The following is a 144,179-nucleotide window of genomic DNA, read 5'->3' as shown; positions in this document are numbered from 1 at the left end:
TTGTTTTGTACCTTTAATATAAAACAGGCGCTGATGTATCGTGAAGTACAATTGAACGTCAACTCACATCTGGTGATATGAAAGCAGATGTTCAAAGCTTGCAAAAGAGTAAAACACTGCAGATGCTGGAAAGCTCAAATTACAACACGGAACACTCAGCCCATTAGACAACATCTTTGGACAAGAAAACAGAATTAATGTTTCAGGTCTGTAATCTTTCACCTGTTGTCTATTCACACTGTTCACTTGAATGAATGCAGTATACCCAATGCAACTGCTCAGAAGAGAGCAAGAGATTTGTCATGTCAACATTCATCCCACAATCCACATCCAAAGGTATTCAAGATTTTTAACTCACTTAGTTCATTGCTGCCTGTGTTAGTTTGTTGTGCAGAAATTTGCTGTCACTTTAGCCTACATTATAACAGTGGCCACACTTCTATAATACTTAATTAGCTGTGAACCATTTTGGGGAAAGTCCTGGGGTTGTGAAAAGTGCCAAATATATCTGAGTCGTTCATAGCCCGAGTCAAATTGTTGTTATAATTGGAAAGCACCTCCAATCACAGTGACAATGCACTAAGGGGATATAAATAGCTGCTGTCCCTCAAGATGTGTTACTCAGGGCCGTGGGGTCGCATTTTTAGTATCTCAAACCAGAAACATGGTTGGAAAATCTTGATCAATTAGCTGGTCTCTGTGGAGGAAACACACAGATAAGTAAGCTGCAAGAGAACAAATCACAGAATTACCAATGGGAATTGAAGTCATTAGTCAGTTGTAAATCTTTGTCTAATTACCCAGTACTGTTATTTGTTTCTAACTTGCAACAAAAGATCTGGTGTTAACTACATGAACTCATTGCTGGAATCATAATGTACTGTATCAGTTGTCAAAATCTTCCCTTCTGGTTCAGAACTTGTGGGTTGAAGACAAACTCCAGGACTTCTGTTCATCATTTACACAGACGTTCTGTTCAGTATTGAGAGAATGCTGCAATATCTGGGGAATCATCTTTTCGATGGGGGATTAAACTGACACTCCCAGAGTAAAACAAGCTGGTGGGCCGGTAAAGGCATTGATTCACAAGCTTGTTCTTGTTTTAATCAGTCTCTGAGAAGATTTGGTTAAAATTAGTCCATCCTCCATCACTTGATTGTTCAGGCAACTTGAAGAGATTGCACTTATGAAAGAAGAGTAAGAAATTGGTCCTATTGTTTTGGCCAATATTTATCCCTTATCACCAGCAAAACAGATGGATTGGCTATTTTTGTAAGGAACCTGGGGTACTGCAATGCCTGCATTAAAAGATGACTACAGAAGGAGAATTCTGGGTAATCCAAGATGGAGGACAGGAAACATTTCTGGCTGTAACAGGCTGCTCCTTTTTTGAGGTATTTTATGTGTTGGAGGTGATTTCCTTGAATTCTGGGAGTAGCAATTACTGTTTTATATGCTGTTGCATTGTTTTGGAACTTTGGAGAAAAAAAGTCAAAACAACAGCACTTTTAAAAGGGAGAGGAACAGACAAAGGAAGCACATGGTGAGGTCAGTGCAGGAGAGAGAGAGAGAGAGAGAAAAAGAAATCCACATTGCTAACTGACACAGCAGTGAACATGCACAGTTACTGCTTTTGCTGTTTGAATTCATGTATTGCTGGACTTCAGAGTGCATCTGGGAAAATTAACAAACAGTGAAATTCACAACTAATCTTGTTTGGGAAAGGTCACAGCACAGAAACAGATAAGTGAATATTTTAGGTGTAGCCTCACAGTGAGTCTGCAGTAGTGAGTAGAGTGGGTTCTTTCTTGATTATATTGAGATCTATCTCTTTATTGAACTTAAAAATATAAGCCATAAGTATTAATTTAACCTGGAGCAGTGTTTTGTAAACTAATAAGACAGTGCTATTTTCTTGGTCTGTAGATTGAAAGAAGCAAAAATGGCCTTTAGTAGAGTGATATGCTCTTCTTGTCAGATGTGGGAGTTTAAGGAGAGTTACTGAGGATTAAATCTGCAATAAATGCCGTTTGTTGCGAATCCTATCAGATCAAATGGATCAATTGGAGAGTCAGTTAGAGGCAATGAGGAATTTACAAGAGCAAGGGGATGTGATGGATGGCAGTGATAGGAAAGGAGAAAAGTCACAGATAAAGTCACATAGATGGGTTAACTCCAGAGAAGGTAAGAGAGGTAGGCAGGTAATGCAGGAGTCTTCTGTGGCTATCCCCATTTCAAACAGGTATGCTATTTTGGAAAATGAAGGGGGTGATGGATTCTCAGGGGAACATAGCACGAACAGCTAAGTTTATGGTATTGAGACTGGCTCTAATGCAACGAGGGGTATGTTGGATTCCAAAAGATCAATTGTGTTAGGGGACTCTCTAGTCCGAGGTACAGACAAAAGTTTCTGTGGCCAGCAGCAAAAAAATCAGAATGGTGTGTTGCTTCCCTGGTGCCAGGAACAAGGATGTCTTGGAGAGGATGCCAGCAAGAGGTCATTGTACACATTGGAACCAACGACATAGGGAGGGAAAAGGATGAGAATCTGAAGAGAGATTACAGAGAGTTAGGCAGGAATTTAAAAAGGAGGCCCTCAAGAGTAGTTAAATCTGGATTATTCCCTGTGCTATGAGCTAGTGAGGGCAGGAATAGGAGGATAGAACAGATGAATGCATGGCTGAGGAGCTGGTGTATGGGAGAAGGGTACACATTTTTGGATCATTGGAATCTCTTTTGGGGTAGAAGTGATGTGTACAAGAAGGATGAATTGCACCTAAATTGGAAGGCGTCTAATATACTGGCAGGGAGATTTGCTAGAGCTGCTCGGGAGGATTTAAACTAGTAAGGTGGGGTTGGGACCCAGGGAGATAGTGAGGAAAGAGATCAATTTGAGACGTGTACAGTTGAGAACAAAGGTGAATCAAACTGTCGGGGCAGGCAGGGACAAGGTAGGACTGATAGATTAAACGGCATTTATTTCAATGCAAGAGGCCTAACAGGGAAGGCAAATGAACTCAGGGCATGGTTAGGAACATGGGACTGGGATATCAAGGCAATTACAGAAACATGACTCAGGGATGGACAGGTCTGACAGCTTAATGTTCCAGGATACAAATGCTACAGGAAGGATAGAAAGGGAGGCAAGAGAGGAGGGGGAGTGGCATTTTTAATAAGGGATAACATTACAGCTGTACTGATGGAGGATATCCCCGGAAATACATCCAGGGAGGTTATTTGGGTGGAACCGAGAAATAAAAAAGGGATGATCACCTTTTTGGGATTGTATTATAGACCCCCAATAGTCAACGGGAAATTGAGAAATAAATATGTAACGAGATCTCAGTTACGTGTCAGAATAGTAGGGTGGTTATGGTCGAGGGTTTTAACTTTCCAATCATAGACTGGGATTGCCATACTGTTTAAGGATTTAAATGAAAGGGAATTTGTTAAGCATGTACAAGAACATTTTCTGATTTAGTATGTGGATGTACCTACTAGAGAAGGTGCAAAACTTGACCTACTCTTGGGAAATAAGGCAGGGCAGGTGATTGAGGTGTCAGTGGGGGGACACTTTGGGGCCAGCGACCATAATTCTATTAGTTTTAAAATAGTGATGGAAAAGGATAGACCAGATCTAAAAGTTAAAGCTCTAAATTGGAGAAAGGCCAATTTTGACGGTATTAGGCAAGAATGTTCAAAAGCTGATTGGGGGCAGATGTTCACAGGTAAAGGGACGGCTGGAAAATGGGAAGCCTTCAGAAATGCAATAATGACAGCCCAGAGACATAATACGATGAAAAGAAAAGCTGGCAGGTCTAGGGAATGCTAGATGACTAAAGAAATTGAAGGTTTGATTAAGAAAAAAGAAGAAAGCATATGTCAGGTACAGACAAGATAGATTGAGTGAATCCTTCAAACAATATAAAGGCAGTAGGAGTATGCTTAAGAGGGAAATCAGGAGGGCAAAAAGGGGACATGAGATAGATTTGGCAAATAGAGTTAAGGAGAAGCCAAAGGGAATTTACAAATACATTAAGGATAAAAGGGAGAGAAAAGGGCCCCTCAAAAATCAGCAAGACGGCCTTTGTGTGGAGCCCCAGGAGATGGGGGAGATACTAAACGTGTATTTTGCATCAGTATTTACTGTGGAAAAGGACATGGAAGATATAAAATGTAGGGAAACAGATGGTGACATCTTGAAAAATGTCCATATTGCAGAGGAGCAAGTGTTGTATGTCTTGAAATGCATAAAAGTTGATATATCCCCAGGACCTGATCAGGTGTACCTTAGAACTCTGTGGGAAGCTAGGGAAGTGATTGCTGTGCCTCTTACTGAGATATTTGTATCTCGATAGTCACAGGTGAGGTGCTGGAAGACTGTAAGTTGGCTAATGTGGTGCCACTGTTTAAGAAAGGTGGTAATGACAAGGCAGGGAACTATCGACCAGTGAGCCTGACATCGGTGGTGGGCAAGTTATAGAGTCATAGAGATGTACAGCATTGAAACAGACCCCTTGGTCCAACTCGACCATGCCGACCAGCTATCCCAACTTAACCTAGCCCCACTTGCCAGCACCCAGCCCATATCCCTCCAAACCCTTCCTGTTTATATACTCATCCAGATGCCTTTTAAATGTTGCAATTGTACCAGCCTCCACCATTTCCTCTGGCAGCTCATTCCATACACGTAGCACCCTCTGCATGAAAAAGTTGCTGCTTAGGTCACTTTTATATCTTTCCCCTCTCACCCTAAACCTATGCCCTCTAGTTGTAGACTCCCCCAGCCCAGGGAAAAGACTTTGTCTATTTATCCTATCCATGCCCCTCATGATTTTATAAACCTCTATAAGGTCACCCCTCAGCCTCCGAAGCTCCAGGGAAAACAGCCCTAGTTTATTCAACCTCTCCCTGTACTCAAATCCCCCAACCCTGGCAACATCCTTAGAAATCTTTTCTGAACCCTTTCACAATATCTTTCCGATAGGAAGGAGACCAGAATTGCACACAATATTCCAACAGTGGCCTAACCTATGTCCGGTACAGCCACAACATGACCTCCCAACTCCTGTATTCAATACTCTGACCAATAAAGTGGGAATCCTGAGGGGCAGGATGGCATGTATTTGGAAAGGCAAGGACTGATTAGGGATCGTCAACATAGCTTTGTGCGTAGGAAATCATGTCTCACAAACTTGATTGAGTTTTTTGAAGAAGTAACAAAGAGGATTGATGAGGACAGAGCAGCAAATGTGATCTATATGGACTTCAATAAGGCTTTTGACAAGGTTCCCCATGGGAGACTGATTAGCAAGGTTAGATCTCATGGAATACAGGGAGAACTAGCTATTTGGATACAGAACTGGCTCAAAGGTAGAAGACAGAGGATGGTGGTGGAGGGTTGTATTTCAAACTGGGGCCTGTGACCAGTGGAGTGCCACAAGGATTGGTGCTGGGTCCACTAATTTTCATCATTGATATAAATGATTTGGATGTGAGCATAACAGGTATAATTAGTAAGTTTGCAGATGACACCAAAATTGGAGGTGTAGTGGACAGCGAAGAAGGTTACCTCAGCTTACAACAGAATCTTGATCAGATGGGCCAATGGGCTGAGAAGTGGCAGATGGAGTTTAATTTAGATAAATGTAAGGTGCTGCATTTTGGGAAAGCAAATCTCAGCAGGACTTATACACTTAATGATAAGGTTCTTGGGCGTGTTGTTGAACAAAGAGACCTTGGAGTGCAAGCTCCTTGAAAGTGGAGTCAAAGGAGAGTGAAGGCGTTGGTATGCTTTCCTTTATTGGTCAGAGTACTGAGTACAGGGGTTAGGAGGTCATGTTGTGCAGACATTGGGTTAGGCCATTTTTCGAATATTGCAAGCAATTCTGCTTTCCTTCCTATTGGAAGGATGTTGTGAAACTTGAAAGGGTTCAGAAAAGATTTACAAGGATGTTGCCAGGGTTGGAGGATTTGAGCTATAGGGAGAGGCTGAACAGACTGGGGCTGTTTTCCCCGGAGTATCGAAGGTTGAGGGGTGACCTTATAGAGGTTTATAAAATAATGAGAGACATGGATAGGGTAAATAGACTAAGTCTCTTCCCTGGGGTTGGGGAGTCCAGAACTAGAGGGCATAGGTTTAGGGTGAGAGGGGAAAGATATAAAAGAGGCCGAAGGGGCAACTTTTTCACACAGAGGGTGCTGCGTGTATGGAATGAGCTGTCAGAGGAAGTGGTGGAGGCTGGTACAATTGTAACATTTAAGAGGCATTTGGATGGGTATATGAATAGGAAGGGTTTGGAGAGATATGGGCCGGGTGCTGGCAGCTGGGACGAGATTGGATTGGGATATCTGGTTGGCATGGACAGGTTGGGCTGAAGGGTCTGTTTTCGTGCTGTAATCTCTCGGACTCTAAGTATCTTATTGCCTGTGCTTTACTGGAATACAGAATCTGAAAAGCACCAAATAAATGTAAAATTTTACTTATATGACTCTATAATAGTGAAGAAGCCTTTGATCAGGGTAAATGATAGAGTTCTAATGCCCCCTGGTGGTTGTCTGGTAATGCTCAGCCATTGTGAGTGTTTGCACTTTGTCCCAAGCTTTCTCTCCTGCTTTCAGGTGCTATTTAGTGTCTCACCCAAGTAACAGTTTGATTGCATACCAGGATCAAAAGTAAGGTTAATCCCCATTTTCCCTGAATAGCTACACACAGTAACTGTCTAGAAAGAGTTCTGGGTGGTCAGACAGAAACCTAGCAATTGTAGTCTCCATTACCATCTATTTGAGTCCAGACCTGATGCACATGACAAAGTAACACAGTAATCCATGTGTTTTCACTCTCCAGGCCATGGGTGGGAAAATTATTTCATGAAATTTTATGAATGCGTTCTCAGCATTAATGATAGATATACCGCAAAATAAATTTACATCCATTGACAAAGAATGCCTAGGGAGCTGTGAAAGATTTCAATGCATTGTGCAAAACAGAGAGATATGCATCATTATTAGGAACAGAATGAGTGTTTTATAATGTTGTAAGTACCACTGGGTTTGTGACAAGTTGTTGCGGGTCTCAGGCTCTGAGTAAATGTGTGTATTTATGTCTGTTGTTTACTTCTGTGTGTATGTGCCCATTGAAATGTCTCATAGTTTAAATTACACATAGTTTGCTTCATTTTCACCCTGAAAGTTTGTTTTGAAAATTTAAAGATGAGAGAAAACAAGGTGAATTAGGAAGTACAAATTACGTTTACAGACTATTGGAGCAGTTTCACACAGCAGTTTCTCAATGTAAGGGTTATGAAAACAGAAACTGTCATAGCTGCCATGGGTGACTGCCAAAATCAAATATCAAAATCCATCAGTGATTGTGTTGACAATGGGATCTTGATCAGACGGGCCACTGGGCTGAGGAGTGACAGATGGAGTTTAATTTAGATAAATGTGAGGTGCTGCGTTTTGGTAAAGCAAATCTTAGCAGGACTTATACACTTAATGATAAGGTCCTAGGGAGTGTTGCTGAACAAAGAGACCTTGGAGTGCAGGTTCATTACTCCTTGAAAGTGGAGTCGCAGGTAGATAGTATAGTGAAGAAGGCATTTGGTATGTTTTCCTTTATTGGTCAGATTACTGAGTATAGGGGTTGAGAGGTCATGTTGTGGCTATACTGGACGTTGGTTAGGCCACTTTTCGAATATTGCGTGCAATTCTAGTCTCCTTCCTACTGGAAGGATGTTGTTGAAGTACATTAACAATATTTAAAAGGCATTTGGACAAACACATGGATAGGAAAGGTGTAGAAGGATATGGGCCAAGTGCAGGGAAATAGGGTTAGTGTTGATGAACATTTTGGTCGGCATGGACCAGTTTGGGCCAAAAGGACTATCTCGATGCTGTAGGACTCTATAAGCTGGCTTTAAAAGCTCTCCTGAATCCATTTTAAAATTTCACCCTTTCTTAGGCTTTCACACTTTCTCTAACCCAATTAATGTTGTGCAAGTTAAAATCCTGCACTATTATTTTAGACAATAGACAATAGACAATAGACAATAGATGCAGGAGTAGGCCATTCTGCCCTTCGAGCCTGCACCGCCATTCAATATGATCATGGCTGATCATTCCTAATTAGTATCCTGTTCCAGCCTTATCTCCGTACCCCTTGACTCCACTATCTTTAAGAGCTCTATCCAATTCTTTCTTAAAAGAATCCAGAGACTGGGCCTCCACTGCCCTCTGGGGCAGAGCATTCCACATAGCCACCACTCTCTGGGTGAAGTAGTTTCTCCTCATCTCTGTCCTAAATGGTCTACCCCGTATTTTTAAGTTGTGTCCTCTGGTTCGGCACTCCCCCATCAACGGAAATATGTTCCCTCCTGCCAGAGTGTCCAATCCTTTCATAAGCCTATACGTTTCAATCAGATCCCCTCTCAGTCTTCTAAACTCAAGGGTATACAAACCCAGTCGCTTCAGTCTTTCCGTGTAAGGCAATCCTGCCATTCCAGGAATTGACCTCGTGAACCTACGCTGCACTCCCTCAATAGCCAGAATGTCTTTCCTCAAATTTGGAGACCAGAACTGTACACAGTACTCCAGGTGTGGTCTCACCAGGGCCCTGTACAGCTGCAGAAGCACCTCTTTGCTTCTATACTCAATCCCTCTTGTTATGAAGGCCAGCATGCTATTAGCCTTCTTCACGACCTGCTGTACCTGCATGCTTGCCTTCATTGACTGGTGGACAAGAACACCCAGATCTCTCTGAACAGCCCCTTTACCTAATTTGATACCATTGAGGTAGTAATCTGCCTTCCTGTTCTTGCCACCAAAGTGGATAACCAGACATTTATCCACATTAAACTGCATCTGCCATGCGTCTGCCCACTCACCTAACTTGTCCAGGTCACCCTGTAATCCCCTAACATCCTCATCACATTTTACCCTACCACCTAGCTTTGTGTCATCAGCAAATTTGCTAATGTTATTGCTGATACCATCTTCTATATCATTTACATATATTGTAAAAAGCTGCGGTCCCAGCACGGATCCCTGCGGTACCCCACTGGTCACTGCCTGCCATTTCGAAATGGAGCCGTTAATCACTACCCTTTGTTTCCTATTAGCCAACCAATTCTCTATCCAATCTAGTACTTTGCCCCCAATCCCGTGCGCCCTAATTTTACTCACTAACCTCTTGTGTGGGACTTTATCAAAAGCTTTCTGAAAGTCCAGGTACACTACATCCACTGGATCTCCCTCGTCCATCTTCCGAGTTACATCCTCAAAAAATTCAAGAAGATTAGTCAAGCATGATTTCCCCTTCATAAATCCATGCTGACTCTGTCCTATCCTGTTACTATTATCCAGATGTGCCGTAATTTCATCCTTTATAATAGACTCCAGCATCTTTCCCACCACTGAGGTCAGACTAACTGGTCTATAATTTCCTGCTTTCTCCCGCCCACCCTTCTTAAAAAGTGGCACAACATTAGCCGCCCTCCAATCCTCAGGAACCGACCCCGATTCTATTGAACTCTGGAAAATAATCACCAGCGCATCCACGATTTCCCGAGCCACCTCCTTCAGTACCCTGGGATGCAGGCCATCAGGTCCCGGAGACTTATCAACCTTCAGACCTAACAGTCTCTCCAACACCAAATCCTGGCAAATAGAAATTCCCTTAAGTTCAGGTCCTTCAGCCACTGTTACCTCAGGGAGATTGCTTGTGTCTTCCCCAGTGAACACAGATCTGAAGTACTCATTTAATTCCTCTGCCATTTCTTCGTTCCCAGTAATATATTCCCCTGCTTCTGTCTTCAAGGGCCCAATTTTTGTCCTAACCATTTTTTTGCCTTGGACATACCTAAAAAAGCTTTTACTATCCTCCTTTATATTCTTGGCCAGTTTACCTTCGTACCTCATTTTTTCTCTGCGTATTTCCTTCTTACTAATCCTCTGTTGTTCTTTAAAAGCTTCCCAGTCCTCCGTTTTGCCGCTTATCTTCGCTAAGTTATACTTTTTCTCTTTTAACCTTATATGCTTCTTTACTTCCCTTGTCAGCCACGGCCGCCCATGTCTCCTCCTGGGATCTTTCTTCCTTTTAGGAATGAACTGATCCTGCATCTTCTGCATTATACACAGAAATATCTGCCATTGTTCCTCCACGGTCTTCCCTGTTAAGGTATTATACCATTGAACTTTGGCCAGTTGCTCCCTCATAGCTCCATATTTCCCTTTATTCAACTGAAATATTGTCACTTCAGATTGTACCCACTCCCTCTCAAATTGCAGATTGAAGCTTATTTTTATATTTCTCCTCTCAGATTTGCCTTCAGATCTTCTCTCTCTCTCTCTGTGATTGTTTGGAGGTCCTAGCAATGTAACTGCTTTCTTTTTGTTTTCATGTTCTATTCAGATGAACTAACTTGAGGGCCCTAAGGTATCATGCCTTCCTAATGATAATTGTCTCCTTGATCAATTTGTAATACAACCTCTTCTTTTACATCCCTCCCAGTCTCACCTAAAGATTAAAAAAATTGAATATTGAGCTGCTAATCCTGCCCCTCCATCATGTCTCCAGAGACAGCAATGATATCATATTCTTGTGTGTTATGGTTCAATAGTGGATTCAGTGGGATGTAACAAAAAAACTGTGATCCAAATTAACACGTTTATTAGCAGTAATACATAGATATTAAGCAATGATAAATATATTAACCAGTAAATTTATTCATTATGCAGTAGTAAATATTTTAAGCAGTGAATATATATATAGAGCAGGAAATGTGTATTGACGAGTCTCATACCCTTCCACTCATCGCGGACCCTGCTTTATAGCTAGTCTGGAGGATCCAGGTTTCCTGGCACCATTCGTGATCCCGGTCCAAGGTGAAGTCCAACAGGAAATAACACGTGTGTTCGGTTGGCAACAAGTCTCACTACCTTCTTACCTTTGTCAATCTTAGCTCAAGGTAGAGTCCACAGATATTAGTACTATTCTAAATCTAGTACTACTCGCTGTATTACCATTTCATGGTACTTTCAGCATGTTTCCAGATATTCTGTTATACAGAAAAACATTGCCAGATATTACCATGTGATGGCCCAACAGGACAGTTCTCACAGATAATTTAGTATCTTGTGGTTGCCCCTCAGTCAAAACTGGCTGATTTTGCATTAAGCCTCTTTTCCATGTACTTTTCACCTTATTTCAATTGCTCGGTGTCATGTCCAATTAACCCTTAGTGATTAATTCTTCATGATTGGATTTGAAGATATCATTTTTAATCCTACCACTACAATGTGTAAATCAACATTCTCAACTCATCTGTCTTACTTGCAAGACCCCTTGCATAAATGCCATCAGTTTTCCCATGCTCCCTTGTGCCATAACTTGACTGTATGACCGGACTGACTTGCTTTTTCCTCCATACGTGTCTGAGCATCACCCCTCACTATACCTCTGCTTGACATCCTATCCCCCTGTTGAAGTAGTGGGAAAAAAGGATGCAGACCATTCAATGGCCCTCTAATGACCAGTTCTGAGGAAGCATATTGACTGAAAATGTCAAATTCTTTTCTGATGTTATGGAACCAAACACTAATGGAAGGAGAGAGATCTGCTTCCCTCTTTAGTTGCTCCAGGATTGCCAACTCTGATTGTTCCTGTATTCCAGGAGTTTTTATTTCTTGCCCTTCTTCCTCCACACTTCCATAAATACACCACTAGTCACCTGATGCGTTTACTCTTCAGGATGTATTGCCATCCAAGAGCATTCATAATACAAATGTGCTGATATGGAAATTTGTGGAGTGATAAATAGAGAGGAGGATAGCCTTAGATTACAAGAGGATTTGTACAGGCTGGTCAGAAAGGTTGATTAATGGCAAATAGAATTCAATCCATGGAAGTATGAGGTGATGCTGTTGGACTGGAGAAACAAGAGCACACCAAGGATCAGAAGAACTGGTCCCTTAAGTTTGCAGACCAGTTGAATAAAGGGTTTAAGAAGGCAAATGCTTTATTAGCCATGGCAAAAAGTTTAAGAGCAGGGAGGTTATACTGGAACTGTATAAAATGTTGGTTAGGCCACAGATTAATTATTGTGTGCAGTTCTGGAATCCACATTCTAGGAGGATGTGATTGCCTTGGAGAGGGTGCACATTGATTTACCAGGATGTGGCCTGGGATAGAGAGTTTTAGTTATCAAGAGAGATTGGATAGACTGAGGTTGTTGTCCTAAGAGCAGAGGAGACTTTTGCGGGGGGTGAGGTGGGGGCGGGGGGGAAGACATGATTGAGATGTGTAAAATTTTACCAGCAACAGACAAGTGTGGATAGGAAGTAACGTTTCTCTTTGGTGGAGGGATCAAGGACCGGGGTATACATTTGACAGAATGGGTCAGAGGTTTGGAGGACACGTGAGGAAAACCTTATTCACCAGAGGGTGATAGGAATCTAGAACTCACAGCCTCTAAGAGTGGTAGAAGCAAAAACTTTCATAACATTTTTAAAAATATTTAGGCGTGCACTAGCTAAGCCAAGGCATACAAGGTTATGGCCTAAGTGCTGGACAATGAGATTAGAATAGTTTGGTGGGTTTTTGTTGACTGGAGTTGACTTAATGGACCAAGAGCCTTTTTCTGTGTAGACCTCTATATCTCCAGGTTGTTGATGACATGAATGGTTCTGACTGAATACTTTTCTTCCATCTCCAAACTAAGAAGTGAACATGTCCAACCGGACAATACCTTATTTGCCTTAATGACTTCTCCATTTGATTGCTTGTGGCATTGCCCTGAAGATTGACCCCAAATTCCTGGAGACTTTTCAGGTCAATCCTGGAGTGTTAGCTGTCCCATCCTTACCTGCTGACAGACTTTGTGATGCACTTCCTATCAAATCTCCAGCGTTCCGTGTGAGTTTAATTATTAAAGACGTGGAGCAGTGTTTACACTATTTCCACAGACGCTGACACATGACCATTGCACTCTCAGGGTTTGGGGGAGTGGGGACACGTGACCGCCGCCGGCCCAGCGCGATGATGTCACCGCGCAAACTGCGATGACGTCTGACGCACGCTTCGACGTCCGGAGCTAGAGTCGGGCCTAGTGCTTCAGGCTTTTTTCCGGGCAGTCGGGTCGGAGTCCGGTCCGTGGCTCAGGAGGGAGCTGGGGCGGGCGGCGTCTGAATCGATACTGAAGCCGAACCGGGAGCAGCCCTGATTTATTCCAGGGACGGCAGGGCCCGGAATTGGATGGTGATCCGGCTGCTTGAGTCGCTCGCCCTGGGGCCAGGGACCAGGGGCCAGGGCCGGGTTGACTGGGAGCGGGACTGGGCTCTCTCTGCGTCCGGGCTAGTGACTGGGATTCACTGTCAGAGAGGAGCCCGCCTTCCCCAGAGCAGTACATTTATACCTTTATCACATTCACTCCTCTCCCCCGCTCAAAGGAACATGCTCAATGTTGATGCTTCACTTATCCCGGACGAACAGTGTTAATGGGAGGTTAATATGAACCAGCAGGAAGGTATCACTGAGGCTGATCACCCCCCACTGACTTCAAGCCAATGTATGAATGGGGTTAGGATGGGTGATCAAGAACTGGAAAACGATGAAGACGGTGTGGAAAGTAGTCTAACCGAGGTCGATAAAGATGTTTCTCAGGAAAACCATGGCAGCTGGGATGCTAATGGAGAGAGCCTGGAGGAAGATTTTAATGGTGATGAGCACTGTGCGCTTTTAAACAAAGTTGTTACCGAGCAAGACAACTCCCTGGACACCATGCAACTAGAAAACACATTGAGTGAAGCAGGTGCTTCTGTGCACTTGTCAGACCTAACAACAGATTCTGAAAACAATTTGATTGGAATTGGTACGATAAGCTTAAGTTCAGAAATTGACAACATAGAGAAGACTTCAGCTCTTCAAGATAATGAGGATGATGATCACTGTCAGATCAAATTGCTTTTGAGTCAGTTACGCCGTTATGAGCAGGGCACAGGGACCTTAGGAAGCAAAGCAAAGCTGTCGGATGGTTACAGTTTAGAAAGTGGTGGCAAACTAACAATAGATACTGAAAGTGATTCATTGACCAATGATAACAGGCAATTATTTGACACAGTTAACCATCAGGATGTTTTAACTGAGATGAGTCATGAGCCTTTAATGTCTACTGAGAGACTTAGAAGACCTGTAATGAAAGACCTGCTTCATCAAGGCAATGAATTAACCCAAGTAAGCTATCCGGGCTCAAAGTTTGGTGTTATTGGCAATGTGATATGTAGTGATCAGTCTACAAATGCATTCAGTCACGCTCCTGAAAGAACTGTTGAAAACAACACAACCTCACGAGAAGTTTCCACTGGGAATCTGGTTGGTCAATCTGAGAAAAACACTGATGAAGTGCTCCAGCACCAACAGACTCTGGATTTATGTGCAAGCAGTGATGGGGCAAATGATGACTCAAGCTCTTTATATTGTGGACCATTATATAGGCTGAAGAAAGACTGGAAGAAAGAGGGAGAGGCATTGTCTTTGGCCATTAAAGAGTTAAAAGAAGAGGTTGAGAATATTAGCAAATCCTTTCTTCCTGAAGACGATGTTGAGCACACTGATGTGGCAAATCGAGGTGCTTGCCACACAGAAAGCAGTATCCATGAACATGATCGTCAGGTAAGGAAAAGCAGTCTGAAAAGACTATTACACAATGACATGCAAGTATATGAAATAGAAACAGAAGGCCATTTTGACCTTTGTGCTTGTTCTGTTGTTTGATAAAATCATGGCTGAGCTGTGTGTTTCAAGTTTCACCTTCCCATGTCCCCTGATAACCTTTGATTCCCTTGTCTAACAGGAATCTGTTTTTTTAAAAAAACACAATCACACCACTTCCATTGTCTTCTGTGCAGAGAATTCCAAAGTCATACAACTCTCAGGAAAAAGAAACTCCTCTGTGCTCAAAGGATGACCCCTAATTTTATGTATCCCTTAATTCTGGACTTATCCACAAAAGGAAACATCTTTTCTGCAGCTACCTTGTCCAGACCATTCAGGGGCACATATAGTTCAAGCAAGTCATCTCTCTTTTACACTCTGGTGGAAATAAACCAGATCTGTCTGACTTATCTTCTTAAGACGACCCACTGGTTCCATCTCATAAATCTCTTCTGACCTCCAATCTAATGCAACTCAGACTAAAGAAAAACAAGAAATAAGAACACAAACTGGGGCAAATGCTCTGCAGGGCTTGCAAAGTCTGTAGAGGGAAAAACAATGTTTCAAGTTTCAGCAGAATGCAACATAATGTATTCTAGCTTTGACTCAGGTAAAATAAATTGGGACAGCTACAGGTCATGATCTAAATGATTGTGGGTCCAATGATTGTGAACTATCAATAATCTAGGATTAAATTGGCAAGCTCTCTCTTCAGCCTGAGTGTAAGGTGCAGGAAATTGATTTCTCACTGGTGAGATATTGGTGCTTTCTCTGATTGGAGCTGAAATATGTCACTAGGATCATGTAGAAGTGGTTTTGCAACACAATGGACCCTGTGATGATGTGCATAACTAGGCTTGGCTCGCTGACCATCTGAACCTTATGGCCCTGAAAATGCTGGCCAGCCAGTGACACCCACATCCTATGAGTGAATAAAGAAAATAAATGACACTAGGGATAGCCTTAGTGTCTGTCTCAGGAAGCTCAAGATTTGTATTACAGTGAAGTGTAATTCAGTCTTGATGACTTTCTACAGTAACTCTTGGAGATTTCCTGTGGTGTTAATTACTGAGCGTGCTGGGTGCTGTATGACACGGTCCAGCTGAGTTGTACCCGTGATTTTCCAGATTAATTACTGACTAGTTAGATGAATGTTATTAAAGAAAAATCTGACAGTAGAAGCACCTAGCAAGAAAGTAGGGGAATTAAACAGTTGGTGCTGTAGGAATCCACAGTATTGCTTCTGTCCATTCAAATATTCCAACGTTAGATTTGTTTTGCTTTAATTCATTGGCAGTATCAGAGCCAATTTTGTACATGGTCCAGCAGTAAACCCTAAGCAAGCGAAGGCTACAAACTTCAACAAACACTGAAAATTTTTAGTAAGATATCTTTAAAGGTATGAATTTGCATTTCTGTACTAATAATCGTACGTTTGTGTCTAATATTTAAGACATCTTGTTCCTGGGGACATCTTGGGGCGGCTCAGTGGTTAGCACTGCTACCTCACAGCACCAGACATCTGGGTTTGATTCCAGCCTCGGGCGACCGTGTATGTGGAGTCTGTGTCTGTGTGGGTTTCCTCCTGGTGCTCCGGTTTCCTCCCACAATCAAAGGATGTGCAGGTTAGATGAATTGGCCATGCTAAATTGTGCAGCATCTTCAGGTATGTGTAGGTTGGATGCTTTGGTCAGGGGAAATGTAGAGTAAAAGGTGCAGGGAATGGGTCTGGGTGAGATACTGTTTGGAGGGTCGGTGTGGACTTGTTGGGCCAAATGGCCTGTTTCCACACTGTAGGGATTCTAATTCATATTTTTGAAAGCAATCAGGCATACAAGAATTTGATTTGATTTATTATTATCATATACCTAGATACACTGAAAAGTATTGTTTAGCGTGCTACCTAGACAAATTATATCTTATACCTACATCAGGGTAATAGAACAGAATGTAGAACATATTGTTACAGCTACAGATTAGGTGCAGAGAAATATCAACTAGAATATCATTAATAGTATTTACAGTGCAAACAGGCCAATGAGCAACACAGGTTTGTGCAGGTACATCTTACCTCCCTTTAACCTGGCCTATCACCATATCCTTCCATCACCTCATCTACATATCTAACCTTCTTTCAAACACGTCCATAATGTTTGCCCCATCTACGTGGAAGGGAGTGAAATAGTGACTGGACCTTGTACCCATTTGGTGCCCTGACTGATTGCGGCAGATTCCACTTAGACAGTTTATTTACCAGCAAACCAAGGATTCAGACAGAATATTCTATATGTTCAAACAGAAATAGTTAAACCACCTCAAACATTTTGAACAAATGTAATTGCTTTTACTTTGTTATTAAATGTCTTCATTTTTTAAATTACAGCCAAGGAAGAAATTTTCTTATCCTGCATTTAAAGAAGGTAATCTTCAAATATCTGTCTATATTCACTGTACAGTGAGTCAGGTTCGCCAAGAAAAAGGTGAGAAGTACATTGTTATGGCACCTGTTACAACCTCCGAACATCCCAAAGCACTCTACAACCAATGAGGAACCTTTGTTTTTGTAAGTGTTGATATTGTTGTAATGTAGCAAACACCACAGCAACTTTGTGCACAATAAGACCCTACAACGAGAGGATCTGTTTTAATACTGTTACTCAAGGGCTAGTTTGTACCCATGACAGTGGGAGAGCTCAACTATTGTTCTTCACTTAATGGCATAGGTAAACTGTTGTAGTCCTTTATCAAAGGAAAGAGATGCTGGCATTAGAGGCAGTTAAGGGAAGGTTCACCAGAGTAAATCATTAATTCAATAAGGGATTCAAGGGTTATGGGGATAAGGCAGGAAAATGGAGTTGAAGATTATCAGATCAGCTGTGATCTCATTGAATATCAGAGCAGATCTGATAGGTTGAGTGGCCTAGCTAGACCATAAGACATTAGAGCAGAAATCAGGCCATTCAGCCCATCATTCTGCCCTGTCAATAAGTCATGGCTGATATGTTTCTCAACCCCATCCTCCTGCCTTCTCCCCATAAGCTTTGATCCTCTTAACAATCAAGAACCTATCCATCTCTGTCTTAAATATATTTAAATTATCTGGTCTTCACAGCCTTCTGGGGCAATGAATTCCAAAGATTCACCATGCTCTGGCTGAAGAAGTTTCTGCTCATCTCTATTCTAAAGAGTCTTCCCTTTTCTCTAAGTCTGTGCCCTTAGGTCCTGGTCTCTCCTACCAATGGAAACATTTTCCCAAAGTCCACTCTGTCCAGGCCTTTCAGTATTCTGTAAGTTTCAATTTCATTCCCCTCATCGAGTATAGACCCAGAGTCCTCAAACGTTTCTCATATGTTAAGCCTTTCATTCCTGGGATCATTATTGTGAACCTCCTCTGGACCCATTACAGGGCCAGTACATCGTTCCTGAGATATGGGGCCCAAAATTGCTCTAAATATGGTCTGATCAGAGCCTTCTAAAGCCTCAGAAGTACATCCCTGCTTTTATTTTCTAGTCCTCTCAAAATAAATGCCAACATTGTAATTGCTTTACTAACTACTGATGCAACCTGCAAGTTAACCATCAGAGAATCCTGGATTAGGACTCCCAAGTCCCTCTGCATTTCTGAATTTTCTCCCTATTTAGAATGTAGCCTATTCCTGTCTTCGTCCTATTAGAGTGCATGGCCTCAAACTTTCCCATGTTGTATTCCACCTGCCATTTCTTTACCTACTCTCCTAACTTGTCTAAATCCTTCTGCAGTCTCCCCGCCTCCTCAATATTACCCTGTCACTCTACCTATCTTTGTATCATCTCTAAATGTATTCAGAATGACCTCCGTACTTTCATCTAGATCATTAATGTATAAAGTGAAAAGTTGTGGTCCTAACACTGACCTTTGTGGAACACCACTATTCACCAGCTACCATCCTGAGAAGGACCCTTGTATCCCCATTCTCTGCTTTGTGTCAGACAGCCAATCTTCTATCCATATTAGTAACATGCCTCTAACACCATGGGCTCTTATCTCCTTCAGCAGCCTCCTGGGCTGCACCTTGTCAAAGGCATTCTGGAAGTCTAAATAGGTAACATTCATTGGCTCTCCTTTGTGTAATCTGCTCATTATCTCCTCAAATAACTCTAGCAGATTTCAGGCATGACCTCCCCTTGAAGAAACCATGCTGACTTTGCCCTATTTTACCAATACACATCCAAGTATTCAGAAATCTCATCCTTCACAATGGACTCAAATCTTAATGACTAAGGTTAGTCCAATCGGCTGTAATTTCCTTTTGTTTGCCTTACTCCTTTTTTAAACAGGGGAGTTACATTTAGCAATTTTCCAGTCCTCTACCCCCTGACTTCAATGATTCCTGAAAGATCACCACTAATGCCTCCACTATCTCTTCAGGTATTCTCTTTCAGAACTCCGGCATGTAGTCCATCTGGTCCAGGTGATTTATCCATGTTCAGGCCTTTCAGTTTTTCTAGCACCTTCTCTTTCACGATGGCCACCATACTCACCTCTGTCCCCCAACTTTCTTGAATTTTTAGGATGTTATTTGTGTTCCACCCTGAAGACTGACACAAGGTACTTGTTCAGTTCCTCCACCATTTCTTTGTTCCCCATTACTACTACTTCAGAGTCATTTTCCAGTGGCCCAGCATCCACATTTGTCTCTCTTTTGCCCTTTAATATTTCTAAAGAGACTCTTGCTATCTTCTTTAATATTACTGGCTAGCTTACCCTCATATTTAATCTTCTTCCTTATTTCTTTCTTTGATGTCCTCTGTTGGTCTTGTTAGGCTTCCCAATCCCCTGGCTTCCCACTGCCCTTTGCTATATTATATTATTTCTCTTTTGCTTATATGCCATCCCTGACTTCCCTTGTTAGCCATGGTTGCCTCATCTTCTCTTCAGCATGCTTCCTTTTCCTAGGGATGAATTTTTGCTATTTCTCCTGAATTACTCCCAAAAACTCCTGCCATTGCTGTTCCGTTGTCTTTCCTGCCATGCTCCTCTCCCAGTCAATTTTTGGTCAGCTCCTTCCTCATGCCACTATAGTTGCCTTTACTCAACTGTAATACCGTTACGGGGGAACGTGGAGGGGGTCAAGAGTGTGGTGCTGGAAAAGTATAGCAGGTCAGGCAGCATCCAAGGAGCAGGAGAATTAATGTTTCGGGCAAGAGCCCTTCATCAGGAGGGCCGTTACATCGATGATACCATTACATCTGATTTCAGCTTCTCTTTCTCAAATTGCAGGGTAAATTCTATCATATTATGGTCACTGCCTCCTGAGGGTTCCTTCACCTTAATTTCAATTATCAGGTTTGCCTCATTGCACAACATTAAATCCAGAATTGTATGGTCCCTAGTGGGCTCCTCCATAATCTGCTCTGAAAAGCCATATCCTAGACATTTCACAAATTCCTTGTGATCTACTACCAACTTGATTTTCCCAGTCTGTCTGCATATTGAAATCCCCCATGATGACTGTAACCTTGCCTTTCTTACTCACCTTTTCTATCTCTTGGTGTATCTTGTTGCTCATATCCTGACTACTGTTTGGAGGGTTGAACGCAACTCCCATTATGTTTTTCTCACCTTTGTGGGCCCCCAATTTTACCCATGCAGGTTCTACATCATCTGACCCTACATTGTTTTTTTTTCCCATTGATTTAATTTCATTTCTCACTATTTCTGCTGCTACATCTTATGGATTCTGATATGAGGGAGCATACCTAGTTTCTAGATTACTAGATTACTTACAGTGTGGAAACAGGCCCTTCGGCCCAACAAGTCCACACCTACCTGCCGAAGCGCAACCCACCCAGACCCATTCCCCTACATTTACCCCTTCACTTAACACAACAGGCAATTTACCATGGCCAATTCACCTAACCTGCACATTTTTGGACTGTGAGAGGAAATTGGAGTACCCGGAGTAAACCCATCCAGACACGGGAGAATGTGCAAACTCCACACAGACAGTCGCCTGAGGCAGGAATTGAACCTGGTCTCTGGCGCTGTGAGGCAGCAGTGCTGACCACTGTGCCACCGTGCCACCCTAACAGGTTAACAGTGATGTTCACTGGATCAACCATGAATTGTTTGTCCAAAGAAGTAGCAAATCTAATCAGAGAAGATGTCAAATTCTTGGTCAATAATAATTTAGGTGATTTCCACAGACTTCCACAATTTGTCGTAGCAACTCCTGGGTTTAAGAGGGAGGAGATGGAAGTTAGATTTCCTGCTTCTAATCATTATTTACCAATTCCTCCTGGAAAGTATGTTTGTGTTGATTTCAATTGAAGACTATTACATGTTTGGTTGTAATGGATTTTAAGATCAGGAAGTCAAGCGCCGTTTATTGCGTTGTTACATTTAAGCGTATTCACAAGGGCAGGTCATAGAGGACATCTGGTATCTACATAATCCATACCTTGTGTCTTCGGGATGGAGAGATGAATGATTTAAAATGTAATAAGGTGTAACGGTGCTATTGTTCTTTATCCCCATAAAGTGTCAGGACCCTGTGATTCTGAGGATCTCCTTGATGGAATCATATTTGCAGCGAGTTACCTTGGATCAACTCAGCTCTTCTCTGACAAAAATCCATCAACGAGTGTTCGCATGTCACAAGCACAGGAAGCAGTGGGGAGGATAAAGGTACTTGTGAAAAGTCGTCTAATTAATATTTCTTTTGAGCGTGTTTTTAAATGTCAGCAGCTTGCATTGTAATATACTATTCATTTGAAGCTAGAGCAGCATTCTTCTGCTGCTGCTGCTGCTGCTGCTGCTGCTGTGTTCATTGTGATATCGGTCAGACAGACCAAGAGGTTGCTGGTGGTTTGGTACTTAACCTGTACTTTTAACTGACCTTGGATGTAATACAATAAGTCCTCCCTTAACGTTGACTCATTTACTGTTGTTCTGCTGTAATATCATTAATAAAGTAGTGGTCAATTTCCCTACTTAATGTTACAAGTTTCACTTCTAATTTTGGTGGGCCTCCCGCTTAAATAATGTCTACCCCCCCAGAGTTTCCACTCCCTCTTCTGGAGTCCCTCATTTTCCCTGCAATTCACCCCAACACCCTCAAAAAGAACAAACTCCTGTTTCCACCATCCATTCCCTTTTTTTTGAAGTCCCCAGTGTCTAATGTGTCCATTGGGGACGACAGTTCCTCTCTGTGTGGTTCCCTGACCTAATGCTTCCTCCTATCCTTTCTACTAATCCCTCCTCCTATCCTTTCTACTAATCCCTCTTCATCATGAGTCCTATTCCTGCCCTTTGTTCTTACCTTTAAATTTCCCAAAAGCTTTGCCACCATCTCTTCAGCTGATTCTCCTCTTCTGGCTCCCATTTTGAAGTCTTGGGTAGAAGCTAGTCACTGCAGTAGTTCTGGGAATTCAGTCCTGCCTGCACCAACAAACTCCTGCCACTTGATGGAGCTTTATCAATCTAAAGCTACTCTAGCTAAACTGTAATGTTAACTTATTAAGCATAAAAACATACCTTGAATAAGGTATATGCATATCTTCTTTACTTTGAAATTTTTTTAAATGTAAAAGTTATTTTGTGTAGGCATTGGGAATGAGCAGCATTTAAACTTACAATGTTTTAGGCTTACTATGTTTAAAATTACTGTTCTCAACTGAAAAATCTTAACAGGCCTAATTATACAGTATTTCTTTGAAATTGAGTGTTTTGTTTCATCAGTCATTTCAGCTTGGAATGCGCAGTATTACACATGTATGGTACGATATTTGAACTTATATGTGTGTTTCTTCTGTGCAAGAAATGTTGAAAGTATCCGATCTTCATTTTTCGTATTTTTCCTTGGGGAGCCTAGGTTTCACTTAACAGTCTCAATTTTCAGGGAGACACCCACAACATTAAGTGAGGACTCGCTGCACTACAGCTGCCCTCAGTGTCCCTGGGTAGGGAGAAAACGTAAAAGAAATCAGGTTCCCAGATTCCTTCTGCTGTTCCCTGCTTGCAAAACATTATATGATAATCAAGGGTGCCATTTGTTTTTTTTTGTAATGTCTCTCAGTCGTACGCATTGTCAAAATTAACTATGAAATGTTGTGAGGTGCTCCTTTTAGCTGCAAACTTCAATGAAGCAGAGCAATTCGTAACAGGAAATATTGGGCATACAGATGAAATAACTATCTTTGTTTGTTCATCAGGCACCAGAAGGAGAGTCACAGCCAATGACTGCAGTGGATCTGTTTATATCAACACAGCGAATTAAAGTATTAAATGCAGAAACACAGGTAACAGAAGGATTAGCTATTTAATAATATACCTAGGGTATATGATATACTTTTTTCAGCTTCTCCTATTTTACTTTTGGCCATCACAATGCTAGTTGATCACTTTACTCATCTCATCTATCTGTCATCTATTTCTCATTCAACTCTATCGTTTAAAAATCTCCTGTTGCTGCATTTAGTCTTGGTTGTTTCTTTATTTCTGGCAGTCCCACTTCAATCAGTCACATCACCACATTTCCTCTTTCACTCCATCAATATTTAAATTGCTGTTTAACTACAATTAACTACTTGATTTGATATTTCCACAATCTTCAGTGAATACCTAATGTGCTGGTTCCTGATATTGTTTCTTATCATTACTCCATTGATCTTAGCATCCACATCTCATTAGTATCCAGTTGTTGTCAATCTCTACTTGATGTTTCACTGTGTAACAACACCAGTCTCAATACTGTCTTGTGGATTGTTCCTTTCAGTTTCGGCGATAATTTTCTATTATAAAACACTCTACTGTACTTTTTTCGATTACTCCCCTACAAGAGCAGTTAATTAACAGTTGTTAATTTCCATTTCCTGCCACCGTTGATCCCAGATACTTGAAATTACACAGTTTCTCCAAATCTTCATCCATAATCTCTCTATACCTTTTCTATGGTCCTCTCTCCTAGCCTCAAATTGATGGTCCATAAGTTGGGTCTTTGGTTTCTGGTCATCATACATCGACAACAGGGCTCAACTCCAGTGGTGAGGTGAGATGAGCGTGACTGTCCTTGCAAAAAGGCAACATTTGATCAAGAATGGCATCAAGCAGCCCAAGTAAAACTTGAGTCAATGGAAATTGAAAGAAAACTGACTGCTGGTTGGAGTCATGTTTAGAACAAAGAATGATGGTTCTGGTCAATCATTCTTCTTCCTGGATAATGCTGAAGTGGTTCCTCAGGTAGTGTCTTAAGTCAACCTGCTTCAGTCACTCCATCAGGGAGCTACCTTCCATCCTAAGAAGTTGGAGTGTTCAACATGCAACATCAGTCAACACTTTAGTTATTAAAGGAGCCAGCAAGTCCTAGTTAGGTCGATAAATTGCAAAAAAAGATATTCATGCCATGTAAGAGCCGGGCAGTGACCTTCTCCAACAAGAGAAAATCTAACCATCCCCTTCTTGATCGCTGGTAGTACTGATATCGCAGAATCCTCCTCTATCGATATTGTCTGGGTTATTATTAAGTAGAAACTGAACTGGACCATCCACCAATATCATTTATTGTATCAGTTGCTCCCGATGCGGTCTCTTCTACATTGGGGAGACTGGACGCCTCCTAGCAGAGCACTTTAGGGAACATCTCTGGGGCACCCGCACCAATCAACCACACCGGCCCGTGGCCCAAAATTTCAACTTCCCCCTCCCACTCTGCTGAGGACATGGAGGTCCTCCTTCACCGCCACTCCCTCACCACCAGATGCCTGAAGGAAGAACGCCTCATCTTCCGCCTCAGAACACTTCAACCCCAGGGCATCAATGTGGACTTCAACAGTTTCCTCATTTCCCCTTCCCCCCACCTCACCCCAGTTCCAAACTTCCAGCTCAGCACTGTCCCCATGACTTGTCCTACCTGCCAATCTTCTTTTCCACCTATCCACTCCTCCACCCCCGACCTATTACCTTCATCCCACCCCCCACTCACCTATTGTACTCTATGCTAATTTCTCCCCACCCCCACCCTCCTCTCATTTATCCCTCCACCCTTCAGGCTCTCTGCCTGTATTCCTGATGAAGGGCTTTTGCCCGAAACATCGATTTTACTGCTCCTCAGATGCTGCCTGAACTGCTGTGCTTTTCCAGCACCACTCTAATATAGGATCCTGACTTGGAAATATATCACCATTCCTTCACTGTTATGGGTCATAGTGCTGACACTGCCTTCCTAACAGCACAGTGTGTGCGCCCTAGCATTCAGGAAGGCAGCTGACCACATCTAAAGCAGCATAAATAAATGCTGGCCTAGCCAGTGCTATCCAAATCTCCCAAACAAATAAAACAAAACATATCTTCTAGTGCTTTTCATTAATTCTCTAGCTAGACGGATATGTGCCAAATGCTGGCAAATGGGACTAGGTCAGACTGGGATGTGTGATCAGCACAGATGAGTTGGATTGAAGGGTCTGTTTACGTGCTCTATGACTCTATTTACTCAAGAGAAGACAGCTGCAGTTTTGTTTGGTATCCCAACTGAAAGATTGCACTTCTGATTGTGCACAGAAATAAAGTCTACCTTATGTCGTGCAGTGCAAAAATATCTCATCGCCCCCACCCCCACCCCCACCACACACACACACAGGAAAGAAATCAGTAATTATTTAACAAATTCTTTGTCTAATCAATCTCAGTGATAGAGTTGAACAGCCCTATCTTTAAATGAAAGCCATTTACTCTATATAACAATATATTGCGGGCCTGTGTCTTTAGTTTGTCACAAATCAAATCCCTGTTACTGTAGGAAGCCCTGATGGATCACCCTCTACAGACCATTTCGTACATTGCAGATATTGGAACTACAATAGTTTTCATGGCTCGTCGACGAATGCCACGTAAATCACCAGACCAGGAGACCAGGAACTCGCCTGCTGGAAAGCGAGATTACAAGATGATATGCCATGTCTTTGAATCAGAAGATGTGAGTAGCATGTGTTATTTTGTTATAGCATAGATCTTTAAACAATGGTCCCTGGACGAGAGGGGATCTTGCAGTTTGACTCGGGGGAATCTTGAATTTATTGGCTTAGCAGTGTTTGATTTATGTTACTTTATTTTTTTTAATCTAGTGTAAGTGCTGATTTTCTTTGATTAAAACAAGGTAAGTGTTCCAAGTATACCTTGGGAGTGTGTTGGTTTTGAAAGTAGTTAGCACAAAAAACTGATGAATTTGTTCCAAAAGTCTTGTAAAGAACCTGAATGCAAATATGTTTGACCACCTCCCATTTTATGATCCATTTGTATCTGTTGCAAAATTAACTGAAGACCCAACATATCCTTCTGAAGCAAAACTTAGTTTCTGCCTTCGCTTGCAGGCATCACTTATCGCACAAGCGATAGGCCAAGCTTTCACTGTGGCCTACCAGCAGTTTCTGAATGCTAATGGTATCAACCCTGCGGATCTGAGTCCTAATGAATACAATGATTTACTTGACACCGAATTTTACAATGGGGATCTTGTACATTTTTCCAAGTCAGAGAACTCCAAAGAGGTGAGCATCTGATATGGAGGTGAAGTGAGTAAAATTATAGTTAGAGCTGTTTCAATATTAAGAGTTTAAGAATATCTGGGGATGTTAATTTTCATTTGTTTAAAAAAAAACTGTTGGGAGGAGACTGGACAGTGCTTTTTACTACTGGGTGTTACCAAAAGCATCTTAATGATTCGGGTTGCCAGTTTTTCTCCACATCAGTCGTAGAGGCACTGGCTTTTGATTATTTATTCATCTACAATGTAGATGACTTTCCACCACTTGCTGAAATGATGTTTGTGAGCAATACAGTCTTCTGCTGAGTGGCATGTTGCAGCCAAAACTGACCATTCTTTTCTTGCATTAACTACTACCAAGGGTCACCATGTGGTGATCAGGAATAAATTCTCAGGTTGATCATTCCCTCAATCTAAATCTATAATTTCTGAGATGCTAAGGCAGTTAGTGATTTTCCTAATGAAATTGACTGTTGGCACAGACGAGGATTATGTCTGAAGACCACTTTGTCTTTGACTTTCAGTGTAGGCAGTATTGAATTGATGTTATTCTTTGAACATAGTTTTAAGCAGGCATTGTATGCCCTGATGAATTTAGTAAAGAGGGCAGGGCAACAAAGTAAGTAAGGAAGAGAAGTAATTACACTTGAATTTTAGAAGATAGTGCCCAAAGATTAATCTTAAAATGTCATTACACTCTGGGACCCTTTGAATGGTGTTCCAGTCTAATGCAGTATCATTCTGGATTTGTGAATCATGACAGTGGAGAAATGGTAGTTGATTTAGAATTAACTTGAGATAAAAGCAGGAAAATTTCTAACAACACCAGTGTGGGTTGGTCATGAGAACTGCTAGTGCCTGTGGGACAGCAACAGAATGCCCTCAAGAAATGAGGGAAGAAATTTGGGAAGATACGAGAGTCTGCTGGTTAAAGATCGTTCCCCATCATGTTTTTTCTCCCCCAAATTCTTCTCAGTTGAGAAATCATGCCAGTTGTTAAAACGTGTGATGATGTTTTTACTGCGCAAATTTCCACTGTGCATGTTAGTGACTAATGCAGTTCTGGTTTCAACGTAGGTCCGAATAGAGAAAGCAAAGGGAGAGATCCTTGGCCTTGTAATTGTGGAGTCAGGGTGGGGCTCCATCCTTCCCACAGTGGTAATAGCCAACCTCATGCACGGTGGGCCAACGGAACGATCAGGAGAGCTGAACATTGGTGATCAAATCATTTCTGTGAATGGCACTAGTTTAGTTGGACTACCGCTCGCTACCTGCCAGGGAATAATCAAGGTACTATATTCCTGCAGCGCCACAGTTTCTGAGCATTACTTCCCTTATTTATCTTGTTGCCTTAAGAAATAGTTTCCCGAGCAGTAATGACTTTTGTTATAAATTGGAGTCAGTTTCTCTGATATAACTTTATGCATTGATATAAGCATCTGAGTGCAACTTCCTTAGAGGCATCAGTTGGATTTCCTGCTGGCTGTGATATTGAGCCACACAAACCAAGTAGGTCTCGGATTCAGTCTAAGCTATAGAGTGATAGTAAATTGCAATTGATCTTAACATTTTTGAACTATGAATGGGCAGCGATCCAAGGACTCATCAAGTGACCACTACTAGGAAATGAAAGTGTGTATGTCAAGTAAAGATAGAATTGTGTTTTAACAGACAGAGATGTCATTCTGTTGAAAAGTGTGGTGCTGGAAAAAGCACAGCAGGTCAGGCAACATCCAAGGAGGAAGAGAGTTGACATTTTGGGCATAAGCCCTTCGTCAGGAATATGGATGGGAAAGGGGCCTTAGACGTAAATGGGAGTTGGGAGTGGAGCTGAAGGGAAGGCAGGTGGGATGGCCAACTTATAATCATGCTTTTAAAAGTTGAATTTAACTTTAAATGTAATGTCTGTAAATACCAGTTTGTTGAAATGTTAAATTCAAACGTGATCTTGCAAAAAAAATGCCATCCCACCTACGTTCCCTCCCACTTATCACTCGTACCCCTTTGCCCTACCGTTCCTGATGAAGGGCTTATGCGCTAAATATTGACTGTCCTGCTCCTCAGATGTTGTCTGACCTGTGTGCTTTTTCCAGTGCCACAATTTTCGAATCTGACTCTCCAGCATCTGCAGTCCTCACTTTCCCCTGGATGACATTCTGTTGTCTAGGCTTGCAGATAAAAACTGTCCAATCATATGTGGTAATGGAAGTGTATTGACATGATGGGATTGTATTGTAAAAATTGGTTTCCTCAGCAGGGATGAAGTCAGAATTGGTCTGACCTTGAGGAGAAAGTAGCAGATTTTTATCAAATGCTTTGGCATTAGCAGCAAAGTACTGGCATGGATAGAGAAATGGCTGACTGGCAGAGGGCAGAGAGCGGGGATAATGGGGCCTTTTTCAGGATGGTAGCTAGTGTTCCACAGAGGTCAGTGTTGTGACCACAGCCATTCATGTGATTGGGATGAAGGAACTGAGGGCATCATTGCAAAGTTTGCAGATGACACAAATATAGGTGGAGGGACAGGTAGTGTTGATGAAGTTGGGGTGGGGGGGGAGGGGGGGAGGGGAGCTGCAGAATGACTTGGACAGGTTAGAAGATGGGCAAAGAAATGGCCACTGTTTAGATGATTGTTGGACAGTGGAAAGGAGAGATGTAGAACTTGGTATTGTTAGTGTATCTGTGGCAGCTAACTCCATATCTTCGGCTGGTGTTACTAATGCCACTCCAAACTATTGGAAGAATATGCTTATGATGTTTACTGGTTTGTTTACTCCTCAGCTACCTGGAAGGCACTTTTAGATGCTAAACCAGACACATTGGGAGCTTAGAGTCAAAATTTGTGGTGCTGGAAAAGCACAGCAGGTGAGACAGCATCCGAGGAGCAGGAGAGTTGATGTTTCAGGCATAAACCCTTCATCAGGAATGTGCACATCATCGGCATGTTCCTGATGAAGGCTTATGCCCAAAATGTCGACTCTTCTGCTCCTCACGTGCTGCCTGACATGCTGCGTTTTTCCAGCACCACACATTTTGACTCTGAGCTCCAGCATCTGTAAGTCCTCACTTTCTCCTATACATTAGGAGCTTAGCTCCCTACGCAGTTGGGGGTGCTACAATTTTCCTGTGTGTTCTGATATTGGGAGAGAAAAATCGAACAGGCATCCAATACAGTATCTGGATAAGTGTGTGCGTCTGGCATTCGGACAACAACAGGAAATTAAAACACAAAATGCTGAAAATTCTCAGGAGATCATACAGAATCTGCGGAGGAGAAACAATGTTAAAGATTTTCTCTCCGTAAATCTTGTTTGACCTTCAGAGTGTTTTCCATTTTTGTTTCAAATTTGAAACATCTGCAGTATTCTGCTTTTGTATTCCTGATTAGATATGGTTTAGCGGTTGTGCTCCCAATGGTGAGAGAGAAGCTGCTATCCAGTTTTCAGCACAGGGAGAGTGGGTTGCTGCATCCATGAGGTTTCCCCTTTGCCAAGCAATGAAAAACAATTAAATGTGTAAGTTATTAAGCAAATGGATAATAGCTGCTACTTAGTACAATAGATTCATAAAGTGGTTACAGCACAAAAGGCAGCTATTAATTTCACTTTTGTATGCTTTCCATATGGTCCTGCTCATTTTCTTTCTGAGTACTTAGGCAAGAGCCGTTTCAAATCCCCACTGATGCCTGAGAACCACACTTTCAATTCAGTCTGCATCTAATCACTAATAGTGTATAAAAGGTTTTGTTTTCATATCTTGCCATTGACTCATCTGTCAGTCACCTTTGAAATGTCCTCTGGTTCTTACCAGCCTGCCATAAGAACAGTAATTACTTTGTCTAGGTCCCTCAATTTTGAACACAATTAACAAATGTCCTGTCAACCTTCTGCATGGACAACACCTAGCTCCTCTCATTCTATTCACATCACTGAAGTTCTTCATCCCTGGAGCATTTCATGTGAATCTTTTTTAGTCACTTTTTAAAGCCTGATGAATGCAAGATGAAACACTTCAAAATTGTGCCTCTTTTTAACGAGGTTTGATCTCTTTTAATACCTCACATCCTTCCCAAAAGCAGTGCTCAGTATTTAAGGTTAAGTAATTAAGATTGAAGTAGAGTTTTGTGAAAGTTCATTGCAACTTGTTTTTTTATTCTGTCTCTCTCTCTCACGTTTAAAAGATTTTGTATCACCAAGGTTAAACTGACTGGGCTGCAGTTGCTAGATTTATCTTTGCATCCTTTTATGAAGCAGAGTGTTGTTTTTTCAATGTGACTGTCTGTTAAGATAAGGAATGGTGAGTGACGCTGACCATACTTTGCACGGTTTTTGTAGTGATCTTACTGCCAGTTAAACACTTAGGTTTTACACCAGATCTTTATCTGACATTTAACATATTGCTTTTAAAGGACTTGAAATACCAGTCTGAAGTGACACTCAACATTGTACGTTGTCCTCCAGTCACCACAGCAATTATTAAACGACCAGATCAAAAACACCAGCTTGGATTTAGTGTACAGGATGGCATTGTAAGTAAAATATAGAGTCATAGAGATGTATAGTATGGAAACAGACCCTTCGGTCCAACCCGTACATGCCAGATATCCCAACCCAATCTAGTCCCACCTGCCAGCACCCGGCCCATATCCCTCCAAACCCTTCCTATTCATATACCCATAATGAACCATATTTTTGTAAACGTTTTTATTGAAATGAAAAAGGTTTTTGGGTTTTTTTTTACAAAATTACAAAACTAATATAAAATAGTGTAACTACTTTACAACATAGTAACAGCAGTGATATAAATTAAGAAAACTAACTGCTAATCTACTCTACAGACTACCAAAACACAAAGTAAGATATAAGAAAGAAGACTTTATAAAGCTACTGTATAGTACATAACTAACAAAGTAAGTAAATAAATAAGCATTCAAAATAAAATTATATCAAATCATAACAAGACCCATATTTATATGGGATTCTTCCTCCCAGGGGCCCCCGAACCAACCAACATCATCCTCATGGCTAAACAAAGGCCCTAGACAGTATGGCCGATACATCTGTATTGATGTAACTCAAGAAGGGCCACCATGTTCTGTAAAACAATTCCATTTTCTGGTGCACCATATTCGTAAGGAAGGTCAGGGGAATATGTTCCATAACTATCCTATGCCAATTCGAAAGTCCTGGGGGACTTTCTGATACCAAGCTTGCTAAAATGTTTTTCCTCGCACAAAAGGAGAGGATAGTAAACCGTTTCTTCCCATACGCATCTAGAGAAGGAAGATTTGGAAAACCCACAAGGAGAGACACTGGGTTCAACCCAATCTCCGTTCCCAAACTCTTTGCCAAGGCATTCGCTACACTGTCCCAGTATCTACGAATCTTACGGCATGTCCACAAACAATGAGTGAGAGTACCAACTTCTCTTTTACATTTGGGGCACATTGGGGATGCTCCTGCCTTGAACTTTGCAAGCCGCTCTGGTGTCATATGGGCCCTATGACATATCTTTAATTGAATAACCTGAGTTCCATTACAGATATCCTGGCATTTTCCCAGATATCCTGGCATTTTCCCGGATATCCTCCCACATCTCTAAGGCGATTTCCAACCCTAATTCTTGAGTCCAGGTTTTATATTGCTATTCCATGTCTTTTGATACCTTATTACCTAGCGAGTGATAGACAATAGGTGCAGGAGTAGGCCATTCAGCCCTTCGAGCCTGCACCGCCATTCAATATGATCATGGCCGATCATTCCTAATCAGTATCCTCTTCCTGCCTTATCTCCATAACCCTTGATTCCACTATCTTTGAGAGCTGTATCCAACTCTTTCTTAAATGAATCCAGAGACTAGGCCTCCATTGCCCTCTGGGGCAGAGCATTCCACACAGCCACCACTCTCGGGGTGAAGATGTTTCTCCTCATCTCTGTCCTAAATGGTCTACCCCGTATTTTTAAGCTGCATCCTCTGGTTCGGCACTCACCCATCAGCGGAAACATGTTTCCTGCTCCCAGAGTGTCCAATCCTTTTATAATCTTATATGTCTCAATCAGATCCCCTCTCAGTCTTCTAAACTCAAGGGTATACAAGCCCAGTCGCTTCAGTCTTTCAGTGTAAGGTAATCCCGCCATTCCAGGAATTGACCTCGTGAACCTACGCTGTACTCCCTCAATAGCCAGAATGTCTTTCCTCAAATTTGGAGACCAGAACTGCACACAATACTCCAGGTGTTGTCTCACCAGGGCCCTGTACAGCTGCAGAAGCACCTCTTTGCTTCTATACTCAATCCCTCTTGTTATGAAGGCCAGCATGCAATTAGCCTTCTTCACTACCTGCTGTACCTGCATGCTTGCCTTCATTGACTGGTGTAAAGAACACCCAGATCTCTCTGTACTGCCCCTTTACCTAAATTGATTCCATTGAGGTCGTAATCTGCCTTCCTGTTCTTGCCACCAAAGTGGATAACCATACATTTATCCACATCTGACCACTCACCTAACTTGTCCAGGTCACCCTGTAATCTCCTAACATCCTCCTCACATTTCACCCTGCCACCCAGCTTTGTATCATCAGCAAATTTGCTAATGTTATTGCTGATACCATCTTCTATACCATAAACATATATTGTAAAATGCTGCGGTCCCAGCACGGATCCCTGCGTACCCCACTGGTCACTGCCTGCCATTCCGAAATGGAGCCGTTTATCACTACCCTTTGTTTCCTATCAGCCAACCAGTTTTCAATCCAATCTAGTACTTTGCCCTCAATACCATGCGCCCTAATTTTACTCACTAACCTCCTGTGTGGGACTTTATCAAAAGCTTTCTGAAAGTCCAGGTACACTACATCTACTGGATCTCCCTGGTCCATCTTCAGAGTTACATCCTCAAAAAATTCCAGAAAATTAGTCAAGCATGATCTCCCCTTCATAAATCCATGCTGACTCTGTCCTATCCTGTTACTACTATCCAGATGTGCCGTAGTTTCATCCTTTATAATAGACTCCAGCATCTTTCCCACCACTGAGGTCAGACTAACTGGTCTATAATTTCCTGCTTTCTCTCTCCCACCTTTCTTGAAAAGTGATATAACATTAGCCACCCTCCAATCCTCCGGAACCGACCCCGAATCTATCGAACTCTGGAATATAATCACCAACGCATCTACGATTTCCCGAGCCACCACCTTCAGTACCCTGGGATGTAGACCATCAGGCCCTGGAGACTTATCAACCTTCAGACCTAACAGTCTCTCCAACACCAAATCCTGGCAAATATAAATTCCCTTAAATTCAGGTCCTTCAGCCACTGTTACCTCAGGGAGATTGCTTGTGTCTTCCCCAGTGAACACAGATCTAAAATACCCATTTAATTCTTCTGCCATTTCTTTGTTCCCCGTAGTATATTCCCCCTGTTTCTGTCTCCAATGGCTCAATTTTAGTCCTAACCATTTTTTTGCCTTGCACATACCTAAAAAAAGCTTTTACTATCCTCCTTTATATTATTGGCCAGTTTACCTTCGTACCTCATTTTCCCTCTGTGTATTTCCTTCTTAGTAATCCTCTGTTGCTTCCTGGTCCTCAGTTTTCCCATTTATCTTTGCTATGTTATACTTTTTCTCTTTTAACTTTATGTTTCTTAACTTCCCTCGTCAGCCACGGCCGCCCATGCCTCCTCCTGGGATCTTTCTTCCTTTTAGGAATGAACTGATCCTGCAACTTCTGCGTTATACACAGAAATATCCGTCATTGTTCCTCCACGGTCCTCCCTGCTAAGGTATTGCACCATTGAACTTTGGCCAGCTCCTCCCTCATAGCTCCATAGTTCCCTTTATTCAACAGAAGTACCATCACTTCCGACTTTACCCTCTCCCTCTCAAATTGCAGATTGATGCTTAATGTATTATGGTCACTACTTCCCAATGGCTCCTTCACTTCAAGGTCTCTGACCAATTCTGGTTCGTTACACAATACGAGATCTAGAATTGCCTTCTCCCTGGTCGTCTCCAGCACCAGCTGCTCTAAGAATCCATCTCTGAGGCACTCCACAAAGTCTCTTTAAGGTCCAATACCATCCTGATTCTCCCAGTCTACCTGCATGTTAAAATCCCCCATAACAACTGTAGTAACATCTTTGCGACAGGCCAATTTCAGCTCCTGATTCAACTTGCATCCGACATCCAGACTACTGTTTGGGGGCCTGTAGATGACTCCCAAGAGGGTCTTTTTACCCTTAGTATTTCGCAGCTCTATCCACACTGACTCTACTTCCCGTGACTCTAGGTCCCCCCGTGCAAGGGACTGAATATCCTCCCTTACCAACAAAGCCCCCCCCCCTGCTCGTCAGTCTGTCCTTACGATAGCACGTGTAGCCTTAAATATTCATTTCCCAGGCCCTGTCCACTTGAAGCCACGTCTCAGTTATCTACACAATATCGTTTCTGCCAATTTCCAAAAGAGCCTCAAGCTCATCCATCTTATGTCTAATGCTTTGTCTATTCATGTATAGTATTTTTAATTTGTTACTGCTCTCACCCTTCCCATCAACCCCTATTTCACTCAACCTTACAGCATGATCTCTTTCTGAGTTTTCTGCCTCATTGACACAATTGTCTTTCTTGACTTCCCTTGTTCTAACTTTCCCTTCAATTTCCTTTTTAAACATCCAGTTTGTCCCCTCCCCCTCCCCCCCGCTACTTAGTTTAAATGTAGCTGTGTTGCAGTAGAAAACCTGCCTGCCAAAATGCTGGTCCCTAACCTATTAAGGTGCAAACCGTCTCTCTTGTAGAATTTATGCTTACCACAAAATATACCCCAGTGATTCAAGAACTTAAATCCTTGCTTCCTGCACCTGTTCCCAAACCACACGTTCAAGTCCATTATCTCCCTGTTTCTGGCCACACCAGCCCGAGGAACTGGAATCAAACTGGAGATAACCACCTTGGACGTCCTGCTTTTCAGCTTCTTCCTAGTTCTCCGAAGTCCCACTGTAGTATGTTCCTCCTCTTCTTCCCGACATCATTTGTGCCGACATGTACTACCATCTCTGGCTCTTCACCCTCGTCCTTGAGGATTTCCTGCACTTTGCCCGCGAGGTCTTTCACCCTGGCACCAGGAAGGCAACACACCATCCTTAAATCCCGTCTGCTGCCACAAAACCCCCGGTCAGTTCCTCTCACGATGGAGTCCCCTATTACCATGGCTCTGTGCGATGTCCGACTCTTCCGCTCTGCCTCTGCGCCAACTTTTGATTGACAGACCTGGCCGCCTTGCGAACTGGTCGTGTCATCAGTCTCTACTGTTTCCAAAAGCTTCAACTTGTTCCTGACAGGTACTTCTCCCGGGGTCTCTTGCACCTGTCTCCTCTCTGCCTTCCTCATCGTCTTCTCTCTTCTGCTCTCTTCTGGCATGATTTGTGTAATAACCTCGCTGAAGGTCTTGTCCAGAAAGATCTCGTCCTCTCGGATGAGCATAAGGTCCTCGAGTTCTTTCATCAGCGCTGCAATATGCTCGGTCAATAGCTGAATGTGAACACACTTTCCACACATATACGAGCCAGACACACCAGAGTCGTTGACCTCCCACATCAAGCACATAGCTGGGCAGTCATGTCTTCACCCTCTTCGACTGTGGCGTAATCACTTCACTCAACCTCCTTGTCAAAGACTCCTGAGCTGAAGCCTCACTCTTTGATCCAAACTTCAAAAAAAAAAGACCCTCTTTTTGTGGCAAGTCTGTGGACTCTTAATTTAGGTTAGGGACTCTTAATTTAGGGAGTACTGATCGAGGGTAAATCCATTGGCACTCTCCTTTCCATATCTGATTTGTAAGGATTAGTCATCAATGTGGTCTTTTTTTGTACAAAGTCTCGTACTTGAAAATATCGAAAGAGATCCTTGCTAGGCAACCCAAACTTCTGATGCACCTATTCAAAGGACATCATGACTTCCCCATTGAACAGATCTCCCAAGCAGGAATTTATAAATCCAGCATCTGGACTCCCAAATTATAAATCCAGCATCTGTCAAGCCGGGCTGAAATCCCAACGTTCCCACTATCGGAGTAAAAGGGGAGATTTTTTGTAAATTGCCCCCATCTTGTCGTATCATCCTCCAAGCTTTGATTGTGTTTAGTACAATCGTGTTTTTACAGTGATCTGTGACAATTCTCATCTTATCCATAAATAACAGATTGATGAAGGGGCAATTTGCTTGGGAAGCCTTGATATCCAGCAAAATTGATTGTGGTTCACAAGAGACCCAGTCAGCCGCATATGATAGCAGGGAACTCAGTTGGTACTTCCTAAAATCCAGAAAATCTAGACCTCCCCTTACTTGTGGGAGCTGTAATTTATCTAATTTAATAAGGGGCTGGCTATGACTCCAAATAAAAGAACCAAGACAACCATAAAGCTTACGCAGCACCTGTCTCAGCAACATCAGAGGAAGCATTGTCATGGGGTATAATAGGCGAGGGAGAACATTCATCTTGACCAAAGCCATTCTTCCTAGCCAGGATATCGGGAGGACGTCCTACCTGATTTTCTCTAATAAACGTGTATAATTAGCTTTATATAGCTGATCAAATACCAGAGTAATAAATATACCTAAATAGAGAGAACCTCCCAGTGACCACTGAAAGGGGAAGTGGGAACCATCCACAAAGTTGAATATGCTGGCAAGACCTCCTAGTGGCATGGCCTCTGATTTCATAAAATTAATATTGTACCCTGAAAACACATCAGATGAATTAAGTGGGGCACAGATGTCAATGGATCATTTAAGAAAAGAAGGATGTCATCCACATAAAGAGTAATTTTATGTTTGCCCGATCCTACCTCCGGGGCCGTTATATTGGGGTCAGTTCGGATAGCTTCCGCCAGCGGTTCAATCACTAGTGTGAATAGTAGTGTCGAGAAGGCTTCCTTGACGGCAACTTTTGCCAACACTGAAGCTATCCGATCTTATGCCATTGGTAATCACCGCTGCTTTCGGGTTGTTATACAACACTGCGACCCATTTGGTAAAAACCTCTCAAATACCAAACTGCTCCTTAGTATAAAAAAGGTATGGCCATTCCATAATGAACCATTTTCACGCAAATTTTAACTATTAACCCCGAAGGAATTTCTAGCTTCTCAGGCTCTGCCATTTTGTAGAACAGGTTATTCGCACAGTTGAGAGAAATGAACACTAATAATTCAGCATTTCCTCATGCTGGGTATCAAAGGAAGGAAAATAATTTGAACTTTTAAACATTTTGTTTAACTTGTTTAATTTCCATTCTCACTTTTAATTGTTGTTTCCTGTTGGTAGAGTATTGATAGATAGTTGATGGAGATCCAGTGTTGATAGAGCAGGGGGCAACAAATTGTGTCCTCCAGCCGATAACTTGGCACCATCAGGAGCACTGGCCATTGTGCTGCTGGCAGCTTCACCATGGTTCGATGGGATAATTTGTATGCAGTACGGAAAGTGTTGTGATTGATATTCATTTTGAGTCAAACCTAAATGAATATGATATTAAGCTTAGAATTCACCTACATTTCTGAGGGAAGTTAAATAGCAATTTCCTTTCTGTCTGTTACACTAATAATATAGGATATCTAATTATTAAGTAAATTAGGATTTCTGTTAATGTTTAGTTATATTGATAAAGATAACATCTTATTGACTTTTCTGAGACCATGCTAAATGGAAATTTGCCTGTTTCCTGTATTGCAACAATGACTGTAATCAAAGTAAGCAATTGGCTGTTTTGCAGTATGATCAGTTGAAGCTTTTCACTATTTTAGTCTTTTGTTCATTGTGGAGTACAAGTGACAATCAATCATCATTCATTCACATGATCATGGAAGGTGCTATGTAAATTTTGATTCTTTTAAAGGGATAGCATTGTGAATAGGTCATAGTTGCAGCATGTTTATCAATCCCTTTGTCAGTCCTGGCAAGTTCCCTTTTTTCAAAAATAGTGTGTATCTCCAGTGCAGGAGATAAGTCACCGCCATTTAAAGTGGTCACTATAACTCAGCTCTACCTGGACCATTATACATTTGATGGCACATCATTAATGTAGTGGAAAAGCTTTTCAAAACGTTGCAAGCTACGCATTGCCTTTGCTGTACTGTAAGGCTTCTGTGTCTGAAAAGCTGGTGGCCTTTGATGTTAATGTTTCACTGTAAAGTATGGTCAGATACATTTCAATAGAGTTTACAGCAGTTTTCTGCCAGAAGATTTCGTTTTGTCAGTTATTTTCGAACAGGTTGCTAATTAGTCTTGAATCAGGAGCAGTTTTGTGCAGATAATCTATGCCCATTAGGAGTTACTTGACACTGTCTAAGCTATCTTCATTTTAGACCACTAGGTCAAGCATTGTGCACTGTTGTCATTGGATACTACCACTTTAGAGGTCTGATGAGTGTTCGGAGTGAGTTACAGGGACTATAATCTAACCTAGAAATTGAGATTTGTGCTGACGTCATCTGAACCTGTCAGTCAATTCCGTCTTAAACTTACTCCTGAGCAACTGGTTTTACAAAATCCTCATTTACTTAAAATTTCTCCCATTTGCTGAGTTGTTCACCTGTGGTGTGTGGTGTGTGAGCTTCTTGAAATTCCCATCTGAGATCTGCAGTAACCCCTTATATATACTGTACAAGTTCACTCCAGCCAAGTGTTCCTTCCTCATGCTGACTGCAGCAGAGTGAGTCCATTTTCATTCTGTTGCTTCCGGAAGTTCAGACATTAACCAATATGATTCAAGATCATCTTGTGGCTTTTTGATTGGACAGTCAAAACTTTTGAAAAACCTTTCAGAGATGACCCAGAGGGATGAGAAAAATTATTTTAAAATTTATTTTTAAAAAATTAGAGTCATAGAATGTTTACAGAGCAGTAACAGGCCATTTGCCCATCAAGTCAATGCTGGCTCTGTGCAAGAATCTTTGGCCCAGAGCCACTCCCCTGCCTTCTCCCTGAAGTGCTGCAAATGTTTGCTCATCAGGCAATGGTTCAGTTTTCTGATAAGCTCATAATACAAATTAAAAGAAAAACTCAAACTCTTTTAATAAAAAGGGAAAGGAGAATTTAAGGGAAAGGCCAACAAGGTGAGCAGACTTAATATTGTTTTTTTATTTTAAAGGCACTAAGATTGGCCTTGATGTAAAATCAGCAGCAGGTCAATAACCGAACACGTCAATGTTGCTAAATGTTCTGTCGGCTTCTTGATTCAGATCTACAGCCTCATGAGAGGTGGAATTGCAGAGCGAGGTGGGATCCGAGTAGGACACCGCATCATTGAAATAAACGGACAAAGTGTTGTTGCAACTCCACATGATAAGATTGTGCAAAGACTTTCAAATGCCATTGGTGAGGTAAGTGGCAAAAGTACAGAGCAGATATTAAAAGGATTGTATAATCTCTGTTTGTTGAGAAGCACCCTGTATTGATGGCTAGCTATGTGACTTCATGCTCACTGTGACCTTGAGTCAGTTTTAGGATCGCTACAGTTATCATTGACCTGTCTTGGTTAGGAAGGTCAAAACATTAGTTGGTTGTCATGCTCATGATCTGGGTGGATATTGCTTTAGGACAAAATTAATTAAGGCTGTGATTTCCCTTCCACTGTTAAATAACAGGGGTGGCACCGTGGCTCATTGGTTAGCACTGCTGCCTCACAGCACCAGGGACCTGATTCAGTTCCAGCCTCGGGCAACTGTCTGTGTGGAGTTTGCACATTCTCCCCATGTCTGCGTGGGTTTCCTCCAAGTGCTCCGATTTTCTCCCACGCTACAAAGATGTGCAGGTTAGGTGAATTGACTGTGCTAAAATTGCCCATAGTGTTCAGGGATGTAAAGGTTTAGGTGCATGAGTCAGGGGTAAATGAAGGGGAATGGGTCTGGGTGGGATACTCTTCGGGAGGGTTGGTTTGAGTTTGTTGGGCTGAGGGGCCTGTTTCTACACGGTAGGGAATCTAATTCAAATAAACTGCCACTAGGGAGAAACCATAGAGAGTTGCTGAGGCACACAAAAGTGTGTCATAGAAAGAAACTACAAATTGAAGAACGTCATGGAACCCGAATTCCAAATAAATTAATAAATAAGTCATCGTTAACTTGTAATTACTTCTGTTGGTTCCCTACAAAAACAGATCAGAGAAATTTGTGTTGTATTTGTATTTCTGCATTCCTGTGTCAAAAGTGTTGCTGTGCCAAACTTCTATGACAATTGTTTAAGATCGCTCAATTATGCACCAGTATTCACTCCAGGAATCCTCTTATGGTGGATAATTGCACTTCGCTAATTTGGTTTCCATGTAACTAGTATTTTGCAATTTACCTATCCATATTTTTAAAATATTTTAGTCTTCCTTTCAAAGTATATACCCAAAGCCAGTATGTTAGAAAATCAAACTTCTGCTAGGGGATGGTTTGGGCAATTTGTCATTTTCCCTACTGACCACTGGGTTCTTGCTCAAAGTAGCATGATGCATTAATGAGCTTGGGCAGTGAGTGTCAGGAATTAGCCATCTGCAGGGAAGTGTCATCCTCAAATCTGTTTCTAATCAGGTACTGATATATTTTCATTCTCTGAAAGGAATGTTGGAATGGGTGGATTGCCTTATGAGAAAGGCCTGTCTAGCATCCTCTGGAATTTAGAAGAGTCAGAAGTGATTGAATTGAAACGTGACTTGGAGGTGTCAGTGTTGGACTGGGGTGGACAAAATTAAAAATCACTCAACACCAGGCTACAGTCCAAAAAGTTTATTTGGAAGCACTAGTTTTCAGAGCGTTGCTCCTTCATCAAGTGGTTGTGGTGTAAGACTTGACCAGGTAGATTTTGAATGAATATTTCCTCTTGTGAGAGAATCTAGAGCCAGGGATCATCATTTAAAAATGGAGATTAGGAAACAATTTTTATCTGGGCATTGAGAATCTTTGGAGCTCCCTTCTTCCTCAAAAAGCAGTTGATGCTGAATCGTTACATTTTTGTTAAGGCAGAAGGAGATAGATTCTTGATTACCAACAGAATAAATATCCATTGGGAATGTGCAGAAATGTAGAATTGAGATTAAAATCAGACCAGTCATGATCTTGTTGAAGGGCAGAGCAGGCTCGAAGGACTGAGTGGCCTACTCACATTCGTATGTTTGTTTTGAGTCATAGTTTAGGTGCTGTTAAGCACAATCAATCTGGTTCTACACCCTCCAACCTTATCCCTAATCAAGGGTTCTAAGGGCAATTGGACAATTCTAAAAGCAGAGATCAAACCTGGGCCCTCAACTCTGAGGCTCAATACTGCCTGAAACAAGGCTTGTGTTTGCATGAAGACAAGAGATTTAGAAATGATGTGGATATTTATACTGTAATAACTGTTTCTTCTTGTCTAGATACACATAAAGACAATGCCAGCTGCAACATACCGGCTGCTAACAGGACAGGAGCAACCGATATACATATAACAAAAGGGACATCACTCCTGACTAGCTCAAACATTTCAGGATGTACAGCTTCTACATTAACAAGACTTGGTTTGCTGTGCCGTGATAGTATTATACTCCATTCTCAATTTACATGTTCCAGAGATGACTTAATACAACTGTACTACTCTGCACTAAACTGGGAGCTAAGATCTGTAGCGGGACCCTAAGCCGAGATGTTAGAAGAAGAAATAAGTTAGCTTCTCGGACAGGAAGGTCTGTAAGCTGCAATACCAGCAGTGCTGCCACTGAGATGCAGTGCAACAATATGTGTTTCAAAGAACTTGTACCAAGCTTCTGCCATAACACCAGCATGAACTAATTATTACATGGCATCTATAAGCACCTCTACTTATTTAAGTGGAAACGCACATTGATTAATTTTATCATTGCTAAGGAGAAGGACTTAACTATTTTAACTAACTGATTTATTTAAAAATGCATAAGTTAAGGGAAAGCTTGTAATACACAAACCAGTGTGCCAAGTTTTTGTTTAAACACACTTGGAATAATATATATTGGCATTCAGAGACTATGGAGGTATGTGTGACCCAGTCTTGTGTGATTGGCGCCTTTCAATCTGCATGAATTCCTAAGATAAAGGCTTTGGATTCAGTTTACATTCTTGAGTTTTGCTCTGGGTATGCACATTTCAGTGACAACCTTGGTCTAGACCTTCAAAGGTTCAAGGCACAACTCTCGGTGCTAAAATTAGTGTCTCTAAACAAGAAATCAAAATCTCAGCCTACTGTTCCTGGTCACTATCCAGGGATTTTTTGCTGGAAAGTGTACACTTGGCTGATGGATGCATTTTTTTTTGAAGTTTTTGAAGGGCTGCTTGCACTTGTGGAATTGCACTCATAACCAGGTTAAGTGCCCATCACCTTGCATCCCAGCAAGGATCAGCAGCACCCATGGGACCACACCTCACCAGTATATAGTGCAGTTTAGATTTGTACACTTAAAAGAGCTTTCTTTGAGTTCACATTTTATTCACATACGCCCAGGAGTTTAAGTGTAACGAAATTCAAAAACAACTTTACTGAGTCTAGTACAGAGGAAGAATTTGGCAATCAGAAACTTTATAAAATGAACGAATCCAGTTGGTGTTCAGTGACTCCCACTGGAGTGTTGGTGGACATTAGGGTTTGGTGTGGATGTAATGCATTACTCAGTAGACTAGACCACCTGCTCTTACTGTCTAGGTTCACATTGAAGGATGACCATGTGTTTAATGGCCAGTGGGATGTGTGGAATTAATGCCTTTGGAAGTTACCCCTGTATCAGTTATTCAATAGGAGAGTGATGAAAGGTAGTGCTGGTTGGCGAGGGTTGGAATTAAGTGCTTTGAAAAGATTCTGAGAATATCTCATTTGGGAATATTTACCTTTCGTGCCTTGGAAAGTGACATGGCATTTGTTCAGGTATTTGACATGCTTAGGTTGCTTATTAAGAGCTATAAACTGACGCAAATTAATATAGCAAAGTTTGTAGCGTTTCGTAATTCACAGGAGCTTATTATTTTTTGTTGAGGAAACAAAATGTGGCTTCAGTGGTAATGCACATGATCTGCTACTGATCCCCAGTTTAGCATTGGTCTGTGCTGAATTAGTTGGTCTCAGCTGAGACTGTTGGCAGCAGAGTGGGATTGAGGGAAATTCCCCCACTGTCAGGTTCATGCACCTAGTCAGTATAATTTTCCTGCTGGACTATATGTTGGTTTGGGTTGAGAGTTGGATATTTTGCCTGTTGCTCCCTGTGTGAGATTCATAGACATGTGGAATTCTAGTCCGAAAGGAATCAGGGTTTTCAAGCAAGAGAGAGGAAACTTGAAGGCTGGGAAATACTTATTACATCAAAACTATTGAACTGTAACCTTGTATTATATTAATTATATTTGAATTGAGTGGTATTTAACATACACCTGTAAGCTGCCTTTCTGTTTGTGGGTCTGCCCAGAATTCTTCCAAAGGAATGTGTGATATTGTGATATTTGAAATGAAAATGAGAGAATGAGCGAATTGTTCAGAGTTTTGAATAATTTTATCATAGTGCTTCCTCCATGTGGTGCTTATTTACATTTTTCATTGCAATAAAGAATTATTATGGCATGACTGCATTTCTTCCTTTTAAAAAAAAAGGGGCTGGCTCTGGCTTCTATATGAGGTTTTCGGGTTAGTTAAATTCTAGCAATTGCTATAAAATTGCAAATATTTCATCTGAAAGAGCTTTCAGCTGTGTAACTCCATTCTTCCAGAACACTAACCAGACTACATTGTAATTCAAAGCATTACCTATTCTCTAAGCAGAGCCAGTATCCTTCTGGGTAGTCTGCTGATCTTGATGCAAGTAATTATTTTCTGACATCAGTCTTAGATTAGGCCATCTGTACTTTAAAGCTGTGTCTACATAAAAGTGTTCACAATTTAACTGAAAGTAATTGAATGATGTCTTGGAGAGGGTGCAGAATATTCTCAAAGGGGAGAGGGACTGGAAGGAGATTGTTATACATGTGGGTACCAAAAACATTGGACGAGGTTCTGAAGAGAAAATATAGAAAGTTTGGCAAGAGGTTAAAAAGTAGGTCCTCGAGGGTAGTAATATCTGAATTACTCCCAGTGCCAGGTGCTCATGAAAGTAGGAATCGAGCAGATGAATGGGTGGCTGAGGAGCTGGTGAAGGGGATAGGGATTTGCATTTTTGGATCATTGGAATCTCTTCTGGAGTAGAAGTGACCTGTATAAGAAGGCCGGTTTGCACCCGCATTGGAAAGGTCCAATATCCTGGTGGAGAGCTTTACTTGTGCTACTTGGGATGCTTTAAATTAGTAAGGGATCTGAAGAAATAGTGAGAAAAGAACTAAGTCTGAGTCTGGTACAGTTAAGAGAAGCAGGTTAAATAATGAGGCAGATAAAAGCTAGACAGAGAACGAGGTAGGATTGATAAATTAAACTGCATTTATTTCAATGCAAGGGGCCTGATAGGTAAGGCAGATGAACTCTGGGTATGGTTGGGAAAATGGGACTGGGATACTATAGCTACTTAAGAAATGTGGCTCAGGGAAGGGCAGGACTGGTAGCTTAATGTTCCAGGGTATAGATGCTATGGGAAGGGTAGAAAGGGGGCAAGAGAGGAGAGGGAGTGGCATTTCTGGTTAGGGATGTTGTCAGGGATGGAGGGTTTGAGCTATAGGGAGAAGCTGGATAGGCTGGGGCTATTTTTCCTGAAGTGTCAGAGGCTGAGGGGTGACCTTTTAGAGGTTTATAAAATGGAGGGCCATGGACAGGATGAATAGTCGATGTTTTTCCCAGGGTAGGGGAGTCCAAAACTAGAAAGCATAGGTTTAAGGTGAGAGGGAAAGTATACAAAAGGGACCTAATGATCAACCTTTTTACGTGGAGGTCTGTGTGTGGAATGAGCTGCCAGAGGAAGTAGTGAAGGCTGGTACATTTACAACATTTAAAAGGCATCTGGATGGGAACATGCATAAGAAGGGCTTAGAAGACTATGGGCCAAATGATGGCAAATGGGACTAGATTAATTTAGGATATTTGGTTGAAATGAATGATTTGGACCAAAAAGTCTATTTCCGTGTTGTAAAAATCTATGAATGAACCTTTCCATTCCTGTTAATGAAGTGTTTTGTCAATGAGTCATCTGATGTGTATATGTAGTGACTGGGTCAGAAAGTGTTAATACATTTTCTCATCAACCTGTTCAGCCGTGTCACAAGATCCCTCAAGAGTAAATAATGTGCATAGTAACTGGGAACAAGGTGCTGCAGTTAATGGTCTTTACTGAAAACTGGCTCCATGTGAATATGGGTTGTTGATGTACCACAGCCTAAGCTGTTCATTGGTACAAATTGGGACAGAGTTCTCTAACCTAGGCATCATATAGTATAGATTTGGAAAATTAACTGAATTACACAAGAAGCCTCCAATCTAAACCTTTTATTTAAATGGATCCAGAATGTGATTTGATTAACAAATAACTTCACATCAGGTGGCAATTGCACCATCAGAATTGAGCCAGGACGAGATCAGATAAACTTGGTGATTATAATAGGGCAAATTATTAAATTCAAATGCAGTTCCTTCTGAATGGAAATGGTGAGGTGATTGCATTGCTATCAAATTCTCCCTCCCTATATATTGATACCGTTTTATTGACTAGTAGCCTGCTCTGCCAATGCCATATTTTGCCACCTCAACATCCACTATAACTTCAAGTGAAAACTACTAACTCTTATGACCCAACATGATATGTCCTCTCACCACCAGCCCCCAAATTAGTAGGTCCCTTGGTGATGCTGACATCAGCATTCGGAATTGGTAGCAGACATGTTTTTCAGGTAAGTTAAACTGTTCGCACATCATTTGGTTTGGTAGCAAAGTTTATTATATCAGTAGATGAGCTAGTGACCTTCTAATTTCTCATTAATTGTAGAGTGTGAGAGAGCCTCTCCTCCTCCACATTAGTCAAATTGGTAAAGACACTTGCCCAGTTAAGATTGTAGTTGTCTCTGGAGAAAACAGATTTTAAAAGGTAGCAATTAGAGCCCTGAGTGTACTTGTAATTTGGGAGGGAAAAAGCAACCAAAGTTCCTGCTCCTAATTCCTATCCTTTGGCCCTACTGGAAAGGGAATGCAGGATAGAATAAAAGGGTGGGGAAGAACATGGTGATTCTCTACAGCTGGCTAGTATCTACAAAATGCCTGTAATATTAAACATCCCAATGCACTTCACAGCAGCGTTATCAAACAAACTGATGCTAAGGAAATATTGGAACAGGTGGTTTCAAGGGGCTTCTTGGAGTGGAATGGGTTATGGCTGTGGGGCTCCAGAGCCTGAGTCTATACAGGTTGTCTTGTTCTGAAAGGCAGTGTTGGTGCATTAAAGTTGGAGATGAGTGAAGTCAGTGCAATTCCTGGTGAATAGGGGAGTTTGTTAAGGAGGTGGGGGAGATGTGTCCTTTCTATCTTTTCAGCCTCTAGACCAGGAGTTGAAAAGCAGCAGGAAGGGCTGGCTCTGAAAAGAAGTCTTTGTCACATTAGAGGAGAACTAAGTTAATTGGTTGGTGAGAAACTTCCATTGGGAAGTGTCTGTAAATGGCTGGAAATTTGATTTTTCTTCCCCCTTTATAAAAAAAATTGTAGCTGCTTGGATTCAAAACATAAACAAGCAATAGGGGAGTCACAGCAAGGCCAAGTAAAATCAATGTATGTAAGTAAACAGAAGTTACCATAAGGGAGTAAAGTTAATACATTGCATGTCAGTTTGGTCATATGGAACAAGTGTCCTGTGCTATGTGGGAAGCTGTGGATGCTAACGCGCAAGAAGTGACACCAGCTGCAGAAACCTGGAGTGTGCGTTTCAGAACTTGAGCAATAGTTGGAATCACTGGTAGACCACAGGGCTGAGAGCTGTGTGAATAGCATGTTCAGAAAGCTGGTCACACTGCAGCTTGAGAGTTGGGAAGGAATGGATGATTGCCAGGCAGTCCAAGAGGGCCAGGGAGGTAGTACAGGAGTCCTCTAGAGTCCAGCTTCCAGGTTGGTTTTCTGTTTTGGATACTGATGAGGATGTAGGGTCCTTGGAGGAGTATAGTTAGAGAAAAGTCAGTGGTATCATACATCACTCTGCTGTACAGAAGAGTAAGAAGAGGGAAAGAACATGTGATAAAATATTGTGTTCACCATTTGGGTGAACAGTGTCTTTGTCTATGGATGTGACTCCAGGATGGTCTGTTGACTCTCTGGTGCTAGGGTCAGGAATGGTTGCTTGACATTCTTCTGGGAAGGCTGATCAGCCAGAGGTCATAGTCAAAGTTAGTACCGATGGCGTGGGAAAGGAGAGTTCCTCATAGCAGATTTTAGTAAGATAGAAAGGAAATTGAAAAACTGAACAAAATTAGTAATCTCAAGATTACTGCCAGTCCCACATGCCAATGTTACAAGGTATAGGATAATTGAGTGATTGAACAAGTAGCTGGAAAGGTGTTGGAAATGGGAGGACATCAAGTTTTGAGGCATTGGGTCTTGTTTTTGGGAGTTTGGTACCAGTTGGAACAGTGCAGAAGGTCTACATCGAACAGAACCTGGATGAACAAGTTCATATGGAAGTGAAGGTTCTAAAGTGTACAACATAAAAATGTCAGTGGTAAAAGATATATATGTAAATAAAAGGAGAATAGCAAATAGCCCAATAAACTGAAGGCACAAATAGATAATTGGCAGTATATAATTTCTATAACAAAAACTTGGCTTGAATAGGAGCATTCAACATCCCTGTATTTTTGAATTTTCAGGCAGTATAGAGAAGAGGATAGCAATAGGTGAGGCTATAGCATTATTGGTTCTGGAATCAATTACAGCTGTGAGGATGAATGATTTAGTAAATGAGTCCTTAGACGGCACCTTCCAAATCCCAGCCCCCCCATGACCACTGCCATCTTGAAGGACAATGATAGCAAATACATGAGAACACTATCACCTGCAAGTTTTCCTCTAAGCCAATCACCATCCTGACTTTGAAATATATTACTGTTCTGTCGTTGTCACTGTGTGAAAATCCTAGAATTCCCTCCCTAATGGCATTGTGCGTGTACCTAAACCAAATAGATTGCAGTGGTTCAAGAAGACAGCTCACTACCACCTTCTCAAGGGTAGCTAGGGATGGGTAATGAATGTTGGCCTGGCTAGTGATGCCTGCACCCCATGATTGAATTTTTTTTAAATTTGAATATTGCTGTTATGAGGAAAGATTGGATAAGCTAGTTTTTTTTACCTTTGATAAGAAAGGCTTAAGAGGCCTAGATAAAATAGATGGGGAAGTCTTGTTTCTCATAGAGGAGAGGTCAGATCACCAGGAGGCATAAGGTGAAACCCATAGAGTGGTTAGTGACTGGAATTCACTACCTGGATTGAGGCAGAAACCTTCAACTAATTTAAAAGATACATACATCTGCATCTGAAGCACAATTACCTGCAAGGCAACACACATGGAAAGTGGTACTCAAATAAGCCATGAGTTGTTTTTTCACTTTTGAACAGCACAGACACAATGGAGGATTCTGGGTAATCCAAGATGGAGGACGGGAAAAATTCCTGGTTGTAACAGCTGTCCCTTTATTGAGGTATTTTAGGTGTTGGAAGTGATTTCCTCGAACTCCAGGAGCAGCAATTACTGTTTTATATGCTGTTGCATTGTTTTGGAACTTTGGAGAAAAGAAAGTCAAAACAACAGCAGTTTTAAAAGGGAGAGGAACAGACAAAGGAAGCATATGGTCAGATCAGTGCAGGAGAGAGAGAGAGAGAAAGAAACTGACACCACAGTGAACTTGCACAGTTACTGCCTTTGCTGTTTGAATTCATGTATTGCTGAACATTGGAATGCGTTTGGGAAAATTAAAAAACAGTGAAATTCACAACTGATCTTGGAGGTTTAAAAATCACACAACACCAGGTTATAGTCCAACAGGTTTAATTGGAAGCACACTAGCTTTCAGAGCGACCACTCCTTCATCAGGTGATAGGCTTTATCACCTGATGAAGGAGCAACGCTCCGAAAACTAGTGTGCTTCTAATAAAAACCTGTTGGACTATAACTTGGTGTTGTGTGATTTTTAATTTTGTACACCCCAGTCCAACACCAGCATCTCCAAATCATGACTACGATCTTGGAGGGACTTGTTTGGGAAAGGTCACAGCACAGAAGCAGATAAGTGGATTTTAAGCGCGGTCTTAAAATAAGTCTGCAGTAGTAAGTAGAGAAGGTTCTTTCTTGATTATATGTTTTATTGATTTATGCCTCTTGATTAAACTTAAAATATAAGCCATAAGTATTAATTTAACCTGGAGCAGTGTTTTGTAGACGAATAAGACAGTGCTATTTTTTGGGTCTGTAGATTGAAAGAAGCAAAAATGGCCCTTAGTAGAGTGATATGCTCTTCTTGTCAGATGTGGGAGTTTAGGGAGAGTTTACGGGTTACTGAGGATTACAACTGTGATAAATGCCATTGGTTGCAAATTCATTGAAATTGATTGGATCGGTTGGAGAGGCAGTTAGAGGCAATGAGGAATTTACAAGAGCAAAGGGGTGTGATGGATTGCAGTTATAGGAAGGGGGAAAAGTCACAGATACAGTCAAATAGATGGGTTAACTCCAGGAAAGGTAAGAGAGGTAGGCAGTTAGTGCATAAGTCTTCTGTGGCTATCCCCATTTCAAACAAGTGTGCTGTTTTGGAAAATGTAGGGGGCGATGGACACTCAGGGGAACGAAGCATGAACAGCCAAGTTTCTGGTATTAAGGCTAGCTCTAATATAATGAGAAGTATGTCGGGTTCCAAGCGATCGATTGTGTTAAGGGATTCTCGAGTCCAAGGCATAGATGGACACTTCTGTGGCCTGCAGTGAAAAGTCAGAATGGTGTGTTGCTTCCCTGGTGCCAGGATCAAGGATGTCTCAGTGAGCGTGCAGAATGTTCTCAAGAGGGAGACAGACCAGCAGGAGGTCATTGTACACATTGGAAACAACAACATAGGAAGGGAAAAGGTTGAGGTTCTGAAGGAAGATTACAGAGAGTTAGGCAGAAATTTAAAAAGAGGTTCTCGAGAGTAGCATTATCTGGATTACTCCCGGTGCTACGAGCTAGTGAGAGCAGGAATAGGAGGATAGAGCAGATGAATGCATGGCTGAGGAGCTGGTGTACAGGAGAAGGATTCACATTTTTGGATTACTGGAAGCTGTTTTGTGGTAGAAGTGACCTGTACAAGAAGGATGGATTGCACCTAAGTTGGAAGGGAACTATTATACTGGCAGGGAGATTTGCTGGAGCTGCTCGGGAGGATTTCAGCTAATAAGGTGGGGGTGGGACCCAGGGAGACAGTGAGGAAAGAGATCAATCTGAGACTGGTACAGTTGAGAACAAAGGTGAGTCAAACAGTCAGGGCAGGCAGGGACAAAGCAGAGAACAAGGTAGGACTGATAAAATAAACTGCATTTATTTCAATGCTAGGGGCCTAACAGGGAAGGCAGATGAACTCAGGGCATGTTTAGGAAATGGGACTGGGATATCATAGCAATTACAGAAACATGGTTCAGGGATGGACAGGACTGGCAGCTTATAAAGGAGGATAGTAAAAGCTCTTTTAGGTATGTGAAAGGCAAAAAAAAAGGTTAAGACTAAAATTAGGCCCTTGAAGGCAGAAACAGGGGAATATATTACGGGGAACAAAGAAATGGCAGAAGAATTGAATTGGTACTTCTGATCTGTGTTCACAGGGGAAGACACAAGCAATCTCCCTGAGGTAATAGTGGCTGAAGGACCTGAACTGAACGGAATTTATATTTATATTTGCACAGGGATTGGTGTTGGAGAGACTGTTAGGTCTGAAGGTTGATAAGTCTCCGGGGCTTGATGGTCTACATCCCAGGGTACTGAAGGAGGTGGCTCGGGAAATCGTGGATGCGTTGGTGATTATTTTCCAGAGTTTGATAGATTCGGGATCAGTTTCTGCGGATTGGAGAGTGGCTAATGTTGTACCACTTTTTAAGAAAGGTGGGAGAGAGAGAGCAGGAAATTATAGACCAGTTAGTCTGACCTCGGTGGTGGGAAAGATGCTGGTGGAGAAAGTGAGGACTGCAGATGCTGGAGATCAGAGCTGAAAATGTGTTGCTGGAAAAGCGCAGCAGGTCAGGCAGCATCCAAGGAACAGGAGAATCGACGTTTCGGGCATCAGCCTGAAGAAGGGCTGAAACGTTGATTCTCCTGTTCCTTGGATGCTGCCTGACCTGCTGCGCTTTTCCAGGAAAGATGCTGGAGTCTATTATAAAGGATGCAATTACGACACATCTGGATAGTAGTAACAGGATAGGTCAGAGTCAGCATGGATTTATGAAGGGGAAATCATGCTTGACTAATCTTCTGAAATTTTTTGAGGATGTAACTCTGAAGATGGACGAGGGAGATCCAGTAGATGTAGTGTACCTGGACTTTCAGAAAGCTTTTGATAAAGTCCCACATAGGAGGTTAGTGAGCAAATTTAGGGTGCATGGTATTGGGGGCAAAGTGCTAACTTGGATTGAAAGTCGGTTGGCGAATAGGAAACAAAGAATGGTGATAAACGGCTCCATTTCGGAATGGCAGGCAGTGACCAGTGGGGTACCGCAGGGAACAGTGCTGGGACCGCTGTTTTTTACAATATATATTAATGATATGGAGATGGTATTAGTAATAACATTAGCAAATTTGCTGATGATACTAATTTGGGTGGCAATGTGAAATGTGAGGAGGATGTTAGGAGATTACAGAGTGAACTGGACAGGTTAGGTGAGTGGTCAGATGCATGGCAGATGCAGTTTAATGTGGATAAATGTTTGGTATCCACTTTGGTGGCAAGAACAGGAAGGCAGATTACTACCTAAATGGAATCAATTTAGGTAAAGGGACAGTACAAAGAGATCTGGGTGTTCTTGTACACCAGTCAATGAAGGTAAGCATGCAGATACAGCAGGTAGTGAAGAAGGCTAATAGTATGCTGGCCTTCATAACAAGAGGGATTGAGTATAGAAGCAAAGAAGTTCTTCTGCAGCTGTACAGGGCTCTGGTGAGACCACACCTGCAGTATTGTGTTCAGTTCTGGTCTCCAAATTTGAGAAAGACATTCTGGCTATTGAGGGAGTGCAGCGTAGGTTCACGAGGTCAATTCCTGGAATGGCGGGACTACCTTACGCTGAAAGACTGGAGCGACTGGGTTTGTATACCCTCGAGTTTAGAAGACTGAGAGGGGATCTGATTGAGACATATAAGGTTATTAAAGGATTGGATACTCTGGAGGCAGGAAACATGTTTCCGCTGATGGGTGAGTGCCGAACCAGAGGACGCAGCTTAAAAATACAGGGTAGTCCATTTCGGACAGAGATGAGGAGAAACTACTTCACCCAGAGAGTGGTGGCTATGTGGAATGCTCTGCCCCAGAGGGCAGTGGAGGCCCAGTGTCTGGATTCATTTAGGAAAGAGTTGGATAGAGCTCTCAAGGATAGTGGAATCAAGGATTATGGAGATAAGGCAGGAACAGGATACTGATTAAGGATGATCAGCCATGATCATATTGAATGGCGGTGCAGGCTCGAAGGGCAGAATGGCCTACTCCTGCACCTATTGTCTATTGACAGAAAGGAAGGCAAGAGAGGAGGGGAAGTGGCTTTTTTGATAAGGGATAGCATTATAGCTGTACTGAGGGAGGATATTCCCAGAAACACGTCCAGGGAGGTTATTTGGGTGGAACTGAGAAATAAGACAGGTATGATCACACTATTGGGATTATATTATAGACCCTCTAATAGTCAGAGGGAAATTGAGAAACAAATTTGTAAGGAGATCTCAGCTATCTGTAAGAATATAAGGGTGGTTATGGTAGGGGATTTTAACTTTACAAACATCGACTGGGACTGCCATAGTGTTTAAGGGTTTAGATGGAGAGGAATTTGTTAAGTGTGTACAAAATTTTCTGATTCAGTATGTGGATGTACCTACTAGAGAAGGTGCAAAACGTGACCTACTCTTGGGAAATAAGGCAGGGCAGGTGACTGAGGTGTCAGTGGGGGAGCACTTTGGGGCCAGCGACCATAATTCCATTAGATTTAAAATAGTGATGGAAAAGGATAGACCAGATCTAAAAGTTAAAGTTCTAAATTGGAGAAAGGCCAATTTTGACGGTATTAGGCAAGAACGTTCAAAAACTGATTGGGTGCAGATGTTCGCAGGTAAAGGGACGGCTGGAAAATGGGAAGTCTTCAGAAATGAGATAACGAGAGTCCAAAGAAAGTATATTCCCGTTAGGGTGAAAGGAAAGGCTGGCAGGTCTAGGGAATGCTGGATGACCAAAGAAATTGAGGGTTTGGTTAAGAAAAAGAAGGAAGCACATGTCAGATAAAGATAGGAGAGTTCAAGTGAATCCTAAGAAGAGTATAAAGAAAGTAGGAATATACTTAAGAGAGAAATCAGGAGGGGAAAAAGGGGATGTGAGATAGCTTTGGTAAAGAGGGTTAAAGAGAAACCAAAGAGCTTTTACAAATACATTAAGGACAAAAGGGTAACTAGGGAGAGAATAGGGCCCCTCAAAAAGTAGCAAGGCAGCCTTTATGTGGAGCCACAGGAGATGGGGAGATACTAAATGAGTATTTTGCATCAGTATTTACCGTGGAAAAGGACATGTAAGATATAGAATGTAGGGAAATAGATGGTGACATCTTAAAAAATGTCCATATTACAGAGGCAGAAGTGCTGGATGTCTTGAAATGCATAAAGGTGGGTAAATCCCCAGGACCTGATCAAGTGCACCCTAGAACTCTGTGGGTGGCGAGGGAAGTGATTGCTGGGATTCTTTCTGAGATATTTGTATTATCGATAGTCACAGGAGAGGTGCTAGAAGACCGAAAGTTGGCTAACGTGGTGCCACTGTCTAAGAATGGTGAAAGAACTAGCCAGGGGGATATAACCAGTGAGCCTGACACTGGTAGTGGACAAGTTGTTGGACGGAATCCTGAGGGACAGGATGTACATGTATTTGGAAAGCAAGGATCGATTAGGGATAGTCAACATGGCTTTGTGCATGGGAAATCATGTCTCACAAACTTGATTGAGTTTTTTGAAGAAGTAACAAAGAGAATTGATGAGGGCAGAGTGGTAGATGTGATCTATATGAACTTCAATAAGGCATTTGACAAGGTTCCCCATGGGAGACTGATTAGCAAGGTTAGACTTCATGGAATACAGGGAGAGCTTGCCATTTGGATACAGAACTGGCTCAAAGGTAGAAGACACAGGGTGGTTGTTTTTCAGACTAGAGGCCTGTGACCAGTGGAGTGCCACAAGGATCGGTGCTGGGTCCACTACTTTTCATCATTTTCATAAATGATTTGGATGTGAGCATAAGAGGTATAGTTAGTAAGTTTGCAGATGACCCCAAAATTGGGGGTGTAGTGGACAGCAAAGAAGATTACCTTAGATTACAACAGAGGAGAAAGTGAGGACTGCAGATGCTGGAGTATCAGAGCTGAAAATGTGTTGCTGGAATAGCGCAGCAGGTCAGGCAGCATCCAAGGAACAGGAGAATCGACGTTTCGGGCATCAGCCCTTCTTCAGGAATTCTGAAGAAGGGCTGATGCCAGAAACGTCGATTCTCCTGTTCCTTGGATGCTCCTGACCTGCTGCGCTTTTCCAGCAACACATTTTCAGCTTAGATTACAACAGAATCTTGATCAGATGGGCCAATGGGCTGAGAAGTAGCAGATGGAGTTTAATTTAAATAAATGCAAGTTGCTGCATTTTGAGAAAGCAAATCTTAGCAGGACTTATACAATTAATGGTAAGGTCCTTGAGAGTGTTGTTGGACAAAAAGACCTTGGAGTGCAGGTTCATAGCTCTTTGAAAGTGGAGTCACAGGTAGATAGGATAGTGAAGAAGGCGTTTGGTATGCTTTCCTTTATTGGTCAGAGTATTGAGTACAAGAGTTGGGAGGTCATGTTGCAGCTGAACAGGACATTAGTTAGGCCACTGTTGGAATATTGTGTACAATTCTGGTCTCCTTCCTATTGGAAAGTTGTTGTGAAACTTGAAAGGGTTCAGAAAGGATTTACAAGGATGTTGCCAGGGTTTGGCTATAGGGAAAGGTTGAATAGGCTAGGGCTGTTTTTCCTGGAGTGTCAGAGGCTGAGGGGTGACCTTATGGAGATTTATGAAATTATGAGGGGCATGGATAGGATAAAAAGACAAAGTCTTCTCCCTGGGGTGGGGGAGTCCAGAACTCGAGGGCATAGGTTTAGGGTGAGAGGGGAAAGATATAAAAGAGACCTAAGAGGCAACGTTTTCACTCAGAGAGTGGTACATGTATGGAATGAGTTGCCAGAGGAAGTGGTGGAAGCTGGTACAATTGCAACATTTAAAAGGTATCTGGATTGGTATATTAATAGGAAAGGTTTGGAGGGATATGGGCTGGGTGCTGCAGGTGGGATTAGATTGGGTTGGGATATCTGGTCGGCATGGATGGGTTGGATTGAAGGGTCTGTTTCCATGCTGTACATCTCTATGACTCTATGACTCAATGACTGAACAGCCTCTTTCTGTGCAATAAAATGTCTATGACGTTTAAGTGAGGTTACTGAAGTTCAAACAGATCAGTTATTTGACCATTCACAGTTGTTACATGCTTCCAGGTAAAGGAATCAATCGTAATGAGGCTAAAATTATTTTTTTTTAAAAACTAGACAATGATGTTCCACACTGAACATTTGCTGGTTGAACTATAACCATATCATATTGGCACTTAGGGAGGTGGGGGGGGGAAGGCTAATTTGTTGCTTGTCTTCCTCCCAGACCACCCAGCTCAATCTGTGAGGTGCTTGAATACGATACTGAACAGAGAATAAATAGGACAGCAAAACCTCTGAACTCTGGTAAGGTTACGTAGCAATAGTATATTACCAGTAATGAATGAGTTAACATATAGTAAAAACAGTCATTTTATTGACATATATATATATATATATATATATATATATGTAATCTTACAAAAACAGTTGCTTGCAAGACAACTTGTCAAGTTATAATCTCCTGATTATAGAAAGGTAACAGAAAGGGGCAGCACAGTGCCTGTGTTCCAACACAAACCTCTTCAAAGGTAATCTGGCACAACCAATACTGCAGTGGAGTTCTACACTCCTTGCCTTTCATTTATTGCATACAAGATATTGCTGAGACCTTACCCTCCTCAGCAGATTATAGATCCAACGGCAATTTTTGCATGCTCAAGGTACAGGGTAACTGAACACATGTCCAGTTCAGGCAGCATATGTGTGAATGTCAAGTCCTCCCGGATCAGAAAGGTGCATTCCTCGGAACGTGCTCCTTCCTGCCTCAGAGATACTGAGCACCAATTGTGATATCCCAACTACTGAACCCAGATCAATGTGGGAATTTCCTAGGCTCAGTGTATCACCTGTCCAATTAGTGGTAGTTACAGTTGATATAATTCACTTATGATTGTAGAATTCATTTTTTAAAAAATGTACTTCAAAAGGATTATCAATATTACTGAATGCAGCAAGGCCATAAAGTCCCAACTTCAATTCCTGGTCTGTAACGTCGATGGAGAATAGAAGTGACTTTTTGATATCCATTCATTTTCCATCATTTCCCACTTCATGAAAGAATGAAAATAGTTGTTAAATGTCAAATTAGGGACAGCTTCATGCTGGGGACCTTTCCTCATCAGTAAGTGAGGCTGGCCAAACCTATTTCTTATAAGCTAAACTAAACATCACAGGAAGAACTATGAGTACATTTTAAAGATTGTCTACTTTTATTCTCAATGCAACAACATTTACAAAAAAAAAACTTAAGTTGAATCTAGTTACCCACATAGTGGATGTTAAAAGGCTTTATGATTTGGATGCTCAATTAAGTTGACATTTAGATTACTTCCAACTCTCACCGCTCTGTACATGCATCAACGTTCTCCTGTTCATATTCAGTTCCATTGGCACTAGTGTGATCCTAGATAGTGTTCATGGACGGGTCAGTACGTCACATCACAGAATCCTGTAAAATGTCTCCCCTTATAGAAGGGCATTAATGTCATCTATACAGATAAATATGGCAAGGAAAGTGGCAGGAATTGTTGACAGAATCAGTGTATGAGCAACAATACTTAAATGTGAAAAGAGCTGAAAGCGGAGCAAGAGAAGGGAAATGCTGAATAATTGTTCTAAACTTGCTCTGATGCTAGTTGAGGAATGTTGGTGTTACTCTGGAGCTGTGAAGCTGTTGGCAAAGTGCTGTTTTAAACATAATGAAAGGGAACTGTGAGACTGAGTGGATTGCACTCAAAGTAGCTGATGCAGACTAGATGGGCTGGAAGGCCTCCTGTGCTCTGATTCTGATTCTATGAATACTCCAATGGCTAAGTGAGATAACCCACCAGACTGAATATTCATACAGTTTAGGATCACCCTCCCTCTTTACCATACTCCCAACATAAAGGGTTGCAATGCAGTTGGCATTGTCTGTTATTGGTCAAACTAAGCACGAACTGAGTTCACTGCTTCAGGCTGTACATTACCTCAGCATACCTGTTACTCTCTTTTTAAAGCATTGAATATCATATCAAAATTCAGATTAAACTGATTATGTGCATGTTTGGATTAAAGAATACACTAAATTTGGAAGAAGTAAGACATTCCAACTTGTGTACTCAACTGAGAATTTTGTGGTGATTTTCTCACTTTCTATCTTCCGAAACCCTATCTGCCATCCACAAGATATAAGTTAGGAGTGTGATGGAATACTGTTTTGTTGTCTGGATGTGTGCAGCTCCAACAACATGCAAGAAGCTTGAAATTATCAGTAACACACTATCCACCACCTTAAGGAGGGGTAGCTATGTGTGCAATATACAAGGTGCGCTGGAGCAAATGTTCAGCATCACCTTCCAAACTTACAATTTCTATCATCTAGAAGGAAAAGGGCAGTAGACGCATTGGAACACCACCACCTGCAAATTTTCTTCCAAGCCAGACATCATCCTGACTTGGAAATACATTTGTCACTTCTTCAAAGTCATTAAATTAACTCATGATTTATTTTCCTTCAAATTTCTGTGAATGATTGATGTTAAGGGATCAGTATTGAATTCAGTCACTTCAGTACCCAACTGGTTGTCACTCAGACCTCTGTCCTTGACCTTCTATATTTCAATAACACTCAGATTTAGAATGAGCAACAGCATTTTATCTTTCAGTTAGGCATTTTTCAGCTTCTGGACTCCTATTGTGTGCAACAATTTCAAATTATAACCTCTTCTCCTATTTTTATACACCAGCTAAATTTAAACTTCCTTTAAATCCATTTTTGTTTCTTGTCCCATCACCTGCTCTCCTGTCTTGCTTCAGCATCCCTTTTGTTATTTAATCTTTCTAGCCATCCATCCTGAGACCTCTCATTTTGTTCCTTACGTCTGGACTTGCTTAAAGCCTATTCCATCAACTTGAGATGTTAACTGTTGCTTTTCCAATAGATGGCTGCCCAAACATTGATTACTGAAAGAATTTTTCTGTTTATATTTCACTGCAGTCACTTAATGTGCCCTTTTCAGCAGAGATTGTTGAGAAGTGAGAGGCTATCTCGAGACATTGAGTCCTATTTAAGTACCCTTCTTTGGAACACCAACACTTGCAAGTTCACCTCCAAGCCATGCATCATTATGCCTGGGCACTTATCTTGGAATTTCTTCCCTAAGAGCACTCTGGGTGTATCCGTGCCAGATGGACTGAGGTGATTCAAGAAGGTAGCTCACTACCACTTTTCCCAAGGACAATTAGGGAAGGCTGATGATTGTTAGCCTTGCCAGCAGTGCTCATCTTGTGAGTGAATCAAAAGAAACATTGCATCATAATTGAATCTGAAATATTCATCAGTTTCTGCCATCAAGTAGGCAGGTGGGGTATTCACAATTATTGGTATGGTAGGGAGTTTTTAAATAAAAAATCCTCAAACAATCTTTATTTGCATTCTCTAGCAAATAACTCAGTGCATTACTCTAAACATTTCACAGAAACAAGCCACAAATTTTCTGCTTGGTGAAAGCTCAATCATAAACCCTCTATAAGAAAACTTTGGGCAGCAGGTCCTCTGATGACCAGTCACCCAACTGAAAGGTGAATTCTATTTCAGTCCATGCTTCCTGACTTGCTGATATTCCCAGCTTTTTTTGTTCTTATCTGTGACTGTACAGCGGATGATAAAAATGTGGACGAAAAGTCTTATGAGGATGATTCTATTAAGAAGAACAAGATTCAGAGAGTCTCAGGTTTAATTTTTTGGTCCATGAAATCAACAGAGTGGAAGTGACATTGACACAAGTACCTTCCATCAGGAGCTGCTGAATAACTACAGAACAGAAGCCTTGACAGATTTGTCCTTCTGGGCTTGGAATCATGCCCTACCTCTTCCCAAGAACAGCCCTAAAATCACTTCACAGTATGCAGTTAATTTCACAGACCAAGGATTGAATGGAAACATCGAGTCCCATACCATACTGAATGACACAGTAATTCAGTGTTTCAGAAGCTCATATATGTCAAAGCATTTGCCTTTTTTTCTAATTACTGAGAAGTGGGAATTATTGTAACAACGTCATGTTTGTTTAAAATAAATCATTTATGAAAGAGTTAAAAACAAATTTGGTTACTGCTTAGAGCAGGAGAACTGTCCTCTGATTGTTTAAACACTGTTCCATTGCAAGATGAGCTGTTTGATGGGGCTTGGTTTATAACTCAGTGGCTGGACCATTCCATTCATCATCATCATCATTTTCATCCGAACTGTAGATTAGATCTCGCCTGGACGTGATTGCATTGAGATCCTGTCTATCCAACCTTTTAAAGAGAATAATAGAGATGTTCAACACCTATCCAAATTAATAGCCTGCATTCACATATCATACTATAAAATCCTGTGAATTACCTTGAAATGTGGTGACTTCAAGCAGTCAATTCGCATGTAGCAAAATCCAACAAACAAAATTAGAGAATGATCAGTTAATTTGTTTTTGCTTTTTCACAACAGTCATTCTCTGGAATTTTTGGCAAATTATCCAAAGAAGTGAACTGGAAACTGTACTGCTTTCCATGTTGCATTTTAAAAGCAATGCACATTTACACCAGTATTTTAAGAAAATAAACATGCAAATGAAAGACGGTTAATGCTAAATTGAAGCTCTGCTCCCAGGGACAGAAAAATTAGCTATTTATTAGTTTAGCTATTCAACAGTTTTTTGTGATGAAAAGCTCTATTGACATATGAAGGGGACATGTTCTTTGACACACAGTAAGAGAATTTTGAGACCAGAACACGTAACAAGGGAGACATCCTTTAAGAACAAGAGGTTCTAGAGGCAGGTCAAGAAGGATACAACAGGAAGATAGTTCTTATCTAGGCTGTAGGACAGGGTGCATAGGGATTATTCAGTTTAAATTTAGTTTTGACAACCCAATGAGGTCGGTGTAGACTTGCCTGTTTGATGTTTTATATTACAGTGAATTGAGTTTTATATTACAACTGAACAAAACTATTAATTCTATTCGTTGCTCTTTATGTTTCATCAAGCTTCATCTCATCCAGTCTCCTTACAGACAAAGACTGATCTACATCACAAGTAGATCCTGCCAAAATATATTCCTATTGTCTAACTGTAACAATTAGGTATTGGGTAGGGTGACCCAACTCCAATTAAAGAAAGAAGATTCTGAAACCAAGAAACGACGAATACCAAATGGGAATGCATAACAGTCACCAAACTATTTTCTGAACTTTTTGATGCTTGGTTGAGAAAAAAGACACTTTCTGCTGTTTTTCAAATGGTGCCATGGAAGTCTACATGGAGGAGTTCATTTTAACTTCTCATAGAATCCCTCCAGTGTGGATACAGGCTCGTCAGCCCAACAAGTCCACACCAACCCTCTGAAGAGTATCCCACGTAAACCCATTCCCCTACATTTACCACTGACTAATGCACCTAATCTAATCTGGGTAATTGAGCACAGCCATTTCACCTAATCTGCACATTTTTGGATTGTGGGAGGAAACCGGAGGAAACCCACGCAGACACGAGGAGAATGTGCAAACTCCACATGGACAGTTGCCCAAAGCTGGAATTGAACCTGGGTCCCTGGTGCTGTGAGGCGGCAATGCTAACCACTGTGCCACCCCGAAAGAGATGGCACCTCCACTGATACAGTACTCTGTTGTCCTGATGTTAGCCTAGATTATGTGGTCATGTAGGGGACTTGAATGGAGTTGTTTGACTCTGAATGAATGGAGCTCTGAACTGACTGACTCAAAACTGTAGAATCGTTCTTTAAACTCCTCCCCAAACAACTATCTCCAATTTCCTTCTCATCAAAGGCAATAAGCACTACTAAGACTGGATTTGGAGTTGGGAGGAGGTTGCCAATTCTTCATTTGTAAACTTGGGATTTACACACAACAAACATTAACCAATGGGCAAATTGGAGTTCAGCTGAAGAAATCAGAAAGAGTCTTGACTGAAGAACTGTGATCAGGTTTAGAATTTTAGAATTAGAATTAGAATTATTAAAAGCTTGCAAATGCGTTTAAGTGTGTGACCTGGGAAATCTGCAGCAGCTTTGTTCATGGGTAGTCAGGGGCTCAGCTGTAATGTTTAACTCCTGATATGGCATCATATCTCTCTAAAATGAAACACCCATTAACGAATTATCAAAATGTAAGATGTACACTCATAATGAACAGTAAATCTCACATTTCCAAGTCTCATACTTCAAGAATTGAATGAGCTGTCATATCCATGAAAATTTCAATATTCCTCCCTCTTTTGTTATGCCTTGAATTCTAGATGTTTCTCATATGAAAGAAATCTGGTGAGAGTTGTGCTTTCATATTAGCCGAATGGAGAATTACAGTTTCACGGTGCAAAAACCATGCGGTCTGTTGGAATGTGTGCACAGAAGGCTACTGTAACGAAGTGGCTATAAGACAGACTCCCCATCAATACTCACCTTGTGAAGTGAGGATCCCTGTACTGACCCTGAGGCTGGATCTATGGAACAAACAAACAAACCCAAGTGGTTCAATACAACAACTTTCACAAAGGTTGACATTGAGCATTTCTATAGTTTGAGTTGTGGAAAAGTGCAATCCTGAAGTTGGCTTCCCACATTTAATATTAAAACTAAACTTGAAGAAAAAAGGTCCTTCATTCTTTTTTGAAATGAAAAATCAGGACCAGTTGCCCGTTAATTGTGGCGGGTAGAATACAGGGTTGTGCACTGTCACAATGTTGTATATACTACTATACACAATTATACCTCTCATTCCCTTTGGTCTGATTTTTCTAAACACTGTTAATTCATAATGGTACTCTGGTACTGCTCTTGTGCCACAGTTCAGGAAGTTGTTCCCACTGAGACTGGTTGGAGACTGTTCAGACTTCTATTAATAGATCCAGAGAGGGTTGTTATAATCCTGTGCTTCTATTTCCCCATCTGTTGGGCAAAACATTACCTTTAGGAATTTTGTCTTTGACTTTTCAAATGAAAAAATGACTGGCTTGATCACCATATGATTCCAGTTATTGTTCTAAATTTCAAGGTCATAAGAAATAAAAAGGTAATGTCGTCATAGACTTACCAGATCATAGAGCTGTTCTCTTATTAGAAAGAAATAAATAGTGATGTTTACCCTGAGCGTCATTGTGCCTTGGGTGAGGGGAGAGGTTGAGAAGGAGAGTCCTCATGGTAACCTCAGCCAACGTGAGAATTGAACCCAAGCTGCTAGCATCACTCTGCATCGCAAACTAAGCTATCTCACCCCCTCATAAAAACAAATAGCAGCAGGAGTCCACCATTCAGCCCATCAAGCCTGGCCCAACATTCAATACGATCATGAGTGACGTGGACGTAGCTCTACTTTCCTGCCTGCCTCCATAAATCTCGATTCATTTGTACATCAAAAGACTGTCTAACTCAGCCTTCGATATAATTAATGACTCAGCCTCCACTGCTTCCTTTGGAAGAGAACTTTGAAGGTTAGCAATCCTCTGAGAGATAACATTGCCCCTCGTCTTGGTCTTAAATAGGCGATGTTTTTTTTAAGTAAGTAGACAAAAATTGTACACAGTAGAGTGGGTGTGTCTCACCAAAGCCCTGTGCAGCTGTAGCAACTCTATCTCCCTTGTGTAAGAGCCAACATTCCATTTACTTTTGTAATTCCCTCCACACCTGCTTGCCAATTTGCCAGATCCCTCTGTACTGCTGCATTATGTAGTTTTTTTTCATTCATTCACGGGATGAGGCCGTTGCAGCCTAGGGCAGCATTTATTACCCCTCCCTAATTGCCCAGAGGGTATTTAAGAGTCAAACGCATTGTTCTTGCAATTTAAATATTCTGATTTCCTATTCTTCCCGCCAAAGTGTACATGTTTTAAGTGCTACGAGCAGTAGGCTGCTTGCCCCATCGAGTTTTCTCCACCATTCAATGAGATCGGGGTTGATTTGGTAACTCTCAATTCCACTTTGCTGCCTTTTGCCCATAACCCTTGATTGTCTCACTTATTAAAAAGATATGTTTCCTAACATTGTAGTCAATCTGCTAAAGTTTTCCTCAATTACATAACCTTTCTCTATTTCCCTGCAGACAATTTGTTCCTCCTCATAATTTGTTTTCCTAACTTTGACTATAGTACAGTCTGCCACTTTTTCCAAGTTATTATTAAATTGTGAACTGTTGAATTAGTTCTAAATAATATATCACTCCCACCCCCACAAGCTTCAACCTGTGCAGTACACAGCTTCTCCTGATTCTCCTTTATCCACCCAACTTGTTGCTTTATTTACCAAACATGATTTCCTGTTCTCAAAATTATGTTGATTCCGATTGATGGTATTGTGATCTAAATGTTTTGCTACAATTTCCTATGAATAGATTCCAGTATTTTCCCACAACAGATGTTAGGTTAACTAGCCTACAGTTTCCTGCTTTCTGTCTCTCTTTTTTCCTCAATAGAGAAGTTACAATTGTGATTTTCCAATCCACTGGAAACTTCCCAGAGTCTAAGGAATTTTGGAAGACTATAACCAGTGCATCCAATTCTTTTACAATCCTAGAATTCAGGCCTTCAAATCTAGAAGTTGTGGAGAGTTCTGTTGGACCCCACAAGTTCCCTTTTCTGATTTAAGCATCTTTTAAGCATGATTTAAGACTGCATCTATCACTTCACTTACCTGTGAGTGGGTCTTTGGTGCTTCATGGGTTGCTTCATTGGAGATGTGGGATGGTTCATTCCTGATTGGTTCAGAAGATCTAATGATTGCAGGCTCATCGAGTGCGTCATCCAATTCATTATCTGTGTAAGCTCCACCTTCTGCGTCTGTGTCCTCGTAATCGCTGTTTGCTCTGCTCTCATCACAGCTCAGATAATCCATACTCATGCTGGTCGATCGGTTCAGCAGTTCCAGGTTTTCAGTCTCTGTTTCGTCAGACTGAAAGAAAGTACAGAATAAGGAAAGGCTGCTTGGTCCTTTAACCCTAATTCTATTCCTTATGGTGTCAGCCATGGCTCAGATGTTTGCACGCTCACATCGATATCACAAGGTTCTGAGTTCAAATTGTACTTGAGTCTCAGAAATAAATCTAGGTTTACACTCCTGCACCGAAGGTGTGCTGCATTGTCAGATGAGCCCTTATTTGTATGAGACTTTAAACTAGGGCTCTATCCATCTGCTCCGGTGGATGTAAAAGAGCGGGATGGATGTTTATTCCCACTCATCTAACCAATATTTATCCCTCAACTTACATGACAAAATAAATCAGACTATGTAATCTTCATTCTACTGCTGTTTATGTGGGCGTTTGTTGTGCACAAATTGGTTGCCATGTTTCCTACATTACAACAATACTGTATTGGCTATAAATTGCTTTGAGATGTCTAATGGTTGTGAAAAGTACAAGTATACATAAATGCAAGTCTTTCCTTTTTTGTTCCTATTGTCCTGTTTAACTTGCTACTTACTATTGATCTTATCACAGACACTTCTCCATTAGTTTAATACAAAGATTTAAATAAGTATTCAGATTTGCGTTAGCAATGTGGCAAAATTTCATCCTCATAGCTCCATTATTCTTCATTACACTGCTGCTCCTACAAGCAATACTTAATCACCAGCCTTACCCATTCTAAGGCCGACAGCATTGGAGGCTGTATACCATAAAATGGAGTGGATTAAGTGTGTAACAACAATATTTATTTGACAGATTAACAACAAAATTGTTTGCAAAGGAATCCCCATAAACTAGCTCCAATTTGACAATGCTGTTTGAGAGAGGACTTTTCCACCAGGACACCAGGAGGTCAACTCACTCAGAACAAAATCTCAGACTTTTCTAATCATTTTTGGCTCAGTATCTCTTCAGGTGGTGTACTTACTGCCTGACTCATTGAGAAGCTAATGATAAGGCATCTTCAATGACACCCTCCACATGAGGTGGGAACATACTGTAAGCTGATAACATTTGAGTTTGTTGCATGGAATAACTCGACTGGAATATTCAAAAAGAAAATATAATTACTTTTTCTTCAGGAAACCACACAGCCTGAGTCTGCTGTTCCTTAATTGTTGCTTTCAAAGCTTCATACCAGGCACTAGAACCAGAATTCAGATTTATTGTACCTGTGAATAAAGTACATAAAATTGAAGAATGTACTCATCCAAAAAGCTATTCAGATTGGTTCACAGCCCTGCTTGGACTTGTATTTGAATAGGAACAAACTAGGAATTTGCACAAATGTTGAATGGCTCTGTAGAAGTCACTTGGTAAAGGAGAGAGAGAGGTTATCAGCTGCCAGAGTAATGGTTGTAGCACTGTAACATTCATTGCTAAGGAGGCTGTCAACAGAATATCATAAAACAGTCCATTGCATTTTAGTTGACAAACCCATTATGAGGGATGTGGCTGTGACTAGTCGCTGCCTAATAATTATAGGAACAAAGGAAAACAGCAATGTAAATTCACTGCAGTGCATTAGTGCAGTTTTGCTGTGGAGAGTGTTAAGCAGATTGGAAGCTGGCCAATAGATGGACTGACCACATTGTCTACATCAAGTTGGACCTTCATGTATTTGAGGTGCGTCTGGGACAATCTGCAAAACTGCAGGTAAAACAGGTATCTCATTCTTCGATAAAAGCAACTGTTTCTCAAACACCCTAAAACCAGCCCTGCTAACCCGTTACAACTGTTAATAGAAACATCGAGAAACACAGAGGAGTATGTGAGCAATGGTAGCCTATCCAGCCCATTGAGCCTGAAAATCACTCTTTATATGAAGTAAGACATCAGTTCAAAAACTGCAATTCCCAGCCTTGAACATGTGCTCTCATCTCCGCCATGGCCTAACATATCTCTATCCAGTTATATATCTGTTTATATCTCTGTAAACTCTTCTATGAGAGCTGTGTTCAAAGAGACACAACTACAGAAAATCCATCATCCCTGCTCATAGCTGATGCCTCTTCAGTTATCATATATGAATAAATGTAATTCCCTGAAATATATGGGGCTGAATTACATGGCACACCAAACTTGCTATCCCCTGGTTAAAAGGACAGGAAGGAAATCATCAATGGGAACACCGAATAGCTCACAGCCATTACTGCTGCACAGGAAGCAGAGTTTCCAACCATCAGGGCAGACATCCAACATCAGAGAGCAGCCAGCAAAGGTCAACAAAATACTCCAGTGCTTCAGGACAGACATGCAATGTTAAATCAAGATTTGGAGATCTCACTGGGTGAAAGTGAGGACTGCTGATACTGGAGGGTCAGAGTTGAAAAGGGTGGCACTGGAAAAGCACAGCAGGTCAGGCTGTATCCGAGGAGCAGAAGAGTAGACATTTCAGACATAAGCCCTTCATCAGGAATGTGGAAGGGGAAAGGGGGTAAAAGATAAATAGGGGGCTAGGGCTTGGGGGAATGGTAGGTGGGAAGGCAATAGGTGGGTATAGGTAGGGGGTAATTGTGATAGGTTAGTGGGGAAGGTGGAGTGGATGGTGGGAAGGAAGATGGATGGGTAGGACAGTTCAACAGGGCAGTGCCAAGATGGAGGGTTGGTTCTGGCATGAGGTGGGTGAGGGGAGATTTGGAAACTAGTGAAATCAATGTTGATGCCATGTGGTTGAAGGGTCCCAAGGCAGAAAATAAAGTAGGTGGGGGCACTAGAGTTTGAGAAGCCAATTTGGGGAAAGGCAATCTGGGGTCAAACCTTGTGAAGTCCCTTCAATGAGCCCAGGAATGGATAACTGTGTCCATTGCCAGCCCGGCCAGACTGTGTTGGGCCTCTCCAACCTCTTGTTAATTCCTCATAGCAGTGGGATTAGGCCCTTAAGTAGGAATCAATTGACTATTTAATCGTCTCAGTTCATCCACTGGCAGGGCTGGGAGGTGGATGTTGCCCAACCTTGGTAAAATTGCAATGGGGCACAGGCAGGCTGGCAGCGGGCAGGCTGCACGTTGAATTTAACAAAGCCCCTCACTCCTCAGCCCCATCAGCAGATGAAATAAAATCTAGCATCTGATGTTAAGGATGTTGGAATTAATTCTCCCTTTTCACATGTTGGAGACTGAGTATGAGTTCAGCTGCTTTAACACTTCAATCTGCAACTTGTCAGCAAAAGAAAAAGAACATTGTCATCAGCTTTTTCAATATAGCTAAAATTGGCTAAATAGGAGCCAGAATCATGCTCATGTCATCTCTGAGAGGGCCAGGAGACCTGAGTTCAAGTCCCACCAGCTCCATTGGTGTGTAAGAACATCTTTGAGCAGGTTGGTTGGAAAATATATAAAGTTTGTAGAGGTGGGTGGGGTCTACTGACTTTAACTAACCATTCCCAGATGCAAGTTGCTGGCCTCCCCTCATCTCCTGCAGATGCCTCTGGTCAGTTCAATTCCTCAAAGCTGTTGGAAATCCCTTGATACATAATCTGAAAGTCTAAATTACAGGGACTGTCTACCTGGGAAACAGACCATTTGGCCCAGCTGCTCTGTGCGCCATGTAAGCCTCCACCCAGCCTTAATCCAACCCTATCAGCACATCCATTCTTCCTTGTGTAATTATCTGACTTCCTGAAGCGCACTAAATTAAATGTAATTACTGTAGACAGCAATGGCAGGGCATTTGGCTGCAGTATTTTGCTAATGAGATAAATCAAGTCTCAAGATGGAATTCTTATTAACACAGATTGGATAAATCCAGTCACCACATTCTGTGAAATGTGTTCAGAGGCATTTTTATAGAAACATTTTGAGGCATTTTTATCCAAACTATTTCAGAGCTAAGGTAACAAAATGCAACAATAAATCAATAATAATCATTGTTGGGAAGCTGTTGAGAAATGATGTCACCAAAATACCTCATGTACTGGAAGCAGAAGTGTTTACCTGTAAAGAGGTGAGACCAGTATTTCCTCAGCTTTACAGCTTGATTGTAGAGACTCTTGGAGCTTTTCCTTGACTGAGGGTAGAGGTGCTGCCTCATGGCTTTCACTTCCTGTTTGTTCTCTGGATTAAAGAATACCACAATCGGGTACCACTTGACGTAATTTAGTCGCTCTATGGCGGAAGGCGTGATATCCAGCAGGCCATGTTTGTTCTGTGAATTCAATTGAAATTATATTTTTCATTGAGAGTCACTCCAATACTTTGTCTACTTGGTCAATAAATTGGTCTATTTAATTAATTATTATTCTCCCGCTCCTTCTCTCTCCTAAATCCTTGACAGGCTCCACTTCCATGTGCATTGATGACCCTCCAGTGTCTGTGGCTCTAATGTAAATGTGAGCATAAAGAATCAGCATAACAAAGTATTCAACTGCAGGCAATACTGTCACCCTTTGAGTCTGGTCCACCATTCAAATAGACATGACTGAACTCCAACCCCTTGACTTGCTTCTGAAATCTTTAATATGCCTGCCTAGCAAAAATTAAAGAATTAAGGTTTTGAATTTCCAAATGTCTCCACTCCCTTAGTCTCAACAGTGATTTTGAGGGACAGTACCATATTTCCATGACGCATTGTGTGAAGAATTTGTCACTGCTGAACAGCCTCGCTTGAATGTGACCTTCTGTTCCCTTGTTATGGGCTCCTTCACAAGAGCAAATATTTGTCTTTGTGCTTATTAATGTCCACATTTGTGTATAATGGATTGATTACTGTGTTGCATTTTGCTCCCTTTCTAAATCTGAAGCAATATCCCAACCGCTGCCAGGATGAAGATCAATGAACCCACGTCAGATGCTAAACCTGGGATTTTCCTGGTCTGTATTGGTCCAAATGTGCCAAATTAACCTAAAGAGCTATTATTTGCTTGTTAAAAATTTGAACAAACAACGATTAACCATTACAAAATCAACCAAGCTCATCTCACCTTTTGAGCAATTAGACGAACAGTTTCAAGTTTGATGACAGAGGATGATCCTACTTCTTCAGAATTCCTCTGTACCATTTCTAGAATGGACACATTGTCAAGATTAGTGAGAACTCAGAATATCCATGTCAATCATAATGCAATGATGAATGTAAATAGATAACCTGGTCATTGATCTTAAAAGCTACTGTTGGATCTTTTTGCATACAGTTTAGCAACCACATCAGCCTCCTTGAAAACCTGACTATATTTGGAATCTAACTAACTGAACCTGTCATGCTTCAGGACATCCTGAGGATGTGATGTTAGTATATGTAAATGCAAGAAAGCATTATACTTTGTTATTTCATAGCTGTTAAGTTCAGGATATGTTTGAAAATAATCAAACAATAAACTTTAGCCAAGATGATAAACACATTAGGTTACCTTGGGAAAGGGTCTTTGTTTTTCAAATTGAAGCACATTTGTCATGCACAAATTGAAAAAACGCTCTCACTGAGGAATATCTTAATTTTTCGGTCTGTAAAGTCAGCAAACTATTGTAAAGGCAATAGTCTCTTGCAAAGATATGGAGATGCACTGGAGATATGGGCCAAATAGTGGCAAATGTCATTAAAAGTAGACAATTTCAGTGGGGAATAAGTAGGGAAGATGAATACTAAATATGCTTATTACCATTTATGAGGAATACTGAAAGTAGTCAAGGAAGAAAATAAGTTATCTAAAGGACAAAATAATGACATGAAATGTGAACACTTTTTCTCTCATCACAGATGCTGCCAGACTTTCTGATATTTCCAGCATTTTTATTTCAAATTTACAGCATCTACAATATGTTGTACTTCTTTTAGAAAAAGGAATGGATATTGTGTGCAGATCACTCTGGGTTCATGACCAATACAGAGAAGTCACAGCCAAATAAAGCAGAGTACTAGGTTATAATAGAACCATTCAATACACATTGAAGGATACCATTTTTTCCTTGTCCAGGTCATTGGTTACATTATATTGAGGACACTGAGTTCAGTTCTGTTTCTCTCGCACGGTGAGTGGCACGGCAGTTTTGGTAAAAATTCTGAGAGGCATGTGAATAAATCTCATCTGAAAAATCATAAATTACTGTTATGGAGATTTATAGATTAGATTGACTTACAGGTGACCTGATAAGAGTGTATAAAGTAACAAAAGGGAAGCATTGTATATCCTTGATTGATTATTTCTGCTTGAAAGATTGGGGAAAACCAGAGATTGTGCATTTAAACTTTGCAAGGCTGAGAATAAGGTCAATGTTGAGTAGCCCCCTCCTTTCCCAGAGAGCAGTAAACCTACATTGTCAGCTTGTCAGATGTTTGCTGACACTCTGCCTGGATACAGAAGATAATTTACATTACAACAGATGTCACATTTTATAAAAGGTTCGCAATTTACCAATTCCCATTAGCATGGCTAATGTGATGCCACAGACTTATTTTGATTACCTCAGGGGATTGGAGATGAATTTCCCAGTTTTTTCCCCCTTTGTGGCTCTCTAGTATTTTATCTCTGTTTATTTCCTCTTTCAGGTAATTACATGGTTACAGGAGGAAAATAAGCATCTAATCATTCTGCTCCAGGATCAGGATTTGAGAGAGGGTTAATAAAATTGTTTATGTTTTCCTATCTGCTAGTTTCTATGTTTGTCAAATGAGTGAGAGAGAGACATGACTAGCAAAGGTCTCCCTTGGGGAGTGCCTTTTTGATTGCACAATCCCAATTATTGGTTAATTTTCAAATAACTAACACGTTTTTTCTCATCTCATGGTTCTGGGGTTGGTGAACACCTGAATGAACATGAAGGTGTAAATGCAAGGTTGCACCTATCCAACTGAGCTCGTGCCCTAAAACCAACCAACCCACCACTGACTAAGAGTACCTCTTTTGCCATATGACTGAAGCCAGAGAACCATGAATACTCACGGGCAAGTTCGAACTGGTCAGGCAGATCGCTGGCCAGTCTCTGAGTAGCAATGTCAGAAATTGGTCCAAGAATCACAACAGGCCTTTTATAAGGGGCTGTAACAAAGACATTTGTTTATTAAAGCAAAAGCAATATCGATTAATAAATAATATAATGTTTTGCACTTCAGAAAAAAATACATCTTTGTTTAGTGAATATAATTGCCATTTAGAATTGGTGTTCACCACAGTTTTGTTTTGTCTGCACCAAAATGAGGCAACCCAGAGTCTTGTTCATATCAACTCTCTGTCCTTGAGATGGCATGTTAAGCTGGAAGCCCTGGCTGATTGCTTCAGTGCCTCAGGTGGATGTTTAAGAACTCACGATACTATTCAAAGAAAAGCATAGAATTCTCTAGATCCTGGCCTTCCTCATCCAATACCACCTAAAGTACATTAACTAGACATTCAACCAATAGTTGTTTGCACAAAATGGAGGTAGCATTTGCCCACAATAACATGATAGTGCATTATAATGAATTTGTTATATTCAAAGGCTGTCAGACATTTCAAAGAGATGTTATTAGAAAAAAAACCTGTATTTTGTATAGAATTTTCCACAACTTTTAGGATATTGCAAAAGACTTCATAATCAATTGAACATTTTTAAAAGTGGTATTTGTATGGCAGCTAGTTTATGCACAATAAGGTCTCTACAGAAATGAGAAAAATCCCCTGATTTAGTAACATTTTATGGATAAGTATTTGGCCAGAACATCTGGAGAGCTCCATTTCTCTTCTATGAATTGAGCTACAGGATGTTCTGCATCCACCAAAGTACAGGTGTGGTCTGTTAAACCTTCCAAATAAATCATCCAGCAGTGTAGTATTCCCTCAGTACTGTACTAGAGTAGGAGTTCAAGTCACTGGCATGATCCATGATGGATGAAGATAGATAAATTATCAAGAGAAACTTAATTGGTGAATCAGCGAATACACGAACTGATGTTATCATTATTGGTTCGATATACAACAACCCCAAATGTAATTTCCATATGAGCTGTTTCAATTTCCAGGTTTCTGCCCTGCACCAACCAAATTTCAATGTCAAAGGAAATACATTTTGAGGATCACACAGAACTATATATATAGAGAGAGAGAGGCCAAATAGATTGTGAGCACTAAAGTTGTCACAAATCTGAGACTGTAGAGGACTTGGCGTTTAAGACTGCCAGAGAACTGATACTGTCAAGGGGTTAATATTGTCAAGGAACTTCATCTGATATTGTGTACATGAATACATACAGAAGAGAAAGAGGCCATTTGGATGATTATGCGTACGCCAGAGATAAAATCATGGAATCCCTACAGTGCGGAAGCAGGCCATTCAGCCCATACTGACCCTCCAAAGAATATCCCACCAAGACCCAGATCTCTACCTTATCCTTCTAACCCTGCATTTTCCCATAGCCAAACCACCTAACCTGCACATTTTTGGGCTATGGGAGGAAATCATGCAGATACAGAGCAAATGTGCAAACTCCACACAGAGTTGCCCAAAGGTGGACTCAAACCTGGGTTTCCAGTGCTGTGAAGCAACAGTGCTAACCTCTGAGCCACCCTCCACTGAGAGATCCAATTTCTTCCATGTCCCTTGCTACTGTTCTGAGACATACAGAATTTTCATTTTCAAGTATTTATTCAATTCTTTTTACAAAGTTCTAAGCTTACAAAATTCTAATTGGATAGACAGAATAGTTGAAAGAAGGGTGTTAAGGATAGCATGGAAAACTGGCATTGACATAGATCATTCACAGTGATCTAGAATGGGGAAGTCAGGTTGAAGAGCTGAACAGTCTCCTCCTGCTTCTATGTTCTATCGAGTCTGCTTCCATCACTCTTACAGGGGGAGTGTATTACATATCATCACAAAATACTGTGGAAACAAATGCTTATCTCCCCTCTCTTTTTATAAAACCCCGTTCCTGATGAAGGGCTCCTGCCTGAAATGTCGATTTTCCTGCTCCTTGGATGCTGCCTGACCTGCTGTGCTTTCCCAGCACCACTCTAATCTTAACGCTGATCTCCAGCATCTGCAATCCTCACTTTCGCCTCCCCTCTGTTTTTGTCAATTTTGTAAAATCTGTGTTGTTGGGTTGGCAACCATTCAAGTAATTCTAGTAAATTACTAATAAATACTTCAAGATTTTGAAAATCTCTACCAAATTTTCCCTTAAACTTTCTGTAGTAAGAATAATCCCAGCTTCTTTAGCCTCTCCACATAGTTTAAGTCCCTCCTCTCTTATTGTGGTAAATCTCCTCTGAACTCCTTCTAAGGCCTTTTTCTTTAAACTGTAGTACCCAGAATTGAATAGATGAGACCTGACCATGGATTTTAAAAAGTTTCCTTGCTTGTGTATACCAAAATCTATCTAGTTATAAAGCTAGGGATCCCATATGCTTTTCTTTAGGAAGGCAAACACAATGCTGGCCATTAGCATCAGAGAATTTGAATACAAAAGTGAAGATGTCTTGCATCAGTTGCATAGAATCCAGGTGAGAGTACCTGGAGTACTATGATTCTAGTTCCTTTAACAAAGAAAGGATAGACTTGCCATTGAGAGAATGGAGTTGAGGTTCACCAAACTAATTCCTGAGAAGGTATGTTCTCTACAGGTTAGATGAATGAGAAATGACCTTATTAAAACTTACAAAATTCTCAACAGTATAGACATGGTAGATGTAAAAGGAATGTTTTCACTGGATGGGTGTCTACAACCAAGGAACACAGTCTCAGAATGAGGGGCTGGTCATTTTAGACTGAGTTGAGGAGGATTTCTCCACTCAGAGCCAGAAGGTGGTGAATTTTTGGAATTCTGTGTTCTTGAGGTCTGAGGAAGCTGTCATTGAGCAAGCTCAAGATAGAGATTGATTGATGTCTAGTTACTAATGACATCCAGAGATTAGAATATGGTATAGTGTGGGAAAACGGTATTGAGGTTGTTGATCAGTGATCATCTGGAATATGGAGTACACAATAGATACACAATAGACAATAGGTTCAGGAGTAGGCCATTCTGCCCTTCGAGCCAGCACCACCATTCATTATGATCAGTCATGATCATCCTCAATCAGTATCCTGTTCTTGCCTTATCCCCATAACGTTTGAGGGGCTGAATGACTTTTTCTTGCTCCTATGTTCCTACATTAAATAACGTTGTTCCATCTTGTCCTGTTGCCTCCAAGGATTTAGGTATGTTGGTTGTAATAGATTTCCAAATCCTTTCTCACTGTGAAATTCATAATTTACACACTTTATAACTCTCAATAACCCTTTCTTCCTTTTCCCTACCTTTCTCTGCATGTCTCCCTTGCAACGTCTTTTCCATTTCTATTCTCTGATATCTATTGCTATCCCTTTACATTTGTCTTTGTGTCTCTCTCCTGCTCTTGAATTTAATTCCTCCTCTTTCTGCTCTCAGTGTGTCTGTGTGTCTCTCTCAGAATCACACACTCTCTCTTTTCTCTCTCCTGCTCCATCTCCCCACTTTTTCAGCAGGAGGTCTCTGAAGCTCTTGTACCATTGGGCTTTATGGTTCTTTTAAATGATTGAATCCCCCACAGTTAACTCTTGACACTTGCCAAGTCATGTAAAAAAAAATCTTAGACCTTGTTCCAGCAACACTCTGTATGTTTGTACCTTCTCTCAGAATGACCCTTTCATAAGGGGGATATTTGCCCTGAATAGTCAAGGCGGAAAGGTCATCTCTGCTCTTCCTTATGTTTTTCTTTGCACCTCTGAGGCCACGCATTTTCCAGAATTCTGCCCGTGCTCCACTTGATGAACTGGATGAAGCTTTCTGAGTAATTTCAGCTTTGGCAATTTGTTCAGCCCTGTTAGGAAATAAAGAACACAAAATTGACGTAAAATTATGGAAACACAGTGAAGTCACCATAGTCCCAGATGGCCATGAGGCTGCTCACTCATTAGACAGAGATGATTGGTAGGGATTTTAACCTGAGGGTCACCATGCCTCAGGTGAGGGGCACAGTTGAGACAGTCAGACCAGTACAGGAATTGAACCCATGGGTCTCTCTGCATTGCAAACCAGCCATCCAACCAAGTGAATTAACCAACCCCTGTCATTACACAGTTAATCATCCCATAAGTAAAAGCAACATGGGCCAATTGCTTTTCACAAGGCTACAATATCGTCGTGTGTTACGCTGATAATCCAGGAGCCTGGATTTATAATCCTGAAGGTTACGACTGACCAGAACCTGAACTGGACCAGCCATTTAAACATTGTGGCTACAAGAGCATATCAGAGGCTGGGAAATCTTCAATGAGTAATTCATCTTTTGACTCACTAAGTCTGAGGAGAAAGTGAGTACTGCAGATGCTGGAGATCAAAGTCAAAAAATGTGGAAAGCACAGCAGGTCAGGCAGCATCCAAAGAGCAGGAGAGTCGCTGCTTCGAGCATAAGCCCTTCATCAAGAATGTGGGCGTTGGGGGGCAAGGTTTAAGGGGGCTGAGAGATAAATAGGAGGGGGTGGGGCTGGGCGAATGTCATTTGGAAGGCGATAGGTACACGCAAGTGGGGGTTGATGGCGATAGGTCAGAGCGGAGGGTGGAGCAGATAGATGGGAAGGAAGATGGACAGGTGGGTCAGTACAAGAGGGCGGTGCTGAGTTGGAGGGTTGGACCTGGGATGAGGTGGGAGGAGGGGGGTTGAGGAAATTGGTGAAACCAACATTGATGCCATGTCGTTGGAGGGTCCCAATACAGAAGATGAGGCATTCTTCTTCCATGCGTCGGGTGGCTAGGATTTGGCAGTGGAGGAGGCCCAGGACTTGCATGTCCTTGGTGGTGTGGGACACAGTGCGGTGGGATTCTTTGGTGCATGTGTCCCAGAGATACATACACCAAATAACCCCACTGCACTGTGGTCGACCACTTCAACTCCCCTCCCACTCTACCAAGGACATGTAAGTCCTGGGCCTCCTCCACTGCCAAATCCTAGCACCTGGAGGAATAATGCCAGAGCTCCTTGGGACGCTCCAACCACACGGCATCAATGTCGATTTCACCAGTTTCCTCACTTCCCTTCCCTCCCACCTTATCCCAGATCCAACCCTCCAACGGAGCACTGCCCTCTTGTACCGTCCAATCTGTCCATCTTCCTTCTCACCTATCCGCTCCACCCTCCACACCCACTCATCACATCACCTCCTTCCTGCATCTACCTGTCGCCTTCCAAGCTACCTTCTCCGCAGCTCCAACCCTTGTCCTATTTATCTCTCTGCCCCCTTCCACCATCCCATATTCCTGATGAAGGGCTTATGCCCAAAACATCAACTCTCCTGCTCCTCGAAGGCTGCCTGACCTGCTGTGCTTTGCTAGCGCCACGCTTTTTGACTCACTAATTCCTGTTTGCCTCAAAGCACATGTCAGAGTGTGTGGGAGTAGTCCCCATATACACACACTTGGGCAGCTCCAGCAACACTAAAGCTTCATCATATCCAGGACAAAGCAGGCCACTTGGTTGGCACATCCAACCACCACCCTCAACACTCAATCCTTCCCCACTGCCACACAATGTCAGCAGTGCGTGCTATCTACAAGATGCACTGTAGCAACTTATCAAGGCTCCCTCAACACACCTTGAAACCCATCTTTACCATCTGGAAGGACAAGGGAAGGAGGTGAATGTGAACAATACTACCTGCAATTTCCCCTCCATGCCACGGCATTCTGATTTGGGAATATATCACCATTCCTTCACTGTTATTTGGTCAAAATCCTGAAACTTCCCTCCTTAATTGTGTGTGGGTCAATTTACAGCCACTTGGACTGCAGTGGTTCAAGAAGGGAGCTCACCCTCTCCTTCTCAATGGTATATAAACATGGGCAATAAATGCTGGCCTAGCCAGTGATGCTCATATCCCATAGAAGAACAGAAAAAACAAGGATGTCAATTTAAGTTCTATCATGGTAGTTTGAGAATTTAAACTTGGTGTTTAAAATCTGCAATGGGTAAAAGTGACCATGTTGTCAGGTTTGAATGAAAACCTTGCTGGCTCACCAATTATACCTGAGCGAAGATACTGAGTGTCCTTATCAGGTCTGGTCCATGTGTGATTCCACTAAACCGGCTAATTCATAACTGATCTCTCTAGTCACTGATTTGGCCACTCAATTACATCAAACAACTATTCAGTTAGAAAGTTCACCACCACTTTCTCAGGGCATGACATACTGATTTGTCCAGTGTCACCAACATCCGAAAAATTAATTTGAAACACGTCTTTTATAAGGTCAGAAACTCAAACTAAATACAGCGCTATTCAATTTGCTTCTAAAGTCCAAATTTTACAGCTTTCTCTCTGAACTGGTTAAGCTAGCAAATATATAAAAGTTGCAGGCGAAGGTCATCCCGAATTGGATCTGCAGTTTATATTATTAGCTTATCACAACCTATAGCTCCCTGCTGTGCAAAGATTCCCGGAGAAAATTACTGTGGGAATGGGGAATTAATTTAATTAAAATTGATTCACAGAGTATTTACAGCATAAAAGGGCCCGCATTCAATTTCTGGCTCATCCTGAGTTTGTTCATCTTAGCCAAGGTAGCGGGTAAGATGGTATCATCGTAATTAATGAGTCAGCACATTGAAGAGCCAAGGTGTGCAAGATTCATTAACTTGGTGCAACTGATAAACAATTTTGTTAGAAGGAATTACTTGTCAATCCTGAGGCAGATTGAAATAACTCCATCCCTTAGCGACCTTACTTTACAGAATCCCAGTCAGATGACTGACCTGTTCTTGCTGGGGATGGTGCCTTTGTCCTGTTCCTTGAAGTCTCGGCCAATTCTCATGGCATACCATGCTCCTAACTTCCCTTTGTGCATGGTGTCGACAACTCGGAAAACCTCACCTCTCCTGAAGCTTAGTTCCTGTGTTCCTTCTACCTCATGGTCAAAGTGCGTTCGTACGTAGAAGGAGTCTCCGACATTTGAGTTGATCATCTTTTGATAAACTGAAAAGGATGGGACTAATATATAATTTTGCATTTATAAACAGTGTTTCAAATAACTTACATTCCTTTATTGTCAATATTAATGCTCATATTTAAACTAAATTTAATCTTCATTACTATATCTAAAAGCTTTTAGTCTAATGCCTATTACTTATACTTCAGATGTGTCAAACTTCAAGTGTCAAAGCACAAAAAAAAGGAAGCTGAAACTTATCCTATTGTTTTTTTTTTAACTTGGTGACCCAGTCTTTCATAATGCCATGATCTGTGGTTTATTCCAGGTATGAAGGAATAGAAACGCCTCTCTGTAACCAACTCCATGTAACATTTACCCACACAGCTGATCTGAACAGTGACATTAAAAGGATTGGACAAATTTAACATCCAAACTGCATTCCAATCTGTGAGCAATGCTGAGAAGGTCAATCAGATGCAAAGAGTAGGACAGTCCTGGTGATAGGATACACCCAAACTCTAAACTAGCAGTCACCTGTTGTGTATTTCCAATGTCTTTAAACTTTCTTCTTAATATCCACTCCTATTGTTTGAAGGCTGATTTGTGACTATCTTCATACAAGATAGGGTAAGAGTAATTAATGAGAAGTAGATCAGGTTTTTTTGGGAGCAACATCAAACATGGCACATCTGGGGAGGGAGGTATGGAACCCTCTGTGGCAGACATGGTAATCTAGACAGGTCTACAGGCATTGGTGATAATTGATGAACCTACCCAGCTCATTAGAGTATGGGTTGTAGGTATGACACTTGGGGCTGGGTTTCTTCCCAGATCATTCTACCATCAATGCTCAACTGCATCCACAGATTTAGATGTTTAAAACCTGAGAGATCTCTGTGGACACCTGGGGCTACACCTGACGTTCTCTGTTTTGGTAGTTCAGGTGTGATTCCACAGAAAGAGCAAGCATCCACTCTCTATCAAGTACACACAAGTTCTGCAGATGTATCTTAATTAGTAGTTTAGTTTTGAGACTGCTAAACATGGAGATGAGTTTTTCACATGTATTAGGTATCCTGCTGATCAAACAGCTATGGTATTGGGGTTTTAAAAGATGTATAACAGATACTGTATCAACACAGTTAATCTCAGTTTAAGCAATAGTAAGGGAGCATGATGGTTTGGGGATAAGGAGAGAACCTCAGCAAGTTCTTGTTCTTGATCATTATCCACTGAGTTTGGCAATGGAGGTGCTAAAACTGGGTATGGACACAGAGTAAGGACAGCATCATCCACTATGTTAAGGCCCTCACTGGTCAAATGAAACTCTTGAACTGAGTTCACACATGACAATTACTTACTTTGGGTGAGGTACTGGAAAGAGTCTGAGAATTTATATTCGTATTTTGATCAGTCTTCATCAGAGGATGGATGAATGAACGGCCGAAAAATTTGAAACATATACAAATCTAGAAGTACTTACTGCCTTCCTTCCTCTGAGCTTTAATTTCCACCAACTCTCCTTTGGGGATATCTAACATGAGCAGCACTGCTTCTTCACGGGTGAGATTTTGGAAGTTGACATTGTTCACCTACTCAGGGAAAAGAAAAACAATGGTTGAGCTTTGCAGTGAGAACTTACATTTTCAACTTTGTTCTTTAATTGCAGAGCAGAGTATCTATGGGCCATTTCTCATGAGTGAACCAGTGATTGTTTGTAGGCTCTGGACTGCAATGAAATCACAAACAAATCCAACCTTGTTCTCACTTGACATCAATTTATGCCCTTTCAACAAGAATTGCTGAATAGTAATAATGAGCAGTAACACAACAAGCCAGACGCAGCACCTCCACTGCAAAACTCATCCAAGATGCAGCTTTTCCAATCTGTACAGATCAATATTACATGGTTATCTATTAACTGATGGGGAGTGTTGTTGCCTTTTGCTGAAATTCCACACATGTTCAGTGCATTGCTCTCTCTTTATGTTGACAAACTAAATTGTACAAACAGCCACTCTTGCAGGCAGTGGCACATGGGAGTGAGCAGGAACATCTACTCTTTGGTCTTAGACATATTGTCTATTAGGTAAAAACAATGACTGCAGACGCTGGAAACTAGATTCTGGATTAGTGGTGCTGGAAGAGCACAACAGTTCAGGCAGCATCCAAGTAGCTTCGAAATCGATGTTTCGGGAAGGGCTTTTGCCTGAAACGTCGATTTCGAAGCTACTTGGATGCTGTCTGAACTGCTGTGCTCTTCCAGCACCACTAATCCAGAATATTGTCTATTGTCTAGTGTCTATTTTATCACATCAAAGGTCAATGTCACCGCATCAACCTTAGTGAGAAATCTGGCTCTCTCGCATCGGTACAGAATAGTAAAACATTCAGTTCAAAATTAACCCAGAAACTGTGTCAGTGCTTTTTCCTCTTGCATGAACAAAAACGTTCCTCCTGGTATCCTGTGATATTTCTCTTTTCCAAGAAACTATGCTGTTCCCTTTTAAACCAATCTTTGTTTCCTATTTCAGCAACAATTAGTTTAGGATTCCGCATTCTAACTGATTAATGGAATCTATTCTAATCCCATCTACTGCCTCTTTCCTGAATCCTTTTGTGATTCTTCCTTTATGAACACTTACATTGTTCTAAATTGTATTTTAGTTTCCTCTGTAATAGATTTTTGGTAAATTACTCCATATTTTAATATCCCTTTGTGACAAAAATAAATCTATAATTTCCCCTTTTATCCTGTGATCATCCCGATTTTGTGCCTTTTGTTGAGTGTTGCCTTTGTCCTTGCTTGGACATCTTTCAGATGATCCAATTTCAGTGATCACCTATTGTGGGGGTTGATATTTTCTCAATAACCTGCTCAGCTATGTTCTTATACACCTCTGGCACAAATGGGACTTGAACCTGGGCCTCAGTAGGTGGTTGTGGGTGAAAGTGGACCCCTTACGACCTTTACCCAGATAAATTCTTCACATTAATAAGCCAAATATTCATGTTAAAAAGTCCTTAAGATAATGGCAAGAGAGGTTTTGGAATGTCAATACTAATAAATTAGAGTTGAGCATTAAGTTACCTGCAGAATCTGGTCTCCTTTTTGGATTCCCTGTTTGGCTGCAGGACTTTCATCGAGAACTCGAGATACAAATATTCCAACATCATTGCCTCCAGCTAATTGCAGGCCAACGCTGGCATCCTTGACAAACCTTGCCACTTTCATGTCTGGACTGTAGCTAAATATTGATATACATGGTTATTTAGTTAGTGTGCACATATTAGGGACTAAACTGAATAAACCCAAAAACAAGCATGGAACTTGTAATATGTGATTATCCCGTGTCCTTTTAATTAGATGCAAGCATCACAGGAATTTCATGCTGTCTGCTCTGAGTTGGTCATTGACTACAAGCATCAGCAAGGGGCCAAACTTGTTGCTTGCTAGCATAATGTAAAGCTAGCCTCTACTACCATAAGTCTCACTTTTACATCTTATGGCTTGCTAAAGGTGTTAACATCAATTGTGTATACAACAAGGAGTAATAGTTGATTAGGGAGAAGAGAGTTTCAGGATACTTTAGCCTACAGGAGAGCAAAGTTTATTTAATTCATGACATTATGTTTACAGTTTTTTACTTTCAGATCATCAACAGATCTGCTGATAAATTTACATTGTGGGACAACATACTTTTTTCCCCTCTCCCCTAATAACCCTGGTCATCCTCTGGCATAGTCGGTTCTGCGATAATATGTGTTTATTCAGCAAATCTGCTTAAGCGCAATTGAAGAATTTAGACCATTATTAGTAGAATGCAAGTTTTCCTTACCTATATTAGGTATAACGCAATTTTGGTCCCATTAATTTAAAATCATGCTATTGCGTGATTTTTCTTATAACGCGAGGTTGCACAAGAACAGAACTATCATGCTGTATCAGAACCAATTGTATCTTGTGCAAATGGCCTTTCATCATGCTCCCTGCTACAACTAGCAACAAGAATACAACAGGATATTGAATGGCCTTGAGACTGTGTCCCAAGCACCAGTCAGCACCTTGTGGAGAGGAGAAGAGGAGATAACAGGTGAATGAGTTAGATTCTGTTGTTCCTCGGCTAAATGAGTAAGTCAACTTTTCGTCAATTTGCAGTCATGCAGATATTGCACATTGCCCTTAGCTAATTTGGCCTCATTGACTATTGGCACTTACCCAACATTATATTCATCCTGTGGCCTTGTGTTTGAAGTCTTTATAGGAGCAGCATATGTTCGCTCCTCAACAACTGCATCTGGAAAAGTGAAGTCAAAGAATTACAGTGAGAAGCGACCTTCAAGAAATGAAGAACACAAAATTCCTACACAATCAGCTGCTCACTGCACTGTAAAACTCTTGACGATACTATTTGATCCAGTCACTCACTTCATGAAGATAAAATGTTTTTTCAGCGCAGCAATTTGGGAGTAGCTCTGGATTCTCATATTGTTTCATGAATGTTGACTTTGGTATGGTGGGTAAGATCAGCTGGATTTTGGTCTTGATTCTATTCTGGCTATTTCTACTGCACTGTGCAGTTACCTGGAGGGCCATGGAGACTAGATTAGGTTTGACTTTGTGTTCTCAGCTGCTGGGTTTGGACAGCTTGGTTACCCTAGCTCTTCAGGCTCACACATGATCACAGAGCTGAGACTACACAGGGCTGCTGAGAAACTGTGTAATTCATCAGAGATGCAGTACCTTCAGTTGAGAAGTGAAATTAATGAAACAATTAGTGACTTTACATATATTGGAAGAAAATGTATTCTATGATAGGTGAGACTGATGAAGCTGAGGTATTTGATCTCTATGCAGCAAGATTCAGGTTCCCCATTTCTGCCAGTGATATATGAACAGAGAACTTACAACAAAGAAACAGGATGTTGGTTGGAGCAGCTCATGTTAACTTTCCCACTCTGCACAACCAAACAATTCAAATAACATTCACACAACATGTTCCAAATATCTTCAGCCTCCTTTCCAATCTCAACTTGAATGTTACAGCAGCTATTGTCTCAATCATTAACCCCGCTAATGAACTCCTTATCTTCACAATTCTCTGTCCTTTTTCTTACCTTACATTTTGAAATCTCCTCAATCTTCAGCCCCTTGTTTTTGCATTTCTTGACAATTAGAACTGATGAATATAAGTGGTCAAATTAAGTAGTAGTAGTAGAATTAATGCAGGTTGCATTAGAGGTAATATTTGAGTTGCTGATTCTGGAGTTTACTAAAAGCAGGGCTAACTTTTCCCTTCCAGGGCACAGTGGGCTTGGAAGAGGGAAGTCTCAAGTAAACAGAGCAGAGCTGTGACATCTTCCTGATGCATTCCTAATGACTGGGTAATTTCAGGAATGGCTGCCTATTTCATGAAGGCGGGAAGTCAATTTGCACATTTAAGGCTCCAAATAGGAGTGATCCAGGGGCTCAGTGGCACTTGTCCAAGAGCAGAGTAGTACTCCCATCACATGTGGAAGCATATGCTTAAAGCTATTGTGCAATCTCAATTGTGGCAGTGTGCATTTCTGTGTGTGTGTGTGTGTGTGTGTGAGATGGAGAGTGAATGAGGGCAAGAGAGACACTATCCTTTTACTGTTCAGTGGTGTTAATCATTTCATTCATTTTTGCAGTGATTGTTACGAGGTCAGCCAATTGCATCTCACAGGATATGAGTTCCCCGACTGGGGCTGTTAATCGGTCTAATCAGGGAGTCTTGGTTAACAGATATAAACAGGATTGTCAGAGGTTCTGTTCACTCTGGGAGCTGGCTCTGAGGAAGCCAGACCAGTGTCAAGTATTATACATGTGTAAATAAAGGATGACAGGATACGTGCCTCTGTGGAGTTATTTGATTTTTATGACCATCATTTGTGACCAAGATGAGCAAATTCCTCAAGTCCACCTATGTCATAAGCAGCACCACTTTTGACTTTTTGACTTTCCATGATCGATGGCTTCCTTAGAACCCTACCAATTTGGGAATGGCTCATTGTCCTCAATTGGACAGCAAATGTGGAAATTTCAAATCAGGAGGTCAACTCTGGAAAATAACTTTGTTAATCAGCTTCTCAGCCATTGTGGGCTAGGGACCCTCATTTCCCCTCTAGGCTGGCTCCCACAGCTCACAGGAAATTCAAGCTGTGTGTCTTCAGATCATGGAGCGAACGGCACCATCTAATTTACTGTAGAACACTGGACCCAGTCATGGCTACTGTCAGCAACAGAGCTGTCAGTTAAATGATTATTAAAAGTAATTCATAAACAATAAATTGCTAAACTAAATGCACTCATGGCTGTGAAGATCAATCAGTAAGCACCAAAATAGTTGAACTGACTTTCAACTGAGATTTTGCACTAGAAATGGACTGATTCTCACTGGTACTCACCATGAGGGGGTTTGGAGGCTGTAGGTCTGACCTCTAACTCTGACACTGGTTTTATGTTTGGCTTCAAGCTGGAAAAGAAGTGAGAATCCTTATCAGCATCAACCAAGCCTTGAGCATAAAGCAAAATAAAAGGATTGGTTTGCAGCACCAATTTAATCCAGGGCATCCATCACAAGAAAATTAAACACTGATCATATGTATACACTATTCTCTTTGTGCACTATTTCAATATAGGAGTTAATTCACTTTAAATGGGCTAATGCTTAAGGCATGAAAGCAAACAAACTATGTCCAGAGCTGTTAAGGATTTGTTTATTATTCTTCACGGATTTGTTATTGACATTGTTATCTCTCAACCAGTTTGGGTTTTAAAGGTTTAACCCACAAGGTTGTGGGGCACATGATAATGGACAATGAAATGAATTTGCTTCTGGCAGGGTACTTTACCTATTGCAACAATGCTTACCTTATCTCTGAAACTGGGTGTGGATATCCTGGACTGGAGAATCCAACAGACATTGATTACAGCCAACTATTATAATAAACTATTTTTATTAGTTGGACTGTGGACTTGAAAATATGAAGTTACTGTTTTAAATAGGGACTGTTGTAAAAGATGTTGCAGTTTATAAAAATAAAATGAGTTATTGGAATTCATTGTGTGCCATATCTACAACATTGCTTTATTCAAGCACTTGGGGTAGATATTAGACATCTTGGCTCTGAGAGTATCCAGGTGCAGTTTAGTCCAATGATAGAGTTTTGATTGGTTTTTCAACCACCAGGACCAATTACAGGCACTCAGGAGAACTCAGCATTGTACAGTTACTTGATTAATTCTTGGATATTTAGTCTGGATTCAGGAGTGGATGTGGATAATATAGCAGAAACATCCAGCTGGTGAAGGAGAAAATATCTTTGTGAGTGGCGAGGTAAAAGAACATTCCAAGTCATCAGTGACACTTTCTCTCTCTGCAAGTTCTTTTCTCAAAAAGCAAATGGAAAAGAACTTTGAAAGACACTAATAGGGCAAATCTTCAGCAAGTGATTGTGAAGTTGAGAGTTGGTATGTCTACAATCCCACATCCTACTCAGTGTATCAAAAGGAACCAGAGGGAAACTGAAGGAAAATGTCTCATTGACAACTGTAATCCAGACTATTGCTAGAACTATGCTTTACTGATATCATTTTTTGTTGCTTCCTCACCCAAAATATTAGTGTCTTGTCTCTTTCATGTGTCAGTATGTGTACACTTCTTTTTTAACAAAAGGGTAGAGTTAGTGAATTAATACTTTGTTTTTAATCAATAGCAGACAAGAAACACAATCTATTTGCAATAAATAATTGCTTTCTTGTTAAGTACAGAAACCTAATGATGTTTTCTTTTATCCTAGGCTCATCAGTCAGGTATATTGGATAGTTAAATTGAATCTTTTCAATTTTGTGACACTCCGGGAATAGTAGGGATTGATTTCCAGTGCACTACCTTATTAAGTCGTGCCAATATTACACACAAACATTATATTACAAGGAATAGCATACTTGCCACAGCATGCAAGTAATCACGTGATCTCTGAGGTAAGATGGAGTGTGAGATGTTTACACCCTCAGCTCATATACTTTGATACAATGATGACATCATGAGCATGCTTCTGAATGCTATACTGACCATAAATCATGGCACTGCAGATATTGGATTGTTAGCCTTTGGTTTCTTGGTTGAAGATGTGGTAACCACGGAGTCAGTATTTAAAGGAATCTAACTAGAAGTTAAAAACACTGGCCTTAGTACTTGACAAAGTGGCCTTCATGTCAGTTTCTGCACTTTGTAAATTGGCCTCTCCATTGCTGTGCTCAGTAAAAAGATTACCTTCCATTGCTCTTCATTGTGTTGCGAGGATCCCCCACAGTATGCTTTGGCCAATTCTCAATTGGTGAATCTGTATGTTCAGGCTCAATGTCTGAATATTCTATACAGAAAAATACAGATCATCAGAATGATTTGAGAAATGAAGCTTTATTCCGCATCTGTTTTGAAAAAATTAACCCATTTTTGTCTCTTATGACAACAGTCATCACCAATGGGATTGGGACAGGTAATGTGGTTTTTAACTATAAGTTTCAAAAGAGAAAGTTGGACATCAAAAGCCTGCTTTTAAAGTTTTCAGCTCTGTCTTGCAAAGGAGTTAGCTGCAACCAAGTGAATATTAGAACTCAAACCCCTATTTAAAACCACAAACACCATCATAAATATCTAATTGCGTCCTGGTCCATTTGCAGATGGCGATGCTATGGATTTTCAGCATTGGAAAGAGATTGCACTGGAAATTACTGTCCGTGATATTAGCCAATGATTATTGATTTTTTTTCTCTACTGGCTGTTTTTAGTGGAGTTCTTGGCTGAAGTCAGCACAAACCCTAGAGTCACAGAGTAAACAGCCATTAACATTGTTTTTCAACAGTTCTACCAATCTTCTGCAAAAGTTATATTGGGAGATTGGTGTAACCTTTTGAAAGTTATATCACACAGTATTTAGCATGCTGTCCATGCAGTGAGCTTATTATTGCAAGGTTAATGTGTGTTTGTTTCAGTGTTGTAGGGTGGAATCTTGTTGAAGTGATGTGCATCCTGTGAAACCTCATCACTCTGGTGATCTGGGTTACTCCACTATTCTGGGACTCTGCAGCCTGTCCTTCCAGCAGAAGCTGTGGCCTTGCAAGTGGTGGTACTGAGCATAAGTGTTGGTGGTCTCTGATTGGCTGGCACCTCTCAGTAGGTGAGACCTCCCCTCCTGGGGAAGTTGCTCCATTTTCCTCGTCATTGACGAATTGGCATGTGGTTCAGCGAACCTTCCTGCACAGATATCTCACCAGTTCCCCAGCCAACAGGCAACAGCCCTGTTGCTTCAATGAGATTGACCAGTCTTACCTCAAGAAGGGTCAGGCTTGTTGCAGCTGTTTGGCACCTTGTATGAAGACAAGCCACCTCCAGCAAAGTTAATATCAGTAGCAATGGGATGAGGCCCTTAAATGGTGATTAATTGGCCACTTTAGGGCCCCAAATGGTAATGGAATGGAAGAATCAGCCAAAGGCTGTTCCACCCTGAACTTCATTTTGATGGAGGGAGGGTTCATGTCCACACTGCTGGCCCAACCAAATCCCTTCCCACCTGCAAGCTTATCACTAGCAAGAGCAAAAACTTCAGCCAAGAGGATGTGAAATGGGGACAAATCAAAAGGCAACAGAATTCCCCTGGAGATTCTGGTAATTGAAGAATTAAAGTCAGAATCTCATAATATTGTTTTGTAGTTTGGCCACTTACCTTCCAAGCTGTTTTCCTCACTGTCCCTCAGTTCAGGAACATTGATCAGAAACTGTTCATTATCTCGTAGGACCACCAACCTCAGCTCCCCCTCTGACTTCTCAATTAGTGTCCTTGTATCTTCCAATGATATATTCTCAGTTACTACACCATTAATCTAGACAAAGGAAATGATCCATCACCACCACTTCTTCCAATACTTGTCCATTAGAAACATAAAGATACTTAAAATAAGCTATTCTAGCCCTATTTAAATCAATCTCAACATAACCTACCAGCTATATCACATAACCCTTCATACCTTCATGATCAAGAGATTTTTCTTAATTTTGAATGGAATGCGTGTAGAAACAGAATGTAGGAGCAGGAGTCGGCCATTTGGCTCATCAAGCCTTCTCCACCATTCAACACAATCACGGCTGATCCTCTATCTCAATACCATATTTCCACTTTCCCTCCATACCCCTTAATGCCTTTAAAAATGTACGCACATCTTTTTTGGTCATATCGAGTGAACTGGCCGTCACAATCGAGTGGTAGTAACTCCACATGTTGACCACACTGTGAAGGGAAAAAGGAATTTCCCCACGTCAGTCCTAAATGGCCTACTCTGTATTCTGAGGCTGGGATAGCCCTGGCTCAAGACTCCACAGCCAGGGGATCAATTTATTCTGTGTCCAGGCTATCTAGCTCTGCTAGAATTTTGTATGTTTCAATCAGGTCCCTCTAATTCTTCTAAACTCTAATGAATATAGGCTTGGTTAAAACAATTTCTCTCAGCCTGTCATCTCTGGTATCAGTCTAATGAAACTTCACTACATTCCCTCTATGACAAATATATCCTCTTTATAGAATGGAGACCAAAACTGCACATAATACTCCAGGTGCAGTCTCACCAAGGCTCTGTATAACTGCTGTAAGACATTCCTACTTCAAATCCTTTTGCAATGAAGGCCACCATACAAATATGCCTTCCTAACTGCTTATTGCACTTCCCTGTAAACTTTTATTGACTGGTGTATGAGGATGCTTGGATGCCTTTCGACATCTGCATTTCCCGATATATTACCATTAATCAAAAAGCTTTTCCCATCTATTTTCCACACTAAAGTGAAAATAAACTTTTAATTGAAACAATTATCCACATTGTACTGCATTTGCCATGCGTTTTTCCACACGCAATGTTGTTGGCAGCATTTGTTGACCATTCCTAATCCTCCTTGAATTGAATGACTTTCTCAGCCATTTCAGAGGGAAGTTGAAAATCAACCACACTGGGTCCAGAATTGCACGTAGACTAGATCAGGTAAGGATGACCTGATTTCCTTCCCTAAAGAGCATAGTGACAATCAATGATAGCTGATACAGTCACCACCAGCTGCTGTAGTGGGACTTAAATGTGTCCCAGAGAATCAGCCTGGATGTCTGGATTACTAGCCCTGTGACAGCACCATTAAGCAACTATCTCCTAACTTCTTCTTCATTCCATTGATACCTTCCACTGGGAATGCTTTCCCTGCTCATGAATTCCCAAATGATCTCTGTTTTCCCTTAAACTTATTTAATTTTCCATTTTGCATTTCTCATAGTTAAGCTCATTCCCTGATTTTTATTTGTCATTGTTCTAGCAAATTGAGAAGAAATCAAGGTGGATTATTTAAATCAAGGTGGCTGATCTTGGAGGAACCCATGTGGGAGACCTCATAGCACAGGAACAGGTAAGTGCTTAGGCTTTAAGTGTAACTTTGCTGTAAATCTACAATAGTGAGTAGAGTGGGTTCTTTCTTGATTACATGTTTTATTGAGATCTATCTCTTGATTAAATTTTAAAAATATAAACCAAAAGCATTAAGTTAGCCTGGAGCAGTGTTTATTTTAGAGCAATAAGTCAGGGTTATTTTCTGGATCTGTAGATTGTGAAGGAGCAATGATGGCCTTTAGTAGAGTGAGGTGCTCTTCCTGTCAGATGTGAGAGTTTAGGGAGAGTTTCCATGTGACTGATGATTATGTCTGAGGGAAGTGTCTTTGGTTGTGAATCCTATCAGATTGTATGGATCAGTTGGAGTGGCAGTTAGAGGCAATAAGGAATTTACAGGAGCCAGGGGTATGATAGATGGCAGTTATAGGAAGGGAGAAAAGCCACAGATACAGTAAGGTAGATGGGTTAACTGCAGGAAAGATAGGAGAGGGAGGCAGGTAGTGCAGGAGTCTCCTGTCGCTATCCCCATTTCAAATAAGTATGTTGTTTTGGACAATGTAGGGGGTGATGGACTCTTAGGGGAATGTAACACAAACAGCCAAGTTTCTGGTACCGAGACTGACTCTAATGTAACAAGGGATACATCAGGTTCCAAGCGATCAATCGTGACAGGGGACTCTCTAGTCAGAGGCACAGACAGATGTTTCTGTGGCCAGCAGTGAAAAGTCAGAATGGCATGTTACCTTGTTGGTGCCAGGATCAACAATATCTCGGAGAAGGTGCAGAATGTTCTCAAAGGGGAGAGTGACCAGTAGAAGGTCATTGCACACATTGGTACAAGGACATAAGAAGGAAAAATGATGAGATTTGGAAGGGAGGATATGGAAATTAGGCAGGAATTTTAAAAGGTGGTCCTTGATGGTATTCACATCTGGATTACTCCCAGTGCTATGAGCTAGTGAGGATAAGAATAAGAAGATAGCACAGGTGAATGCGTGGCTGAGGAGCTGGTGCAGGGGAGAAGGGTTCACATTTTCGGATTATTGGAATCTCTTCTGGGGTAGTGCAGGGGTTTCCTGCGGCTATCCCCATCTCAGACAATGTGCTGTTTTGGAAAATGGAGGGGGTGATGGCACAAGTGGACGGATTGGACCTGAATTGAAAAGGGACTGATATACTGGCAGGGAGATTTACCAGAGTTGCTCCGGAGGGTGGGGGTGGGGGGTTCAGGAGGGACTGGGGGTTGTGTGGAGGTGGTGGGACCCAGAGAAATAGTGAGGAAAGAGATCACTCTGAGACTGGTACGGTTGGGAAAAGGAGGAAAAGGAGTGAGTCAAACAGTCAGGGCTGGCAGGAACAAAAGCAGAGAACAAGGTAGGACTGATAAATTAAACTGCATTATTTCAATGCAAGAGGCCTAACAGGAAAGGCAGATAAACTCAGAGCATGGGTAGGAACATGTGACTGGGATATCATTGCAATTACAGAAACATGGCTCAGGGATGGACAGGACTGGCAGCTTAATGTTTCAGGATACAAACGCTACAGGAAGGCTAGAAAGGGGGCAGGAAAGGCAGGGGAGAAATGTTTTTGATAAGGGATAGCATTACTGCTGTACTTAGGGAGGATATTCCCGGGAATACATCCAGGGAAGTTATTTGAGTGGAACTGAGAAATAAGAGAGGGGTGGTTAGTTCGCTGCTCCTTGGATGCTGCCTAAACTGCTGTGCTCTTCCAGCACCACTAATCCAGAATCTGGTTTCCAGCATCTGCAGTCATTGTTTTTACCTTGTATTAAAAATCTCCCAATAATCAGCAGGAAATTGAGAAATAAATTTGTAAGGAGATCTCAGTTATCTGTAAGAATAATAGGGTGGTTATGGTGGGGGATTATAACTTTCCAAACATAGATTGGGACTGCCATAATGTTAAGGGGGTTTAGATGGAGAGGAACTTGTTAAGTGTGCACAAGAAAACGTTCTGATTCAACCCATGGATGTACCTACTAGAGAAAGTACAAACTTTGACCTACTCTTGGGAAATAAGGCAGGGCAGATGACTGAAGTGTCAGTGGGAGAGCACTTTAGGGCCAGCAACTATAATACTATTAGTTTTAAAGTGGTGTTGGAATAAGATGGACAGAATCCAAAAGTTGAAGCTCTAAATTAGAGGAAGGCTGACTTTAACAGTATTAGGCAAGAACTTTCAAAAGTTGACTGGGGGTGGATGTTTGCAGGGAAAGAGACAGCTGGAAAATGAGAAGCCTTCAAAAATGAGATAACGAGAGTGCAGAGACAGTGTATTCCTATCAGGGTGAAAGGAAAGGCTGGTAGGTGTATGGAATGCTGGATGACTAGAGAAATTGAGGTTTGGTTAAGAGAAAGGAAGCATATGCCAGGTATAGACAACAGAGATCGAGTGAATCCTCAGAAGAGTATAAAGGCAGTAGGAGTATACTTAAGAGGGATATCAGGAGGGCAAAAATGGGACATGAGATAGCTTTGGCAAATAGGGTTAAGGGGAATCAGAGAAATTCTATAAAGACATTAAGGAAAAAAGGGTAACTAGGGAGTGAATAGGGCCCCTCAAAGATCAGCAAGGCAGCCTATGTATGAAACTGCAAGAGATGGGAGTGACACTAAATGAGTACTTTGCATCAGTGTTTACTATGGAGAAGGACATGGAAGATATAGAATGTGGGGAAATTGATGGTGACATCTTGAAAAATGTCCATATTACAGAGGAGGAGGTGCTGGATGTCTTAAAATGCATAAAGGTGGATAAATCCCCAGGACCTGATCAGGTGTATCCTAAAACTCCGTGGGAAGCTAGGGAAGTGTTTGCTGGGCCCCTTGCTGAGATATGTGGATCATTGATAGTCACAGGTGAGGTGCCGGAAGACTGAAGTTTGGCTGATGTGATGCCACTGGTTAAGGAAGGTGGTAAGGAGAAGCCAAACAACTACAGACCGATGTGGTTGACATTGCTGGTGGGCAAGTTGTTGGAGGGAATCCTGAGGGACAAAATTTACATGTATTTAGAAAGGCAAGGACTGATTAGGGATAGTCAACATGGCTTTGTGTGTGGGAGATCATGTCTCACAAACTTGATTGAGTTTTTTGAGGAAGTAACAAAGAGGATTGATGAGTGCAGAGCAGTGGATGTGATCGACATGGATTTCAGTAAGGCATTCAACAAAGTCACTCATGGTAGACTGATTAGTAAGATTAGATCACACAGAATACAGGGAGAACTAGCTATTTGGATACAGAACTGGACCGAAGATAGAAGGCAGAGGGTGATGGTGGAGGGTTGCCTTTCAGACTGGAAGCCTGTGACCAGCAGTCTGACACAAGGAACGGTGCTGGGTATATTGCTTTTCATCATTTATATAAATGGTTTGAATGTGAACCATAGAAGGTATACATTGTAAGTTTGCAGATGACACCAAAATTGGAGGTGCAGTGGACAGCAAAGAAGTCTACCTCAGAGTACAATGGGATCTTGATCAGATGGGCCGATGGGCTGAGGAGTGGTAGATGGAGTTTAATTTAGATAAATGCGAGATGCTGCATTTTGGGAAAGCAAATCTTAGCAGGACTTCTTTATTTAATGGTAAGGTCCTAGGAAGTGTTGCTGAACAAAGATCTTGGAGTACAGGTTCATAGCTCCTTGAAAATGGAGTCGCAAGTAGGTATGATAGTGAAGAAGGCATTTGGTATGCTTTCCTTTATTGGTCAGAGTATTGAGTACAGGAGTTGGGAGGTCATGTTGCAGCTGTACAGGACATTGGTTAGGCCACTGCTGGAATATTGGAATATTGGAAGCATGTTGTGAAACTTGAAAGGGTTCAGAAAAGATTTACAAGGATGTTGCCAGGGTTGGAGGATTTGAGCTAGAGGGAGAAGTTGAATAGGCTATTTTTCCTGGAGTGTCGGAGGCTGAGGGGTGACCTTATAGCAGTTCATAAAATCATGGATAGGATGAATAGACAAAGTCTTTTCCCTGGGGTGGGCGAGTCCAGAACTAGAGGGCATATGTTTAGCATGAGAGGGGAAAGATATAAAAGAGACCTAAAGGGCAACTTTTTCATGCAGAAGGTGGTGCGACTTTGGCATGAGCAGCCAGAGGGTTTCATAGAGGCTGGTACAATTACAGCATTTAAAAGGCATTTACATGGGTATATGAATACGAAGGATTTGGAGGGATATGGGCCAAGTGCTGGCAAATAGGACTAGATTGAGTTGAGATAGCTGGTCAGCATGGATAAGTTGGACCGAAGATGCTGTACATCTCTATCATTCTCTGACTCTACTACATTGGTTGAACACACTGGGGAAATGATTGGATTGCGATATTAAGGATTTGGACCAACCGATTCTAACTATCTGTTCCCTTAACAATAGCTGCACTTTATAATTTATTCATGGAAAATATGTGGTAGTTTTAAGCTAAACTGGGTGTTCAACATCATCAGACAATGGCTCTCCAGGATTGTTTACACATTGCTAGTGGGCACCTGTGCCTTCAGGTCAAGGAATTCACACTACATAGTTTTTGTCTTCAACCCTTTCTTCCTGTGATTCTCAGGTTCAAGCACCTTGTGAACATTGCATCCCATTGATTATGTGCCATCCATTCATCACTTCTAAACGGGCTACCTACCCAACTGGAGATCTGCAACTATAACCTCTTATCTTCAATAACTAGTTTCTCCAAGGCATTTGATAATAGATATTTTACCTTTAGTATAATGTCTCCCTCCTTTAAGACTCCTTCCTTTGAAGCAAGGCCATCCGATGACATATGTTTAATGAAAATTTGACTGCCCAACCTCAAGCCATATTCTGTGAGAAAAAATGGCACACAAAGGTAGTTAGGAATTCACCTGTTAAACTGCTTTGAAATGCTTACAATGCAAGACTTTAATCTTATCTCTCTGCTACCTTGCTCTGGTTTAAAGCTGGGCACATGCAGTTTAATTATTCCTTCGGAGAGTTCATTAAAGGCAAAATGATAGGTCAGCAACACAAATGTATAACTTCACAGCAGGTAGCTGAGAAAAGCCCACTCAGATATGTTAGCTTATAAGGTGTAAAACTTATTAAAACTTTAGAAACCCCCCAGTGATGCTAGGGACAAAGGGGGACTGGTTAGCTCAGTTGGCTAGATGGCTAGTTTGCAATGCAGAGTGATGCCAATATTGTGGATTCAATTCCCACATCCCAGTTAAGGTTATCATGAAGGACTCTCCTTCTCAACCACTCCCCTTACCTGAGGCACAGTGCCCCTCAGGTTAAGTCACCACTGTCATATCTTTCTAATGATCGAGCAGCCCTATGGTCGACTAAGACCAACAACTTTACCTTAGGGATAAAGATGATAGCCTCCCAAAGGCACAGTGAAAAGTAAGACTCTTTAATGAGTACTTTATTCAGTAGTTCATAAAAGAAAAAAATGTTGACAAATGGGTAGAAAATGTCAAGAAGGAGATGATGCGATAGATTTGCTTACAACAGATAAGTGGCTTGGTCCACAAAATTTGCTTCTCCAGTTGGCAATGTGGCAGCCATATTTAAAATAGAGTTGAAGAACATTCCTGGAAACTACATGCCAGTCATTTTAACATTAGTGATGGCAAGATGTTAGTGACAATAGGGAAATTCTTAATAGGTACTTGGAAAGATCTGAGTTAATTAATTCAATATTTGACATTACACACGCAAATATGAAATTAGCTTCTCAGAGGCTATTTAGCAGCAAGTATATACTTAGTATGCCATTAAAAATCCAGTACACTGAACAAGATGTAACTTTTTTTAACAATAAGACAAACAGGTGACAGTGGACAGGGTGAAACTGGTGAAAAAAATCTTGAGCTGTCCCTAAAAATATATTCAAGTGCACTTCACCGGTGAATCGGAGGACAATGGGTATAAGAGAAACAGAACTTAACTCACTGCCTGTCACATCAGTATTGTCATGCACTTTTACAGAAGAATGATAATGTAAGTATCATCTGTGCCCACAAGCTGGAGGTAAACACACATTACTAAAGCAGATCTCCAAGCCCTCTTCTGGAAGATTAAAGGCAGGAGGCACATTTGAGTGTGGACTTAAATCGTGGTATCTAAATATGATGTCACCCACCTGGGGCCAATACCCTCACACCAAAATGGAGACAATACTACAAGGCCAAATAAGATAACAGACTGGGTACTCTCTCCATGGCTTCATTGTCCACTCTGAGCATCAAACAACTATCGGTTGTTTAATTGAATTGTACATTTTATATAAATACAAGAGACTGTACGCCAAAGCTTGCACAATGATCCTTCACAAGGGAGACTGGTAAAGTGCAGCTCTAACCTGGAAGAATAAGTTTACAGAGAAATGAAGGCCTAGATTTTACTGCGGTATTGATTGTAAAAATGTCAGTGTTTGTCATTATTACTCCATTGAAATTGGCAGCAATGGTGGGTATCCACACTTGTTCAATGCAACATGGAAGTCCAGTAGTTTCTGTAAGGGATTCCACGCCCTTCTAAAGGATCAATGCCTTAGCTCTCCCAGACTGCAATCAGTGAGAACATCAATGATTCAAGGAGAAGCTTCATTCACACTCTGGTTCATTGTAAAAAACATCCAAAGAAGTGTCATCTTGTTGGATTTTTAATGGCATCTTAAGTACATATTTGTTTCTAAACAGCCTCACTGGCCCTGAAATGCTAATTTTATACTTGTGGAATGTCAAAGTTCTTCATATGATACAAGTGTTTCATATAATTAAAAACAAATTCTAAAGCTTTCTGTGATATATTGGTTTCCAGCTCAATTCAATCATAATTTATGTCATGATCTGAAATACTTATAAGTGAAAGGATTGAGTGCCATTAATTTTCTGCATTGCTTTCTGTGAGAACACTCCACTGGATTAGCTGCTTACTTTATTTGCTGACATTATTTGTGCTGATGCCTTGAGCTCTCTTTGGCTTGGTACCAAATTTAAACTGCTGTCAAGAATGAGGAATCCACACTATAGTGATCACTAGATTTTTATAGGCAGCTTTCTTCAAAGTCACCAGGGGCTTTCATTGCTTTACCACTGGACAGCAAAACCTAGACTACTAATAGATGAAGCAAATGGAACAAAATTGTGACAAATGAATTTCAATGTAATCAAAAGTGAGGCCATCCGCTTTCAACCTATAAAAGAAGGATAAGTAGCAAAACATTGGAAACTGTGGAAATCCAAAAAGACTTGGGAGTCCAGATAAATTGATAAATGTCACGGACAGAGAGAGAAAACAATTATAAACACTGAATGGAATGCTGGCTTTTAGAACTAGATGAATCGAATACAAGGTGGTAAAAACTATGCCTCAGCTTACAAAGTCCTAGCTTTGACACAATTGAAGTACTATGGACAGGATATATTGACCTTGGAGAAATTACAGTGTAAATTTATTAGAATGATACCTAACTCAAAAGAATAAATTACAACAGAAGATTACACAAGCGATGGTTGTGTTCCTTAGACTTTAGAAGAGGTGACTTGATTAAAGTTTTTAAACTGTTAAGGAGCAGTGAAAAGATAGATAGAAATATAAATTTCTGCTAGCTGAGGAACTTAGGACTAGAGGATATAAATTAAAAATTAAAACCCAGCCTTTCGGGAGTGAAATTGGAAATACTTTTACACAGAGTCAATGGTAGCAATATGGAATTCTCTTTAGCAAACTGCAACTGATGCTCATTAAACCTAGAGTTTAGAGAACAGTTTGTCACCCAGAGGTATTGAGAGCACAGGTGGGTCACAGTTTGGTGACACATCGGTCATGATCTCATTGAATGGCCAATCAGGTATATGGAGCTAAATGATGTCCTCCTATTCACATATTTTTGCAGGACAAATTGGTGCTTAATTCCTGCCAAAGGCATTCAAATGTAGATAAATATCCAGTTGTAAACTTTTCACCACTTTCGAGGAAGAAAGCCGTGCAGTTAGTTTACACTTGGTCAGCTTTTGCAAAGAGATATTGAGGTCAGTGGCAACTTTACTGAGCTAATAATAATGTGAGTAACTATACCACTCCCCCAAAATCACATCCAATGACAAAATTTATCAAAAATATTTACCTCAAAGGTGATCAGGCATAATAGCTCTCATGATCATTTAGACAGAGTAGCAAACCAGTAATTCAGAGAGAACAGTAGCAATGATGATTCGCAGAGAGCAAAACTAATGGTGATTCACAGAGAACATTACTAATGGTGATTTAGAGGGAACAGTACTAATGGTGATTCATAGAGAACATTACTAATGGTGATTTAGAGGGAACAGTACTAATGGTGATTCACAGAGAACACTAATGGTGATTTAGAGGGAACAGTACTAATGGTGATTCACAGAGAACACTAATGGTGATTTAGAGGGAACTGTACTAATGGTGATTCACAGAGAACACTATTGGTGATTTAGAGGGAGCAGTATGAGTGGAGATTCAGAGGCAGCAGTATGAACCGTGATTCACAGAGAACAGTAATAATGATGATTCAGAGAGAACAGTACTAATAGTGATTTAGGGAGAGCAGTACTAATGGCGATGCAGACAGAGCTGAACTAATGATGATTCAGAGGAAGCAGTACTAATGGTGATTTAGAGAGAGCAGTACTAATGGTGATTCATAGACAGCAACAAGAACAGTCATACAGAGAGTAAGCAGTAGTAACAATTATTCATAGTGTACAATGCTAAATATGTTTCCCTTTTTGAAATACTGGTTTTCCATCAAGAGAAATCTCACCTTCATTAGCACTATTTTTAATAAGGTAACTCTTGATGGGTTTCTTAACCTCGTCATAATGAATATCATCATCATCAGACTCATCGTGGTAACTTCCATTTGGGTTGTGTTCTCGTCCAGCCCTTCTAGCATCGTGATCCCGGTGGTTGTGCTGATAATTATGATTCCTTGAGGGGCTGGGACTTCGATTGTAGCTCCTTGAGGGACTCGGACTTCGATCATAGCTCCTTGAGGGACTCGGACTTCGATCATAGCTGTTGTTTCTGCTAGAATCCTGGTCATAGTTATTGTTATGATGGGAGTCACCGTGGTATAGATTTTGGTTTTGAATCCTTCTCAATCTCCTGTCAGCTGGATCATAGTCCTCATCCTCATCAGAGGCATCATCGTGAGCATAGTCTGATCGACTAGAATAATAGCTGGCTGCTGGTGCTGTGTTAGTCACAGGAATCTGTACTTTATGGGGTCTCTTCACTGTCTTAAAAGAAAGGCCATAGCTATTAGTTAGCATGAAATCATTCAGCACTGAAGTCAAACAAGTACTTGCATATCAAAACAAGGACTTCCAAAAAGAACACGTTAGGTAAATGCAGTCAGTTTAAAATGTGAGGAATCAGAATGGAGGTCAGCCAAAAACTTATCACCCTAAGTGTAATATATTTGTAGAATATGTTACTGGGAAGATGTTGAATTGACAAGTCTTAAATGGGGTGAATGAATGAATGTGTTACTAGAGGAAGATACAAGGCTATATCCCACAACCTCACATTTCTAGTGTGGATCAGCATTTGTAGTAAGTGTGGGTTGGAGAAATTGGTAATGCCCCATCTCTAGCTCATGCTCCATGTGGAGTATATGTACACCATTAATAGAAGTGGTAAGAAGGGCATAGGTAAGGCTAATCTCTGAAAAGAATTGGCTCTGCTGGGACTAAAGGTTTTTCCTGATTCCATAAAATACCTTAACTTCTACATCTTAAGTTAAATCCAAGAAAACCTCCCATGTTTAAATATTTGATTTTTGTTGACACAATGCACTTCTGTAAAGTTACTCTCTCAACATTTATACAATCTGATCTCATTCCATGAGAATCACAGAAAGATTTGAGTTTCCTTTTTATTGTTCAAAGCTAAAGAATTTAGTGGAACTTTGGCAGGAGTTGGGCATGCCTTTGCTTTTTCCAGTACTTTGTGTTGCATTCATCCAATGGTTTGTCCCTTCCTCCTGTCTCTGACTGTTTAAATATTACTAACATTAAAATTATCCTGATTAGATTAGAGTGCTGACAGTCTGACTGACCACGGTAGAGCTCACAGATAAGTTCACATGAACATTTTTCAGTTAATGACAGGACAATGATTCTGTTTCCTCTCTCTTTCACTTGGAACATTGATTAAGTAAAGGAAATTCACAACCATTGCATTATTCCCATTTCTATAATATATATAGTGTTATTTAATTACCACCTTCTACTCAGTGACAGCTCAGCACCTCAAGGGTTCTTCCAAACTTGAGCACAAAATCTCAACTGGCACTTCATTGCAGTAGCGCTACATTTTTAAAGGTACCATCTTTGGATGTGTTAAATTGAGAACCTTTCAAGCTAACATAACAATTTCCATGACACTATTTAAAGAAGAGTTAGTTAGTCCACATTTCGAATACTGCTTTCAATTCTGGTCTCCCTGCTAAAGGAAAGATGTTGTGAAACTTGGTAAGAGTTCAGAAAGGATGTACAAGAGTGTTGCCGAGACTGGAGCGTTTGAACTATAGGGAGAGGCGGAATAGGTTGATGCTGTTTTCCCCGAGTGTCAGAGGTTGAAGAGCGACCTTGCAGAGGTTTATAAAATCATGAGGAGCATGGATAGGGTGAACACCCGAAATCTTTTCTCCAGGTTAGGGGAGTCCAAAACTAGAGGGCATAGGCTTAAGGTGAGAGTGGAAAGACTTAGAAGAGACCTAAGTGGCAATATCTTCATACAGAGCATGGTGTGTGTATGGAATGAGCTGCCAGAGGAGGTGGTGGAGGCTGTTACAATTACAACATTTAAAAGGGGGCATCTGGATGGGTATATGAAGAGGAAGGGTACCGGGGGCTATGAGCCAAATGCTGGCAAATGGGACTAGATGATTTGGGATATCTGGTCGCATGGACAAGTTGGACCGAAGGGTCTGTTTCTGTGCTGTACAGCTCTATGATTATATTTATCCCTCAGGCAAGCAATAAACAGTTTAATTGATCATCATCTGGAGGATCTTCCTCTAACCAAACTGCCTGCTGCTTTTCCTTATATTCCAAAAGTGATTTTTAGTTAAAAAGACCTTCATTGACGAGAAATGTTTTATATTATGTTAGGTCATCGCAAGTTAATTGTGTCTCTTCTATTTAATCTTTTTACAATATGTTCTTACAATCCAGTTAAAGCTGACAAACCAGGGATTATTATTTATGCCTGTTTACCCTGAGGTAATTAAGGACAAAAAATCTTGGCATGATATTACAAATGGGTTATGCTAGTTTAGAAGGGGCATTCTTAAGGAACAAATTAAACTGATTGAATTCTGCTGATGAGGAGGCAGCTTGCAGATGTTTTTTGCTTCTGTTGCTGGTCCAAAACTGAGCAAATACTTAATTCAATGTACACTCTGTCTGGTGCAATTTAATGCATAATTTTGGATTGCCACTCCTATACTGTTGTGACTCAGAGCAAAGAGATAATAATAGATATTTCAGACTCTAAGGATTTTTGCCTAAGATCAACACAGAATTTTTTCATACTCACTATGTTCACAGATTTTCCAGAACGCTTTAGATTCTGGATGGCGAAAGAGGAGGTCACATTGTCCATAGAAACACCATTCACCATAACAATCCTGTCCTTTATCCTGAAGAGAAAGAACCATTTCAAATTAAAGTTGGAATTACACCATATCACAAGACAGCTTTATGTTATTTCCTGTTTGCAAATTGTTCCGTTCCTCTCTAAACCTTTGCAGGAGATGGTCCAGCATGTTGATGTGAGAGTCCAAGATACTGAGATCCAACTTTTTGAAACAATGGAGACTCTCTCTCTAAATAGGCTGCAGAGGGCATAATCCAGAGTCCCGTCCCTTAACATGGCACCAACCATTTTAAAAGGATGCGGATTTAAAGGGGATTTCAAATTGCACATCCATGCTTCAGGAAGGCAGCTGCCCAATAAAACAACAGCTGCCTCCATTAATTTGGTTTTCTTTGCCAGGAGTGGGAAACATGACAAGTGCAGCTTGCAACTGGTAGGAACATTGTGGTTTACCCACTTACAGGCAGGCATTTCACCATGCAGCATTTACGACGGTTGCCTACCTGTGGGTGGCTTGTCACTCCTTCGGGGGCATCCTTGGTAAAAATAATCAGTTAAGCCTGCTTGAGCAACTGGACATCATGCAGGGGTTATGAGCTGGGAGTCACCTCCCGAATCCTTTCTACCATCTGTCCCCATTCTCCTCCTGAGAAATCTCTAACCTCCCACATCATTTACCTTTGTCCTGTGTTCTCTGTTGCCATTGAACACAAGGGCTGCTAGGGTCCTGATTGGCAGCCAGCTCTTCCTGGGCAGGACTTGCACCCACAGGGTCTTGATTCCAGGGGAAGGCCTGGATGGGGGCTTGTGATCTTGTGGGTTTGGCATGTGTTTTGGTGGCCCATTCCTGAATGCGGTGGTACATATCTCTCTGCAGCTCTCCAGCCAGGAGACAAGATCCACAACTCCTCAAGTAGATTAAAGATGTATTTAATCTCACCATGGATCCTAAGGTCATTCCAATATGGATACTGGGTGAGATGGCATGGGAGGTATAAGGGCAAAGATAGTGAGTGGGTCATGGGTTGGCATGAGTTGGTACTGTTATCATAGGGTCTATAAAGGGCTATAGGGAGTTGACTGAAGGGGCATGGGATGGTATGAAGGTTCATTGGGAGATAGTGTGGAGGGCAGGAGATGGCATGAGTTACTATGGATAGAGAATAGAGAAAAGGAGGGGCAATGCATTTATCAGAGGCACGATTTTTACTTCATTCCATTTTCTAAATGATCAACAATGTATCGGAACAAAGATGCAGGCCTTACGCACAACCTGTCTCCACCCCTGGCAGCCTCTGTGCTATTTCCAGGGTCACCTGCCACAGCTCCCAAAAGCCCCTTCCTTCAATGAAAATTCAACGTTCAAATTCAATCCCGAGTCAGATTTGCAGCATTGGGGCTTGTTCCTAACCTACACTTCCAACTCTGGAGAGAAATTTCAGGCAGAATTGTTTCCAGGATATTAAACTGTAGCCAGATTTCCATCCAACCCTAATTTTGTTGTTGAACACTAGGCTTGAAATAGGACATGGACTGGATCTCTAAAGACTTGAATCACAGTTACTGTTGATTATACAGCGCACTAGGTAATTGAAATCGGGACAAGTGAGTATTGACCAGAACGTGTAAGATGTGATTGAAAGGATATTGCCTGATTTCTGTCCTTTCAGATTTAGCTTCCAGTTTCTACATGAAACCTGGAAGGAGCAGATACCCAGTATAATTTATCCTCTCTTAATAGCGTTACATCATGGGGTAAACTCTCTTGCTTAATTTAAACCACAGAAAAGATTTATCCTGTGCAGTAATTTGTGCAAATTCGAGAGGCCAAGAACTACTTAAAGTAAAAATTAACAACTTTATTTCTTAAAGGAATACAGAGAATAACTAACTAACAACTATTTACAACCCCTTCCTCTAACCTATCTTTTACTTACCCTTCTATAATATGAGTCCAATAAAACCCCTGATTAAGATTTATCAAAATTCAAATCTCTGAACCAGCCAGCTGTTGAATCTTCTCTTCATCTTCCTCTATCTTCTTTTCTTCTTCTTAGGGATTTCTGTTTCATAGGTCACTGATCGATAAAGATACCTTTAAAGATCTATTTTTCGGGCAGTCAGTAATGCTGATGGCGTGGCAGTTCTCTCCCAACTGTTCAATTTTTCCCGGTCTTATACCCGCAAAGCATCAGATTGTGTCATTGGCTTTTAATATTGTCAGTATACTAAATTCAAACTTGATTGGAGTTTGGTATTTTTCAGGGTATAATTTAAACTGATTGGCATAATTTAAAATTTTTTGTCTCCAGGCAGCCAGTTATACTAGCTGCTGGACCAAAAGGTTATATTACATCTTGTTTAGAATAATTGGTGGTGTCAGGTAGTTCTGCTAGCTTTTAACTTTCTTAAAGGTACAGTACACCCACATCTTCATAACAGTAATGACAGAGCTGAGGTAAATTCTGCTCCGCAGCTTTTGTTTTTGCTGGGATCAGACAGACAGAGAATAAATCTGGTATTACCTGAGGTTTTGGTTCATTATTTCATTACTGAATAAGGTCACTGAGCTAATGAATTTATTCAATGTTATTCTATGAGTGGTTTTGAGCTTGATGATCCTTGTTACAGCGTTTCAGTTCACCTCCATCAACCCTCTCCAATTCTTATATTGGTAAAATCTGCCTCAGATTTGCCTCTTGAATTGGCTGACTTCAACTGGGATGGTCACGAGGGTGTGTTGTAACTGGTCTTTGGACTTTCACAGAAAATATTCACCAGGTTTCCTGCTTGTGATTATTAGTCTGTTACCCCTATTGGAACATGCTTATGCATGGATCTTAAATCAGGCAGCCTTCACACGGTGAATGGTGGAAAGATATCCTACAGCCATAGCAGAGGCATTTGTATGGAATAGGCATTGTAATTTCTTAGGGTAGTACAAAAGGTGCTTCAGTTTGTAGCAAACCCCTGACGTGGATGACAGGGATGTGTGTGATGAGACAGCATTGAGGAGGATTTAATTTGCATCTTATCAGTCAGTACTTAGCTTTCTGGGAACAAACAATGTAGGGAGAACCAGGTAGGAAAAGTGGTTTGACAGTGGTTAATCACCAATGACAGGATACTTCAATCGGCACAAAAATGATGAAGTTATCATTGTGGTTCTTGAGGCTTGTGCAAGGAAATGAGACAGATAATTTGTACTCTGTGTTGATCTCACATCAAAGTCAGTTTTACACTGAAAGTAAGAATGTAAAATGGCTCAATTTCGAAAATGAGTATTTTGGATTCTGGGAGTGTGATTGGGTTGTAACTCTCACAATGCTCTGGAATTTGAGTTCGCTATCTCAATCACGTCGTGGAACAATTATTCTTTGGGCCTGTCTCTTAGCAGCTCATCAAGAGATCCAAGATTAGATTGCCTCACTGTCCTCTTGGTTCAAGGTGATAAATGCATCAGCACAGCAGACCAATCAAGATTTATTTTTGCCAAAGGTCTAGCTGTTATTATAATCATTAATATTCCCTGAGATGAAGTTTGAATCACATCTCCCCCTCTTTATTTCTTTCAGCCACTGTTGTAATGATCTGTCGTTATAATCTGAGGTGCACTTGGAACCTGGTGATAGTTTCATGTACAAGTGTAGGTCCAATGAATTACAAGGAAATGAACGGCTGTGATGATCTGGAGTATAATGTTATAAGCTACTAATAAAATATAATAAGCCATTATTTGTGTTGCTTTACTCCAGAATTAAATCACCAGTTTTGCTGACTGGAAGAGATCATAATATTAGAACCACTGAAGCTGGTGTAACAATGCAATAAGTGTTTTTCAATCAAATATTTTGGAATATCTGATTGAGATATCAGAAGGAAACTTCTAAGAGCAATTGCTACAATATACTAACTCATATTTGGGAACCCTCTAGTGTGCAAGTAAAGAGATACAGGTACACATATTTCAAGACTTGTGATATATATCTTTGCATCTTTGAATGATGGATACAGTAACTTTGATCTTTTTACTCACATAATCTTCCCTTCAGCTGGTCCGAATCGAACAACATCTGAAACAAGAATGGCAGTTTCTCCAGTGGTACTGTTGGGTTTATCTATTCCTCCAGATATTGCAATACCAAATCCGATCTTTGAATCCTGCAACAAAATTATAAAAGACAAAGAATTATTACAGGCAGCAAGATGAAATGATTGTCAAATGGGTGCATCAGGAGATACTTTTATGATTTTGGGTCGAAGGTATTGTAGAGAGAACTTATTATACTCCACAAATGATCATAGGTGTCTCTCTCCATTAGACAGACTCTATTAGCCTCATCGTTAGCTTGAAGGGCAGCACTCTGCATGTATGAGGTAGGATGAGGAACAGGTATCCATGAATCATCTCAGCCAGTACAAGGATTGACCCCACGTCCATTGATGCCATTCTGCATCACATCCTAGCTAGCTAAACCAACTGACATCCCCACACCACCCCCAACCAACCTGTGCTTAATTGTTTAATTCTTACCATCGTAAACGTTGACGGAAATTGACTGACCAGGAGCACAAATGGCGATTGTACATTATAAGCTAAATTTACACTAAGCCAATGGGAATTAAAATGATGCAGAATGTAAACAGACTGTAGTGCACTAATGTTGGTTTTGTGTTACTGCTAAAGAAAAGGTTTACCCTGATTTCTCGTACATAGAGCCAGTGGAGAGCCTCCAGCCTGATGGAAGTTGGAGAACTGCCTGCCTGTTTGAGCAGCAAGCCACTCAGAGAGGGTGAGAAATCCTAGCTGTTGAATGAAAAGTTTAGCATGATGGAGATGGGATTAATATGATGCTGGGGGAGAGTTACAGCAAGCTGGGCATTGAGGCACAGGGAACATTTATTTTAGGGATTTAATGCTGCTGCTGGATCTACAGAAATCATTGACAAGCCTCTTAAACTAATCTAGCAACAATCGTGTACAATCTTTATTTTAAAGCATTTTTTTTCAGTGATATGTAGCAGTTCTGTTAAGTTCACTGGTTAGATTGGTCACAGCCAGTGAATGATGTTCAGAGCATGCAGGACCTATGTTCTACCCATTGGCATTTCAATGCTCCAATGTGGGCCTATTAACTGGGCAGTACCCAGACTTGTATGGATTAAACAGGTTTCTTCCTGTTCCTGATTGCCTGAGCTCCTAATCTCAGGTTCTCATCAAAATGTCAAGGATCCAAAAATGGTTGGGAAGGATCATTAAGGCCTATGCTTTGATTTTTTTAATTGAAATGCTGCTAAATCTGGTTCACTTATCCTGTTATCAGATTTAATTCTTTATGGTTCACGAGTCTGTTCCTGAATAAGACAGTCTGGTTTAGCAGTGCAAATACAGGGAACTGGTTCACGGTCTTCAGGAATTTGAATTAAAATAACAACCGGAATAAAAGTAGCTTAAGATATTTTTGTTTACTGGTACTGCATCCTTTTCTTTTCCTAAAAGGTTTTTCTTTTATTCTTTAAGCTCAACCTGTTACAATAAATCAACAGAAAGAAGCAAAATTCTTCACCGATTGATCCCACTGAGAACCAAGAAGTATTAGGCAATTAAATAATTTAGGAAGGATCCATGGTAAATGGATCATGCTTGGACACTGGAGGGAGATTCAGTGGATGAGGTGAAATTCATGACAGGGTAGAGAGATTCAGTGGATGAGGTGAAATTCATCACAGGGTAGAGAGATTCAGTGGATGAGGTGAAATTCATAACAGGGTAGAGAGATTCAGTGGATGAGGTGAAATTCATAACAGGGTAGAGAGATTCAGTGGATGAGGTGAAATTCATAACAGGGTAGAGAGATTCAGTGGATGAGGTGAAATTCATAACAGGGTAGAGAGATTCAGTGGATGAGGTGAAATTCATAACAGGGTAGAGAGATTCAGTGGATGAGGTGAAATTCATAACACGTAGATTGCGAAGTGATATGTGGGATAGGTGGGATTTATAGGCTGACCAGTTCCAATATCATAGGGGCTGAAGTAAAACTGAGAATCATTGAAGTAGACACAGTGGGTTAGCCCAACAGTATTACAATTACACAATTCTTTCTTGAGGCTTTTCCAGCGTCTGGTTGATGCTCTGTAACTACAGTTTTTAAAGTAGATAAGTGTTTTTATGAAGGGATCCCATATCACTAATGAAACATCAGGCCAATCGACATCCAACAATCCGTTCTGGAAACGCTGCTCACATTTCGACAGCTGGAACAAATTTCACCACTATAGCTAAGACAATCTATAACATTTTTAAATAATCAACAAAATTCAAACTGAGACAACCCACAACATTCTAAAAAAAAAGGCAATTTGCCTTATCTCCCACTGTTAACAGACCTTTAAAAAATTCCAGGATCCAGATCTGCATTTTTGCTAAAAAGCAAACATTCTCTTTTGGGACCACCCTACCCACATTCCAAATTTTGTCACTAATTTTGTTTTTTGGGGTATATCGTTTACATTCAGACAAATGAAAAATGGCACATTAGTCTTTGCCATTCTTACTTTTACCTAAAGTTATGCAGACCTAAAAAAAACATAAACTTACCCGATTTATCACCACTGTGTGCTGCTCCCATATCAGAGTTTCTTCCATTTCTACAAACTGTAAAGAATAAAACAGATTATTATTAAATTACATTCCTGTTTAAACTTTATTACACCCCTTCCCATTGAGAATGTTAACTCTTCCTCATATACACGTGTCAAGGTATTGACTCTTCTGCAGCTGCACTTACTGAGCCATTGACCTTATTCAGCTCTTGTTCTCAGGCAATGATTTATCTTGGAGCTCTGTCCCTCATGAGCAATAAGTAGCTGTGATACAGCTTCATGGTTGTTGAATTTTGTTGGGCTACAGTTCACTAGGCACTGTCTTTTGATACTGAGCTGAAAATATGTTGCTGGAAAAGCGCAGCAGGTCAGGCAGCATCCAAGGAGCAGGAGAATCGACGTTTTGGGTATGAGCCCTTCTTCAGGACTGTCTTTTGATAGTGTAGCTTATGATTGGGTCAAATTGTCTCTCTTTATGTTGCTCAGACATCCATTCTTAAATTTTCAGTCTGTACTAAGAGGTGGAGTGAAAAATGTTCATCTGAACTATATGATCATGCAACATGGGAATGTACAGACCTCTCAAGCTTGGAGCCTCCACAAAACACCCACCTCAAAAAAGTATAATCAAAATACTCATCAACTGGTCTAAATCTCAACACTGCAATCGTTCCAAACTTTAAAGGGATCATTTATCTTTGATTAGTTGGTGGTTGGACTCATATTAGAAAAAGACATTTTGAACCCAGACAGGTATTGGTCATGTGACCGGCCTGTTTCCACCATTTTTTATAATTGTGAGAGACTGCTGAGTTGGTCTGGTGTCTGGTATCCTTCAGCTCCATCTGTAGTCATTCGAATGGAAATTTGGAGCATCATTTAACGTAGGCAAAAGGAACCTCAGCCACCAGCTGCAAAACCAGTCTGAGCTCCACAATGTCTAGTTTTGGGAAGGCTACCAAATGAAACACTTAAATCAAGCACTTCACTGGTCGGTGATGGTCATTCTGTGTGCCAATGACCTTGGGTGGAAATCCCACTTCCCAGGAGCTGCTGGCCAATTAGAGAGCAGGGGGTGTGCCTTAATCAACAGTATCAAAAGGGCAGCACAGTGGCTCAGTGTTTAGCACTGCTGCCTCACAGCGCCAGGGACCCAGGTTCGATTCTTGCCTCGGGCGACTGTCTATGTGGAGTTTGCACATTCTCCCCGTGTCTGTGTGGGTTTCTTCCAGGTGCTCTTGTTTCTTCCCACAATCCAAAGATGTGCAGGTCAGGTGAATTATTCATGCGTTAGGTGCATTAGTCAGGGATAAATATAGTAGTTGGGGAATTGGTCTGGGTGGGTTACTCTTCGGAGGGTCGGTGTGGACTTCTTGGGCCAAATAGCCTGTTTCCACACTGTAGGGAATCTAATCTAATCAGTATCAATGGGGAGGTGGGTTGGGGTTAGGCTGGGAGGAATTTGCCAGCTCAATTAAATGTCCCCACCTCACTACCCACTTCAGGGAGTGACATGAAGTATTAATCTGGATTCTGCTTGTATTGTTTAGTTTGAAGTTTACCAACTGGAGCTCAGTGGCTGGAATCTTTTGGTACAGTAAATGATCTGCATTGCTTAGTTATTGGTTGAATATTTCCTATATAATTTTGTTAGGAATCAAAGCTGTGAGTTCAAATTCCCCATTTAAACTTGAACATATAATGCAGGCAGAGGTTTCAGTAAAGAATAAGCATTGTGAAACCTGTACTGCTATTTGAAGTGAAGGTTACTTTAGAAGAGCAAAGCATTTCACATTTTCTTGACAGCATTTTTCTTCCCAAAAACAGATTATCTGCTGATACCATACTAACCTTCATAACAGGAAATAATTTTTTTATAAAGAATCAATTTGAATTAAAATATGATAGGATGCCTAACTAATTCAAATTTTGAAATCTTACTAATACCCTCATAAAGATAGAAGCTGAGTAAGAAATATTCCTTTGACCTTTGAGCAAACTCCAGAAGATCAATGTTATCTTCTAATCTACACTGTTCAGCATGAATTCACAGTACATTCCAGAAATTGTTCTAGCAAGGTTGAATCTATAATGCCTTATATAGTTGCAATGTCTTTGTTTAACCAGTGCATGTCAAAACCTAACTTTGCCTAATTCGCAGAAAGGGGATACAGCAGCATCACTTAATTTCCACATTGTTGGTGTTGGGGTGTTTGGGGGAGGGGGAAAGGAGGTGGGAAGATTTCCAGTTTCTCTTCAACCTGCTAGTTTATATATGTATCAATTTCATTCAGTTGGGTTCAAGACACAGTCCAGAATTTGAGTACACAATCCACACGGATAATTCAATGGAACACTGAGGGAGTTCTGCTTTGTCAGAGGTGCAATCTTTCAGGTGAGATATCAAAACTGCTTTTTTCAGATGGATTTAGAAGATCCCATGGAACGATTTGAAGTTGAGTAGCACGTTTACCTGATATTCTGGCCATAATTTCTCCCTCAGTGAACATTAATGAACTAGGATAACTGATAATTTATCTCATTGCTCTTTGTGCCATCTCGTTGCGTGAAAATTGATCACTGGCTTTGCATGGTGAACAATTCTCTGCACTTCTAAGGTGATTCATCAAATATGAAGCATTCTGGGTTCCCTGAGTGTAAAGCACTTTATTTAAATTTACCGTAGCTCAGTGTGCGACTGCATCAGACAGTTTAGAGTGTGCCACATAGAATGCTAGGAGCTGACAACAGCAAACAAAAATCTGCAGGTGCTGAGATCTTAAACTAAAACAGGATCTGACAGTATTTGTGGAGAGAAAGCAGAATTAACATTTTGGGTCCAGTGACTATTTTTCAGAAGAGTCAGACAATAATTCAGTGGTTATAGCATCCTGATGAAGGAGCAGCGCCCCGAAAGCTTGTACTTCCAAATAACTTGGTGTTGTGTGAGTTTTAACTTCCTCCTTTTGATGATTCACTAAAGTCACCTGTGATCTCAGGTGGATGTCAAATATTTGAACAAAAGCAAGGAAGTTATCCCTGAAGTCCTGGGCAGTGTTTGTCACTCAAACAACATCACAAAAATAAAATCAGATTATCTGGTTGTTGCCTCTGCCTGCGGGAGTTTGCAGTCTGTACATTGGCTGCTGTGTTTTCTACATTTTAGCAGTGATCACACTCCAAAAGTATTTCCTTGACTAAAAAACACCCAGTGGCTGTGAAAAGTGCTATACAAATAGCTCTCTTTTGGTTAAAGTCTGTCCTGTTTGCACTCAACCACATTCTACAGTAACTTGTATTAGGAATGTGAGCTGGCCATAAATAAATATGAGAAATTTATCTTTGAAGCTGGAATGACTATGTGACTTCTGTACCTGAGGCAGACATGAACTGTTTTGCAGCATGGAATTGTTCAACCATCTGGGAAACAGATTCTTATCCCAGACAGGACTCTCGATATAATTCAGCAGCAATGCAAAAGCAAAAGGTAATGAGAATTTCTGGATAATTAATTCTGAGTGTAGAGATTTTAGGTAGTGATAACCAAACCAGTTTTGTTTATCCATGTGCTGCAAAGAAAGTCACCAACCAGCAGACTGTTCTTTATCACAAGCAATATGGACTGAGTTTAGATATCGAGACTTCTAATCACAGTTCACCTTGTTGGCTCAAGTGTGAAATGCACTGCTAATTGTGATATGGTGTTTAGATGAGAGGCCCCAGGTTCAATCAATGATTGAAGATGGATTAACAAATTTCAACTGGGACAGAACTTGGCTGTGACAGTTAGAGTCCATGCTCTGTTGTGCAGTGAGCTGGGTGGTCAGAGGGGGGTTGAACAAAAACAAGACGCAAGCCCTAAATATGTTAAAAGGACAGAAAAGAAATACATCCTTAGAATTAGACAGTATTTATCCCTGAAGGAGACATGTTTGAAGTACAGAAAATTGTTATGTGGGAGTCTGGGGAGCAGAAAGTAGATTTCAAACAGGATAATTTAAAATAATTAAAATCAAACTATGGAGATCCGGGGTAAAACTTGGGAATGGATAAGAAACTAAGAAGCAAAACACCGTGCTAGAAACCTGAACTAAAAATAAAAGGAAAATGCTGGAAATACTCAGCAGCTTGGGTGGCAGCTTAGTTCCTGATAGGAAAGGACTCCTGACCTGCTCGCTTGAATAAAGAACTGCAATTGCGGAACTGTGTTGCCATATAATGGCATTGGCCCATTGTATCTTTATCAGTTCTTTGCAAGAATAACTCAAATGAGGTGCCAGAGGAAGTGGTGGAGGCTGGTACAATTGCAACATTTAAGAGGCATTTGGATGGGTATATGAATAAGAAGGGTTTGGAGGAATATGGGTCAGGTGCGGGCAGGTGGGACTAGAGTGGGTTGGGATATCTGGTCGGCATGGATGGGTTGGACCGAAGGGTCTGTTTCCATGCTGTACATCTCTATCACTCTGTCACCCTATCACTTAGTCCCACTTCTCTGCCTTTTTCCTGTCGTCCTGCAAACATTTTTCTCTTGGAAATGTGATCCAACTCATTCTTGAAAGCTACAATTGTAAATGCCCCCACCCACTCTTAGCCCAATCCTAACAACACACTGTGTGAGAAAGATTTTCCTCTTGTTGCTGTTGCTTCTTTTCTCAATTAATTTAAATTGATGTCCTCTGGTTTTTAATCCGTCCAAAAATGAAGCAGTTTTTTCATATCTGCTCTGCCCAGACCCCTCCTGATCTTGAAGAGCAAATCTCCCCTCAACTTTCTCTGCAAGGAAAAGGAAGTCCCACCTTCTCTATCCGCTTAACTCAAGTTCATCATCCCCAGAATCACTCTTGTGAACATTTCCTCCAGCCTCTCTAATGCCTTCATGCCTTTAAAGTGCCTTCGAAAGTGTGGTGGTCAGAATTTGTCATAGTTCTCAAATAAAAGTCAAACAGTGTTTTTACAGGTTTATCATAATTTCCTGGCCTTGTCCTTATCCCTATTTTTAAAAATCCAGGATTCTGTATTCTTTATTAACCACTCCCTCAATCCTCCCAGTCACATTCAATGATTATTATAACCGGACATGCTCCCACATTCTTCTGATAGTGCACTCCTTTTAGAATCGCACCCTTTGTGATCTCTGCATTTTTCTTACCAAAATAGACCACTCTTCTGAAATTATTTTTCTATTCCCTAATCAACCTGTTCAGGGATGTTAGTACAACTTTGGGATAGTAGGACTTGAACCAAGGCCTTCTAGCTCAGAGGTAAGGACACTGCTACAGTGCCACATGAGCCGTATTTGTTTATTCCTTTAAACATCAGTGACGGGAGTTCTTTTACCTGCTGAACATATATTCTGACATACGTCATCAACAGAAAGTGTTAGCAAAAGCTTTGACCTCTATTATAGCAGCATTACACATTGATAGGTTTCCTGATCTGCCAATTCTGCATATTTCTGGTCATTGCTAAATGAGAACTCACTAAAAACCTTACTAATATAGTCTTCAACTCAGAACCACATGTGGGCACGGCAGACTCTATATTAAACCTATAAACTCAACTGTATTACTCAAAAACAGACATAATATGCCCTAATTGTATGCTCTATGATTTTATGAACAAGTTAAATGAACTAATAGCAATACTATAATTGCAAGGTGAGACTGGAACCACCAAACAGCAGTATATTGAAAATGAGCTCCTTCAATAGCACAGGGAGTTGATAGGGCCAACCTGCATCCTGTGCTGGGTTGTAAATTTTAGTAGGTAAAAACAATGACTGCAGATGCTGGAAACCAGATTTTGGATTAGTGGTGCTGGAAGAGCACGGCATGACACTTGAAGAATAGTGCCCAAGGTTAGAGTGGTGGTGGAAAAGCACAGCGGATCAGGCAGCATCCAAGCAGCAGGAAAATCGACATTTTGGGCAGGAGCCCTTCATCAGGAAGGGTGTTTGGGGTAAACATTGGGAAACCTGGAGTTGAGCATTTTTGTGGAGTGAAGAAGGGAGGACAATGGAATGGGAATGATCATTGTCAGAGGATGTGGTTAGGTGGATTCTCATACTAAACAAAGAACTGACAGTCATAGCCTGGGAAATTTAAACTAAACAGAATATGGTACCTACTCTCTTAAAAATGAGACTTGGATGATTTCCCCGACAATCCTGCTCTCTAAGAGGACAGGTGGATTTCAGACATGCTCTTTATTTCTGAAGAAGCCAGGATTAGAATTGCTGGTGGAAAATGTGAGCTCAGACCGAATGTAAAAAAGTCAATTGCCACTCCTCGGAAGACATGGGCACTGTCTGTACTGTCTTATCATAAATTACAGAGCATGCCAGATTGATTACAATCAATTAATTATTCCTGAATTGAAGATGGAAACACAAAATCTAATTTCCACACAACCCAAGTACCACAAATGAGGTGAACATGTGTTGCTGGAAAAGCGCAGCAGGTCAGGCAGCATCCAAGGAACAGGAGAATTGACGTTTCTCGTCAATTCTCCTGTTCCTTGGATGCTGCCTGACCTGCTGCGCTTTTCCAGCAACACATTTTCAGCTCTGATCTCCAGCATCTGCAGTCTTCACTTTCTCCCCACAAATGAGGGCACATTTTGTTGATGTTATAGAGTCATAGAGATGTACAGCATGGAAACAGACCCTTCGGTCCAACCCGTTCATGCTGACCCAGCCCACCTGCCAGCACTCGGCCCATATCCCTCCAAACCCTTCCTATTCATATACCCATCCAAATGCCTTTTAAATGTATGCTGTTTGAAGAAGAAAATTGTCAAGAAAAAATAAAATAAATTTTCTTCCTGAATCTTACACATTTGTTGAAGGAAATATTTTCCAAAAACCACCTTGAGAGAATGATTTTTCAGCCCAGATTTTAAATATTTACAACAATCTGAGTTCTTACAAGAAGCTTCTGTGCACCAAACATGTGGGTCACTTCAGGATGATGGTAGTTGAAGGGTATTGATTGTGGTATTGGAAAGAATGGCCCTAAATGATAGTAAGAGAAGAATTCAGGCAAGTGAACAAAGGCATAGTCAAACGCCAAGATAGTAAGAAAGAAAATAAAGGGGAGAAAAGGAATTGTCAATGGCAAACATTTGCAGTGAATGGGGCTAAAATGGAAGGCTTTGCAACCACTGATAAAATGGGGATGAAACGTATGATCAGCCAAGATTGGCAGAGTGCACTTTCAACCTGGAACTAGGGGCTAATGTGAGGCTAGCATGCGATTGTGGTGGGATTTATTCCAGGATAAAAAATACATTGGAGTTGATGGTGTCAGGAGCAACATAAGTGAGGCAAAGTAAGAGGTAGGATTGCAGTTCATGCAGTACTGTCTAAATGTGAACATTGGAGATCATCATGCCCACAAGTACAGGAGTTGGGAGGTCATGTTGCGGCTGTACAGGACATTGGTTAGGCCACTGTTGGAATATTGCGTGCAATTCTGGTCTCCTTCCTATCAGAAAGATGTTGTGAAACTTGAAAGGGTTTAGAAAAGATTTACAAGGATGTTGCCAGAGTTGGAGAATTTGAGCTACAGGGAGAGGCTGAACAGGCTGGGGCTGTTATTCCTGGAGTGTCGGAACCTGATGGGTGACATTATAGAGGTTTAAAAAATTATGAGTGACATGGAGAGGGTAAACAGGCAAAGTCTTTTCCCTGGAGTTGAGGAGTCCAGAACTAGAGGGCATAGGTTTAGGGTGAGAGGGGAAAGATATAAAAGAGACCTATGGGGCAACTTTTTCACACAGAGCGTGGTATGTTTATGGAATGAGCTGCCAGAGGAAGTGGTGGAGGCTGGTACAATTGCAACATTTAAGAGGCACTTGGATGAGTATATGAATAGGAAGGGTTTGGAGGGATATGGGCCAGATGCTGGCAGGTGGAACTAGATTGAGTTGGGATATCTGGTTGGCATGGACGGGTTGGACCCAAAGGGTTTGTTTCCATGCTGTATATCTGTATGATTCTATGACCAAAAAATGTTCCCAGTTGACCATAACTTCTGGAAACTTCCAATCTGCAGGGTGAAGAAGAGAACTCAGATGACAACTTTCTGTCACACCTCCCATTTTGTAGGAATTGTTATTAATAAAACACACAAAGGAGCAGTAGACCCTCTGCCTCCACAAAGGAGGAGGCTATTGCAACACATTATGCCTGAAGTGATGTTGCTGGCACCATTTACCTCACACCATAAAACAATAGTCAGGCCAAAAGTGCAGAAACTACCTCATTATTAGAATTACTCATCCCAGGAACCCTTGCACATAACAAAAAATTCTAGTCTTTGGAAAAACTTTTAATGATAAATTTTGGTCTGATTCACTTTAATCTGCTATTAACCTGCAAATTTCTCTGTACAGAAGACCAAACACAAGGATCAGCTCAGCCTGCCTTTACCTCAATCACTTTGAAATCCATTTCTAGAAATCCTGCATTCACTTGAAAAGAGAACTAACCACACTGCTATACATCCAATCATTAAATGTCAAGATGATACAAGATTAGCCCAAGGAAAAGTACCTTTACTCAACACAGACTTTCTGGACTCTGTCAAAAATAATGTTAGTTAACATTCATAACTTGGAGCTTTAAATTATTCCTAATTGTAACCTCTTTCCATTCCTTTTATTCTTCCTTGTACAGTTGCACGTTTCTTGTGATAATCAATGTTCGTGTCTCAATACATTAATAAGCTATGCCTTTTTTTAATCTTAAAGAGAGTTTGTTGTGAGTCATTTAAAATTTTGACTTCGCAAACAGGGGATTTGTTGGGGAGAACCACCCCAGTCTATTTTGAAAGGGAAAAGGAAAACAAGAAAAAAGTCTAAAATCACCTCTGCTTAAAGATATTCAAGGAGAAAAATAATAAAGTGTTAATTCACTTCTTCTTTTTGTCAGTAAGAGATGTCCTAAACCGGGATAAAGGCGAAATACTGTGGATGCAGGAAATTCTAAACAAACACAGAGAATGCTCAAGAAACTCAGCAGGTCTGGCAGCAACTTTGGAAAGAGAAACAGGGTTATCTTTTTGATTCCAGTATGACTTTTGTTCAGTCCTACACCTAGATTCAGAATATTCTAGGTGACGTTTTCATTGGTACTGCCATGAGATAAAGGCAGATTGAAGTTGTAACAGAGCAGCTGTGGACTTTGGCCTCTCCATTATGCTCAACAATGCCCCTTTGAGTGCCTGGGTGGATAAGGGTTAAAAATGGAATGAGTTCAAGTGGGGGGGTTGATGTGCCAGTGATAACAGAGTACAAATAGGAGGCTGTTCCAGTGTCAGGCAGTGCAGCTGGTCTGTTCATTTTATGTAAGTTCACGGTTATTAAGCACATGACACTGCACAGTCAGTTGAAGCAGATGGTGTTATACATTGTGTGTTCAGTTCTGTTGCCATGGATGAAGTAAGTACATGTAAATTCTGTTAATTATCTTGATTATGTATGTAATTTTAAATGCCACTGACCTTTTAGTATCTATTTCAAATAGCTTTGATTTTGTTTGTGATTTTTCTTTGGTCATGTGGCTAAGATGAGAAATACACAAGAATTTTAAAATTTACACCTTTTTTTTCATGATCTTTAAATTGAATAAGGCCAATGCTGGGGAATGAAATGACCCAAACAAGTTCTGAATTTCTCATCAAATATGCCAGGCCAGTTTTAGCATTGATAAGATGTAGAGTACAGCAGTGGGCTGCATCTCCATCTCAGGGAGATGCCTTTACTGTGCCCGTGTGCCAAATTTCCATGCTATCCACTTTGCATTCTGTGGCCTCTATGAAACTATTGAACTAAGACAATTTTCTGTTCTGAATCAATGCTCATCATTGGATAAATTGAGATTTCTCCAAATTGTTTCCCTAGAAAATGTTTCACTCTAATCTGGACTGTTCTGAACCCATAAGGGAATGACTAGTATATAACCCAGTCCATCAAACTGTTAAACTTACTGTCTTTGCTGGATATTGGGTCCATTGCTGTATCTAGAACCTTGGAAGACAACACTTTTTGTTTATGCATGATGCTAATTTTCCTGGGTTCTCCTCTCTGGGGGTGAGAGAAACCGGCTGGAGCATTTAAATCACATGCAAATGGAAAGGAGGTGTTATAACATTTCTTGTCGCATTTTGCAGGGGATCCACCTGAAGACTACCAATATAAATCAAGCGGGGGAGTCTGTGGGGCCTTTATATCACATTGGCATAATGTTTTGTTTCACTTTTCTCAGAATGTGGTCACGTTGCTGAAGCTATATTTATTGCTCTTTCAAATTGCTCAGAGGGGAACATTGAGGTGAAGGTTTAACTCTGATATTGCTGTTCTTGTCCTTCCTGATGGTAGTGCTCATAAATCTGGGAAGCTTTTGTTAACTAAGTCCAATGAAGTGCTGCATTACATCATTAGATGGTAGACCTCAGATATATGGGTATTTAATCAGGAATTTAAATTAGGCAGCCATTTTCCAATTGAAAAATGTTAAACCAAACTAAGTATTCCTCAACCAATCTTGCCCCATCAAGATTGGACCCAAGCTTTTTACTACAATCAATGGCCTGATTGAACCAGCTGCTTTTCTTAAGAGACCAGATCCGCAGTTTTACTTTTTAATCTGTAAAGGCTCCCCCATTTGGATTTTCACCCGAGCTAAGGCCTTGCTCATACTTAAAGTTTAGAATCTTTCCTATTATCAAAAGGAGAGGTGAATTAAAAAATCTATTATTTTAATCTTTGTCGATTTGTAAACAGAGAGGTATTTTTGGATTTTTTTTTGTTGTTTTTCCTATTCCTTTCAAAATAGTATGAGGACACCCCCCCCCAACCCCCGCTGCCCCCCAGTATCCCCTATTTGCGAAGTCCATCCTCAGATGGTTCTGCCCTTAGAACAGTAGTGATAGAAATAGTTTTGAAACAATAGTAGGGCACTCCAAAATGATGTCAAGTTTTGTTTGTGTTGCTGCTATAGCACTAATCCAGGTAAATAATGAGTCTTCACATATTGGACTTTTTTTTACCAAGACCCTGTCAGCCCTAGCTTGTGAAATGATAAGTGAATAGTTGACTGTCTTTCCAATTTGGACATCAGTTCCTTGATGATAGGGAAAATAAAAACTTAGCAGGGACAAGTCAGTTTGGTGTTTTAATGCTTAGGTTGATGTCTATCAGTTTTGTCTGACCTGACCTTACTCTTGGGTCCTTTTTTGTAACTGAGGGGCTTGCTAGACCACTTCAGAGGGAATAACAGCCAATCATATAGCTTGGGATTTGAGCTTAGAATTTTACAACCATCTGGGAGTGCTTGGTTCCAGCCCACCATTTTTAAAATTTATAAAATTCAGTTACACAATTTGTCATAGCAGGATTAAATTCATGACCTCTTGTCAGTCCTGTACTATAACCATGATTTACCCACAAGCTAACAGGCTGGATGAGGTACTGATTGGCACACAGTCAGCCAGTGGACCTCCTAGAATATGAGTTCCCTGATAGGGGCTGTTAACCTGGTCCAATCAAGGTCTCCTGGCTGATAGATATAAACAGGAGTATCAGAGGTTCTGCTCACTCTAAGAGCTGGCCCCGAGGAAGCTCTGTCAAGGGCATTCCACATGTAAATAAAGGATGACTTGGTGGTGGGATACCGGCCTCTGAAGTTATTTCAATGGCGATGAGAGAATAGTATGCTGCTGAAGAAACTTGCTCACAATAGTTGTCTTTCAGTTGGGGTAAGTATTTCTGGTATATGCCATTATTTGGGAAGCTTGGCTTGTCCAAACCTGCTATTGAAGACTGGGCCTAGTATGTGGCAAGAATGCTTTTTTTTTTGGACAAGTGATATTGGGCCAGATGAAAAGCAACAAGTAATTCTCCAGACAGCTTGTGAACTTGCAGCTTTTTCAGTTATTAGGAGCCAAACTTTCACTGAGGCACGAGAAACTAAAACCTTTCAAGAATTGACAGATTTAGTTAATGAATATTGTGACCCCAAATCTCCTCTAATTCTGAGAGGCTATCAGTTTTACTTGTCAGTTCAAGAATCAGGGGAATACATATTGGGATTTTTGACTGGCAGAGGCATGTGACTTTGGTTTAACCCTTAACGAAATGCTGAGAGACTGTTTGATATGTGGGATTAAAGATGTAACCATGCCAAAGTACCTGTTAGCTCAAACCCACTGGACTTCAAAGGGCACTACAACTGGCTTCTTCACTGGAAAATGTGGCAAGTGGAGCATATGAGTTACAGGGTATTCTGTTGGAAGTGGATACCTTTGCCAGTCCTGAGGCTGGGGGACACTACTTGAGTGAGGGCAATTGCATAGCGTCACTCAGGACATATCCTGAACAGAAGGGACTCCAGTTCAGCCACAGCAAAACCTCAAAACAATGCCAAGCCTTGGCCAAACTGTTAACATTTTCTTCAGGATTCGGGCAGCAAGCCATTGTAGTTGCTGCTGGTATGTGGACTTTGACAGCAAACTGCCCCACTAGACCTAAGTGGAGTGAGAGGACTCATAGGCCCATATCCAGGAGAGGCATATCCTGGAAAGTCCACCTTCATCTGGTTTGGATCAGTTAAATTGCTTAGATTAGATTACTTAGTGTGGAAACAGGCCCTTTGGCCCAACAAGCCCATACCGACCTGCCGAAGCGTATACCACTCAGACCTGTATTCCTACACTTACCCCTTCACCTAACACTATGGCCAATTTAGCATGGTCAATTCACCTAACCTGCACATTTTTGGATTGTGGGAGGAAACCCACGCAGACACTGGGAGAATGTGCAAACTCCACAGTCGCCTGAGGCAGGAATTGAACCCAGGTCTCTGGTGCTGTGAGGCAGCAGTGCTAACCACTGTGCCACCGTGCCGCTCATGCTGCTTAGTAACATCCAAATCAGAACCAATCAAAAACGTCTGGTTAAATGGCCACTCAGTTTTAATGGATGCTGATACCAGCGCAGCCATTTCGGTGATCACTGAACCAGACTTCAACAAAATTCAACCCTTAAGTTTGCGCAAGACCTCGGTCAGACTGAGAACCTATCTTGGGGAACCTTTACAGATTAAAAGTACAACTTTTGGTTTCCGTCTCTAAGGAGTAATTTGTTCATTTACCAATGATTGTAGTAAAAGGCTCAGTCCCAAGGTCGATCAGCAAAATTGGTTGAGAAAGATTCACATTGATTGGCTCAACACTTTTTCAATTAGAAAATGACTGCCTGATTGGAGTCTAAATTAAATAACCCAGATGTCTTTCAGGAAAGTCTAGGGACTATCAAAGGAGCCAAGGCCATTTTGCATATTGCCCAGGAAGCAATTCTGCAAGGCCCATTCATTACAAAGTAGAGGCAAAAATCAGGGAGCTGGAAAGTGAAGGAATCATCAAACCAGTCCAGTTTGCAGAATGGGCAGCACCGGTCGTACCGACTGTGAATCTTGATTTACCTTTTGTGGGGACTTAAAGAATGGTAAACTGCTTTTTGCTGCTGGATAAATATGCAATCTGTTGCTTAGAGGATTTATATGCAAACTGGCAGGGACTGTCCTTCATGAAGCTGGACATGAGCCATGAGCACTTGCAATTGCAGTGAGATGAGGATTCCCGGAAGTATGCTATAATGAATACTCATAAGGGTTTATATCAATTTACAAGACTGCCATTTGGGGTATCATCAGCCTGTGCAATTTTACAACAGAGAATATTTTACAAAGTCTACCCCTGGTTGCTATTTATCTAGATAACGTGCTAATAACAAGGAAGACCAATAAGGAACATTTAGAGAACTTTGACATATCCGTAAATATTTCTCCCAGGCAGGCATATGCCTTAGAAGGGGAAAATGTGTGTTCCAGGCACCCAAGTGGCTCACTTGGGCTAAAGACTGGATTATGCCTGTTGGAAGATAAAGTGAAGGTGATCAAAGCTGCCCAGCTCTCTCATCTGTACCAGAGCTCAGTTCTTTCCTGAGGCTGGTGAATTATTAGGGAAAGTAGAAACCTAACCTGGCTTCCATCCTTGAACCTTCACATCAACGCTTAAAGGGTCAGCCTTGGAAATAATCAAGTAGCCAAGCCATAGCTTGAAGGCATACTATGATTCTAAGTGAGATCTGGTATTGACACGTGATGCCTTCCTGTATGGCATCAACGTAGTATCAGCTTATAGACTGTCCAATGGAGAGGAACACTCAATAGCCTATGCATCCAGAACTAATGGAGAGCATAAATATACTCAGAGAAGGAAGGTTTGGAGGCCATATTTGGAATAAATAACTTTACAAAGTAGACCTAGCGGTGGCCTATGTTAAAGAGGACAAGGCGGTGTCACCCATAACTTCAGGCCAAATTCAGTGGTAGGCTCTAAATACTAAGTATGCAAATTTATAAGCTGAAACACCAACCACGAGGCTAAGTAGCATATGTGGATGCATTGAGCCACCTCCCACTGGCAGTACACCACCAGTGAAACAACAGGTACTGGAAGAGTCATTCTTGTATTAAAGTTTCAGCACATGCTTCCAGTCACAGCTGACAATCTGTCTTCAGATTTAGAAAGATCCCATCCTGGAGAAACTGACCCATCTGGTAGTGATGGGGGAAACCAAAGGGCCATCACAACAAGAATGAAAACCTTTTTGGATCTGGAAAGACCAGATTACAGTAGAGGACAGCATATTATAATGTGGAGCATGACTTATTATCCAGAGCAAAGGTTGCCACCAGGTACTGGCTGAACTCCATCAGGATTGTCAGGGCTTTTCCAAAATTAAGATGTTGGCGAGAAGTTATGTCCTGTGGCCAGGATTGGATGCAAACATAGCAGTGTTGGTGGGATCCATAATGCCAATAAGGACAAAAATTATCAGTAGCTCCCCACATTCAAGGGAAGGCTGGGTAATCCCTGGACTTGGTTACATGTTGACTGTGCAAGTCCTTCCATGGGCTCAATGTTCTCATTGTGGATGCCCATTAAAAGTGGTTGGATGTGCATAGAGTTCATTCATCATACACAGGGACGATAGAAAAACTGTGCACATCTTTTACAATACACTGACTCCTGGAAGTGTTGGCCATTATTTACCAGCAAGAAATTTGAGTATTTCCTAACGTTGAATAGTAATCAACATATAATCTCAGCTCCATACCATCCATCATCCGATGTACTAGCAGAAATGGCAGTCCCAATTTTGAAGGCAGGTTTAAATAAACATCCTACAGCTTTACTAAATACCAAATAGTCCCAGTTCCTATTTGATTATTGGACCACCGCTCATGCAACTATAGAGATAGCTCCAGCAGAGTTATTGATGGGGAGAAGTCTCTGCATCAGGTTGAATCATCTGATCTTCCTGGACCTGAGAGGGAGGGTGAAATGGCATTAGGAATGCCAGCACTGGGCACAAGACTCTACTAAATGAGAAAGACAGTTTACTTCAGGGGACAAATTGATATTGGAACCACAGGAATGGGTCTGCATGGGTAAGAGGCATAGTCGACATGAGGTCAGATCCAGTGATATAGAGTTCAGGTAGGTGTGATGGTCCTGAACAAACATGTGGACTATAAGCTGTAAACTCTTGACCAGTGCATGAACAAAACATGCCCAGCTCCTTAATAGCTTTTCAAACTGTTCCAGAACCCATGGGTTCTCCCTCTCTGTCAAGCATTGAATATACCTCAGATTTTGAGATGAACACAGCAGATGTCACTGTCTTAAGGCCTTTACTGCCTGAAGAAGAGAATGAATTTCTTCTGAGGCATTCCAGGAGCAAGAGGTGAACTACAGTGCTTTATATACCACCCGTATCAGAGGCAGAGTTGGAGAAATCCAACCCAGTGCTAAAATGCTCCAGTGGAGCTACAAAAAAAAACAGCATATGTCCTTGGATTTATAGGGGAAGGGATGTAGAGATTGTAATGAGATTAGCCAGGTGGGCCTCATAGAATATGAGTTTACTTGTTAAGGGTGTTAATCTGGTCCAATCAAGGACCCCTGGTTGATGGATATAAATAGGAGCATCAGCGGTTCTGTTCACTCTGAGGAAGATGGATCAATGTCAAGGACTTTCTACATGTAAATAAATAATGACTTGGTGATGTGATAGTGGCCTCTGTGGAGTTATTTCAGGTGACTCTCAGACTGACTTCTGCTCCAGCAGACAACATGTTCTGCGATTTATGATAAAATGAGACATTTTTATAAAACTAGCAGCTTTCATTAATCTGATGCATAGGATGATCAATTATAAACCAGCTTTTGTTTGAAAGTGGGACGGTCGCCAAATTCTTCTCAACTCTAGGCAAGTCTTTCAAAAATTTGATGCCAATAGATAGCAACACAGTGTGAAGGCAACTTAGCTGCAGTTTCCAGCTGAAGCCATCAGCCCCAATGTGTATTACTATAGGCCTGCTGCAACACCCAACCTCCTAATCTCAATTTGATGTGAACTCTGATTCCAATCAACCACTGACCAGCAAGCACACATGTTTAGCAGCTTCCAGTAAACTGCTGGGTTCAGCTGAGGAGAACGCCCTGCACTTCTTCGAAGAATAGCAACAACAGCCTGCATTTGTATAGCACCTTTATCATAAATTTCTCAACACACTAATAGGAGTTTTACTAGCTTAATCAGCTAACTGCGTCTGCAGCAAATAAAACACTACTCTAAATCTACATGAGTCCCATCTCCCAGAACTTAACCCAAAGCCTTGAATGTTGTGGCATTTCAAGTGTTTATCCAAGTACTTTTTAGAGGTTTCTCCATTCAACTACCGTCCTAGGCATTGCATTCCAGATTCCCACCAACCTCTGGGTGAAAAATGCATTCCCCAAGTCTCTCCATCAACATCAGCAAAATGAAGGAGGTGGTCATTGACTTCAGGAAATGGGGTGGCAGGAAAGCCCCTGTCTGTATCAATGGTGCTGAGGTGGAGATGGTTGAGGGTGTCACGTTCTTTGGAGTGATGGTCACCACAATCTATCCTGATCCACGCATGTTAACTCAATAGTCAAGGAAGCACAACAATGTCTTTACTTCCTCAGGAGGCCAAGGAAATTCGGCATAGACGCACTATAGAAAGCATCCTATCTGGATGCATCCAAGTGTGGTTTAGCAACTGCTCTTCACAAGGCAGCAAGAAACCACAGCCAGTCATGAATGCAGCACAGTCCATCATACAATCCAGCCTTCCATCCACTGACTCCATCTGTACTTTCCATTGCCTTGGGAAAGACCCCTCCCACACCGGTTATACTCTCTTCCACTCTCTTCTGTTGAGCTAAAGTATAAACGTTAGCATATATGTATGAATAGATTTAAGGACAGCTTCTTACCTTCTTATTAGACTAGTGACTGGGCCTCTCAAATTTTAACTTTAATCTTGATCTCCTTCTCTGCGCACCTTCTCTGCAGGCAAACCTTTTTTTTATTTGTTCCATTCTATTACTCTAATGCACTTTGTATTGTATGATCTGCCGGTACTACGCACAAAACAAATCTTTTCATTGTACCTACGTTCATGTGACAACAATAAATCAGATCAAATCACCTAAGGGGCAATGTTTTACGCAGAGGGTGGTACATGTATGGAATGGGCTGCCAGAGGATGTGGTGGAAGCTGGTACAATTGCAACATTTAAAAGGCATTTGGATGATAAAATGAGTAGGAAGGGTTTGGAGGGATATGGGCCAGGTGGGACTAGATTGGGTTGGGATATCTGGTCGGCATAGACGAGTTGGACCGAAAGGTCTGTTTCTGTGCTGTAGGTCTCTATGACTCTATAAATCAAACACCCTTCACCACCACATTCTGTCTCCTACCACAAAGTCAACTTTGGATTGAGCTTTCCAAGTTACCTTGGATGCCATGTGCTTTTACTTTCCTTACAGTCTCCCACTTGGGACCTTATCAAAAGCTTTGCTAAAATCCATACAAACTATGTCAACTGCACTACACTGACCCATACACCTGGTCACCTCCTTGAAAAATTCAATTAAATTTGTAAGACATGACCTCCCTCTGACAAAGCTATGTTGACAATCCCTGATCAAACCTTGCTCGTAGAATCCTTACAATGTGGAAGTAGACCATTCAGCCCACAAATCTACACTGATCCTCCAAACAGCCCTCCACCCAGATCTGTTCCCTCTTATCCTATCCCTGTAACCTGCCATTTCCCATGGCTAATCCAAATAGCCTCTACAAACTTGGACACTATGGGCAATTTAGCATGGCCAATCCACATCACCAGCAAATCTTTGGACAGGGGGAGGAAACCCCAGGAAACCCATGCAGATATGAGGAAAATATGCAAACTCTGCACAGTCACTGGAAGGTGGAAGTGAACCTGGTTCCTTGGCACTGTGTGGCAGCAATGCTAACCACTGAGACACCATATCTCTCTAAGTGAAGGTCAATTCTTTCCTTCAGAATTTTCTCCAATACTTCTCCCTATCATCGCGAAGGAGGACGGAAGAGAGAGAGGGATGCAAAGGTAGAGATTTAGGGAGAAAAAGTGAAACGTAAAGGCCTCAGGAGGCAAAGGCAGGGCTGGCATTCATTAAGTAGAAGAAGTTAGGTTTCCTTAACATAAAACAGAATGGGTAGAACAGAGCATTCTCAGAAGGCTATAAGGTTGAAAGAGGTGACAGAGATAGGGATGATGAGGTCACAGATGGATTTGAGCACAAAATTGATCAGTTTAAATTTGATTTCTTAATGAGGCAAGATCTAATGTAGGTCAGCAAACATAGGGTGATGGATGAAGGCCTTGGTCCAAAGTGATGATGTGGATGGTAGGGTTTTGAGTTGAGGTTTATGGAGAGCAGAAGATGAGAGAACATTTGGAGCAGATGATCATGGGAAGGAACAAAACGTGTGTGAGGGTTTCAGTGAAAAGTGGGTACAGATCATTATTGTACAGGTGGAATCAGACTGCCTTGATGATACAGAAACTATGCTCAGTAGCTCCAATCAGCTTCAAATACAATGTTAAGGTTACAAACAGTCTGGATCAGTTTGAGATAGCATGAAAGCCACGAGATCCTGCCCTGAGCAGGCAAATAGAAGCACAGTCAAACATCTCAGCTCAAAGATGGCACTCCCCATCAATGCAGCACCATTCAATCACCAAGATCCATTTCATTGAGTATGATCTTACTTTGTACAGATCGAGTCCTCTCTGAGCTTTTTGATGATGCATTGAAACCTTCTCCACTCTTTTCTGTCTATCTTTTACTTTTATTTCACAAACAAAGCCTTCTATGCTCTGTCAGGTTGGCACGTAAAGTCACTTTAACATAGTCACTAGACAGCAGAGATTTGTGTATCTGTCAAGGTGAGTTAATAGGTTGTATCATTCTGATTTAAGCCTATAGTCCCTGCAGTGTCCAGCTTCAACCGGTATAATATATTCAGTTACACTTACCGGATCCTGAAATCTGACAGCCATTTTGCAATTATCTTCTCATATTTCCTGATTTGGTTTCTCTCTGTCCTCCTGATTGCGTTTCCCAATTTTTGGGCAACTCTTTTGCCACTCCTGTGTTTGAAGAGGGTGGAGCTTGTGCTTGAGGTGTAAACAGTAGTTCCTGGTTAAAGAATGCGCAGCAAATTCCACGCTGGTAAATTACACCTGCACCTTTAACCACAAAGTAGTGAAACCTGCTGAGCTGACAAGCCACAGCCTACCTCTGCCCCCGCCCAGTGATGTCACAGCAACTGCACAACTTCAGGTAAACACAGCTATTGTTTTGGGTTTTGAAATTTGAGGCCTATTATACATTCTGCACCAGGGCCTTCGATTTACTCAACATTCCAAAATTACAGACATAAATCCAGAAACATAATCACATCGATGAACTGAGCATCTGGAAAGGATCTTAGCCCAGAGGAACTATAAAGATCATCAAACATTAACCGGTTGGTATGGGGGAAGGTGCCCCTTGCATATCAAGATTGATGTAGACATGCCATAATTGTCTGCAGAGTCATGTTACTAAACTGGGTCATTTCCGTTTGTTTCTACTGGCCTCAGTTCTCAGTGCTGGATTCACCTGTTCAAACTCTAGGATTGCTTCCTGTAACACAGGTCAACAGGTGTATGCATTCATTTAAACACAGATCTGCTGCTGAAAAGGATTCTTGTCCAGAGTTGGTAGTGTCCATACCTTTGATCAAGGAGGCACAGGTTTGAATCCCACTTGTTTCAGAGGTGTACAACAACATCTCTGAACATGTTGATCAGAAACTATTTCTGTTCCTGAAATTGATGCCTTTACCTCTGTAAATAACTGTTCCAATGCATTTCAGTCAGTCTCCAGTTTCCATCCAAAACTCTGCTGTGCCCACATTGTGCCCAAGCCTCATTCACCCATTAACCCTATTCCTGCCAATGAATGTTGGACTTTGGTTGTCATGTATCAATATAAAATGACTCATTTTTGTTTTCAACTCTTTCCATGATGTAGACCCTCCATATATCTGCAACTCCCTCCCACAACCAATAGTTATATGGCAACTAGGGATTGATTTGCTTAGTTGGCTAGATAGCTGGTTTGTGACGTCAAGTAACACACCATAGGTTTAATTACTACAATGGCTGAGGTTACCATAAAGGCCCTCCTTCTCAACTTCTCCCTTTCCTGAGGTGTAGCTACCACCAGTCAGTTCTCTCTTAAGAGACAGCGGCACTTTGGGACTATAATGACCTCTGTGTGATACAGCCTAAAGGTGGAGAAAGAAAAAGTGAGGAGCAAGAATCTGCATTTATATAGGAACATAGGATGAGAAGTAAACCCTTTACTTTCTTCCTATGAATCTGATCTGCCAGTCAATGAGAACACGGTTGATCCATGCATAACTCCCTATATATCATCTTTGTCCTATATTAGTTTGGATAACAAAAATCTTCCAAATCTCGGATTTAAAATGAACAATGACCTAATGTTAGCTGCTATTTATGGAAGAACATTTCAAATTTCTACCACTCTTTCTGTGATTCCTAATTTTACTCCGAAAATGTATGGCACTAATTTTAAATGATTGTATGTCTTCCAGATCTAGACTTGTAAACTAGTAGAAATAATTTCTCCTTATCTATTCCCCTTAATGTATGTATCGAGAATTTTGCACAAATCACCCCATAATCTTTTAAATTCCAAGGAATAAAAATCTAGTTTATGCAATTGTAATTTAATCCTTGGAATCCAGGTATCATTTTGGTAAATCTACGCTGCACTCTCTCCAAGGCCATGATATCTTTCCTAAAGTGCAATGCCCAGAGTTAAACATTGGGCTCCTGGAATGGTCTAATACAGCTTTGTAAACTGCAGCATTACTTCTAAATCCTTGAATTATTGTCTTTCAAATATAAAACCCTATGTTCCATTAGCCATTTTGGTTAATATCTTTGCCTGGCCACTTCGATTGCTTGAATGCCTAAGTTTCTTCGGACCTCCTAATCTTTCACCACTTAAAAAGTGCTCCTTCTGTTCTGTTTTAGATTCTTTAGTTAACTTTACACTTGTTTTCATTTAAATTAAGTTCTGACTTTTTTTGTCACTCACGATGATTTACTAAAATTTAGGTAGACTACAGTAACACAGTGAGATCAATACCTTGCACCTTTGGTTCCTGGGTTCATATCCAGTTCATATAATGAGATGAAACTTCAGCTGTCTGCAGTTTGTAGTAAAAAATAAAGTTTAGCTAGTCTCATTTCCCAGTAGATAGTACACAAAATATTCAAATGTTGACATTTATTGATAATCTGGCTCAGGGGTGGACAGATAGCTGGACTGACCTGCCTGTCCTGAGCAGGAGTTTTGATGAAACTAGACCAGTCATTAGCCTAGAGCCTAGAGTCTGTGAAATCTATAGTTTTGATCTGTAACCAAAATTGTGTTATTTGACCCACACTGAAATAACAGTAGAGCTGTCTTTGGGCTATGGTGAGGGAAATATTCACCTGGTCACCCATTCCTGACCTTAATCTAATTACGCCCTGCACTGGGTGTCCAGATGGTAGTGTGTACATGATAGCCATCCCCCTATCCCTGTCGTGGGTATCTCTGCAGTGTGTATATATGGAGAATTACCAGTTAGATGATGTACCAGAGGATAACATGACCATAATGAGCAATTTGGTTCAACTTCCAGGGATCAGGGCACAGTCTGTCATTAGGGGAGACAGTTTGTGATGGGGAATGAAAACAATGTCTTCAGTCTACCCAAGATTTAGTTGAAGGAAATTTTTACTCATTTAAATTTGCCCATTCCTCCCCCCTCACCTCCATCCAAGGCCCCAAAGGATCCTTCCACATCTGGCAGAGATTTTCCTGCACATCCAAACACCCCATCTACTGTGTTCGATGCTCTCGATGTGGTCTCCTCTACATTGGGGAAATAGGGTGCCAACTAGCAGAATGTTTCATGGAACATTTCTGGGGGACACGCACTAAACAGCCCCACAGCCCTGTGGCTGACCACTTCAATTCCCACCCAACTCCACCAAGGGCATGCAAGTTCTGGGCCTCCTCTACCCCCAAATCCAAACCACCCAACCCTGGAGGAAGAATGCCTCATCTTCTGCCTTGTGACCCTCCAACCACATGGCATCAATGTCAACTTCATCAGTTTCCTCATCTCGCCTCCCCCACCTTATCCTAGATCCAACCCTTCAACTCGGCACCGCCCTCTTGAACTGTTCTACCTGTCCATCTTCCTTCCCAACTATCCGCTCCACCTTCCCCTCTGACTTTCACCATCACACCCATCTGCATCGACCTATCGCCTTCCCAGCTACCTTCCTCCCTACTCCACCCCCACTCTCCTATTTATCTCTCAGTCCCCTTCCCCTCCACATTACTGATGAAAAGCTTATGCTGAAACGTCAATCCTCCTGTTCCTCGGATGCTCCTGACCTGCTTTTCCAGCGTCTGCAGTCCTCACTTTGTCCGAGATGTGCTGAATGTCAGGTGTGCAGTTGACAAGTTAGGCAATGCAAGTAGCAAGGACTGTAAGGTAGAACTGGGTGTTGTCAGTGTATTTGGGGAACATGACATTGTTTTTTCAGCTGATGTCATCAAGGGACAGCGTATAAATGAAAAATAACAGGAAGCCAGGATAACCGCAGTTCCTTTTGTTCCCAATAGGGAAGGCGAAACACATTCTACTATCCTACTTACCATCTTTCTGTTTCAGTTTTACTATCACTTACATCAGAATCTAAGATCTGAGTCCATCTGGTTCCACCAACTCCTGCTGTGTAACCTGGCAACAACCTGAAAGGATTTCCTAAAGTTGGGTATGGAACAAACCAATAGGGAAAAAAAGGTGCATTGAGTATGTAAATGCAAAGACTGATTGCATACAAACACACAAACAAATGAATCAGGAGCAGGAGTAGGGTTACCTGACTAATCAAGTCTGCTGCAGGAAAGAGAATTCCAAAGACAAGCAACCCTCTGAAAAATATTTCTCTTCTTCTCCATCTTAAATGGAGTCTCCCATTGATCTGAATATATGCGCAAGCAAAATGAACTATAGGAACTCAAGATATTGAAGCAGAATTCGACCATTTGGTTCATTGAGGTAAAAACAATGACTGCAGATGCTGAAAACCAAATACTGGATTAGTGGTGCTGGAAGAGCACAGCAGTTCAGGCAGCATCCAACCACCAGCGAAATCGACGTTTCGAGCAAAAGCCCTTCATCAGGAATAAAGGCAGTGAGCCTGAAGCATGGAGAGATAAGCTAGAGGAGCTCGTTGGATGCTGCCTGAACTGCTGTGCTCTTCCAGCACCACTAATCCAGCATTTGGTTCATTGAGTCTGTTCGATCATGGCTGATATGTTTCTTAACCCCATTCTTCTGCCTTCCGCCATAACCAGTGAGCCAATCCTCTGTACTTTGCGCCAAACACCATCGGCTTTTGTGTTATTTAGCAGCCTCCCGTGTGGCACCTTGTCAAAGGCCTTCTAGAAATCCAAATAGATCACATTCACTGGCTCTCCTTTGTCTAACTTACTTATTACCTCCTCAAAGAATTTTACCAGATTTGTCAGGCATGTCCTCCTCTCATCGAAACCATGCTGACTCAGCCCTATTTTACCATGCACTTCCAAGTAGTCTGTAATCTCATCCTTAATAATGGACCATAAAATTTTACCAACGATGGAAGTTGGTAACCAGCATATAGTTTCATATCTTCTGCCTCCCTACCTTCTCGAAAGGGTATTACATTATCCATTAAAGAGTCATAGAATCATAGAGCATGGAAATAGACCCTTTGATCCAACTCGTTCGCACCGACCAGACTTTCCAATCTGACCTAGTCCCATTTGCCAGCATTTGGCCCATATTCTTTTAAACCCTTTCTTTCATATACCCATCCAGATACCTTTTAAATGTTGTAGTTGCCATCTCCTCTGACAGTTCATTCCATACACATATCACCCTCTTTGTGAAAAAGTTATCCCTCAGATCTTTGTTCGACCTTTCTCCTCTCACCTTAAACCTGTGCAACCTAGTTTTGGTCTCCCTCACCCTAGGAAAAAGACCTTGGTTATTCACCTTATCCATGCCCCAATGATTTTATAAACCTCTATAAGGTTACCTCTCAGCCTCTGACACTTCAGGGAAAAAGCCTTAGCCTATTCAGCCTCTCTCTATAACTCAATGCAATCAAGTATTGGCAGCATCCTTGTAAAACTTTCCTGCACATTCCCATGTTTTACAACATCCTTCCTATAGAAGAATGACCAGAATTGTATGCAGTATTCTCAAAGTGGCCTTACCAATGTGCTTTACAGCTGTAACATGATGTCCCAACTCCTATATTCAATACTGAAGGGCTTATGCTCGAAACTTCGATTCTCCTGCTTCTTGAATGCTGCCTGACTGGCTGTGCTTTTCCAGCACCACACTCTTCAACTTTTAAACTCAATGCACTGACCAGTGAAGGCAAGCAAGCAAAATGCTTTATTCATCACCTTGTATACCTGTGACTCAATTTTCAAGGAACTACACATCTGCACCCCTAGGTTTCTTTGTTTGGCAACACTCCCCAGGGTCCTACCATTAACTGTACATGTTCTGCCATGGTTTACCTTACCAAAATGTAGCCCTCCCTGACCCCAGAGATTCCTAAAGGGCTCCAGGCAACCGACTACTTCCATTCGGTCTGTTACTGTTAGAATAATTTGACTTTCAATGACAGTTGATAAGGAGTAATTATAGACTGGTGAACCTGATGTCATTCGTAGGGAAACTGCTGGAGAAGATATTGAGGGATAGGATATATTTACATTTGGAAAAAAACGGGCTTATCAATGATCGGCAACATGGTTTTGTGCAGGGAAGTTGATGTCTTACCAACTTAATAGAATTCTGTGAGGATGTTGATTGATGAGGGAAGGGCTGTAGGTGTTATATACATGGACTTCAGTAAGATGTTTGATAAGGTTCCCCATGGTAGGCTGATGGAAAAAGTGAAGTCGTAAGGGGTCCAGGATGTACGAGCTAGACGGATAGAGAACTGGCTAGGCAGTAGGAGACAGAGTAGTAGAGGAAGGGAGTTTCTCAAAATGGAGAACTATGATCAGTGGGTTTCACAGGGATCTTTGCTGGCACCACTGTTATTTGTGATGTACATAAATGATCTAGAGGAAGGTATAGGTGGTCTGATTGGAAAGTTTGCAGATGACACTCAGATTGGTGGAGTAGCAGACAGTAAAGGGGACTGTCAGAATACAGCAGAGTATAGATAGATTGGAGAGTTGGGCAGGGAAATGGCAGATGGAGTTCAATCTGAGCAAATGCGAGGTAATGCATTTTGGAAGGTCCAATTCAAGAGCAAACTATATGGTAAATGGAAAAGCCCTGGGGAAAATTGATGTACAGAGCGATCTTTGGCACTGGAAAAACACAATAGATCAGGCAGTATCTGAGGAGTATGAGAATCGACGTTTCGGGCATAAGCCCTTCATCAGGAATAGACTTGTGGTCTGTGAGCCCATTTATCTCCCAGCTCCCGGCCCACAAGCCTATTCCTGATGAAGGGCTTATGCCTGAAATGTCGATTCTCCTCTTCCTTGGATGCTACCTGACCTGCTGTGCATTTCCAGCACCACAGTGTCAACTCTGATTTCCAGCATCTGTTCTCTTAGAACAGAGAGATCTGGGTGTTCAGGTCCATTGTACCCTGAAGGTGGCAATGCAGGTCAATAGAGTGGTTAAGAAGGTTTACGGCATACTTTCCTTCATTGGACAGGGTATTGAGTACAAGAGTAGGCAGCTCATGTCACAATTGTATCGGACATTTATCTACTACATTTGGAATACTGCGTACAGTTCTGGTTGCCACATTACCAAAAAGATGTGGATGCTTTGGAGAGGGTGCAGAGGAGGTTCACCAAATGTTGAAAAATGTGTTGCTGGAAAAGCGCAGCAGGTCAGGCAGCATCCAAGGAGCAGGAGAATCGACATTTCGGGCATAAGCCCTTCTTCAGGAATGAGGAGGGTGTGCCAAGCAGGCTAAGATAAAAGGTTGGGAGGAGGGACTCCCGAAACATCAATTCTCCTGCTCCTTGGATGCTGCCTGACCTGCTGCGCTTTTCCAACAACACATTTTTCAGCTCTGATCTCCAACATCTGCAGTCCTCACTTTCACCAAAATGTTGCCTGGTATGGAGGATGCTAGCTATGAAGAGCGATTGATTAGATTAGGGTTATTTTCATTAGAAAGACAGAGATTGAGGGGGGACCTGATTGAGGTCTACAAAATCATGAGAGGTATAGACAAGGTGGATAGCAAGAAGGTTTTTCCCAGAGTGGAGGATTCAATTACTAGGTGACGTGAGTTCAAGGTCAGAGGGGAAAAGTTTGAGAGATATGTGTGGAAAGTTCTTTAAGCAGAGGACGGTGGGTGCCTGGAACACATTGCCATCAGAGGTGGTAGAGGCGGGCACAATAGAGTCATTTAAGATGTATCTAGACAGATACATGAATGGCAGGGAGCAGAGGCATACAGATCCTTAGCAAATAGGCAACAGTTTAAGATAGAGGATCTGGATTGGCACAGGCTTGGAGGGCCAAAAGGCTTTTTCCTTTGCTGTAATTTTCTTTGTTCTTTGAGTCAAAATTCAGAAAGGACCACAGCATTTCTCTCCATCAGAGTGGGACAACTGGTTATCTGTAGCTTGAGGGTAACCATTCTACAAGCATGGGGTAAGGTGAGGAGGCAGGAATTTTGTGCACTTGGACCTTATAAAATGCGTAATAGCTGCTCAGCCACTTGTTAAACAGTTGTCCTGAATGCTAGATTCCATTGACATTGATAGAAAAAGAAATAAGAGAAGATATCTCCTGATTTACTCTGCCATTTAAACTCAACTCCTTCATATTCTTCTGTTTAGAAACTCAGCACATCTTGTCATTTTGAACAGGATTATAGTGTTGTCTGTATCAACAACATATGAACTGTACAGATTCAAATAAATGTTGTCCATCAGTTTTTAAAGGGCAGTTAGGTTTGGACAACAGATACTGACCTCACTGGCAAAGCCCTCATCCCATGAGGAATCCTCATGGAACCAAAAGCAAAATACTGCACATTAGAATTTAAAAATTGATTTTATGATTTAGAATCTCGACAGTGCTGAAACAGGCCCTTTGGCCCATCAAGTCCACACCGACCCTCTGAAGAGTCACCCACCCAGACCCATTCCCCTACCCTATTATCTGATATTTACCCCTGACCAATGGGCAGTTTTCCACATTGTTGGGTAGATGCCAGTGTTGTAACTGTACTAGACGAGCTTGGCTAGGAGAGTGGCAAGTTCTGGAGCACAAGTCTTCAGTACTGTTGCTGGAATGTTGCCAGGAACCTTTGCAGTATGCAGTACCTCCAATCATTTCTTAATATCATATAGAGTAAATCAAATTGGCTGAAGACTGGTATCTGTAATGCTGGGGACCACTGGAGGATGCCAAGATGGATCATCCACTCGGCAATTCTGACTGAAGATTGCTGTGAAAGCTTCAGTCTTGTCTTTTGCACTGATATGCTAGGCTCTTCCATCATTGAGGGTGGGGATATTTGTCGAGCCTCCTTCTTCTGTGAGTTGTTTAATTGTCCACCACCATTCATAACTGGATGTGGCAGGACCGCAGAGCTTGCAGCTAAGAACAGAAAATGCTGTAAATACCCAGTACGGCTAATGGCATCTGCAGAGAGACACAAATGCAACAGTTGGGATTTTCAAAGAGCCACAGGGTCAGGATCTGGCGAAGTTGGGACCCAATGTAGGCGAGCTTCAAAATCCACAGTCTCAAAAATCGTCTCAGGATCCAAATGACTCCAGACAGTTTCAAATGAATAATTCTTTAAGCTCCTTCTGGAAAATGTTAAGGTGCCTGCCTGTTCCTGAATGTAGTTTTCAATTTCTTGACCTGACAATCCTGTTCACGTCAGCACTCAGTTGTCATGCTTACTGTGGAACTGAAAGCTCTCTGCAGCTGTCTTGGAAACACATGTTTGGGCTCAACTAGAACTGTCACAAGCGCTGGGACCTGACTTCATTCTTTCAGGCTTCTGTTCACCTCATTCCACCTCTATGGCTTTTCTAGGAGCTGTCTGCTCCAATCGGCAGGGCAACAGCAGCTCCTAACATAGCTAACACTTGTCTTTATCACTGGCATCATGTGTCTACCCTACTCCTGGCCAGTTAGGTCAGTTACATTTAAAAATCACACCTTGACAGTGACACAGAGTGGTACTGGATTCCAACTGGGTGTTGAGATCATTGAAAATCCAACCCAATGTTTCAGGCCAATGACTTTTCACCGGAACTCAGAGTTCTTGTATTGCTGTATAATTAAGCTGGTATAATTTCCCTGTATGAATTTGTTTGCACCATATTACATTGTGTTGAGTGGTCTGAATTTCGTCTGAAAATAATACTGTGCAGTGCCTAATACTTTACTGTGTTAAAGATGCTATGTAAGTGCAGGTTGTTGTAGTAATAAACTATATTTATATTCCTGTGCAGTAAAAGACTGTATTACTGTGTTGCAATATCAATTTTTAAAATGCTGTCATTGTAATTCAGAGGTGGTAGAGGTGGGCACATTTTGTTGCTGACTGGCAGCAATTGTTGCCCATCCTTAACTGTCCTTGAGAAGATGGTAGTGAACTGCCACTGGTATTTTGGCAGCAGCAAGGCAACAAGCACAGAACCTCCACCACTCAATCAGAACTTGAGCCTTATCTAGAGGTGTGGCCTAAAATTCAGACTGCAATGTGCTTGTGCTGTAACACAGTATTGTATATTAGTGCTGTAATGTAGTGTGTTAGAGATGTAATGGGAGTGTTAATGATGAAATGGAGCATTAGTGCTGTAACACAGTGTGCTATTACTGCAGTGCAGTGTGTTACTGCTGTAAATCTGTATATTTGACTGATTTTTAACTAGTAACGTGTTGAAGGATTATAAAGAGTGGGCAGGAAAGTGGATTTGAGGCCAAGGTGAGATCAGTCATGATCGTATTAAATAGCAGGCCAGGCTTGAGGGACTGAATTGTCTACTCCTGCTCCTCATCCTCATGTCTAAACAGTGCATTTGTGTATTAATACCGTGTTCTGTAATATATTGATAGTGCTGCAGAATTGTGCAGTTTTATAATGTGATGTATGTGTTATAACAGTGTGTGTGTAAGTGCTCTAATGCTGTGTATTTGTGCTCTAATCCAGTGTAATAGCACCGTAATGCAGTATATTAGTGTGGCATAATGTGGCAGTGCTGCAACTGTGTTAATGCAACAAACTGTGTTGGTGCAGCAATTCAGTCTAGTAGTGCCCTTTGTGCTGTACCAGTAGTTGAGTTGTGGCTTTTTCTATCAATGCCATTGGGTTAGGGATGAGGAACAGTCACTCATCCACTATCCAATGATCACTGCTATTGGCTTGACTACAATAGACTCCGTAGTTAAATTAACAAGTGAAGAAGGCATTTGGTATGCTTTGCTTTATTGGTCAGAGTATTGAGTACAGGGGTTGGGAGGTCATGTTGCGGCTGTACAGGACATTGGATTGGCCACTGTTGGAATATTGCATGCAATTCTGGTCTCCTTCCTATCAGAAAGATGTTGTGAAACTTGAAAGGGTTCAAAAAAGATTTACAAGGATGTTGCCAGGGTTGGAGGATCTGAGCTACAGGGAGAGGCTGAACAGGCTGGGGCTGTTTTCCCTGGAGCGTTGGAGGCTGAGGGGTGACCTTATAGAGGTTTACAAAATTATGAGGGGCATGGATAGGATAAATAGGCAAAGTCTTTTCCCTGGGGTCAGGGAGTCTAGAACTAGAGGGCATAAGTTTAGGGTGAGAGGGGAAAGATATAAAAGAGACCTAAGGGGCAACTTTTTCACGCAGAGGGTGGTACGTGTATGAAATGAGCTGCCAGAGAAAGTGGTGGAGGCTGGTACAATTGCAACATTTAAGAGGCATTTGAATGGGTATATGAATATGAAGGGTTTGGAGGGATATGGGCCGGGTGCTGGCAGGTGGGACTAGATTGGGTTAGGATATCTAGTTGGCATGGACGGGATGGACCGAAGGGTCTGTTTCCATGCTGTACATCTCTATGACTCTATAACATGAATCAGGGATAAACCTGCACCTTCTTGGTTTATGCAGATGGTAATCATGCCTTAGTAGTAACATTCTGAGTCAGTAGGTACTTGCTTAATTTCTCAGTCCAGAGACTTCAATATAAACTGCAGGTTGGCACTTCAGTGCACGACTGTAGGAGTCCTGCATTGGCTGAGATGCCATTTTTCAACTGGGACTTCAAGGTCCCGTTAATCCGCTCAGTCCTGTTAACCTTCTCATCTTTCAAAGCAGACCTTGGCAGTTCTCTTCTGTGTCTTTTCCTGTATTTACCCCACAAATGATCAGTTAAAAAACAAGTCTGTGAGAGCTAATGTTTGGATCATGCTGTGAGCCAACTATCTGCCTTGTTTTTACAATGTCATAGTGACAATATTTCTAAAAATATCTAAACGGCTGCTAAGCACTTTGAAATATCATGTGTTTTGGAAAGGCCCTACACAAATGTAACTGTTTCTGTGAGTGAGTCCACAATAAGCAGTGCAATTTATCTTTGGATATTTGGAGAGCTAAGAAAACTAGACAAATCATAATCAAGGTCTGTAAAACTTTTAAACTGACTGTGAGACATTGTGGTGGGGAATTGACAGGTAATCCAGTCTTTTCCCAAAGTTTTAAACTTTACTATTTAAAGTGTAAAATAATAACTCTCTGCACTTACCAATCCAATTAGTGAAACAACACTCATTAGCAAACAGTGTTTCATTCAGTGTTTGAATTTAAATCAGTGAAATACTTGAATAATGCTAATCTTCTTTTAAAAATTCACAGAGTTTTCAGATAGCTGTGAAACTGAGTTTCTAGGCAGGGTAGCCAAGCAGAAACCTTAGAGCAGTCAGACTTGTTCAGCAGGAACAGCAGCATAGCTAAGTGATTGGTAATTTCAGAGAATGATTCTTATGCCATTAGCTCTCACTTGCTGGTTTTGTTGCACCATTAGTCTTCTGCAATCTTCTAGACCAAAAATTACTGTCAGCTGAACCTTCCACGTTGTTCACAGACTGGGACAGCTAATGCAGACAATCAATTTAACCATGCTCTGCCAGATCAGAATAGCCTCATCCAGCACTATACATCCTGCTCACATCTGGAAAAACTTCTCAGTATTCCAGGATTGTCCCACAATGCAAAGATAATTCACAGTTTCTTTCCTTCACTGCAAACAGCCTTTAAAGGAACTCTTTAATGTCTCCTCAATCCTTAAAAGCAAGAAAATTTATGCTCTTTATCACTAAGATTGAGACCATTCACTTAGTTACCACTAAGTTCAGATAGGTTACCAGGCTTAATATCCACTAATGTGTCTCTTGTCTTAACTTTGAAGTTGCACATTTCTCTAGCTTATCTTTCCTCATGGCTTCTTCAAGCTCTCTTTGTCCTTGAGATTCATCTGTTTTTCCTTTGACTGTATTCAGACTTAATCCTTAATGACCCAACTTCATTTTGCTCATGGTTTTCTTTTGTGTATTTTCCCTAACTTCTTCAAGTTTACTTTCAGCAGCCCACTCTTCAAAAGTCTGACCCATAACACTGGCTTTGTAAATTATCGTGCCGTCTCTTCTCCCTTTTTGCTGCAAAGTCCTTGAATATGCTGCTGTATCCCATATCTGTGCTTACTTTCTTGGGAACTCTATTAAAAGACTCCAAACAGGGTTCCACCTGCGTTACCTATAAAAATTACTTTTATGAATGTCGTAACTGATTACAATCCTATGTGGTTGTAACATATGGTAAACCATCTCACCTTCAGTATTCTCCAACTTTATCCAAAAACAGTGTTAGTTTCCACATGCAAGCTTGTGAGTCCCAAATCCACCTTACCACCACCTCACTGAAGCCCTCTACTATCTCTAAATTATCAGACAGCATGTATGGTTTTTAGTAATCAACAAGCAGGAACTTTCTCCAATTAGATATTATGAAAATTAGCACATTGTCCTCAGTTCTGACAGAAACTCAATTTTCTTACCACTGTCTCTAACTGGAAAACATCCGAGGCTGAATCAGACAGATAGCAACCTTGCCAATATGTGACCCTGAGGTGAACCTAGGCAACCATTCCATCATTAAGATCACCTAACTCTTTGTCTCCTGCATAGACTGATGCTCAAACTTTCATCTGTGCCTCAGTTCATTAGACTCAAGGGTGAACATCAGATCAAAATGAGAGGAGCCCAGGTATCTCACAGGCTTGTATGATCACCTTCAGTGGGGTAGTCCTTATTCGTATGAAATTCTTTTCACCCATAATCCCTAGTCTCGTGGATTTATGTTTGCTCCCAATTAGGTAATGCCTCAACTTTAATTCAAATTCCTTCATGATCTTGCTCTCCCTGTCATTGTAAATGTCTCCAGCCAAGTACGCCCTGAGGGTTATCCATGTTTCTCCAAGTTTCATTTCACGTCACCTTCAAACCTAGTTGATCCATCATCAGCTGTCAAGGCCCTGAACTCAAGAATAGTTTCCCTCTTTCCTCTTTTAAAATCTACCCATTTGAGTTTTCACTTGCCTATGTCTCTTTAGGTGAGTTGGTATCAAATTTTGGTTGGTAACTCTTGTGAAATTTCTTGGGATGTTTTACAATGTTAAAGATTCAAAATATATATACAAGTTGTTATTTTCCCTATGGTATTCTGCTGCTTATGTTAAAAATAACACATCTATCCACCAATATGACCAATGGGAATTTTTCAGTCATCATTGACTTGCTCAGACTAGCCATTGGAAATCATGGGACTTTGCAAGCAAATTATACAATGTGAGTGAAGTACGAACAGTTTGAAAAACAGTGTTCATGATTTTATTGACTCACTGACAATTAAGGATTAGCAATTCAGTTTTTAGCCAAGTTGGTGTTTGCCTGGGAAGGAAATGTACAGGTGGTTGTGATCCCATGCATCTGCTGCCCTTGTCCTTTGAGGTGGTAGAGGTCAGAGGTATGAAAGGTGCTTTCGAAGGAGCCTTGGTGAATTCAGGTATTTAATATTTACCTTGCATTTGAGTCCACAAAATCACAAAAATTGGTATTAGTACAATGAAATATCACTAACTGCACATCATTAGATTAGATTACTTACAGTGTGGAAACAGGCCCTTCGGCCCAACAAGTCCACACCGCCCCGCCGAAGCGCAACCCACCCATACCCCTACATCTATCCCTTACCTAACAATACGGGCAATTTAGCATGGCCAATTCACCTGATCTGCACATCCTTGGACTGTGGGAGGAAACCGGAGCACCCGGAGGAAACCCACGCAGACACGGGGAGAATGTGCAAACTCCACACAGTCAGTCGCCTGAGGCGGGAATTGAACCCGGGTCTCTGGCGCTGTGAAGCAGCAGTGCTAACCACTGTGCCACCGTGCCGCCCAAACGCTTTGAAGATCTTCTTACTCTGCAGTTTAATCAATTAATTTTAGCCTCACTTTATCTTTGATACCATCACATTACCAACAATTGAATCATTGACAGGTTCTTGATTGCTCCAGTGAATAATGAAACCACATAGATTAAGAAGCTCCTTGGTTCGAATGCTGGTCTATAACCAGATGCTCAGGTAGTATCTGGTGAGCTACACATAGTCACACTGTCGTCAGACATGAGAGGAATGGGAACTCACTAACTAACTGTTGAGTCCTGCTTTTAAGTTGGTGTAAGTGGATTCTGCGGCAAGGTCCCACATTCCCTCCTTCACGCATAGTTGAACAACCTACTGATAGTCACTAGCAAGGAGGAGTGAGGTACTGGAGGATAAGCTGAACTCTGGCACCTTCAGGAGCTAGGGAGAGAGAAGTTGAATAGGAAAGGTGCAGAACATGTGAAATGGGTTATGTGTTTTGAAGAGCAGCATTCATACAAACACTGAACAGGGTGTTACATTATTCCTGATGAAACCATGAGTTAAAAATAAGATGCAGATCATTCTGAATCCAAGTTTCTGATACAATAGAATCATTCTATGTTGAGTATATGAGGCACATATCAGATATAATATTGAGGGACTGACTTTGGGTGTGTTCAACATGTGGCTCTCAAAACATTTTTGTGCTGCTTAGTAAGCAGTAGAATCATTGTCTCAAATTGCTCCTGCCATTTACAGACCTAGAACCTGCAGTATTCAATCCATTCTTATACATTTTTAAATGTTCTATAGACTCCACTCAGCTAAAAGTCATTCGTCCAAAACTAGATTCTGAAATTAGACATGGAATACTTTATGATAAGCCAATTGCTTTCACATTAAAATGTCTAAATGAAACGATGCCACAGGTTTATCTAAACAAATGGTACAAGGTAAATCAAATATTAAGTACAAACTACTGGAGCCGAAATCTGAAACCTATCTCGTACACCTTTTCACTAGATCGTTAAGATTTCATTGGATGGTGATCATAATTTTATTCAAAATATTTTTTCATTTTACATACTAAAATGTCATTTAGCAGTTGACTTTTTATAGGTAATAAAACATAACTACAAGATTGTTAAAATAGGATCAGCATCAAATTTATTCCAATTGTGCCCAGTTTGAAACTTGGTGGAGTCACCAAAAGAAAAGCATTGATTCAAAGTTTTTGCCCAGGTGTTGCTTCCTCTGAAAGATAGCAGTTTTACTCACCAAAATAAAGGTCCGTATGTGTAGAAAGTGAGGAAATCCTGTAGTTTGATGTTTAAATCTTCACCCTTGATTAAAATATTTTCTTCATTCTTAGGTTTTGTAGCACGCACCAAACCACTGGAGGCAACTGAAAGAGAATCCGCCCGTTCTTAGGTGAAGGAGTAGGCGGATAACTCTCACCTCATTACCCTACAGTTAAGTATCAGGTTTACAAAGAGATTAACTCTTTCTGGTGCTAAAGGCAAGAAAGAGAGGAAGACATCACCATAGTGGTAATATCACCGAATTATAAATCCCAAAGCCTCAGGTTATGTTTTGGGGATATGGGTTCAAATCCCAATATAAAAGTTCGTGAAATTTGAATTCAATTAGTAAATCTGAAATTGAAAAGCTAGTCTTTGTAAATGGTAATCATGAAATTTTTACCAATTGTGCTTTTCTTAGGTTTGCAGCATAATTAAAATTATAATCTGTGTTGCATATC

General features: G+C 41.2%; 2 protein-coding genes across 5 annotated transcripts; one reads left to right on the top strand and one right to left on the bottom strand.

Annotated features, from left to right (window-relative positions):
- Positions 1-13,072: 13,072 nt before the first annotated feature.
- LOC140494575 (amyloid-beta A4 precursor protein-binding family A member 1) lies at positions 13,073-43,821 on the top strand. Of its 2 annotated transcripts, XM_072593906.1 has the most exons (10): positions 13,074-14,668; positions 17,094-17,130; positions 21,232-21,377; positions 22,904-22,990; positions 25,486-25,662; positions 26,057-26,233; positions 27,307-27,519; positions 30,638-30,757; positions 39,465-39,605; positions 41,621-43,821. In XM_072593906.1, exons 1-10 carry the CDS (start codon positions 13,508-13,510, stop codon positions 41,690-41,692), a joined length of 2,331 nt encoding a protein of 776 aa, XP_072450007.1. In that variant the 5' UTR covers positions 13,074-13,507; the 3' UTR covers positions 41,693-43,821. The 2 variants fall into 2 exon arrangements, with proteins under 2 accessions (XP_072450008.1, XP_072450007.1); XM_072593907.1 differs by lacking the exon at positions 30,638-30,757 and having other exon boundaries at positions 13,073-14,668.
- A 13,230-nt stretch (positions 43,822-57,051) lies between these two features.
- LOC140494576 (tight junction protein ZO-3-like) lies at positions 57,052-143,852 on the bottom strand. 3 transcript variants are annotated; one of them, XM_072593908.1, is made up of 24 exons: positions 143,696-143,852; positions 131,629-131,705; positions 130,028-130,088; positions 127,837-127,950; positions 108,363-108,419; positions 105,798-105,922; positions 101,702-101,804; positions 98,919-99,396; positions 94,854-94,957; positions 88,412-88,568; positions 86,959-87,058; positions 85,088-85,155; positions 82,878-82,956; positions 81,750-81,906; positions 80,142-80,250; positions 78,483-78,702; positions 75,361-75,554; positions 71,682-71,777; positions 69,726-69,805; positions 68,740-68,950; positions 65,876-65,976; positions 64,531-64,788; positions 62,308-62,348; positions 57,052-60,147 (listed from the first exon to the last, which is right to left on the bottom strand). In XM_072593908.1, exons 4-24 carry the CDS (start codon positions 127,858-127,860, stop codon positions 60,039-60,041), a joined length of 2,871 nt encoding a protein of 956 aa, XP_072450009.1. In that variant the 5' UTR covers positions 127,861-127,950; positions 130,028-130,088; positions 131,629-131,705; positions 143,696-143,852; the 3' UTR covers positions 57,052-60,038. The 3 variants fall into 3 exon arrangements, with proteins under 3 accessions (XP_072450009.1, XP_072450012.1, XP_072450010.1); XM_072593911.1 differs by lacking the exons at positions 127,837-127,950; positions 130,028-130,088; XM_072593909.1 differs by lacking the exons at positions 127,837-127,950; positions 130,028-130,088; positions 131,629-131,705 and having other exon boundaries at positions 143,696-143,851.
- Between the last annotated feature and the right edge of the window lie 327 nt (positions 143,853-144,179).

The sequence above is a fragment of the Chiloscyllium punctatum genome, chromosome 24, assembly GCF_047496795.1.
Source record: "Chiloscyllium punctatum isolate Juve2018m chromosome 24, sChiPun1.3, whole genome shotgun sequence".
Taxonomy (NCBI): domain Eukaryota; kingdom Metazoa; phylum Chordata; class Chondrichthyes; order Orectolobiformes; family Hemiscylliidae; genus Chiloscyllium; species Chiloscyllium punctatum.
This window is presented reverse-complemented; position numbering and strand designations above follow the sequence as displayed.

What these genes read in the sequence shown, in the direction of transcription:
- LOC140494575 (XM_072593906.1), top strand. Translation starts at nt 13,508, where the DNA reads ATGAACCAGCAGGAAGGTATCACTGAGGCTGATCACCCCCCACTGACT. An exon ending in AAGCAGTGGGGAGGATAAAG is followed by an intron (nt 21,378 to 22,903) that starts GTACTTGTGAAA and finishes TTTGTTCATCAG; the next exon opens with GCACCAGAAGGAGAGTCACA. An exon ending in TTAGTGTACAGGATGGCATT is followed by an intron (nt 30,758 to 39,464) that starts GTAAGTAAAATA and finishes TTCTTGATTCAG; the next exon opens with ATCTACAGCCTCATGAGAGG.
- LOC140494576 (XM_072593908.1), bottom strand. Translation starts at nt 127,860, where the DNA reads ATGGCTGTCAGATTTCAGGATCCG. An exon ending in TGAGGAAAACAGCTTGGAAG is followed by an intron (nt 87,059 to 88,411) that starts GTAAGTGGCCAA and finishes TTTTCTGTATAG; the next exon opens with AATATTCAGACATTGAGCCT. An exon ending in CAGGATGAATATAATGTTGG is followed by an intron (nt 81,907 to 82,877) that starts GTAAGTGCCAAT and finishes ATCAATATTTAG; the next exon opens with CTACAGTCCAGACATGAAAG.